This window comes from Oncorhynchus tshawytscha, linkage group LG19, assembly GCF_018296145.1.
Source record: "Oncorhynchus tshawytscha isolate Ot180627B linkage group LG19, Otsh_v2.0, whole genome shotgun sequence".
Taxonomy (NCBI): domain Eukaryota; kingdom Metazoa; phylum Chordata; class Actinopteri; order Salmoniformes; family Salmonidae; genus Oncorhynchus; species Oncorhynchus tshawytscha.
The window spans coordinates 6,071,362-6,215,540 of record NC_056447.1 but is presented as its reverse complement, the minus strand read 5'-3'; the positions used below and the strand labels follow the sequence as shown (position 1 = coordinate 6,215,540).

At 42.8% G+C, this 144,179-nt stretch overlaps 1 protein-coding gene across 2 annotated transcripts; it reads left to right on the top strand.

Moving 5' to 3' along the window:
- Positions 1–29,236: 29,236 nt before the first annotated feature.
- LOC112218288 (GRAM domain-containing protein 2A) lies at positions 29,237–96,036 on the top strand. 2 transcript variants are annotated; one of them, XM_024378943.2, is made up of 12 exons: positions 29,237–29,552; positions 43,740–43,853; positions 64,775–64,832; positions 65,978–66,050; positions 67,345–67,448; positions 80,799–80,897; positions 84,431–84,502; positions 85,198–85,260; positions 86,868–87,048; positions 91,107–91,200; positions 91,840–91,947; positions 94,087–96,035. In XM_024378943.2, the coding sequence occupies exons 2-12, from the start codon at positions 43,747–43,749 to the stop codon at positions 94,088–94,090; spliced, it is 963 nt and encodes a 320-aa protein (XP_024234711.1). In that variant the 5' UTR covers positions 29,237–29,552; positions 43,740–43,746; the 3' UTR covers positions 94,091–96,035. The 2 variants fall into 2 exon arrangements, with proteins under 2 accessions (XP_024234711.1, XP_024234712.1); XM_024378944.2 differs by lacking the exon at positions 29,237–29,552 and adding an exon at positions 30,979–31,275 and having other exon boundaries at positions 94,087–96,036.
- The last annotated feature ends 48,143 nt before the right edge of the window (positions 96,037–144,179 follow it).

Genomic DNA, 144,179 nt, shown 5'->3' with positions numbered 1-144,179 from the left:
ATTCAAGATTTAATTTTGGATTGGAGATGCTTAATGTGAGTCTGGAAGGAGAGTTTACAGTCTAACCAGACACCTAGGTATTTGTAGATGTCCACATATTCCAAATAAGAACCGTCCAGAGTAGTGATGCTGGACAGGCGGGGAGGTGCTGGCAGCAATCAGTTGAAGAGCATACATTTAGTTTTACTAGCGTTTAAGAGGAGTTGGAGGCCACGGAAGGAGTGTTGTATGGCATTGAAGCTCGTCTGGATGTTTGTTAACACAGTGTCCAACGAAGGGCCAGTATACAGAATGGTATTGTCTGCGTAGAGGTGGATCAGATAATCACCAGCAGCAAGAGCGACATCATTGATGTATACAGAGGAAAGAGTCGGCCAGAGAATTGAACCCCGTGGCACCCCCATAGAGACTGCCAGAGGTCCGGACAACAGGCCCTCCGATTTGACAAACTGACCTCTGTCTGAGAAGTAGTTGGTGAATCAGGGAAAGCAGTCATTTGAGAAACCAAGGCTGTTGAGTCTGCCGATAAGAATGTGGTGATTGACAGAGTCAAAAGCCTTGGCCAGGTCGATGAATACAGCTGCACAGTATTGTCTCTTATCAACGGCGGGTGACCCAGCCTATAGAGTGCCCGTCCAGTGCCCTAACGTCCATTGGAATAGAAAAGGGCTGAATCCAGCTTGGAAGCCAGGGTACCGTCCATAAAGCTCTCATTGGCCCCAGAGTCAATGAAGACCCGGGAGAGATTTCGTCTGGTTCCCCCACAGCAACATGGCATGAAAAGGGATGAGAGGAAAAGTTCTCCTATCGGTGAGCCTGGTCTTTTAGTGGACAGGTGGAGACAAAATGATCAGTATTTCCGCAATACAGGCAGCTCTTAGTGTGAAGCCTGTATAGCCGTTCAGCTGGAGACTGCCTAGCTCTGCCTAGTTGCATGGGCTAGGGAAGAGGTGAATCGGCAGCCTTCGGAGACTCTCGGGGGAACTCAGGTAGCCTCTGGTTCTTTCGGCAACGGAGCTGTCGGGGACTTCTGGTATACCTCTGAGGTGAGGTGGAATCTTTGGACGGGTGAGTGAAATCGAATCTCCACTCCTCTTTCATTCCCATAGTCACCCATCAATCTGAATCTCGATGAGCAAGTCAAGATCCGTCGATAGTTCCTGGGCAGCAACTCATCCTTTACTTCCTTCAAAACTCTCTTTACTTCCTTTAAAAGTTCTTCTGGGTTCCAGGCACTCTCAGCTGCCAACGTGCTGAAATCCACTGCGTAGTCTGCCACAATGCAGGAGCCTTGCCGAAGCTGGAGTAACTTCCGGGCAGCCTCTCTCCCAGACAATGGAGCATCATAAACCTTCTTTACCTCTGCCAGAAACTCCTCCAGACTGGAGCATATGGCCGACTGTTGTTCCCCAACTGCCGTGATGAGGTACGCTATCTTAGAGCGATCCATCGAAGCGCTCTGGGGGAGGTAAGCGGGGTTCCCGGGAAACTGGGGTGATGGCGCTGCTAACAGTCGGGTTACTGAGGGGCTGGGAGGTTGCCGTCGTGGTAGGCTGCATAGTAGACAACCCACGGAATTGCTACAGCAATGTGTTCAATGCTTGGTCGTGACGTTCGGCCAAGTTCTTCCATAAGACCACGAAGCAACTCCCCGTGCCTTCCAATGGTGGCTCCTTGGGAGGATAGGGTGTTGCAGAGCTGGTCCAAGTCTGCTGGGTCAGTCATGGCCATTTTGTACTTTCACGTTTCAGGTATGACCCACATGCAGACAGTGTTGAAGAAACAAAAGGTTATTTCTAAAACAGAGGCAGGCAAATGACAGGTCAAAGGTAGGCAGGGGTCAATAATCCAGAGAGCGTGCAAAGGGTCCAGAACGGTAGGCAGTCTCAGGGTCAGGGCAGGCAGGGGTCAATAATCCAGTAAGGTGGGGTAAGGTATAGAACGGCAGGCGGGCTCAGGGCAGGGCAGGCAGAACGGTCAGAACCGGGAAGGACTAGAAGACAGGAGCAAGAAACAGGCAAGAGCTGGGGAACAAACGCTGGTAGGTTTCATGAACAAAATGAACTGGCAACAGACAAAGAGAGAACACAGGTAGAAATACACCGGGAATAATGGGAAAGATGGGCGACACCCGGAGCGGGGTGGAGACAAGCACAAAGACTGGTGAAAGACATCACGGTGTGACAGTTTTGTCACGTAAAGTAAAATTTGACCAACTATTTGAATTTCAGCAACCAGGAAATTGCGGAGTGATTTCTGCATATTTCACTTTCAAGATTCTGTAACATCTCAAAAATAACATTCTAGCCATTACAACAAGTGTAAGCTAAGCCCCCTTCTTTTTAACATAAATCAACAAATGTCAAAAGCTTACATTTTTGTTAATTTTTTTCAATAAACTTCAACAACTTGGACTTTTTATATTTTTAGTCCAGTTTTTATTTGTTAGTCTTTGAACTCCACAGTCTCTTTTGTTTTTGTTTATTTACTGGTCATGCCTTTTAGGAACCATACAATTCTTTACAGGGTACCTGCGCTCTGGCTGCCTTGTGGCACTCTGAGGTCACTGTAGCTGGAGTTGATAGGTTTCCAGTTTCCAGCGCTGGCTAAGCAACTTGACTTGGGCTGAGGTTGCTTTCTGGGAACGATGGTGAGTGGTCAGGAATGGAGTTGTCTGTTGAATATCGTGGGATGCCAGTTCTCTGTCCTCAGGTAAGTAGTCCTGTTGCACCTTTCCACGGCAACATGTGGTCCCCACATGAACAGTGCGTTTTCTCCGTCCGTCCTAAATGTGATAAGTCACAGTTCCCAGTCTCCAGATTACTGTCGCCTGTATCCATTTCTCTTTCCCTCGGAAGTTTTAACTTGTTCTTCAACCTGGAAAGCGTGGAAGTTTAGTCCACCATGGCCATCGCAAAGTCACATTTTGCAAAGTCACATTGCGCCCAGCCCGCCACAGGAGTCACTAGTGCACGATGAGACAAGGGTATCCTTGCCGGCCAAACCCTCCCAAACCCAGACGACGCTGGACCAATTGTTCACCGCCCAATGGGCCTCTGTTAGCGATGGTGTGTGTGTGTGTTTTTATATCTGCCGGGTCAAAAATTACCCTAAGAGAATCTTTGTACCCTGGTTGTGTACAGCTTTCATGGAAATATGAACAAAGGCGATGTTTCACTTTTTCCAATGTTGGGGTCACTCTAGGAAAAGTAATTCAATTTCAAGTTGAAAAGATATGATTTAGGGGGTTTCTCTGATGTAAAACATAGTGGCAAATCATTTTTTACCCTTAAGACAACACAAGGGTTAACATAACCTAGCAAAGGGATTTTCTCACCCAAGTGGGTAATAGCTGTAACTGCATTTTCTTTAGTGGCTGTTGACATATGGTTTGTCCTCTGACAAATCAACTGTAAATTTCGGTGTTCCTCAAGGTTCCGTTTTAGGACCACTATTGTTTTCACTATATATTTTACCTCTTGGGGGTGGCATTTGAAAACATATTGTTAACTTCCACTGCTATGCGGATGACACACAGCTGTACATTTCAATGAAACATGGTAAAGCCCCCAAATTGCCCTTGCTAGAAGCATGTGTTTCAGACATAAGGAAGTGGATGGCTGCAAACTTTCTACTTTTAAACTCGGACAAAACAGAGATGCTTGTTCTAGGTCCCAAGAAACAAAGAGATCTTCTGTTGAATCTGACAATTAATCTTAATGGTTGTAAAGTCGTCTCAAATAAAACTGTGAAGGACCTCGGCGTTACTCTGGACCCTGATCTCTCTTTTGAAGAACATATCAAGACCATTTCAAGGACAGCTTTTTTCCATCTACGTAACATTGCAAAAATCAGAAACTTTCTGTCCAAAAATGATGCAGAAAAATTAATCCATGCTTTTGTCACTTCTAGGTTAGACTACTGCAATGCTCTCTATGCTTTCCGGCTACCCGGTTAAAGCACTAAATAAACTTCAGTTAGTGCTAAATACGGCTGCTAGAATCCTGACTAGAACCAAAAAATGTGATCATATTACTCCAGTGCTAGCCTCCCTACACTGGCTTCCTGTTAAGGCAAGGGCTGATTTCAAGGTTTTACTGTTAACCTACAAAGCATTACATGGGCTTGCTCCTACCTATCTCTCTGATTTGTTCCTGCCGTACATACCTACACGTACGCTACGGTCACAAGACGCAGGCCTCCTAATTGTCCCTAGAGTATCTAAGCAAACAGCTGGAGGCAGGGCTTTCTCCTATAGAGCTCCATTTTTATGGAATGGTCTGCCTACCCATGTAAGAGACGCAACCTCGGTCTCAACCTTTAAGTCTTTACTGAAGACTCATCTCTTCAGTGGGTCATATGATTGAGTGTAGTCTGGCCCAGGAGTGGGAAGGGGAATGGAAAGGCTCTGGAGCAGCGAACCGCCCTTGCTGTATCTGCCTGGCCGGTTCCCCTCTTTCCACTGGGATTCTCTGCCTCTAACCCTATTACAGGGGCTGAGTCACTGGCTTACTGGTGCTCTTTCATGCCGTCCCTAGGAGGGGTGCGTCACTTGAGTGGGTTGAGTCACTGATGTGATCTTCCTGTCTGGGTTGGCGCCCCCCCTTGGGTTGTGCCGTGGCGGGGATCTTTGTGGGCTATACTCGGCCTTGTCTCAGGATGGTAAGTTGGTGGTTGAAGATATCCCTCTAGTGGTGTGGGGGCTGTGCTTTGGCAAAGTGGGTGGGGTTATATCCTTCCTGTTTGGCCCTGTCCGGGGGTGTCCTCGGATGGGGCCACAGTGTCTCCTGACCCCTCCTGTCTCAGCCTCCAGTATTTATGCTGCAGTAGTTTATGTGTCGGGGGGCTAGGGTCAGTTTGTTATATCTGGAGTACTTCTCCTGTCCTATTCGGTGTCCTGTGTGAATTTAAGTGTGCTCTCTCTAATTCTCTCTTTCTATCTCTTTCTTTCTCTCTCTCGGAGGACCTGAGCCCTAGGACCATGCCTCAGGACTACCTGACATGATGACTCCTTGCTGTCCCCAGTCCACCTGGCCATGCTGCTGCTCCAGTTTCAACTGTTCTGCCTTATTATTATTGGACCATGCTGGTCATTTATGAACATTTGAACATCTTGGCCATGTTCTGTTATAATCTCCACCCGGCACAGCCAGAAGAGGACTGGCCACCCTACATAGCCTGGTTCCTCTCTAGGTTTCTTCCTAGGTTTTGGCCTTTCTAGGGAGTTTTTCCTAGCCACCGTGCTTCTACACCTGCATTGCTTGCAGTTTGGGGTTTTTGGCTGGGTTTCTGTACAGCACTTTGAGATATCAGCTGATGTACGAAGGGCTATATAAATACATTTGATTTGATTTGAGTTGAGACAGAGCACTTGGAAACACACTTCTGAGACCAGAGAGACAGCAGCCCCTCTTAGTGTCTAACTGCATGTCCAAGTACTTTCCATCTCGTGACATTCACTGTAATGTCCTTTTTCCCATTGGAGGTAGTGTAAACTGTATACACCCCAAAACAGCTATGAATCTCAGTAGTTTCAACATACGGCGTCTATCCAGCTCTGCGTTTCCTACATGCACAGGCTATGTGTCCAACTTTAGAACAGACACAGCATTTCTCATTTTTGAATCTGCAGTCACAAGCAGAATGTTTTCCATCGCCCCTGTAGCATGGTTGCTGACCAGCATTCTCCTGCTTTGTGTCATTTTTCTGATACTGTTTCTCTCCAGTGTCATTGCTGTGCTTGACCTGCCATTATCCTCTCCTGGGAAATGTTTTAGCATTTTTGTTCACTGCACTAACTGTTTGAGCATCTTTTGCTTTCCTTGAAAACTCTAAGGAGTTCTTGGAAGTTAACTCAATTGACCCGACCCCTCCTGTCTCACTCTCCAGAATTTATGCTGCAATAGTTTATGTGCCGGGGGGCTAATGTCAGTCTGTTATATCTGGAGTATTTCTCCTGTCTTATCCGGTGTCCTGTGTGAATTTAAGTATGCTCTCTCTAAGTATGCTCTCTCTAATTCTCTCTCTCTTTTTTTCTCCCTCTTTCTCTCTCTTTCTCTCTGAGGACCTGAGCCCTAGGACCATGCCTCAGGACTACCTGGCCTGATGACTCCTTGCTGTCCCCAGTCCACCTAGTCGTGCTGCTGCTCCAGTTTCAACTGTTCTGCCTGCGTCTATGGAACCCTGACCTGTTCACCAGATGTGCTACCTTGTCCAGACCAGAGGTCCCAGAGGTAGAGATACTCTGAATAATCATGAATGAATGAACTGACATTTACTCCTGAGGTGCTGACCTGTTGCACTCTCTACAACCACCGTGATTATTATTATCTGACCCTGCTCGTCATCGATGAACATTTGAACATCTTGGTCATGTTCTGTTATAATCTCCACTCGACACAGCCAGAAGGGGCCTGGCCACCCCTCATAGCCTGGTTCCTCTCTAGGTTTCTTCCTAGGTTCCGGCCTTTCTAGGGAGTTCTTCCAAGCCACCGTGCTTCTACACCGCATTGCTGTTGGGGGTTTTAGGCTGGGTTTCTGTACAGCACTTTGTGTAAGAAGGGCTTTATAAATACATTTGATTGATTGATTGATTGACAATGCCATCACATGCCTTACTGAATGTTAGATCCTTCTATGCTGGCATCTTGTCCTTCTATGCTAGCATCTTTTCCTTCTATGCTAGCATCTTGTCCTTCTATGCTAGCATCTTGTCCTTCTATGCTAGCATCTTGTCCTTCTATGCTAGCATCTTGTCCTTCTATGCTAACATCTTTACTAATTAAAGACTAGTAAAGTTAGTACAATGGTGGGTCATTTTCAGAGGCACTACGTTCTATCAACATATCAACGTTAGATGAGGCCATATTGTATGACTGCCGTTTTGCAAGCTCATACACTACTTTTATTTTTTTGTGATTCTTTTGGCGTTTACATGTACTTTATTTTCACAAAATGTATCTGCTATTATTTCTTATAACCGGTAAAAACTTTTGAACATAAGATCGTCAGTTACTTTCCTCAATTCCGACTTCAACTTTGAATCATCTGCCCTGGGCTCGTTCTGTAATTACCCAATTTATCGACGGCATTACGGAGGCATGAGAGAGGGAGTCCTGGCGAGATTAAGGCGAAGGGAAAACCGGCCACCTCTTCCCTCCATTCTATTGGCCAATGTATAGTAATTTGATGATACAAATAAAATGGATGACCTCTGATCGCGGGTTCCCTACCAACGGTAACTGCAATAAATGGTCATCAGAATCAGAGATAATGATAAGGACTGCTTTGCTAGTTCTGATAACATCGACGAGCTCACCACCTCCGTCCTTGGCTTCATTAGGAAATGCATTGGCGATGTTGTCCCCATAGTGAAGGTTCGCTGCTTCCCCAATCAAAAGCCCTGGATTAACACAGAGGTTGACGCTAAAATAAAGGACTGGGCTACCGCACACAGGGCTATTGCAGACAACCCTGAGTCTACGGCTGAGGACAGGAACAAGTACAAGAAGTCCTGCATCAACCTACGCAAAGTCATCAAATGAGAAAAAGGACAATATAGGAATAATGTGGAATCATATTACACAGGCACCATCGTCCGCCGCATGTGGCAGGGGCTACAGTCCATTATGGATTACAAAGGAAGACCCAGCCGTGATCTGCCCAATGATGCCTCTCTACCAGACAAACTCAATGTTATGCACGCTTCGACAATAACAACACTGTGCCGTGCTTGAGAGCCCCCACCGATCCAGAGGACTGGATGATCTCGCTCTCAGAGGCCGATGTAAATAAGGTCAACATTCAGATCAACACTCACAAGACCGCGAGGCTCGATGGTATTCCACGGCATGTTCTCAGAGCATGCGCAGAACAGCTGGCAGGCACATTCACAGTCATTTTCAACCTCTCCTTGTCCCAGTCTGTAATCCCCACATTTAAACTGACCACTATCATTCCTGTTCCCAAGGACTCTGAGGCTTCATGCCACAATGACAAATTGGAGTGGCACTAGAGTGCTTGGAATGATGGAGTTGATGTGTGCCATAACCAGGCTTTCAAATCATTTCATGATTACAGATGTGAGTGCTAAATTATTTGAATGCCTGGTTATGGCACACATCAACTCCATCATTCCAGGCACCCTAGAGCCACTCCAATCTGCCCCAACAGATCTATAGACGACACAATCTCAATTGCACTCCAAACTGCCCTCACCTACCTATAGAAATACCTATGTGAGAATGCTGTTCATTGACTACCACTCATCGTTAATCACCATTGTCCCCTCCAAGCTTGTCACACCTCCATCCACATCGACAGGGCTGCAGTGGAACGGGCCGAGAGCTTCAAGTTCCTCTGTGTCTAAATCACTAAGGACTTAAAATCATCCACACGAGCGCACAGTCGTGAAGAAGTATGCCTGTGCCTCTTCCCCCTCAGGAGGTTGAAAAGGTTTGGCATGGGCCCTCAAATCCTCAAAAACTTCCACAGCTACGCAACTGAGAGGATGTTGACAGGCTGCATCACTGCTTGGTATGGTAACAGCACCGCCCTCAATCGCATGGTACAACAGATGGCGGTGTGGACAGCCCAGTACATCACTGGGGCCGAGCTCCCTGCCATCCAGGACATCTATATCAGGCGGTGTGAAAAAGACTCCAGCCACCAAAGCCCATAGACTGTTCTCTCTACTTCTTCATGGCAAGCGTTACCGGTGCATCAAGTCTGACATCAACAGGCTCCTGAACAGCTTCTGTCCCCAAGCCATAAGACTGCTAAATAGCTAACAAAATGGCTATACAGACTATCGGAGTTGACTCTTGTATTTTGTTTGTATTTTTGCGCTGTCTCTATGCACACTCACAGGACTCTACACACTCACGGACACTGACACTCCAACACACACGCACTCACTTAATTTGCTCACACACACATAACCTGCAACACATTTATACTGACTTCACACACACACACACACACACACACACACACACACACACACACACACACACACACACACACACACACACACACACACACACACACACACACACACACACACACACACACACACACACACACACTCATCATATACAGTCTATTCGGAAAATATTCAGACCCTTTGACTATTTCTACATTTTGTTACATTACAGCCTTATTCTAAAAAGGTATTAAATAGTTTTTTTCCCTCATCAATCTACACACAATACCCAATAAAGAAAAAGCAAAAACTGTTTTTTAGACATTGGGCATACCCCATTGGGCATCTTGAAGTATTTTCTAAGATGGCGTAGCAGCAAGACATGTTTGTTTCTTTCCCGTGTAAATATTCCTGCCTTTCCTTTTTTCTGCATACATTTCAATCTCTTTTTCCATTTTCAAATTAAATATGCCTTCCTGCAACCCGCCTCACCCAACGTGGTTTTTAGACCTTATAACTGGACCTCCATCAGAAGTTAGCCAGCTAATTAGCTTCTAGCCATTTAGTCATTGTTAGCCACTGCTAGCAGTCTTTACCTTTAGCACAGACACCAGCCGATTTAGCCTGGATAGCCCGGATGATATCTGCCAGTCTGCACAGAGCGATATCAGCCCTGAGCATATTGGACTGCTTTTTTCCCCCACTACATCACGGGATTCCTGCCACAAGCTCTGGACCATTACAGAGCAGCTAGCTAGCTGCTACTGAGTGGCTATCGCCTTTGTCCAGAAGTAAGCACCAGTTAGCCTCTAGCTAGCCTTGAGCTAGGCCCATTCCCCCGGGCTAGCCTCGAGCTAGGCCCATTCCCCCGGGCTAGCCTTGAGCTAGGCCCATTCCCCCGGGCTAGCAAACGAAGTACACCAACTACAATACCCCTCTTGCCAATTGGCCTTTGACCCTTTGTCGACACGGAGCCCCAACGTATTTCGACAGATGTGCTCTCAACAGGCCTCTGCGTCGTTGATGTTGATGTGGACCCAGCTACTAGCCCCGGCCCTCTAACTCTCTGAGCGCCGTGTCTCCCGCTCGCCAAGCGGCTCCCTGTTTCATCCATTGCTGCTTATTGGACCCTATGATCACTCGGCTACACAGCTGATGCCTACTTGACTGTTCATTAACACGGTACTTCATTTTGTTTATCTGTCAGTCCCAGCCTCGAACTCAGGCCCTGTGTGTAGCTAACTGACCATCTCTGCCGATTCATCGCCATTTACCCATTGTTGTTGTCTTTGCTGTTTACCCATTGTTGTCTTAGCCTTACCAATCAACACCTGTGATTGCTTTATGCTTCTAATGTCAATATGCCTTGTATACTGTTGTTTAGGGTAGCTCTCATTGTTTTGTTTTACTGCGGAGACCCTAGTCCTGCTCTACATCACTCGGTTAGCTCCCTTGTCCAGACAATCTGTACCCTCTCTTCCTAAAATGATCTACCGCCATTGTCGCAACCCCTATTACTAGTCTGTTCAACCTGTCTTTCGTATCATCTGAGATTCCTAAAGATTGGAAAGTGGCCTTGGTCATCCCCCTCTTCAAAGGGGGAGACACTCTAGACCCAAACTGTTACAGACCTATATCCATCCTGCCCTGCCTTTCTAAAGTCTTCGAAAGCCAAGTGAACAAACTGATCACCGGCCATCTCTACTCCCACCGTACCTTCTCCGCTATGCAATCCGGTTTCCGAGCTGGTATCTCAACCACGCTCAAGGTCCTTAGGTCCTAAACGATATCATAACCACCATCAATAAAAAAACAGTATTGTGCAGCTGTCTTCATCGACCTGGCCAAGGCTTTCGACTCTGTCAATCACCGTATTCTTATCGGCAGACTCAACAGTCTTGGTTTCTCTAATGTCTGCCTCCCCTGGTTCACTAACTACATCTCAGATAGAGTTCTGTGTGTCAATTCGGAGGGCCTGTTGTCCAGACCTCTGGCAGTCTCTATGGGCCGACTCTTTTCTCTGTATATATCAATGATGTCGCTCTTGCTGTGGGTGATTCTTTGATCCACCTCTACGCAGACGACACCATTCTGTACACATCTGGCCCTTCTTTGGATACTGTGTTAACAAACCTCCAAACGAGCTTCAATGCCATACAACACTCCTTCTGTGGCCTCCAACTGCTCTTAAACACTAGTAAAACTAAATGCATGCTCTTCAACCAATTGCTGCCCTCACCTGCCCGCCCACCTAGCATCACTACTCTGGACAGTTCTGACTTAGAATATGTGGACAACTACAAATACTTAAGTTTCTGGCTAGACCGAAAACTCTCCTTCCAGACTCATGTTAACATCTCCAATCCAAAATTCAATCCAGAATCGGCTTCCTATTTCACAACAAAGCCTCATTCACTCATGCTGCCAAACATACCCTGGTAAAACTGACTATCCTGCCAATCCTTGACTTCGGCGATGTCATTTACAAAATACCCTCCAACACTCTACTCAGCAAATTGGATGCAGTCTATCACAGTGCCATCCGTTGCTGCACAGCTATTTTCAGGTCTGTCCGGAGATGTTAGATCGGGTTAAAGTTCTGGCTCTGGCCACTCAAGGACATTCAGAGACTTGTCCTGAAGCCACTCATGCTTCACGGAGATGGTTGTCCTCCCTTCTCCATAGAGGAACTCTGGAGCTCTGTCAGAGTGACCTGTCCACTTCTCTGACCAAGACCCTTCTCACCCAATCGCTCAGTTTGGCTGGGCGGCCAGCTTCATGAAGAGTCTTGGTGGTTCCAAACTTCTTCCATTTAAGATTGATGAAGGCCACTGTGTTTTTTGGGACCTTCAATGCTGCAGACATTTTTTTGTACCCTTCCCCAGATCTGTGCCTCAACACAATCCTGTCTCGGCGCTCTACAGACAATTATTTCGACCTCATTGCTTGGTTTTTGCTCTGTCAACTGTGGGACCTTATATAGACAAGTTTGTGCCTTTCCAAATCATGTCCAATCAATTGAATTTACCACAGGTGGACTCCAATCAAGTTATAGAAACATCTCAAGGATGATCAATGGAAACAGGATGCACCTGAGCTCAAATCAAAGGGTCTGAATACTTATGTTAATCTAATATTTCTGTTTTTCATTTTCAATACATTTACAAAAATGTCTAAAAACATGTTTTCGCTTTGTCATTATTGGGTATTGTGTGTAGATTGATGAGGAATATGCTTTATTTTGAAAAGTTTTAGAATAAGGCTGGACGTAACAAATGTGGGAAAAGGGAAGGAGTTTGTACACTGTTAAGGGAATTTTTATCAATCATGACTATTTATGTATACATTTCAATCAGGACTGACTAGTCCAAATGCTATTGTGTACTGTACATGTATGAATTCTCTCTCTTGCTCCCATTCCCAATTGTATATAGTATAGTCAGGAGTTTAGAACAATGCCTTGGTACAAATGAATGAACTATCTCCAGATGGCAGGGACGGACTATCTCCAGACTGTCTAGAATGCTATCTACACTGACTGACCTAGGCTTTAGGCGAGGAGGGAAGGCTCGAGAACTATAGGGCCTCTCTACCAGTGTCAAGAAGAGATAGAACATTTAGAAAACGCTGACGTCATTTACCAGTTTTATACCTGTGGTAAAATGTGAATGAAGGAGTACTCTCTTGAATTAAAGGCTGTTACCTGACTTTTAAGACCGGGGCTCTGTCCATTCTTATAAAATATAGGGCCTTTGGATTGGGAATTAAAACAGAGGAATTTAGAATTCCTTCAACATATACGAATGCACTGTTGCTGCTTCACTGTTTATCATATATCCTGATGACTAGTCAACTTACCCTGTGACTACAGTGCCTTCAGAAAGTATTCGTACCCCGTGACTTAAGTATTACAGCCTGAATTCAAAATGGATTAAACATACTTTTTTTTCTCACACATACTTTTTTTTCCTCACACAATACCCCATAATGACGAAATGAAAACACGTTTTATGAAATTGTTTCACTTTTTTTTAAAAATGTAATACAGAAGAAATGTACGTATTCACACCCTTGAGGCAATATTTTGTAGAAGCACCATTGGCAGCAATTACAGATCCATTCTCAGTTTTCTCCTATCACAGCCAATAAACTGCTTTAAAGTTACCATTGGTCCCATTGTGAAATCTCTGAGCGGTTTCCTTCCTCTCCGACACCTGAGTTGCTATTATAATATCTTCCACAATCCAATGTGAAAACCATGGACAGGAGAGGGGCCTCCCCTCGCAGGGAGGTGCCCAGGACACAGAGTTGGTCGCTCTTGCACAAATCTCAAGTTCTATCCAAGTATATATGTAATGTGCATACTGGACATAAACGATGGGAACGCTCTTCTTTCATAAAAGGGAAGGACCGTAGATGGGAAGCCACAAGCTCCAGGGTCGATACAATTGTAATTGCTGCTGACCGTAGGCATGAAGGCGGGGGTTGTGCAACAAGGAAACCTTGGAAAAACCCTGGACAAACTATAGGCATGAATGCTGAACTGACAATGAATGCAGCTCACTCACTCGTTTTGCGGGGACTTGTGTGACCAGTAAAGCGATCTTAACGGATATGTATTTAATCTCCACATTTTCCAGGGGCTCAATCGGCTGTTGTGAAATAGCCTCAAGCACAATAGACAAATCCCAAGATGAGACTAAAGGCTTGAAAACTGGACCTAAGCAACTCAGCAACTCACCCACTTCATGAAACAACATAACAAGGGGTGTAAGAAGCCTTCCCTCTGTCCATCAGGTCCTACAAAAAGCAAAAAAAACCTCTGATACAGAGCATTGGTAAGGAATAATCTGTTTTTGGTCACAACACTTCTCAAAAAATGCACCACTTGATTCCATACAGTGAGCATGTAGAAGGAGCCCTGGCACTCTGTGTAGTCTCAATGACTCCAAGAGGCACGCCTATCACATACAGATTTAACTTTTCACGGACCAGGCCCAGAGGGCCATAGTTTCTGGGTAAGGGTGGAAAGTATGTTTGTTTGCTTTGGTCAGAAGATCCCTGAGTAACGGGAGTTGCCAGGGTTTGTCATACAGAAGGATAATGATCTCTGCTATCCAGAGCTTGCCTGGCAATCGGGGGGATTAGCTGGGTTTTCAATACATTGTGCAGATAGGAATAAAGAACTCTCTGTGAAGAAGAAAGGCGGAGCTGTATGTTTCATGATGAACTTTTCATGGTGATATTGTGGCAACGTACAGGAACTCAAGTGCTTTTGCTCACCCAACCTAGAATACTTCACAATCAAATGCTGACCACATTACCGCCCTAGATCATTTTCTTTGGTTATCGTCACAGCCGTGCACATTCTCCCTTAAACCGAAACCACGATGACTCTCAAGGAACTACACTGGACCTTGTGCAAACTGGAAACTGCATATCCTGAGGCCAAATGTATTATAGCTGTGGACTTTAACCTCTTAGGGATTACGGATCGCTAGCGGTCCACCTGCGACAACATCCAGGGGAAATTGCTGAATACCAAATTCAACATTCATGAACATACAAGTGTCTTACATCATTTAAAAGCATAACTTCTTGTTAATCCAACCTCATTGTCAGATTTCAAAAAGTCTTTACGGCAAAAGCATACCATGCGATTATCTGAGGACAACGCCCCACATCAAAATGCTTTTTCAACCAGCACCGGCTTCACAAAAATCACAAATAGCGATAAAATAAATCACTTACCTTTTGAAGATCTTCCTCTGTTTCCAATCCCAAAGTTCTCAGCTACACAATGAATGTTCATTTTGTTCAATAAAGTCCTTCTTTATTTCCAAAAAGGATGTTTAGTTGGCGCAATTGATTTCAGTAATCCAGTCCTTCAACATGCATACAAAGGAATCCAGAAAGCTACTGGTAAATTTTGTTCAAACAACGTTTCTAATCAAAAGTCAAACAACGTTTCTAATCAATTCTCAGGTACCCTAATATGTAAATAAATTATAATATTTCAGACAGAAAGCACAGTGTTCAATAGATAATAATAATAATCACAGTAGTTGTCGAGGGTGCAGCAAATCAGCACCTCGGGTGCTGAAAAGTTGAAACTGGAGCATCAGCACAGCCAGGGGGACTGGGGACAGCAAGGAGTCCTCATGCCAGGTAGTCCTGTGGCATAGTCCTCGGGCTCAGGTCCTCCGATAGAGAGAAAGAGAGAAATAGAGAGAGCATATTCAAATTCACACAGGACACCGGATAAGACCGGAGAAGTACTCCAGATATAACAAACTGACCCTAGCCCCCCGACACATAAACTATTGCAGCATAAATACTGGAGGCTGAGACAGGAGGGGTCAGGAGACACTGTGGCAGAGGCAGTGTCAGAGCGGCCAGGCAGAGACAGCAAGGGCGGTCCGTTGCTCCAAAGCCTTTCCGTTCACCTTCACACTCCTGGGCCAGACTACACTCAATCATATGATCCACTGAGGAGATGAGTCTTCAGTAAAGACTTAAAGGTTGAGACCGAGTCTGCGTCTCTCACATGGGCAGGCAGACCATTCCATAAAAATGGAGCTCTATAGGAGAAAGCCCTGCCTCCAGCTGTTTGCTTAGAAATTCTAGGGACAATTAGGAGGCCTGTGTCTTGTGACCGTAGTGTATGTGTAGGTATGTACGGCAGGACCAAATCAGAGAGATAGGTAGGAGCAAGCCCATGTAATACTTTGTAGGTTAGCAGTAAAACCTTGAAATCAGCCCTTGCCTTGACAGGAAGCCAGTGTAGGGAGGCTAGCACTGGAGTAATATGATCACATTTTTTGGTTCTAGTCAGGATTCTAGCAGCCGTATTTAGCACTAACTGAAGTTTATTTAGTACTTTATCCGGGTAGCCGGAAAGTAGAGCATTGCAGTAGTCTAATCTAGAAGTAACAAAAGCATGGATTCATTTTTCTGCATAATTTTTGGACAGAAAGTTTCTGATTTTTGCAATGTTACGTAGATGGAAAAAAGCTGGCCTTGAAACAGTCTTGATATGTTCGTCAAAAGAGAGATCAGGGTCCAGAGTAACGCCGAGTTCCTTCACAGTTTTATTTGAGACGACTGTACAACCATTAAGATTAATTATCAGATTCAACAGAAGATCTCTTTGTTTCTTGGGACCTAGAACAAGCATCTCTGTTTTGTCCAAGTTTAAAAGTAGAATGTTTGCAGCCATCCACTTCCTTATGTCTGAAACACAGACTTCTAGCGAGGGCAATTTTGGGGCTTCACGTGTTTCATTGAAATGTACAGCTGTGTGTCATCTGCATAGCAGTGAAAGTTAACATTATGTTTTCGAATGACATCCCCAAGAGGTAAAATATATAGTGAAAACAATAGTGGTCCTAAAACGGAACCTTGAGGAACACCGAAATGTACAGTTGGTTTGTCAGAGGACAAACCATTCACAGAGACAAACTGATATCTTTCCGACAGATAAGATCTAAACCAGGCCAGAACTTGTCCGTGTAGACCAATTTGGGTTTCCAATCTCTCCAAAAGAATGTGGTGATTGATGGTATCAAAAACAGCACTAAGGTCTAGGAGCACGAGGACAGATGCAGAGCCTCGGTCTGATGCCATTTAAAGGTCATTTACCACCTTCACAAGTGCAGTCTCAGTGCTATGATGGGGTCTAAAACCTGACTGAAGCATTTCGTAAACATTGTTTGTCTTCAGGAAGGCAGTGAGTTGCTGCGCAACAGCCTTTTCTACAATTTTTGAGAGGAATGGAAGATTCGATAAAGGCATATAGTTTTTTATTTTTTTTATGGATCAAGGTTTGGCTTTTTCAAGAGAGGCTTTATTACTGCCACTTTTAGTGAGTTTGGTACACATCCGGTGGATAGAGAGCTGTTTATTATGTTCAACATAGGAGGGCAAGTTGTGACCGGCGTTACCTTAGATTGTAAACTGTCATGGTCAAAACATATAGATTCAATGGTTGCAAAGCTGGGGAGAGGTCTAGCCGTAATAATATCTGCTTTTTTTGACACCACACTCCAAAAAGCAAGTTCTGCAGGCTCTTGTTTTTCTAATCTTGATTATTGTCCAGTCGTGTGGTCCAGTTAAGCTGCAGCTGGCCCAGAACAGAGCAGCATGTTTTGCTCTTAATTGTAATCAGAGGGCTAATATAAATACTACATGACTGTCCTGACCAGGTCAGGTTACAGGAGACCACAACCCTACAGATTATCTCTCAACCCCCACAGAGGAGGAGAGATCTAGGGGTCTGAAGATGTGGGGGGTTTTATGGCCCCTCACGCCCCTGGTAAATCTCAGGCCACAGACAAATTCCTTTGTCCTGTTACTATGGAGAACCAGCCTCAGAACATTAAACATGAAATAAAGGGACTTTGGAACAATGGTTTCCGTCAGCCACACTGGTGGTCATGACGATAGATGGAATATGAAAATGTATGTCATTTTTGTTTTGTTATTAAAGGTTAATAGATGTTATTACGAAAACATTGTAACGTGAAGAGTTTTCCTAGTAGATGTTTGATGTTTATACATTGTACGTTGTATGGAAAATATCCAAATCAAAGAGAATGTTTTGGGGAAGATGAAATGTTAAGTTAGTTGTCTAAAATTGGATTTGAGAAAAATCTGGACCTTGCCTCATTAACTTGGTACGCCCAGAGAATTGCCCTAAAGGCGGCTACGCCCACTTCTGACCCAAGGGTATAAAACCTGTGAGTATAGAATTTACAGGAGGACTACGTGACCCCAGCTGCAGCAAGGTCTAAAAAAGTAAACGAACCCAGAACGCAACGCAAGTTTGAGGACAAAGAAATCCTTTTCTACCCAAGCTACGGATGAGTAGCTGTGTCTAAGGGGGCGAATTCAAGTCGAACCATCTAGCCTCTATCTCCCATAGAATCGTGGTATCTAAAGGGTTTCATTCCTATGCTGTGAGCTCTGAGCTACAGCTGTCTGTCCTCAGAAGACCCCTTCCAGAGAAATGGGTGAGGGAACAGACTCCTAAGTCAAAAAGGACACTGACATCGGGAGGACGAGCAGGGAGGGGCACAGGGAAGTGCGTCTTCGAACAGCTGAACGGTCCACGCAAAGAATCCTCGGAGATCATCCCCACGTAACTACATCATTATATTCTGACCCATATGAGCGGCAGTTTGGGGCAAGGCTAGGGTTAGAATAGCATAGCTGACAAATTCACTCAAATATATATTTCTCTTGTGTACTTTCTTTTTTCTCTCTCTTTTGAAATTCCCATTGTGGGTAACACGCGCCATAGTGTGTTGGCCTGTTATACTAAGTTCTAATCAATAACCTATAATGTGTTTTGTCTATGTGTATCTTTCATCATAATTTTAGCTTTTTAGTAAATAAACATTCAACTAAGATTGGTGTGGTACGAATTCATTGGTGGGACCCGGGTCCGTGCAGATTCAAGGGCTATACGACGTTCAGAACGAGATTGGTAGAGGTAGCTGGTTAATTAGCTGCTGTTGTAAAATCGATATTCTGATATTCTTTGAGTTAATTTGGGAAATAGAAATAGAAACTCAATTAAAACTAGTTTTCCCATGGTGCCCCAGGTTAATGAGTTAATAATTGCTTGATTCAGTTAATCCCGCAATTAGAAACTTGTAATCATTCGATGTGCAACAGTCGTCACATTAGCTAATACGTCACGACACTATGCATGCCAGTCTCTCTTGACTAAGAGTTGAGGAGAGACTGACTGCATCACTCTTTTAGAAAGAAAGAAACATGAATGTGTTGAAAATCCCAAATTGTTTGCACAGTCAACTTACACACAGCTCTGATACACACACTTATCCCACCAAACATGCCACCAGGTGTCTTTTCATAGTCCCAAAATCCAGAACAAATTCAAGAAAACGTACAGTATTATATAGAGCCATTATTGTACGGAACTCCCTTCCATCTCATATTGCTCAAATAACAACGCCTCTCCCCTATTTGACCTAGATAGTTTGTGTGTATGCATTGATATGTAGACCACGTGGGCCTTTTTAAAAATGTACGTAGTTCTGTCCTTGAGCTGTTCTTGTCTAATTCTGTACTATGTTTCATGTTTTGTGTGGACTCCAGGAAGAGTAGCTGCTGCTTTTGCAACAGCTAATAGGGATCCTAATAAAATACCAAATATCAAATACCAAAACTGACAGATTTTTATGGGGATTGTTTTATTATGGCAATTGATTTCCACAGGGGCGCGGACATCAACCTTAGGGTTTTTTAACAAGTCACATAATAAGTTTCATAGACTCACTGTGTGCTATGATAATAGCGTTTAACATGATTTTTGAACGACTCTTCAGGGATTTCACCACGAGGCCATTGGTGACTTTAAAACAGTTACAAAGTTGAATGGCTGTGATAGGAGAAAACTGAGGATGGATCAACAACATTGTAGTTACTCCACAATACTAACCTAGTTGACAGAGTGAAAAGAAGGAAGCCTGTATAATGTATCAAGGCACTAAATAATACTGCAAAAAACGTGGCAAAGCAATTCACTTATTGCCGAGAATACAAATGTTTGGGGCAAATCCAATACATCACAGAGTACCACTCTCCATATTTGCAAGCATAGTGGTGGCATCATGTTATTGTCACGGAATTCTTCCTGGGAAGGAGAGGCGGACCAAAACACAGCGTGGTTATTTTTATACATCTTTAATAAAGATGATAACTTGAACAATGTATAATACAAAATAAGAAACGTGAAAAACCGAAACAGCCCTATCTGGTGCAACAAACACAATTACAGGAACAATCACACACAAAACCCAACACAAAACAGGCTACCTAAATATGGCTCCTAATCAGAGACAATGACTAACACCTTCCTCTGATTGAGAACCATATCAGGTCCAAACACAGAAACAGACAAACAAGACATCCAACATAGAATGCCCACTCAGATCACCCCCTGACCAAACAAAACATAGAACATACAAAGCAAACTATGGTCAGGGTGTGACAGTACCCCCCCAAGGTGCGGACTCCAGCCGCAAAACCTGAACCTATTGGGGAGGGTCTGGGTGGGCATCTGTCCGCGGTGGCGGCTCTGGTGCTGGACGTGGCCCCCACTTCACCATAGTCTTAGTCCGCCCCATTGTCCGCTTCCGTGGCCTCCTAACCACGGCAACCCTTCTAAATGAACCCACTGGACAGAGGGGAAGCTCGGGACAGAGGGCAGCTCGGGACGTACTGGCTGACGACTCTGGCAGATCCTGGCTGACTGGCGGCTCTGGCAGATCCTGGCTGACTGGCGGCTCTGGCAGATCCTGGCTAACTGGCGGCTCTGGCAGATCCTGGCTGACTGGCGGCTCTGGCAGATCCTGGCTGAATGGCGGCTCTGGCAGATCCTGGCTGAATGGCGGCTCTGGCGGATCCTGGCGGCACTGGCGGATCCTGGCTGACTGGCGGCACTGGCGGACTGGCGGCTCTGGCGGATCCTGGCTGACTGGCGGCACTGGCGGATCCTGGCTGACTGGCGGCACTGGCGGATCCTGGCTGACTGGCGGCACTGGCGGATCCTGGCTGACTGGCGGCACTGGCGGATCCTTGCAGACTGGCGGCACTGGCGGCTCCTTGCAGACTGGCGGCCCATGCAGCTCCTTGCAGACTGGCGGCTCTGATGGCGCTGGGCAGGCGGGTAGCTCAGGCGGCGCTGGACAAGCGGGAGACTCCGGCAGCACTGGAGAGGAGGAAGGCTCCGGCAGCACTGGACAGGCGGGAGCACCTGTAGGGATGAGACGGAGAGACAGCCTGGTGCGGGGGGCTGCCACCGGAGGGCTGGTGCGTGGAGGTGGTACTGGATAGACCGGACCGTGCAGGCGCACTGGAGCTCTTGAGCACCGAGCCTGCCCAACCTTACCTGGTTGAATGCTCCCGGTCGCCCTGCCAGTGCGGCAAGGTAGAATAGCCCGCACTGGGCTATGCAAGCTAACCGGGGACACCATGCACAAGGCTGGTGCCATGTAAGCCGGCCCAAGGAGAAGCACTGGAGACCAGATGCGTAGAGCCGGCTTCATGGCACTTGGCTCGATGCCCACTCTAGCCCGGCCGATACGCAGATCTGGTATGTACCGCACCGGGCTATGCACCCGCACTGGGGACACCGTGCGCTTCATAGCATAACACGGTGCCTGCCCGGTCTCTCTAGCCCCCCGGTAAGCAAAGGAAGTTGGCGCAGGTCTCCTACCTGGCTTCGCCACACTTCCTGTGTGCCCCCTCCAATTAATTTTTGGGGCTGACTCTCGGGCTTCCATCCACGCCGCCGTGCTGCCTCCTCATAACAGCGCCTCTCCACCTTCGCCCCCTCCAGCTCTTCTTTGGGGCGGCGATATTCTCCTGGCTATGCCCAGGGTCCTTTACCGTCCAACTCATCCTCCCTGCCTTGCTCCTGCTGCCGCTGCCTGTCACCACGCCGCTTGGTCCTGTTGTGGTGGGTGATTCTGTCACGGAATTCTTCCTGGGAAGGAGAGGCGGACCAAAATGCAGCGTGGTTATTTTTATACATCTTTAATAAAGATGATAACTTGAACAATGTATAATACAAAATAAGAAACGTGAAAAACCGTAACAGCCCTATCTGGTGCAACAAACACAATTACAGGAACAATCACCCACAAAACCCAACACAAAACAGGCTACCTAAATATGGCTCCCAATCAGAGACAATGACTAACACCTGCCTCTGATTGAGAACCATATCAGGCCCAAACACAGAAACAGACAAACAAGACATCCAACATAGAATGCCCACTCAGATCACACCCTGACCAAACAAAACATAGAACATACAAAGCAAACTATGGTCAGGGTGTGACAGTTATGGGTACGCTTGTAGTTGTTAAGGACTGGGATGTTTGTCTGGATAAAGAAGAAACCGAATGGAGCTAGGCACAGGCAAAATCCTAGAGGAAAACCTGGTTCAGTCGGCTTTCCACTAGACACAGAGATTAATTCACCTTTCAGCAGGACAATAATCTAAAACACAAGGCCAAATCTACACTGGAGTTGCTTACCAAGAAGACAGTGAATGTTGCTGAGTGGCCGAGTTACAGTTTTGACTTAAATCTGCATGAAAATATATGGCAAGACTTGAACATGGTTGTCTAGCAATGATCAACAACCAATTTGACAGAGCTTGAAGAATTTTGAAAATAATAATGTACAATCCAGGTGTGCAAAGCTCTTAGAGACTTAGCCAGAAAGAATCACAGCTATAATCGCTGCCAACTGTGAATTTAACATGTATTGACTCAGAGGTGTGAATACTTACACAAATTACATCTTTGTGCATTTCATTTTCATTAAATTGGCAAACATTTCTAAAAACATGTTTTCACTTTGTCATTATGGGGTATTGTGTGTAGGTGGGTGAGAAATAAATATATTTTGAATTCAGGCTGTAGCACAACAAAATGTGAAATAAGTCAAGGGGTATGAATACTTTCTGAAGGCACTGTACCTTTGTCTACCTTTGTCTAAGACGAACTTCGTATTACAAGCCGCTAAAAGTATTGTATGATGCAGGATATGTCGTTTTCATACTAGTAGTCTGGTATGGTTCCAGTGTATGTACTCATCCTCCTGTTAAATATGCATGGCGATCCCACGGCAGCCTCTGAGCCCTCCCACACACAGTACAGAGTAAATAGCATATCTAACAGCTAGTATCTGACGATTGAGGTGACGCCATGTACACAGCCGTTGGGCAAACACCCACGCTATGCGGTTGCCTGAGAGTGTTGTCTCATCAGAGAAAGAATCCAGCATGACATCTACGTCTATTCTATTCTCTGAGTTGGCACCAAAAAGCACTTCATCTGATTGAGCTTTAAACCCTAGCTCGGAGAGGTGAGGTTACAAGGGAAGTTGTGTCTCATACCGCAATCTCAGGGGTGTGAAAGCTGCCTCTACACATTGCTGAACTTTCAGGGAGCTAGTGCTAGCCCGAATGGAAGAGAGAGATAATTGTTGGCTGTTCCTTGAAAAGCAAACCCTAGAAACCTGTGTGTGTCTTAGGAGGATGCTTATATGAAGAAACAAAAAAGTCCAACATTTTGATTGATGTGAACCCATCGCCTCGACAAATAGATCGAGACAGCACATTGAATGTAAACATACGGAATGTGAACTTCTTCAGATAGTCATTGTTCCCAGAACATTTGTTAGGTTGCGGTCAAATGTTCTCGTAACACAACAACTGTCAAGTCGTGCTGATGATTATACAATGTTTGTATAAAACATTTGCCTGATGTCACGAAAACATTCCCAGAACACATTTAATCTTTTCTTTTAAGGTTCCCAGAATGTTTCAATAGGTTGTCATTATTGAAAGAGATTGTGATATCTCACATCTCAAAATAGGGCGACTCAATGTTAGATCCCTCACTTCTAAGGCAGTTATAGTCAATGAACTAATCACTGATCATAATCTTGATTTGACTGGCCTGACTGAAACATGGCCTAAGCCTGATGAATTTACAAGTGAAATGAGGCGTCTTCTCCTGGTTACACTAGTGACACTAGTGTTGCGAACATTTACGATACAAAAAAAAAGACTGTTTTCTTCTTTTGAGCTTCTAGTCATGAAATCTATGCAGCAAACTCAATACATTTTTATAGCTACTGTTTACAGGCTTCATGCCTTGTTATACAGTGTTCCTCACTGAGTTCCCTGAATTCCCATCAGACCTTGTAGTCAAGGCAGATAATATTCACATTTTTGGTAATTTTAATATTCACATGGAAAAGTCTACACACCCACTCCAAAGGCTTTCGGAGTCATGATCAACTCAGTGGGTTTTGTCCAACATGTCTCCTGACCTACTCACTGCCACAGTCATACTCTGGACCTAGTTTTGTCCCGTGGAATAAATATTGTGGATCTTAACGTTTTTCCTCATAGTCCTGGCCTATCGGACCACCAATTTGTTAAGTTTGCAACAACTTAACAAATCGCAACAAATAATCTGCTTAGAGCCCAACCAAGGATCATCAAAAGCCGGCTATAAATTCCCGGACAACCCAAAGATTCCTGGATGCCCTTCCAGACTCCCTTCACCTACTCAAGGACGCCGGAGTACAGAAATTGGTTAACCCCTAACTGAGGAACTCAATTTTACCTTGCGTAATACCCTAGATTCAGTCTCACCCCTAAAAACAAAAAACATTTATCATAAGAAACTAGCTCCCTGGAATACAGAAAAAAAACAGGAGCCTTGAAGAAAGCTTCCAGAAAATTGGAACGGAAATAGTGCTACACCAAACTGGAAGTCTACCCAACTAGCTTGGAAACACAGTACCGTACAATATTGAAGAGCCTCCACTGCTATTTTTGATACTTTCGCAAATATAACTAAAAAGCATTCCCCAAGAGAGGATGGCTTTCACTTCTGCGGTGATAAATTCATTGACTTCTTTGACGAAAAGATCATCATCATTAGAAAGCAAATTACGGACTCCTCTTTAAATCTGCATATTTCTCCAAAGCTCAGTTGACCTGAGTCTGCACAACGCTGCCAGGACCAATCCTAGGATCAAGGGAGACACTCAAGTTTTTTAAATCCTATATCTCTTGACACTAATTAATGAAAATAGTAATTTGTTTAAATGAAAATGGCCTCGAAACCATCAAGCTGCATACAGCACCCTATTCCAACTAAACTACTGAAAGAGCTACTTCCTGTGCTTGGCCCACCTATTTTAATACACCTACATAATAAACGGCTCCCTATCCACCGGATGTGTACCAAACTCACAAAAAGTGGCAGTAATAAAGCCTCTCTTGAAAAAGCCAAACCTTGACCCAGAAAATATAAAAAACTAATGGCCTATATGAAATCTCCCATTCCTCTCACTGCCTTCCTGAAGACCAACAATATTTACCAAACGCTTCAGTCTGGTTTTAGACCCCATCATAGCACTGAGACTGCACTCGTGAAGGTGGTAAATTACCTTTTAATGGTGTCAGACCAAGGCTCAGCATTTGTCCCCGTGCTCCTAGACCTTAGTGCTGCTTTTGACACCATCGATCATGACATTCTTTTGGAGAGATTGGAAACCAAAATTGGTCTACACGGACAAGTTCTGGCCTGGTTTAGATCTTATCTGTTGGAAAGATATCAGTTTGTCTCTGTGGATGGTTTGTCCTCTGACAAATCAACCGTCAGTTTCTGTTCCTCAAGGTTCCGGTTAAGGACCACTATTGTTTTCACTATCTATTTTACCTCTAGGTGATGTCATTCGGAAACATAATGTTAACTTTCACTGCTATGCGAATGATACATAGCTGTACATTTCGATGAAACATGGTGAAGCCCCAAAATTGCCCTGCCTGGAAGCCTGTGTTTCAGACATAAGGACGTTTTTTACTTTTAAACTTGGACAAAACAGAGATGCCAGTTCTAGGTCCCAAGAAACAAAGAGATCTTCTGTTGGATCTGACAATTCATCTTGATGGTTGTACAGTCATTGCAAATAAAACTGTGAAGGACCTCTGTGTTAATCTGGACCCTGATCTCTCTTTTGATTAGACTATTGCAGTTCTCTACTTTCCGGCTTCCAAGATAAAGCATTAAAATCTTCAGTTTGTGCTAAACACGGCTGCTAGAATCTTGACTAGAACCCCCCAAAAATGTCATATTACTCCAGTGCTAGCCTCACTACACTGGCTCCCTGTTAAGGCTTGGGGTAATTTCAAGGTTTTACTGCTAACCTACAAAGCATTACATGGGCTTGCTCCTACTTATCTTTCTGATTTTGTCCTACCGTACATACCTACACGTACGCTAAGGTCACAAGACGCAGTGCCCCCCACGGGGGAGATCTTCGTGGGCTATACTCGGCCTTGTCTTAGGGTAGTAAGTTGGCGGTTTGAAGATATCCCTCTAGTGGTGTGAGGGCTGTGCAAAGTGGGTGGAGTTATATCCTGCCTGGTTGGCCCTGTCTGGGGGTATCGTCGGGCGGGGCCACAGTGTCTCCCGACCCGTCCTGTCTCAGTCTCCAGTATTTATGGTACAATAGTTTATGTGTCGTAGGCTAGGGTCAGTCTGTTATATCTGGAGTATTTCTCCTGTCTTATCCAGTGTCCTGTGTGAATTTTAGTATGCTCCCTCTAATTCTCTCTCTCTGTTTCTCACTTTGTCTCTCTGTCTCTCTCTTTCTCTCTCTCTCAGAGGACCTGAGCCCTAGGACCATGCCTCAACACTACCTGGCCTGATGACTCCTTGCTTTCCCCAGTCCACCTGGTAGTGCTGCTGCTCCAGTTTCAACTGTTCTGCGTGTGGCTATGGAACCTTGACGTGTTCACCGGATGTGCTACCTTGTCCCGGACCTGCTGTTTTCGACTCTCTCTACCGCACCTGCTGTCTCTAACTCTGAATGATCGGCTATGAAAAACCAACTGACATTTACTCCTGAGGTGCTGACCTGTTGCACCCTCTGCAACCACTGTGATTATTATTATTATTTGACCCTGCTGGTCATCTATGAACGTTTGAATATCTTCGCCATGTACACCATGTACTGTTATAATCTCAACCTGGCACACCCAGAAGAGGACTGGCCACCCCTCAGAACCTGGTTGCTCTCTTGTTTTCTCCCTAGGTTCCTGCCTTTCTAGGGAGTTATTCCTAGCCACCGTGCTTCTACATCTGCATTGCTTGCATTTTGGGGTTTTAGGCTGGGTTTCGGTATAGCACTTTGTGACATCGGCTGATGTAAAAAGGGCTTTATAAATTAAATTGGATTGATTGATTGGCTAATGACTTCTCCAAAAGAAAATTCGAGTCAGGAGTTTGCTAACTTGGAGTCCAATCAATGAGACAAGATTGGAGATGTTGGTTAGAGCTGCCCCTCACTACAAAAAAATCACAAAATCTGAGTTTGCTATTCACAAGAATCATTGCCTGATGTGAACCATGCCTCAATCAAAAGAGATCTCAGAAGACCCAAGATTAAGAATTGTTGACTTGCATAAACCTGGAAAAGGTTACACAAATATCTCTAAAAGCCTTGATGTTCATCAGTCCACATTAAAACAAATTGTATATCAAATGGAGAAAGTTCAGCACTGTTGCTACTCTCCCTAGGAGTGGCCATCCTGCAAAGATGACTGCAAGAGCACAGCCCAATGAGATTAAGTAGTATCCCAGAGTGTCAGTTAAAGACTTACAGAAATCACTGGAACATGCTAACATCTCTGTTGACGAGTCCATGATATGTAAAACAAGAATGGTGTTCATGGGGGGACACCACGACAGAAGCCACTGCTGTCCACAAAAAAAACATTGCTGCACGTCTGAAGTTTGCAAAAGAGCATCTGGATGTTCCAAAATATTCCGTTGACAGATTAAACTAAAGTTGAGTTGTTTGGAAGGATGGAACACATAGCACTATGTGTGGAGAAAAAAGGCACAGCACAGCACACCAACATCAAAACCTCATCCCAACTGTAAAGTATGGTGGAAGGAGCATCATGGTTTGGGGCTGCTTTGTTGCCTTAGTGCCTGGACAGCTTGCTATCATCGACGGAAAAATGAATTCCCAAGTTTATCAAGACATTTTGCAGGAGAATGTAAGGCTATCTGTCTGTGAATTGAATCTCAACAGGAGTTGAGTGATGCAACAGGACAATGACCCAAAACACAGAAGTAAATCAACAACAAAATGGCTTCAACAGAAGAAAATATGCCTTCTGGAGTGGCCCAGTCAGAGTCCTGACCTCAACCCGATTGAGATGCTGTGGCATGACCTCAAGAGAGTGGTTCACACTAGACATCCCAAGAATATTGTTGAACTGAAACAGTTTTGTAAAGAGGAATGGTCCAAACTTTCTCCTGACCATTGTGCAGGTCTGATCTGCAACTACAGAAAACATTTGGCTGAGGTTATTGCTGCCAAAGGATGGTCAACCAGTTATTAAATCCAAGGGTTCACATACTTTTTGCACCCTGCACTGTGAATGTTTACACGGTGTGTTCAATAAAGACATGACAACGTATAATTGTTTGTGTGTTATTAGTTAAGGCAGACTGTGTTTGTCTATTGTTGTGACTTAGATGAAGATAAGATCACATTTGAGGACCAATTTATGCAGAAATACAGGTAATTCCAAAGGGTTCACATACTTTTCCTTGCCACTGTATACTGTAGCCAAGAAAGTAATACTAAGTGTATGTTGTGTAGTAAGCTGTTAGTAGCCCATGTGCCTCACCCTAATAATTTGGTCCCTTTCCCCCCTCATAACTTAGCCTACTGTTCTGACTTGGTGGTGCACATGTAGCCTATAGCCTGTTTTCGAGAAATGTAGTCATCAAATTTTGTAAGAGCTTTAATTTTCTGCTTATATGCCCCCTTTATTTATCATACAGTTTTGACTTGGTGTACAGGGAAAATACTGTAAGAACGGCCCATGTTCTGAATTCTGTCACTGTACATTTCAAAAGTGCTGAACAAATAATTATATTGATTACCGTCCGTCCTAGCTCGGATTGCCTCTTATCCGCTCATTTTCCCCTTATGCCATAGTTTGCACATCTCAATTGTCAGTAGACCCCCATTTGTTTAAGCAAGTCAGCAATATCAGTTACGGTTTTTTTAAAGGCAGTAAATGAGGCTGAATGAACTGTTTCGCTGTTAGACAAGGCTCCGTAATGATTAATACCATGGTGCTGAAAAGAAAGCTCTGCTGTTGGGACAACAATTTGTGGGCACCGTTTGTCACCGTTACAGTTGCATTTAATGTATTGTTATAGTGTTGTGTAGTGACTTTGCTGGCATGCATCAAATATATATATATATATATATATATATATATTTTTTTTTTTATATATATATATATATATATATATATATATATATATATATATTTTTTTTTTTTTTGCCCCACCAAGATGTACATGCTAAAATTGCCCTGATGTGTTTTACCATCTCCTGCCTTAGTATACAGTAGGCTCTGAGATTAAATATGTTATGATATCGGCTCCTATCACAAAGCAATACTGTAGCCTACCCATAATGTTCATTGTATTATGCTGCTTTGTGATCTCCCAACCAACGGTAAATGCATCTGTTAGGCCTACATTTTAATGTTTTTATTAGCCCTACCATTATTAGAATTCCCGTGCATTAAAACGCCTCAATTCTCCCCTTTAAATAACAATATTTGCTTGCAGTACAGTTGATCAACCACTAGAAGTTATGTGTTCTGCGTTCTCTGCATGAGTGAGTGCACGTAGTAGATGGACCGTAGAGATCACAGTAGTAAGGCACAGGAAAAATGCAGGAGGCGGGAACAATAAATAAATAAGCCAGTGCCCAGCGCCGGTGGATGCTCAGTGCAACAAGTTCGCTTGTTAGTCAGCCCGAAATGTCATCTACTCGGTGCTCCTGCCTTTGTGTTTGACAGCTCGACAACCGCTTTTCCCCTCTTCCAGTCTTCTCTACCATTTTCCCTTTACCCACGGACTTCTTCCTTTAGAGTACGATTAGGTGGACATTCGACCCTAATTTCTCTTCCCCGAGTCCGCCGCGGAAATGATATACTCGACAGCATATCTACCCAGTTTCCACGGTAGGTTCTTATCCATCTCGAGACCGCAGACATGGTCAACGAGAGGCAGATTTATTTCTGTGTCACTGTATTTATTATTATTATTATTATTATTATTATTTTACAAGATAGGAAAGTTAATTGGTTATATTATATATGACCGACGGTCGAAGGTAATGAGCAGGTGATTCAAGTCGGACAGTAACATTATTATTATGTTATTACATAACGGATAGGTTAGTGCTTGGCCATTCAATTATCCATTTGAGTGACATAATGCACATCTTCGACACTCCTGCCACTGTGCTGTGGTAGTCTATGCACTCATCCTGTCATTCGTCCGTGCCAACTTTGTGCACAGTTCCTCTAGGACAATGGAAAAAGGTGTGCAGAGAGAGATTTCCAGTGTGCTGACAATGTGAAATCATGGCTGCTAAAATAGACTTGCTCGGTTCTCAGTAGTTTCTACTTTGGGAATGGAAACTTGTCACCCAGCACATGATCGCACATGATGTTCCACTCATGGCTATGTCGATTATGTAGTTGGGTTATTATGATTCGTTTAGCCAACAGCCCCATGTACGTTTAGTGTCTGTCTGAAAGGTAATGCCATGCATTTTTCTAATGGTTCGTGTCAAACGGGTCATGCAATTCCAGAGAGTGGTTAATAATTAGACACAAGTGCGTTTGAATCCATTTGGCATACTTTTGTATATGTAGTGTAGTTTCCTCTCTGATCTCCATGCAACCGCTCATAGACTGAACCACGTGATCATTATTCGCCCCATCTGACACAATGTATCATCCAGCTGCAACATGTAGCCTAGTGCTCCCTTGGCCTTGCGTATTATGAAAGACTTCAAATAAACCTCTGTTATGAGTGTCTGAAAGAGATGGATCAATTATTCTGTCCCATTTATAATGGGGAATAGTCCGTTTTATTGTACTTCTATTGGAAATGAAAGGTGCTAATTGAGCACTGCAGGCTATGTTTGGCCAGCCTAATATTCTGAAGTGAAGTAGGTTGGGAGCTTCAAAGAGAACCCATTTATAAAACTGTGGACACGGCTCTCTGCAGCGAGGTAATTTACATCTCAAGGTTCTGTGTCCGCTCGTGTTGTAGATATAACGGCTGTCTGAAAGTCGAAGTTGGACAGAACAGCCTCGACTAAACCAAACAGTAAAATGGACTTCGTGGGCGAAGATGTTACCTTACTAGTAAATGATTGAATTCATTACTACTGACATTGGATCATGTGGATACATTCCTTCTCGCTTGCCATGCAACTTCCTTAGATCTATCCACCACACAATGCCCCCTGTCCATTGGTATGCATCTCCCATAATGACTGATTTACTGTGTGGCCTGGTGTGATGTTGTTTACAGTTTCCGGTCCACTAGGCTTAAGCCAAAATCTTTATCTAGGGGGAAATGGTTCCCCTCCACAGAGTTTGAGACAGGCACACTGTGGCCGTTCCCCCTAGCGTTGTTTGGAATGGACTCCTCGTTTGGGGACAGGGAGCACTGAAGGGATGAGATCACTCAAGGACACTTTTAAACAAGAGACCCATTGAAGGAGGTTTAGAAGCATTCTGGCTCTGATTTGGGGTCAGTAGCAGCACGACACAATATAACTGTTTGTGTTTGTTTAGTTGTAAAACCGCCGCCCCTTGAATGTCTTTTGGACCCCTAAAGTTACAACTCGTTAGAACTCCCGAAGAGCAGCCATGATCTATCGTTCAGGTGAGCACTACTTTATTTTGTCTTCTGGGGGCAACAAGTTATGACGGAAGAGAAGCTGCATGTGTCTAACTATAGTTGACAAACAAATGGCCGACCAAATGTTGGAAATTTGGTATCAAGTCTCGTCTGTTCCTTTTTCTTTTTTTTAAACTTTCGTTTATTTGGTAAATATTTTCTAAACTCTTCTTGAACTGCGCCGTAGGTTAAGTGCTTGTAAGTAAGCATTTCACGGTATTGTCTGCACTTGTTGTGTTATAATATGACCTAATGTCTGAAATGATCAGCGGAAACGTTTCTAAAATAGGGGTGAAAGTAGCCAGTAGGCTTTACAGTCCAGTACAGAGTATCAGCAAAATCCATGATTATGCAATTATTATGGTGGATTTAACTGCGCAGGTGCCCTACTTTTCAAAGTGATTTGTTTGACAATCAGATGAAAACATCACACAACAACCATGCTATGCGAAACTGAGCCACACAAAAACAACAGTAAATGCGCTAAGATGTTTACATGCAACAGTATCCCGTCTAAGACCAGGCATCTTATCCGGGTTTCTCATAACTGGGATACAAGCTTTTTTGGGGGGTTATTGGGATATGATGTTTATATGCGTCAAACTCAAAAGCAGAATACTTGAGTATCCCAAATAATAATGGGACATTGTTGTGCATGTAAACGTGGTCAGTGGCCACCATAATACCCTGCAAGTTACAATCAGCCAATAAAGATCAGGCAGTTGAGCAAAAAATAAAGACATATCTTGAAATAAACATGGACATTAATCCAATTGGTATTTGACCGTTAACTTGCAGTGTTGATGGAGTTGTTGTAGCTTGCTTGCTAGCTTATTCCATCCCCATACACCAAGCTAAATCCAAGTGGGCCAGTTTGTTTTGCCTGGCACGTTTTTAAAAATCATCTACTAGCAACATAACATGACAAAACTCTTTGGGCACTTTAGTACCTACTTCCCTGATTCGCCTCCATCACCGAAGCCACCAGCAGGCTCCTTTCCTGACTTCAAAGCCGCAGTGTATTGTTGGTATACAAGTTTTTGATAAATGTAATTCAAATTGCGAAAACAGAAGTCTTTTTTTTATAAACCTTTGCGTAAAAAAAAACAGTTTTGAAGGAATATAATCAGTCGACGTTGTTTTAGATTTGTGGAATATATATTGTGCAACCTTTCCTTTAACAGCACAAGTGAGGCTGGGTTATTGATAAAATCTCTGAATTAAATATACTTTTGAACATCCAGTGGTTGTTTTTAATATTGTATCTAGATGATTTATAACCATCATCTCAATGCTAGCCTGGTCCTAGATATCTTTCGATCTCTGTGTGACAATGACCATGGGAGTTGGCAAGACAGCACACACAGATCTGGGACCAGGCCATCTCAGTGCACGTTACTCTGATACTGGCGGAGCTAGGACGCCAGACAGCACACACAGATCTGGGACCAGGCCATCTCAGTGCACGTTACTCTGATCCTGGTGGAGGTAGGACGCCAGACAGCACACACAGATCTGGGACCAGGCCATCTCAGTGCACGTTACTCTGATCCTGGTGGAGGTAGGATGCCAGAGAGCCAGTCAGTCACCAAGGGGCTTACTGAACTTCAGAGAACATGATGCTTTGAATAAAAGTGGGAAGAGAAGAGCATGTTTCGCAGATGAAACCAGGAGATACCTGGTCTGGGGAGTCACCGGGCATTCACCTACACTGACCTCAGATCCAGTTCTTCCTACCTGACTGGCAAATTAGGAGAAAGTTCTAGAAAGGACAGATGGAGAGAGCAAAGTTGTGTAACTAATCAAATGAAAATCTTACCAAGCACAGCATATACACAGATTGTACAAAACATTAGGAACACCTTCCTAATATTGAGTTGCACCCCCTTTTGCTCTCAGAACAGCCTCAATTTGTCGGGGCATGGACTCTGGAATGTGTCAAGCTTCCCACAGGGATGCTGGCCCATGTTGACACCAATGCTTCCCACAGTTGTGTTAAGTTGGCTGGACCATTATTGATACACACAGGAAACTGTTGATTAAAGTGGATGTAACAAGTGACATCAATAAGAGAGCATAGCTTTCACCTGGATTCACCTGGTCGGTCTGTCATGGAAAGAGTTCCTAATGTTTTGTACACTCAGTGTATCTAGGACCTCTGCACCAGGCAGTGTCAGAGGAAGGCCCCAAAAATGGTCAAAGACCCCAGCCACCTCAGTCATACATAGACTGTTCTCTCTACTACCGCATGGCAAGCGGTACCGGAGTGCCAAGGCTAGGACAAAAAAGCTTCTCAACAGTTTGTACCCCCAAGCCATAAGATTCCTGAACAGGTAATTAAATAGCTACCCAGACTATTTGCATTGTGTGCCCCCCCCCAACCCCTCTTTTACACTGCTGCTTCTCTCTGTTTATCATATATGCATAGTCACTTTAACTATACATTCATGTACATACTACCTCAATTGGCCTGAACAACCAGTGCCCCCGCACATTGGCTAACCGGACTATCTGCATTGTGTCCCACCACCCACCAACCCCTCTTTTACGCTACTGCTACTCTCTGTTCATCATATATGTATAGTCACTTTAACCATACCTACATGTACATACTACCTCAATCAGCCCGACTAACCGGTGCCTGTATGTAGCCTCGCAACTGTATATAGCCTCGCTACTGTTATTTTTCACTGTCTTTTTACTGTTGTTTTATTTCTTTACTTACCTGTTGTTCACCAAATACCTTTTTTGCACTGTTGGTTAGAGCCTGTAAGTAAGCATTTCCCTGTAAGGTCTTACACCTGTTGTATTCGGCGCACGTGACAAGTAAACTCTGATTTGATTTCTTAAAGGGGAATGCGTTGCTGTAAGCCGTGTATCCGGATTAAATCCGAAGGGAACAGACAGGTGCAGGCACAGACAAGTTGAATGATAGTTTGTTCATGCTAGGGATGTAACAAATGAAAATGTTTAAACCATTTAAAAAATTAAAAAATTTGGTTTTCCACATGAATTCACAATGCAGCTGCGTTTCTGCCAGCAACAGTTTGGGCCTCACGGTGCGTCACTTTCAGGTGGTTACGCATCGAACCTGTACTACCATTACTATACCTCAATTCCACGCGACAACTTTGCACTTCATTCTGATTTACCTTCTCAAAGTATTGTCATACAGGACTTCACCGCTGTCTCTTGCCTTTTTCGGACATTTTCCCAACTGTTAACAACGATGACGTAGAGGTGGAGAGTCGACTCCAATTGAATTGATTTCTCGACTCCTTTCATGCTGACTCCCGGTGTAAACTCTCATTTCTGAGTGTCAAGATTCGATTCCCGCTAGGACTCCACTTCAACGATTCGGTATTTTTGGAACGGAGGAGACTGATTAGTTGCCGTACTTCCGAAAACGGAAACACGTGCATCTTTCATAGCGAGCTAGCGAGGGATGGAGAGAGAGAGGGGAGGGGCCACAAGTATAGGCAGGTAGACCAGTGACCGAGTCAGAACTGTGCATGAGGCTCATCTATGGACAATCAAAAGCTGGTTCTCGCAATGGACAGCTGTATCTCTTGTTTGGCTTGCAATGTCTCGCAACTTCAGTCAAGTAGGGCCTATCATCAGTGAATAGGCCAGGATGTTAAGATGCAACACTTCGCTCTCCCAGTCACACAGAGTATCTGCGTAACGGGTTCGCATTACGCTGATCACTGCGTGGTAGCCAGGACACCAGAGCCTCGTGCTTCGACACTCTTAGTTGCTGCGGTAATTGACCCACTATACTGTTTGCTTTCTGCATCTTCTCTAATCACAGTGGCGTAGGGTGAAGGTGGTTTATTGGTTGATCTGGCCTTGAGTGTGGAGATCTAGGAGAGTGCCTAAGCACGGCTTTATCGATCGCAGCTTCCACAGTCATGTTGCTGGTGATGCAGGTTAACTGACTTGCCTAGTTAAATATAAAAAAGTTTTTTTTTTTTTTTTAGAATAATAATATCGCTGAGTCTACATTTAAATTACGCATCTTTCCTTTTATAGCCTAGTTAGGCAAAAAAAATGAAAATAATATGTTTTGTAATAACGGCACTGTGTTTTTCATTTAGGAATTTTTCTTAACGTTAAGGATCCCAATTTCGTTTTAATGTTCACACCCCTAGTTCCTGTATCGTAGTGATCACACTTCAGTGGTCACACATCAACCTGCATCAGGAAGCTGGGATCGATAAAGCTTAGACACTCTCCTAGATCTCCACACTCAAGGCCAAATGAACCAATAAACCACCTTCACCCTACGCCACTGTGATTAGAGAAGAGAAATGGGGATGAGACTAATTAGATCTATTTATGTTCCCAGCCACATCACAGGAAATGGGTTTCCAAGAATCAGGGAGCCATGGAAACCGTAGTCGTGGTTTGTCTCGATGGAGCTTGTACCTGTCTTCTCAGGCAGTGTGTGTGAACTCCGCAGCTGTTGCAGATAGGATCACGTCAGGAGATGGGTGAAAAGGGTAGCCTGGAGAGAAAGGAAAGGAAGGGAACAGAGAGGCGTCAACTCTTCTTAAAGATGCTGTCCGGGATCTTAAGCACTTACTTCATAACATTTTGTACGGAACATTTCATATGAAATGGATGGCGTAGTACACGATTGTGCACAATTTGTGTGACCTGTTTTTGCTTGTGAGCACTACTTCCAAAACTACTGGGTGACAATATACAAAAGCTCTGGAGCATCACTTCAATGATAGCTGAAGCCAACAGGAACAGGAAACCAGATACACTTATATAGTACGACAACAGACTGACATATATTTTTCACATCTTATCCCATGTTTTTACTCTGAAATACATTTCTGCACATTCACTCTACTATTTCTATCAACACTATCAGAATTCTGTTCCTATGTATTTATTTTTTTCTGTTTAGCCCAGTTTTATATTGTGACTCCCTTTTGAAGGCATTCGTGTTTGTCTAAGGGAACGGAAAGGCTACACTTGCTCACAGATGGTCCGTTTCGCAAACCCTCGCAAGGTCCTCTGTTTTGTGTGCTACCTGACCTTTCGCGAGTTAACCTGCACTCCTCATATAGCCCAGGCTGTGTTTGCACTGGGTTTCTATCGGTTGACCAGGGTAGCCTAGTGGTTAGAGTGTTGGACTAGTAACCGAAAGGTTGCATGTTCAAACCCCCGAGCTGACAAGATACAAATCTGTCGTTCTGCCCCTGAACAGGCAGTTAACCCACTGTTCCTAGGCCGTCATTGAAAATAAGAATTTGTTCTTAACTGACTTGCCTAGTAAAATAAAGGTAAAAAAAAAAAAAAAAAAAACGAGGTGTCTCCTCACTTTAGAACTCGGTAACGAGAAGAAGAAAATGCCCGACTCGAATGGCCTTTTCTCAGGCTGTTGCCATGGCGACTGAGAGAGGAAAATACCTGCGTGCATAGCGGCCGTACGTGACTGTGTGGCAGAGTGAGATTTTGCACTGGGGACAAAAGAAAGCCCACTGACAATATGTGCAAAATGTGTCCAACACTGTCACGGAACTGCCAAGAGCTTTTTTTTTGTGTGTTGATGCATTTGGTCTTTTGTCGAGGGAGGAAGCCTTTGTCTATCCATAGTGCAGGGCCACTGGACAGAGAATAACAAGCCAGGCTTGGCATGCAGTAGAGAGTAAGTTCCTTATATTGCTCCGTTCTCTTTTCACTGCCATTTTTAAAAAACGTCGCCCTCCCGAAACGTGTTGGTGGCCCTGTAATCTAACCTCATCGTCTCCTGTATTATTTCCCTCCCTGGCCGTTTCTCTATCTTTGAGGTCGTGGGGATATAAAACTCCCTTTGTGTCCGGACAGTCCGGGCGGGTAGTATCTGGTGCCAACTCTACCCCATGGCAGTCCCGACTCCCGTCACATTGCAGCTAAAGAAAACACAATGCCAGCTAGTCCTCCGGACCAGCCCTGAGCTTTTCCCTGAGCTGCATTTTGGACATCCTCCAAATGGCACAATGATCTCTTCTTCAGTGTCATTGGCTGAGGTAGCATTGGTGAGGATTGGGAACCCGGCAAGGTATAATTGACTAAGTACAGAATACAGAATATGGGGTTGATAGACCTAGAGCTGCGAATGCCTCGTCTGCCCTGGTTAAAGGGCTGATTCAGCCCTTTGAATTCGAATGTGAGCGTAGTTACTTACTTTTCATATTGAATCGTGTGTGTGTGTGTGTGTGTGTGTGTGTGTGTGTGCATTTGTCCTTCTCTCATCTCATAAGGCTCACACATACAGACTCATCAACCTAGTTACTTTTGGCAACTCATTGTGTCTCTGCTGCCTCTCCGTTTGCTGCCACCACACTATTTACACTCTGCATCACTACCTGTCCCCGTGTTTGTCATCTCCCGTTGTCAACTCACTGTCATGCCATGTACATCCTCTGTCGGCCTATCTGGCTCAATGTAAACTCTCCGCTGCCTGGCATCCCCGGCTGAACCGGTTAACCGTTGTCCTTTGACTGCTTGAAAGAATATCTCGTCAATGGGTGTTTTTATCATGTACACCAATGAAGAATGTGGGGTCTTCAGCATCTTCAGAGGAACAAAGTGGAAGTCCTTGAAAGGTTTTAGGGCAAGAAGGGATTTTGCAGCAGGGGGAGGTTGAAAGACCTGGGCGCCAAGCATGTATGAAACACAGGCTTGAATGGAGACGGGTCAAGCTCAGTGGTGGTCTTATCTCAGATTCACTTCCGTCTTATCAGCCTTCCTCATCTGCATCTGTTCAGCAAACGGGCTCTGTTTTATTCCCTTCAGAACACTGAAGGGAAGTTGAAACAATGGTATTTTGTTTGATGTGCCCGCTAATTACTGTTTCTAAATGTGTTCATTGTTCACCCAGTCGAAGGAGTCTACGTGCTTTGCCAAGCTAACGGTTCTGAAGCCGTGCGAGCGGCCCACGCCTCAACCTTTCTCTCTGCGGTCTTTTAATGATGGTCGAACCTCTATATTTAGTCGTTATCTCCCACACTCCCTCCCTCGCCTCCTTCCCCTTCCCACCTTTTCAATAAGCTGGGCTGTTAGCTGAACTGACAGCCTGATCCTCACATCACTTCTCCGCCCGGCTTGTCAGTTATCACCTACCTTGTCTCTCCGTTCCCAGCCCACCAATCAACTGTCACCTACCTTGTCTCTCCATTCCATGCTAGCCAATCAACTGTTAGCGTGCCTGTCTTCCCTCAGAGAGCCACCCAGTCTGCGGTTGTTATTCTCATTAGTGACTTTCTACTCTCTTGGAGAATGGTATTAGCTAATGAAAGAGGGCTTTCTTGTTTCAGGTCAGGGCCAGTTTAGTGGATTGACAGGAAACCACTAATGACAAGCAGAAAACCACACTCTTGTTGCGGTTGTCTCAACTCGTGAGCAGAACAACTGGAATCCCACAGTTATTAGCGTGTGGATACCCAAAGCTGGTCAATTAATTAGGGGTCCATCAAGGTGTGTGACTCTCACGAAACCAAACGTTTGGTTTGGAGGTGACAAAGCTGAACACAGAAGCATGTCTGTTCTACAAAATATATTCCCAAATAAATGTATTCTCAAATATGGTGTTTTCTCTGTTACGCCGTGTAAACTGAACTGAACTGACATGTACTACCATTCAAAAGTTTCACTTAGAAAAGTCCTTGTTTTTTTAAAGAAAAGCAAAAAAAATTGTCCATTTAAAAAAAACATCAGATTGATCAGAAATACAGTGTAGACATTGTTCATGTTGTAAATGACTATTGTAGCTGTAAACTGCTGATTTTGTTATGGAATATCTGCATAGGCGTAGAGAAGCCCATTATCAGCAACCATCACTCCTGTGTTCCAATGGCACGTTGTGTTAGCTAATCCAAGTTTATCATTTTAAAAGGCTAATTGATCATTAGAAAATCCTTTTGCAATTATGTTAGCACAGCTGAAAACTGTTGTTCTGATTAAAGAAGCAATACAACTGGACTTCTTTAGACTAGTTGAGTATCTGGAGCATCAGCGTTTGTGGGTTCGATTACAGGCTCTTAACGGCTGGAAAAAACAAAACTTTCTTCTGAAACTCGTCAGTCTATTCCTGTTCTGAGAAATGAAAGCTATTCCATGCGATAAATTGCCAAGAAAATGAAGATCTGGTGCAACGTTGTGTACAACTCCCTTCACAGAACAGCGCAAACTGGCTCAAAGCAGAGGCCCCGGTGCACAACTGAGCAAGAGGACAAGTACATTAGAGTGTCTAGTTTGAGAAACAGATGCCTCACAAGTCCTCAACTGGCAGCTTCATTAAATAGTACCCGCAAAACACAAGTCTCAACGTCAACAGTGAAGAGGCAACTCCGGGATGCTGGCCTTCTAGGCAGAGTCCCTCTGTCAAGTGTCTGTGTTCTTTTGCCCATCTTAATCTTTTCTTTTTATTGGCCAGTCTGAGATATGGCTTTTTCTTTGCAACTCTGCCTAATTTGTACATGTAGGTAGGGCTAAAGTGACTATATATAGATAATAAACAGCGAGTAGCAGCAGTGTAAAAACAAATGGGGGGGTCAATGTAAATAGTGCGGCTGGTCATTTTATTAATTGTTCAGCAGTCTTATGGCTTTGGGGTAGAAGCTGTTAAGAAGCCTTTTGGTCCTAGACTTTGGCGCTCCAGTACCGCTTGCTGTGCGGTACCAGAGAGAACAGGCGATGATTTGGGTGACTGGAGTCCTTGACAATTTTTTGGTCTTTCCTCTGACACCACCTAGTATATAGGTCCTGGATGGCAGAAAGCTTGGCCCCGGTGATGTACTGGGCCGTATGCACTACCCTCTGTAGCGCCTTATGATCAGATGCCGACAATTTGCCATATCGGTCAGGATGCTCTCGATGGTGCAGATCAACATTTTGAGAATCTGGGGACCCATTCCAAATCTTTTCAGTCTCCTGAGGTGTTGTCGTGCCCTCTTCAAGACTGTCTTGGTGTGTTTGGAGCATGATAGTTTGTTGGTGATGCGGACACCAAGAAACGTGAAACTCTCCACACGCTCCACTTCAGCCCCGTCAATATTAATGGTGGCATGTTCTGTCCTCCTTTTCCTATTGTCCACGATCAGCTCCCTTGTCTTTCTCTGCCAGGTCTCTGACCTCCTCCGTATAGGCTGTCTCATCGTTGTCGATAATCAGGCCTACCACTGTTGTGTCGTCAGCTAACTTAATGATGGTGTTGGAGTCATGCTTGGCCATGCAGTCGTGGGTGAACAGGGAGTACAGGAGGGGACTAAGCACGCACCCCTGGACCCCAGTGTTGAGGATCAGCGTAGCAGATGTGTTGTTGCCTACCCTTACCACCTGGGGGGCGGCCCTGTCAGGAAGTCCAGGATCCAGTTGCAGAGGGAGGTGTTTAGTCCCAGGGTCCTTAGCTTAGTGATGAGTTTTGTGGGCACTATGGTGTTGAACGCTGAGCTGTAGTCAATGAATAGCATTCTCACATAGGTGTTCCTTTTGTCCAGGTGAGAAAGGGCATTGTGGAGTGCGATTGAGATTGCATCATCTGTGGATCTGTTGGGGCGGTATGCAAATTGGAGTGGGTCTAGGGTATCCGGGATGATGCTGTTGATGTGAGGCATGATCAGCCTTTCAAAGCACTTCATGGCTACCAAAGTGAGTGCTACTCATTTAAGCAGGTTACCTTCGCTTCCTTGGGAACAGGGACTTTGGTTGTCTGCTTGAAACATGTCGGTATTACAGACTCGGTTGAAGGTTGAAAATGTCAGTGAAGACACTTGGCAGTTGGTCCAAAGTAATTCAATGCCTTTAATCTTTTTAATGACTATATCACTTAGGATGCAACTTTCCAGTGATACTATTTATTTTCTACGTAATGTTGTTATTTAAACCAAATCAGACAACCCCATAGTAGAGTAGTTGACCCATTTACCTAGTCAGCTTGTTGTCGTGTGCTCCATGCGAGAAAAATATTCCTCATTGCGAGAGTTGCGAGAGCCATAGATAGGGAGGGAAACATGTAGTCTTTTAGACAAGCAGTCTTGGCTCAACAATTCTTAATACAATGGCGGGAAAACGGTTTTGAAAGCAGTTTTGTTTTTTTGTTAAAAAAAGAGGGGGGATCCCATCATTTTACAAATGCTGTTACAACTAGGGCTGGAGATTTCCAGGGTTCTCACAATATGATATTATCACAATAATTCTGTATGTATTGCAATTCGATACTGTGATTCTATCGTGATTCGATGTTCCAGTCATATTGCTCGCCATATGTCTACTGCAGAGGGACGAGAGAGAGACGAAATGAAACGAGTTTTGATCAGTCATGGGAATAAAATTGTTGAAAACAAATTGCCTCCGGATTGAAAAAGAAGATGGAGAACAAGCTATGAAGGCAAGATACTGGATTTTAGACACAGGTACAGCCAACTAGCGCAAAAATAATATTGTGATGTTGTCAAAACGATGCGACATACTGTTAAAATGAATATCCCGATATGTAACTGATTCCCCCCCTTCACTAATAGTCTTTTGCACAGTGTGACATTTTTCACTGACTTCAGATCTGCTAAGAGTACAGAGAGTACTAAGCCTTTGGAACTGTTTATGAAAGGAAAGGTCCAGGGACAGCAAGGGAAATGAGCAAGTGGGAAATTGTGTCTGGGTACAATTGCATTACCCACACATATTAAGGAGAGTGGGTGTCACTAGCTCTTCCTCAGAAGTGCCTTTCTCGCATTTTTTAGCACCCCTTCCAACTTTCTAAATAGTTATTGGCATCCTTGATAAAGATGAGCATATCAAACAAGTCAACCATTTCTTTGTGGATTTTGATTAGTGCTTGGGGTTATTGTCTTTCTGGAAGATCCACTTGCGGCCAAATGTCAGCATCCTGAGAGAGGCAACCAAAACCTATAGACTCTATGGTTGCTAAAATGGTAAGAGATCTGTCCATGCTCTGCTTTCTTGACATCTCAGTCAACCAGACAGGTCCGACAGGCCTGGTCATGTGCGACAAAGAGGGACATAGGTTTGTTGGTCCAGAACAGGGTAGCACGTATTGCACTTAAATGTTGATGTGTTGAAGGTATCAAACTGTCTGTTCAAGCAGTTGGCACACAGTTCGGACACTTTTCGGCAATCAGAAGTCTCTTCACAGTCTCCAGGTTCAGAACAGAGGCTGGGAAATGCACAGTAATAAATAGAGCCATGTCTACATGGAACTCTCTGCCACCCCAGGTAACTCAAGCTAGCAATAAAAACAGATTCAAAAACCAGATAAAATAACACCTTACGGCACAATAGGGACTGTGAAGAGACTCAGATATTTGTATATATTTTGTATTGTAATTTACACAGTATTATGTATTGTATTATGTAGGTGGGTGGCCTTGCACAAATCCTTGGCTTATGCGAGCCTGAACGGCTCATAGGCCATCTCCTGTTTCTGAAGAGTGAGGCAGAGTCAGGAGATTATGAATATCATGTATTTTATTTGTTGTGTTTTGTTTCCTGTTTGGACTGTTTGGGAACCCAATAAATACTACTACCCGGTTTTTGGCAAAATGTCTTGGTACTTGGTAAAGTTCATGATGCCGTTGACCTTAACAAGGGCCCCAGGACCAGTGGAAGCAAACTAGCCCCATAACATCAAAGATCCACCACCATATTTTACCGTAGATATGAGGTACTTTTCTGCCAATGCTTCTTATTTTCCAACGCCAAACCCACCATAAACATTTTGCAATAGCCATCTCAGTCTCTGGATTGGAACCCCATTGAAAACCTGTGGTTTGAATTGAAGATGGCAGCCAATAAGCGCAGACAAAGGATGTCAAGGATCTGAAAAGACTATGTATTGGGCTAAGGTCTAAGATCCCTCCCAACGTGTTCTCCAATATCACAAAACATTTTAGAAACAGGCTCAGTGTCGTTGTCAAAGGGTAGGGTGCTGGAGTACTGAAAACGGCTGTTGATCATTTTGATCCCTATCTAAAAAACATATGTATATATTTATATATTATATTACTTGTTAAACACAATCTCTTTCTCTGAGAAATTGTATTAATATAAAATACATTTAAAATAGTTTTGAGCATGCAATATATTATTTATTTTACACAGTTTATTTTATACAGTCTTTTTTGCTCATCTTTATCAAGGGTGCAAATAATTATGGACCTAGCTGTAGCTGTGGACTATATCCTGGGAAAGTGGGTTTATAGGCCTTTTCATACCACTGAGCAGAGTGTAACCAAGCTGTACCGAGCTGGCCCTGTTACACATCCAACATTGTAGCTGAAAAATACCATGTCAAAGGAAAATATCATCTGCCAGCAGTTTGTCTCGAGTCAGCACTATAGTTAGAAAAGGGTATGTGTATGTACTTGAGTGAAGTGTTTCTGCTGATAATTTAGTCCGTGTGTGAATGGGTTTTGTGTTTTGTTCTGTCCCCTCAGGCTGAAGATGATGGAACACCAGGAGCAGAGTGATGACATCAGTGTCCTGAGCCCGCTGGAGTTGCTGGCTGAGGCCGCCAAGGAGGATGATGGACACTGCCAACCACAGTTCAGGTGAGGCATCCCCACTACCTATGGCACAGATTTAGGATCATCGAACCCCCTACCCTCTCAATCCTAATCTTAATTGTTGGGTTCTAAAAACACCTCATAAGAACTGAACTAGGACCACTTCAACCTACTCCCTTCCCATACAGGGCTCCTGAGTGGCACAGCGGTCTAAGGCACTGCATCTCATTGCTAGAGGTGTCACTACAGACCTTGGTTCAATTCCAGGCTGTATCACAACCAGCCGGGATTGGGAGTCCCATAGGGCGGTGCACAATTGGTCGTCCGGGTTAGGGTTTGGCCGGGGTAGGCCGTCATTGTAAAAACAAATTTGTTCTGAACTGACTTGCCTAGTTAAATAAAGGTCACAAATAAAATACAGTACACTTATACGGATCCTGGATATGATATACACCATTGCCTTTGAGTGGTCAAAAAAAATGTCTGTCCTCCCTTGTTCTTTTAGCAATTGTTAGGGCAAATAGAAGAGGTTTCTGACTGTTCGCGTGAAAGTTGTCTGCCTCCCTGCAGAACCCAGGGTGCTAAACAGATGGATAATGTCACCTCATGCTGTCATGATGTACACACTCAGTCAGTCATGGTTAATGTGGCTACTCTGGTCACACCGCACCCCCAGCGAGCAAAACTAGTTGCAATGACGTCATCATCATGGTTGTATAGCGGTTGCATAAAGACATGTTGTTATTAACATCTTTTTTTAGCAACCAGAAAATCACATTGTAATCTGTTTATATAACATCTTCTGAATCAGAAAAAACAACAATTCTCAACCAGAAAATCACATTATAATCTGTTTATATAACATCTTCTGAATCAGAAAAAACAACAATTCTCAACCAGAAAATCACATTGTAATCTGTTTATATAACATCTTCTGAATCAGAAAAAACAACAATTCTCAACCAGAAAAGAATGTAATTAAGATGCCATGTGTCATTGCTTGCTGCGCTGACTAAGGACAGGGTTGGCCAATTAGCAACTAGCAGAATGATGATGTACAGTGATATCGCCACCTCTTTTCACCATATTCAACATATTCAACAACTCCTCTTCAGTAGCCTACACGTCCCCACTTGCATTCTGCCCCACCTTGCGGTCTCCTCTGCATACAGGAGTGGTATAATTGCTAATGGCTTAGGATACAATAAAAGTCTGGAAAACGCCGGCAGCCTGGCACACAAAGACAGTTAAAGGTCTCTGCGGTCTATTTAGTTTTACATTGGTGTCGAGTAGAATAGAATCACACCTTGTGATTCAACATTGATGACTAGGTGCGAATGCTGTCTTGAGGTCTGGGACCCACCCTTTTTCCAAAGTGTAATTATAGTGACATTTTCTTTGACTCAGGAGGAGGATTAGCATTCACATGCTTTCCTAGCAATTACTATATATATACACTATACTATACTATATATATACTATATACTATACTATATACTATATAGTATTTCTGGGAAATCTCTCTCTTCCTATTGCTATCTCATTTTTATACGCTACCCATCTGTCAACATGCCGTTTACATCATGGTCTTTTGATACAGCATAGTTGCACTTGTGATGAATCTGAAGTGCACAGAACACACACACACACACACACACACACACACACACACACACACACACACACACACACACACACACACACACACACACACACACACACACACACACACACACACACACACACACACACACACACACACACACACACACACACAGAGAGAGAGAGAGACCGTTACGGAGTAATGTCCTGACATAGACCCGTACCTACCCTGGTTTGTGACTCCCAGTCACTGTCAGACCTGGGGTAACCTCTCACTGGCAGAGACGAACAGACAGACAGCCACATTCTGTCAGGAACACAGCCAACAGAGTCAGAGATCACGTCAGGCCTTTTAACACAGCGTCCTGGTTTTAACTGTCTGTCCAATAATACAGTACATTGCTATGCTATACAATACTATACAACACAATATAATACAATAGAAATCAATGACAATATAACTTTATAAATCCCTCCAGGAGCAATTTTGAAGGCATCATTGAGAGTACAAATTCGCAATGACATAAATTATTGAAACTGTTGGAACTAGAAGCACAAGCATTTCGCTACACTCGCATTAACATCTGATAACCATGTGTATGTGACCAATAAAATTGGATTTGATTTGAATTACATCCTGAACATACAATACAACGCGATAGTCCTACATTCATCCATACCATCAGACCATCATATCATACAGCCTATGTGCTGTGGCTATAGTATACACTGCTTGGAGAACTTGGGCTGTAATATGTATAACCATATTATGAATAATGATATGAACCTTATTTTTAACAGCTATGAAATGAAACATCAGCTCTTTTGCCCCGGTGTTGTTTTGGTTCAGATTCAGTTAGTTTCAGCGAGTTGAGGGAGAATTCATAATGCCAGCCAGACTATTGACTTTCCTTACAGATAACTACCCACTTAGCATCTTAAATGTTAGTAAGCGATGCTATAGGGCTAATTTACCCTTCAGGTGATCTGAGATCTGTCTGAAGCGCTCATAATAACAGCACTAACGGTGAGGCAGCAGTGGTCTGTGCTGTTCTGGGAGTGTGACTGATAAACAGGCTCTCTGGCAGCACATGAAAGCCTAGAAGGGTGCGTGCTGAGGGAGGAAATACAGAGAGAATTAGGATCATTAGATATGAAAATGGAACCCCCCCTCTCCCTCCACCCCATACACACACACACACACACACACACACACACACACACACACACACACACACACACACACACACACTCAAAACATGCACGCTATCATACACACACACACACACACACACACACACACACACAGGCACACACACTCAAAACGCATGCACGCTATCATACACACACAAAGCCGTTGTGTCTCACTCAGATAGTCTCACGTGTAAAGAGAATCCCTGTGGTGATACTGTCTGCTCGCTGCACTGAGCCAAAGAGGGAAAACCAGACCTGGTCAGAGAGACGAGCTAGCTCTTTAAGAGGGAAAATGCTGGAAAATAAGTGGGCAAAACCATTGTCTATGTTGTCTATTGTCTATGATGTCTATTGTCTAGGTAAATATGTTGTCTATGTCTATGTAGTCTATTGTCTATGATGTCTATTGACTTTGTTGTCCATTGTCTATGTTGTCTATGTCTAGGTAAATATGTTGTCTATGTTGTCTATGTCTAGGTAAATATGTTGTCTATGTTGTCTATGTCTAGGTAAATATGTTGTCTATGTTGTCTATGTCTAGGTAAATATGTTGTCTATGTTGTCTATGTCTAGGTAAATATGTTGTCTATGTTGTCTATGTCTAGGTAAATATGTTGTCTATGTTGCGCCTCCGTCGCTCGGTCGCATCGTTGCCATTGTTATCCTCTTGCCTCAGCTTATTGATGTGTGACTGATGGTTAATACCAAGTCTTTCTGAATGGGGGCTAATGGCTGTTTCGTAAAATGTACACTATTGTGGCCTGGAAATATGATCACATTGCTAACATAGAGAAATAAAGAGTAGAAAACAACGTTGCCAGCATTGTGATGTCGTCGAGTTTAATTTAGAGGAGTGGCAATGTTGCTATGAGCTAGCAAAGTTAGTCAGAAATAGCTAGCAATGCTAACGTTAGCGAGCTTACATTTCAGCACTCTGCACTCAATATTAGCTAGCTAGCTAAAGTTATAATGCATCTAAAGTCAGTTTGGAGATATCGCAATGATCACAAAATCTTTTCCTACAAATGATTTGCCTCCTTTTGAAATGTCATCGTGTTTCCAAGCCACAGTAATGCACTTTAGACTAGCACCCATTGAGACTGAATTGAGTAGAATGCTCAGCTGGACATCAGGCCTAAAACGAATGTTCAAAACAATATTATGATGTAATGAGCAACCCATGAATATGTTGTCTATGTAAATACAGGTTACTGCCAAAATAAAGGAAGCACCAACATAAAGTGTCTTAATAGGGTATTGGGTCACCACGGGCCAGGACAGCTTCAATGCACTTTGGCATAGATTCTGCAAGTGTCTGGAACTCTTAGAGGGATGCAACACTATTCTTCCACAAAAAAATCCATAATTTGGTGTTTTGTTGATGGTGGTGGAAAAACGCTGTCTCAAGTGCTCCAGAATCTCCTATAAGTGTTCAATTGGGTTGAGATCTATTGACTGAGATGGCAATGGCATATGGTTTACATTGTTTTCATGCTTTTCAAACCATTCAGTGACCACTGAAGTGTTTCCATTATTTTGGCAGTTACCTGTATGTACAGTGCATTTGGAAAGTATTCAGACCCCTGGAATTTTTCCACATTCTGTTACGTTACAGCCTTATTCTAAAATTGATACAATAGTTTTTTCCCCCCTTCATCAGTCTACACACAATACCCCATAATGACATAGAAAAAAAATACATTTTTGCAAATGTATAAAAAGAAAACTGAAATATCATATTTGAATAAGTATTCAGACCCTTTACTCAGTACTTTGTTGAAGCAACTTTTGCAGCAATTACAACCTCAAGTCTTCTTAGCTATGACGCTACAAGCTTGGCACACCTGTATTGGGGGAGTTTCTCCCATTCTTCTCTGCAGATCCTCTCAAGCTCTGTCAGGTTGGATGGGGAGAGTCGCTACACAGCTATTTTCAGGTCTCCAGAGATGTTCGATCGGGTTCAAGTCTGGGCTCTGGCTGGCCCACTCAAGGACATTCAGAGACTTGTCCCGTAGCCACTCATGCGTTGTCTTGGCTGTGTACTTATGGTCGTTGTCCCATTGGAAGATGAACCTTTGCCTCAGGTCCTGAGTGCTCTGGAGCAGGTTTTCATCAAGGAACTCTGTTCTTTACTTCGTTCATCTTTCCCTCAATCCTGACTAGTCTCACAGTCGCTGCCGCTGAAAAACATCCTGACAGCCTGATGCTGCCACCACCATGCTTTAATGTAGGGATGGTGCCAGGTTTCCTCCAGACGTGATGCTTGGCATTCAGTCCAAAGTCTTCAATCTTGGTAACATCAGACCAGAGACTCTTGTTTCTCATGGTCTGAGTCCTTTAGGTGCTTTTTTTCCAAACTCCAAGTGGGCTGTCTTGCATTTTACTGAGGAGTGGCTTCCGTCTGGCCACTCTACCATAAAGGCCTGATAAAGGCCATCGGGTTCTTGGTCACCTCCCAGACCAAGGCCCTTCTCCTCCGAATTCCTCAGCTTGGCCGGGCGGCCAGCTCTAGGAAGAATCTTGCTGGTTCCAAACTTCTTCCATTTAAGAATGATGGAGGCCACTGTGTTCTTGGGCACCTTCCATATTGCAGACATTTTTTGGTACCCTTCCCCAGATCTGTGCCTCGACACAATCCTGTCTCGGAGCTCTACGGAAAATTCCTTCGACCTCATGTCTTGGTTTTTGCTCTGACATGCACTGTCAACTGTGGGATCTTATATAGACAGGTGTGTGGCTTTCCAAATCATGTCCAATCAATTGAATTGACCACAGGTGGACTCCAATCAAGTTGTAGAAACATCTCAAGGATGATCAATGGAAACAGAATGCACCCGAGCAAAATTTCGAGACTCATAGTAAAGGATCTGAATACTTATGTCAGTAAGGTATTTCAGTTTTTTATTTTATTTTATAAACTAGCAAAAAATGTTAGAACCTGTTTTTGCTTTGTCATTATGGGGTATTGTGTGCAGATTGATGAGGAATAAAAACATTTTGTATCAATTGTACAATAAGGCTGTAATGTTGTCTGTATTGTCTACATCTATTTAAATGTGTATATGTTGTCTGTTGTCTATGTAAATTAGCTAGTAGTTATTGAGAGATGTTTGTGTGCATGCAAGCATATTAGCAGGGCTGAAAGTGTGTGCATACATGCACACTGCACACATATTCTAAAGACAGACAGGAGCCATGTCATCTTCAAGCTGCTCTTCACACTTAAACGCCATATCAGTGCGGCTGTGGTGTGATCTGAACTGGGCCCCAGCAGAGCTCAAAAACACCTCCCTAAGATAGATCCTACCCCTACAAACACACCACACCCACACACACACTCCTCACCCTCTTCTCCTCTCACGCAGCACCCAAGAGGCTGCAGGAGATGCAGAGTGCTGGGAGAGGCAGAGCGAGAGGATCACAGGAAGAGATGGAGAGAGAGAGAGAGTGCTGCAGCCCAGCGCACGTGCAGCCTGCACATGTTTACTAGAGAAGAGCGGAGACCCTGTTATGTAACACATATCTAGGGGGAGGGGGGAGGATAAGAGGAAGAGTTAGATGGAAGAGGGAGAGTGAGATGGATAGAAGGGGATTGAGGTAGAAATAGATGGAAAAGAGAGGGAGAGGAGAGATAAATAATGGGAAGAGTGGGAGGGAGAGGGATTTATGGAAAAGAGGGGCAAGGAGGCAGAAATATATATGGCAAAGAGAGGGAGAAGGAGAGAGAAATACATAAGCATTCACTCCCCTTGACTTTCCACATTTTGTTGAGTTACAGCCTGAATTTTAGATTAAATTTAGATTTTGTGTCACTGGCCTACACACAAATTATGTTTTTCTACATTTTTACAAATGAATTTAAATAAAAATATGAAATGTCAATAAGTATTCAACCCCTTTGTTATGGCGAGCCTATATAAGTTCATGAGTAGGAATTTGCTTAACAAGTCACATAATAAGTTCAATGGACTATGTGTGCAATTATAGTGTTTAACATGATTTTTGAATGACTACCTAATTTCTGTATCCTAAACATACAATTATTTGTATGGTCCCTAAGTCAAGCAGTGACTTTCAAACACAGATTCAACCAGAAATACCAGGGAGGTTTTCCAATGCCTCTCAAAGAAGGGCCCCTATTGGTAGATGGGTAAAAAAAAAGTACATTGACTATCCCTTTGAGCATGAGGAAGTTATCAATTACACTTTGGATGGTGTATCAATACAGTCACTACAAAGATACAGGCGTCTTTCCTAACTCAGTTGCCGGAGAGGAGGGAAACCGCTCAGAAATTTCGCCATGAGGCCAATGGTGACTTTAAAACATTTACAGAGTGTAATGGCTGTGATAGGGGAAATCTGAAGATGGATCAACAACATTGTAGTTACTCCACAATACTAACCTATGTTGTGACTTTACTTTCATTAATCTGATGACTGTTATTTATCTAATCAACTAACTCTTTAAAAGTCAATCGATTAAATACATAATAAACTAATAATAATAAACAAACCACTATTATGGCACCACGAGAGCATTGTTTTAAAGAGTTACCAGGCCCGATTAAACTCTAAAGGTCTTTACCTATCACATCCATAAACAGTCAACTCATTAACCATAACCTCATATCATCCTTCTGAACAGTCGTAACCTCCTGCATCTGCATAAACCCCAGCCTTACTTATGATTCAGTACTACACAAATTGTTTAAATTATTTATTTACTAGCGAACTAAATGATAACACAGGATAAACATACACATTTAATACATTAAAACGGGTCCCTAGAGGACTGACACAATATGGCGTTTTGTTACAAAGGAGATGAAGAGGGCAAGAGAGAGAGAGGGACAGAGACATAATACTTTGGTACATTTAGAAACTACCCTCACAGTAATTATATACTTTTCACACGAACCACTGCCAGTTTGGAGTAAGAAATCATGAATGTATTTACATGTAAATGCCTTGGTTCACCAGGGAATCTCTGTCGGAACCAAGCCTTCTTTGAAAGGTGTTTGGTTGGGACTTTCTGTGGCACGCTTGTAATGCTCTGATTGTCCCGTCTCTTCTACTTTTGCACTCCTCTGCCGTCGCCCGGCATCCGGCGACCCGTCGTGTAGTCCTGAACAGAACAACAGAGCTCACTCTGCTTCCACTCGCTCTGGAAGATGATTCTTTGAAGATAGGCTAGCCAGCCTTATCGATGGTTCTCAGTGGGGCGATGAGAGTAGTAGAATACATACGATGGCTTGAAGAGTAGTAGAATGATCTCAGCTAATCAGCCATACCAGTGATTGTCCGAGAGGTGACGTTATCGTCTCTACCTCGTGTTGAGATTTCAGAGTTGGACGTGAGCTGCAGCTCAATGCCTCTCTGGCCTGGTATGTTAATTCTTAACCCACTGTTTTATACAGTTCATTCAAAAACGCTCTCTGACCTCACTCAAGGGGCGGTGACTTCTCACTTGTACAAAGTTATAGAAACAATTTTCTCTTGTAGTTTCTAAAATCACTTCCCTCTCTTAACAAAAACACTATTTCATAAACAATGTAGAGGATACAGACTTCGTACATGTAGTGTCTATACTTTTCAAGTTACAGTATTTCCTTTATAACATTTTTAATGACATCACAAAATAACAACTGAAATGACACTATTATTATTTAGATCGCCTCTGACCATTCTCCACGTTCCATGTTAGAAATATTGTTCACGCATTCGCTTTAGAACGTGTTACAGTTTCGGCGGGAAAACGTCTGCGAAACAAATTCCATTAAATTTCTGTGTGAATTTGGAGAGGGAGATAGCTGAAAGTTCTAATTCTTGATTTACAACAGGGTTTGAACTGTCATACACCCCCCCCCCCCATCTGTGGGTGCAGAGGGTCTGGTTGAAGCCATCCATTGCCAAGCTGATCTGACCTATTTGAATCCTCACAGGACAGTCATGACACCTAAATGACAGAGTGAAAAGAATGAAGCCTGCACAAAATAAAAATAATTTAAAACATGCATTCTGTTTGCAATAAGGCACTAAAGTCAAATTACAACAAAAATTTGTCAAAAAAATGTACTTTATATCCTGAATAGAAAGTGTTATGTTTGGGCCAAATCCAACCCAACACATCACTTAGTACCACTCTTCATATTTCCAAGGTGGCTGCATTATGTTATGGGTATGCTTGTCATCTGCAAGTTTTTTTTTTTTAAGAAACTGAATACGGCTAAGCACAGACAAAATCCTAGAGGAAAACTTGGTTCAGTCTGCTTTCCACCAGACACATGGGAGACAAATTCACCTTTCAGCAGGACAATAACCAAAAACACAAGGCCAAATATACACAACATTGAATGTTCCTGACTGGCCTAGTTACAGTTTTGACTTAAATTGGCTTGACGATCTATGGCAAGACTTGAAAATGTCTGTCTAGCTATGATCAACAACCAACTTGACAGAGTTTGAGGAATTTAAAAAAGAATAATGTGCAAATATTGTACAATACAGCTCTTAGCGACTTTCCCAGAAAGACTCCGCTGTAATCGCTGCCTAAGGTGATACTAAAATGTGTTGACTCAGGGGTGTAAATACTTATTTCATTTTCAATACATTTGCTAAAAATGTCTAAAAACATGTTTTCACTTTGCCATTATGGGGTATAGTATGTAGATGGGAGAGAGAGAAAAAATATTTAAACCTTCTTGAATTCAGGCTGTAACACAACAGCATGCGGAATAAGTCAAGAGGTATGAATACTTTCTGAAGGCACTGTATATGGGAAAGAGAGAGAATGAGTCACACACACACACACTGCTACCTACCTTTCAAATACAAAGCAAAGAGCCTCCACTCACCGGCTGGTTAGATCTCAGTCAGTGAGAGCTGAGAGCCTGGAGCAATGCCATTGGAGGTAATGATAGCCCTGTCACACACACACACACACACACACACACACACACACACACACACACACACACACACACACACACAGAGACATTAGACACCACAAACACACAGAGATTAGACACCATACACCTGCTTCTAATCCACTGCCAGGGAACACAGAGAACTGCCAGCCTTTGACTCGAGAAGCATGGCTCAGCATCTATATCAGGGGTGCTGGGAAAGCATGGGAACCAAGTACCTTAAGGAAAATCACTTTGACACGTGAAACAGTTTTTTTTCACAGTGAATTCTATAGGACTATTCTATTTTGCATTGGGGAGTTCCCAAAAGTGTCATTTTTCCAATTCCACTCCCGCCGAGAGTCGTCGTCATCAACATCTTTTTTTTGTACTAGCTACTGAATTCTATCAGAGCTGGTATTACTAGTGAACAGCATTGGCTTTGATGTAGGTAAACACTGATTTTCCTGCCAGAATGGTGAGAAAAGGACAGCCATTGGCTGTGTGCGTTTCTCTAATGTTTACCCACACCTGATTTGGTATTATCAGTAGCATTTTGAATGGGGGACTCAAATCCTGGTAGCACACTGTCTATTGTACACCATTTCTAGCACAGTTGACAGTAGCATGAGTGCCGAGAAACATTGTGTACGCTGGCCCAGGTTGCGCTGGTTGTGCCGGGTCTTAATTAAAAGCTGTTTAATAATGGAGGACGATGCAGCTCACTCGTCCCCACGGAGTGCCAGTGTTTTTCTATTAGCAGCCTCGGCGCTGCCTGGGTACTGGCAAGGGGCCTATAGCACTGCCTGTTTACAGCACGGAAGAAATGGAGGCACAAGTGCGCACAGAACACACGCAGGCACAGACCCATTGCGTCAGCGGCAGTGGTCCCTTAGCAGTTGAGGATTACATCAGTCAGGCTGACACACACACACACACACACACACACACACACACACACACACACACACACATGCACGATACTTACAAACCATTTTCTTTCTTTCTTTCGCCCTCCCATCCCTCTTTCACTCTCACACACACAAACCACTCGCCTGTCCCGCACACCCGCACATACATGCCACTTAATCTCTCACACGTCATACATTGGCATTTAAATGTCTCCGTCTACCCCCACGGCTGATTCAGCTCCCGTCTCAAAGTAAGCCACTCCAGATAATGTTCCCAAATTGATTGAAACAAATACATTAGAATGACTTTAATAATGACTCATCGATTTCCCTCCCCTTCCTATTTATAGCCCAGGGGAGAACGACTGCCCCCTCTCATTCAAGGCCGACCGCGGTACTGCAGGCATTGTTAGCAGAAAACAGGATCCCCCATTCTAGTGAATGGAATATCAATTCCCCCAAAATATATATACAGTACCAGTCAAAAGTTTACACACCTACTCATTCCAGGGTTTTTCTTTATTTTTTGACTATTTTCTACATTGTAGAATAATAGGGAAGACATCAAAACTATGAAATAACACATGGAATCATGTAGTAACCAAAAAAAGTGTTAAACAAATCAATATATATTTGAGATTTGAGATTCTTCAAAGTAGCAGGGTACGAGGTAATTGAGGTAGAGAAGTGTTTACTGTGTAGGAAGAGATAAAGTGACTAAGCAACGGGATAGATAATCAAAATGGCAATCTTTGTGGTCAATCTTCGTACCAATAATTGCTTCTTTTACACCAGTTGTATGTCCTTGAACCAATTATTTAAAAAATTGCACACAGAAGGATAATTGAGTTGCTAGCTTGCAGTACCCCGGGAGGCCTTCAACTTGAGTTACTCAATAAGAGGGGACAGCACTGAGCTAGTCTGCAACATCACTTCCTGGAGTAGCTCAAACTGCGCATGCTATGTCTCCATGAGACGCCATCTTAACCGACTTCATTTTGCTTCTAATAAGAGGGGACAGCACTGAGCTAGTCTGCAACATCACTTCCTGGAGTAGCTCAAACTGCGCATGCTATGTCTCCATGAGACGCCATCTTAACCGACTTCATTTTGCTTCTATGCACAATTGAGTCTTCACATAGGAATGAATGGTGTTATGTGATCGATGGCTTTGTCCATTCATATACAGCCATTGCTATACCCCCCCTTCCTCTCCTTTTGACTCTCATCTCCCTCCCTCCTTCCTATACCTCCCCTCTCCCTCCTTTTTCCCTTCCTTTCTCTTTCTCTGTAGTTGTGTGTGGCTGGGTGTCTGTTGGTGTAGTGTCTTTGTACTACCAGGGAGCCAGAGGGCACGCTGCTGCAACGGCCACTCTCTCCCTTTCCCTCTAATGAGAGTGTGCCATAGAGATGGCCACGTGAGACTGGGTCACACACGCGCCCCCGCGCGCGCGCACACACACATACACACCCTCCACACATACTGTACATCAAGTAAAATGTTATTAGTCACATACTTCGTAAAACAACAAGTGTAGACTAACGGTGAAACACTTACTTACACTTACTTGGATCATTCAGAGATCCTCACTGAACTTCTGGAGAGAGTTTGCTGCACTGAAAGTAAAGGGGCTGAATAATTTTGCACCCCAATTTTTCAGTTTTTGATTTGTTAAAAAAGTTTGAAATATCCAATAAATGTCGTTCCACTTCATGATTGTGTCCCACTTGTTGTTGATTCTTCACAAAAAAATACAGTTTTATATCTTTATGTTTGAAGCCTGAAATGTGGCAAAAGGTCACAAAGTTCAAGGGGGCTGAATACTTTCGCAAGGCACTGTATATACGGTGCCCTGGGAAAGTATTCAGACCCCTTGACTTTTTCCACATTCTGTTACTTTACAGCCTTATTCTAAAATGGATTTAATAAAAACATTTCCTCAGCACACTATCCCATAATGACAAAGCAAAAACAGGTTTTTGGACATTTTTGCACATTTATTACAAGTAAAAATAGAAATTCCTTATTTACATAAGTATTCAGACCCTTTGCTATGAGACTCGAAATTGAGCTCAGGAGCATCCTGTTTCCATTGATCATCCAACTTGATTGGAGTCCACCTGTGGTAAATTCAATTGATTGGACATGATTTGGAAAGGCACACACCTGTCTATACAAGGTCCCACAGTTGACAGTGCATGTTGGAGCAAAAACCAAGCCATGAGATCGAAGGAATACTTATGTAAATGTGATATTTCAGTTTTTTAAATTTTTTTATAAATTAGTAAACCTTTCTAAAAACCTTCTTTTGCTTTGTCATTATGGGGTATTGTGTGTATATCAATGAGGAAATCAATTTTAGAATAAGGCTGTAACATAACAAAATGTGGAAAAAGTCAAGGGGTCTGAATACTTTCCGAAGGCACTGTAATTAGAAATAGTGACATGCGGAATGAATAAATGCACTCACACACACTTGCCCACACACACAGACACACACACACACAGACACACACACACACAGACACACAGACACACACACACACAGACACACAGACACACACACACACACACACACACAGACACACACACACACAGACACAAACACACACACACACACACACACACACACACACACACACACACACACACACACACACACACACACACACACACACACAGTGCCATCTCTGTCTCAGTGGGAATTCTGTACTGGACCACAGGGCTAGAGTACAGCCAGTCTCTGTTTGTCTTGGGCCGGCCTGATGCCACTGCCAACAGAAATATCTCCTCTTCTCTTCCTTTGCTCTCTGTCTGCTACTCCCTCATTATAGAAGCCAGCGGGTTGCAGAACTGTAGGACAAACAAACAGTTTGGGATTAACTCTCTCTCATCTCTTTCACCAGACCAGTGCTTTTCAAACCTCTCCTCGGGAACCCTTAAGACATTTCACCATTTTGTTGTAGCCCTTAACTAGCTCAGCCGATTCACCTATTCAAGCGCTTGATGATTATTTGACAAGTTGAATCAGGTGTGCGAGCTGTGGAATTGCTCAAACACATGGAACTCCTGAGGGTGCCTGAGGAGAGGTTTGAAAACCCTTGGACTAGACAAGAGGACTACAGTACTGCGGCCTGTATCCTAGCTAGGTTGTGCAGAGCCGTGGTCGAGTGGGTAACACTACCGGCCCAATCTGCATATGCCTCCCCACTGGAGACTGGGGTTCCATCCCTATATAAATATCCGAGGTAGCTTTTCCCCCTATGTGGTCCCGTGGTCTGGCGTGACCATAATCGAATGCCTCGTTTTCGCTCTGAAAGTTCGACAACCTGGAAATCGAGGTCCAACAAGAAGAAAATCATATGAAATGTGCAAATGCTTGCTATTCCGTTTTTAACCGGTTCAACTGTTGTGTGTCGTTCATCTGTGGTGGAACTCCAACTGAAAGTATACGCAGAAAACGGTACACAGCAGTTTACTGGAAGAGAGTTGTTAATTGCAGGCATTACAGGAGGGACAGTGAGTCTATGAAGGGCAGTGTGAGTGAATGACCTCTCAGTACTCAGGGCTATAGAGCCTCAGTGGATAGGCAGTCGAACAGCTCTAGGGCTGTGTGTGTGTGTGTGCCAGTAATTGTCTCCTGTGAGAACAACATGTAGGCCACCCAAAAGTTCCTGAGGACAACAAATGCTGCATTCACCACTACGGACAAACTGACGCCGCTTACTCACCCACACTCAGGCTGTGGCCTACACACACACACACGCTCGCAGGCACACACGCACGTACACGCACACAGACAAGACAGATAGGCACACACAGACTGACACGCAAACACACATATACACACAAAAACACACACTTCCCCCCCCTCACACCTCTCACAAACACAGGAAAGCAAACACAGAAAAGAGGAGAGTAAATAATTAATACTGAACACAGTTCGATGTGGTGGGAACTAACCTCATTATGCAATGCAGTTTACATCTTGTATAACCCACATAAGAACTGGAGTCATTCTCTCAGACCATCTGACATCAATTCCTTACCTGAGGGTCTGTGTCCAATAACTTAGTCTGTGCACTCCTCCTGTTGACTGTGTCTGAGAACTCTGATCGCGCACACACGCGCACACGCACACACACACACACACACACACACACACACACACACACACACACACACACACTGCCTGGGAACTCTAAAGCTGACGATCTATTCATCCTCTGGTGTTTAGTATTGTTCTGCTTCCATTTTCTCCTGGTCTCTGTTTGCACTAGATTAGAATATTAACTGCGTTTCTGCGTATGAACAAGAGTGTGTGAGTGTGTGTGTGTGTTAGAGAGAGAGAGAACTTCTCTGTTGTGTATATAGACTGTATGTACAGTGCATTCGGAAAGTATTCAGACCTCTTGACTCTTCCCACATTGTTACATTACAGCCTTATTCTAAAATTGAGTAAATTATTTTTTTCCTCATCAATCTACACACAATACCCCATAACGACAAAGTGAAAACAGTTATTTTGACATTTTAGCACATTTATTAAAAACAGAAATACCTTATTTAAATAAATATTCAGACCCTTTGCTATGAGACTCGAAATTGAGCTCAGGAGCATCCTGATTCCATTGGTCATCCTTGAGATGTTTCTACAACTTGGAGTCCACCTGTGGTCAATTCAATTGATTGGACATGATTTGGAAAGGCACACACCTGTCTATACAAGGTCCCACAGTTGACAGTGCATGTCAGAGCAGAAACCAAGACATGAGGTTGAAGGTATTGTCCGTAGAGCTTCGAGACAGGATTGTGTCGAGGCACAGATCTGGGTAAGGGTACCAAAAAATGTCTGCAGCATTGAAGGTCCCCAAGAACACAGTGGCCTCCATCATTCTTAAATTGAAGAAGTTTGGAACCCCCAAGACTCTTCCGAGAGCTGGCCGCCCGCCCAAACTGAGCAATCGGGAGAGGAGGGCCTTGGTCTGGGAAGTGACCAAGAACCCAATGGTCTCTCTGACAGAGCTCCTGAGTGCCTTTGTGGAGATAGGAGAATCTTCCAGAAGGACAACCAATCACTCTGATAGAGTGGCTAGATGGAAGCAACTCCTCAGTAAAAAGCCCATGACAGCCTGCTTGGAGTTTGCCAAAAGCTGCCTAAAGGACCATGCTGAAACCAAGATTGAACTCTTTGAGCTGAATGCCAAGTACCACGTCTGGAGGAAACCTGTCACCATCCCTATGGTGAAGCATGGTGGTGACAGAATGATGCTGTGGGGATGTTTTTCAGTGGCAGGCACTGATAGACTAGTCAGGATCAAGGGAAAGATTAACGGAGCAAAGTACAGAGAGATCCTTGATGAAAACCTGCTCTAGAGTGCTTGGGACCTCAGACTGGGGCGAAGGTTCACCTTCCAACAGGACAACGATCCTAAACACACAGTCAAGACAATGCAGGAGTGTCTTCAGGACAAGTCTCTGAATGTCCTTGAGTGGCCCAGCCAGAGCCCGGACTTTAACCCGATCTAACATCTCTAGCGAGACCTGAAAATAGCTGTGCAGCAACGCTCCCCATCCAACCCGACAGAGCTTGAGAGGATCTGCAGAGAAGAATGGGAGAAACTCCCCAAATACAGGTGTGCCAAGCTTGTAGTGTCATACCCAATAAGAGTTGGGGCTGTAATCTCTGCCAAAGGTGCTTCAACGAAGTACTGAGTAAAGGGTCTGAATACTTATGTAAATGTGATATTGCGGTCCTTTACTTTGACTACATTTGCTAACATTTCTAAAAACCTGTTCTTGCTTTGTCATTATGGGGTATTGTGTGTTGATTGATGAGGGAAAAAAACAACATTTATTCCATTTTAGAATAAGACTAACATAACAAAATGTGGAAAATGTCAAGGGTTGTGAATACATTGAATGTACTGTATATAGTGTGTCTCATAAATGGAGTACATTACAGAGGACCGTGGTGGAAGGAAGCCATTTAATACTGGTTTCAGTTTAGATCAGCCTTCTCTTTTCCCTGAAGGCAGGGAGTGGGGGGAGGTCAGGTCTGGCAATGTTGGCACGGCCCTAGTGGTGTCATCATACCTACCTAGCCTCGTGATCCACAGAAGGCATCTCCTCGAGCAACGAACAAACGGTGGTTGGCCTCAGAAATCCAGGGACTATAGAGAGGCTTTTAGTCACACTTTATGATAATAGCGTTCACAAATAGGCCATTTAAAAGCTCATGAACGTTGTAATGATTATGAATTGTAATGATTTTTAAAAAAGTATAAATGCCTTTGTGTATATTCATGTTTCTAAATAATAGAATACTTAAAGGGCGGCTGAGCTTCCTGATTTAGCCTCTGTTTCAATTCTCCTCATTAGGAAATGCGCCTGAGAATGAGATTTGGGTCTTGGAGCTGTGCTTTGATGTGGGGATCTTTTGTGTGTGTGTTCGAACGTGGGAAGCGTTTGAACTTTCACTCTTCCAAAACAGTACACAGTTACAGTCACTCACCCTTCTTGGTAAACTGAAGCAGTCTAACCAGGTCTTGTGTCTGGAAGTAGCCTAGACTAGCTGGTAAGCTAGCCAACTAATTTTGCCAATTAGCTTCAGCCGGCCGGTGTGCGACTGTGGCAAAGTTGTTTTTTAAAACTTTGAATAGCCTATCTGTGGGGCTAGTTAGGGACAGTCAATAAATAACACAATGTAAATGGGACAATATGGGTAATTATCTCACATTATCTCAAATTCTTTATTTCATATGACAGTACACCTACTTTAATATAAATATGGTATCAAAGCAAGTATTGTTGTTATGCCACACAGTACAATACTGTAAAATGGACTGTATTATACTGTAAAAATTTAAATGCTACCATAATCTGAATGAGTGATTGGATGAATGAATTAAATTCATTGAATTTCACAGTTTTTAACTGTAATTACAAGGGATTGGTGCTAGCAGGTTAGTAGATAGGTAAACTGCTTATACATTATAGCATATTAATTCATATTTGGTGAGGTGAGGTCTTAACATAGGCTTCCATAACTGGCAGCTACTACAGCTACTACAGGGCAAAACAGACCCAAAGGACATGGCAAAATGCTCAATCATTTAAGGTTGAAGACTTGCTGCCACTCCAATCTGTATACATTTTAAGTTGACTATAACCACATAGGGGTTAAATTGGTACAGCATTTTCACTCACGGGTGCAACAAATATAGTGTCTTACAAGGTAGGGCTGGGAATTGCCAGGGACCTCACGATACGATATTATCACAATACTTATGTACTGCTATTCTCACGATTCTATATGTATTGTGATTCGATACTGTGATTTTATTGCAATTCGATGTTCCAAACATATTGCCCACTATGTATCTGCTGCAGAGGGACAAGAGAGACACACGAGAAAACTATTTTTGATCGGTCATGGTCATAAAAGTGCCGAAAACATATCGACTCACCGTTTTTAAAAAATACATGCGTTTTGGAACAGGGACGGCCAACTAGAGCAAAAATGATATTGTGACGTTGCAAAAAAGAATGTTGCGATATATCCTCAAAAATAATATCCCGATTACGTAACTGTGTCGATTTTTTCCCCCATCACTATTACAAGGCACACTTGTAAATATGTTAATGAGACAGAAACAAAAATCAGCCAGGTCACCAGTGATGCAAGTCAGTACTCGACAACCATCCCATGTCTAAGGACGGTGTATTTTTCTGTTGAGAATGCCCCAAATTACAGTATAAATTACAGTTTTCTGTTGCATTGGAACATCAACATGGACACCCCCAAAAACTGTAAATAAATATATATAATATAATAAATATATATAATATAATATATTATATTATATATATATATATATATATATATATATATATATATATATATATATATATATATATATATATATATCCACATTGGATTGGAGCGCTATTTTTAGGGCACTTTTAGGAGTCCGTATTCAAACCCTGGCAGTTATCAAATAGGTTATATAGGGCTTCAACCGAGACCTTGCACGTGACTATGACTTACTGATGTGATTTGATTAGATAATTCATATTAATTAAGCTGTTCCAATTGAAGAAAGACACACATTTTAAAACCATTTGGGATCCAATTCAAAAGGATTATTTACACAGTATTATTCTTATACAGAATCATGTGACCCTGCCTGCCCCTTGCTGGTACCAGAGTCAAATCTCTCCGAATATATATTTTTATATTCTGCATTCTTATTTGTGACTCAGATACAGTGTTCTTGGTTTCAGTCAGAGGTAGACTCAGCCTGTCACCTTGACTATGTTGTCAATCAGCTACTGTTGTGGTCTGACCCCCCCCATTAGACAGCCCCTGCTGTCCTCTCTGTCCCTTGGCTCCTGTCCTCGTTTCTTTCTCTCTGCTCTCCTCTGATAATAATATCATAATACTGTAAATGACTCACTTACAACATACATTGTCGCATTGGTGGTAGAGGGGGCCTCACCTCACCTCCTGGCGGACAGAGAGACAGATGGAGAGAATGACGCCCTGACTGGGTGCATGTGGCCTGACACCAGCTGACTGACAGGTATCTGATGGCACGTGACAGACAGGATTGTCCCAACATGGGGTTAAACACTGTCACTGCTCTTTAGAAGACGCTATTTTGGGGACCGCTTCAGTTGTTGCGGTGGTGAGGGGGAGTGACAGAATTAGACCACAACACTAGCCATATAGGGAAAGGAAAGCTGGACACACAGAGATCTAGGTATTGTATAGTGCTGCTGTTTCCTTAAGAGAGTATATATTATATTATAACCTGGTGGTTTGAGCCCTGAATGCTGATTGGCTGACAGCCGTGGTATATCAGACCGTATACCACAGGTATGACAAATCATTTATTTCTACCGCTCTAATTATGTTAGTAACCAGTTTATAATAGCAAAAAGGCACCGCGTTGCGTCATGCGTATGAACAGTCTTTAGCCGTGGTATATTATATTAGCCATATACCACGCCCCTTTGGGCCTTATTGCTTAAGGATACAGTGTTTGTTTCTATAGTAGCCTACATCTAGTGAACACCAATTATTGTGCAGTTTGTTTTGGTATCATGTAGAAACCATTTAGGGTGTTCTCTGTTTGTATAGACTGTTTGTATAGCTTACTGTAGTGTAATGGACAATACAGTAGGTGGTTCCCTGTCACATTAGATTGTCACTACGATGCTCTAGTCTAGCCACTGAACCACAGTAGAACACCTGGAGAGAGTGATAATGACACAGTGGCCTATCAATGAAAACCAGTCACAACCAGTCTGAAGGCTTCATTGTCCCTCATTGACCACCGTCCAAAATCTATAGAGCTGAAATTATTATTATATATATATTTTTTACAACCAAATCTCTACTTTCAATTTAAATGGTGTGTTATAGAAGGGTCCAGACACCTTTTGTGTGATTTCACGTTTTTGATAAACTTACCCCAAACAGCAAATGACTTCCTCGTCCTCATTGTGTAGTATTGGGGCCCCGAAAGCACAAACAGTACAATATACCAGGCTTGAGCTGTGAATGGGAAGTAGCCTCTCCAAGCCATAATCGGCCCTTGGGGATATTAGAGGATGTCTACTTTGGGCTTTAGTGGTCTGAGTTTAGTATCAATCACTTTAGGTGTGTGTCTGTCTGTGTGTGTGTATTTGTGCCTGTGTGTGTCGGGTCAGGACTTGGCCAATAGAGACATCTGCTAAACTGTTTGTCTTTTACTTGACTTTCACAATCTGACTTTACATAAACAGACTTTTCATATTACCTAAGCATTTACATTCACACCGATGACCTGTTTGAGGTGTGTGTGTGTGTGTTTGCCTGTGTGTGTGTGTCCATTTGCATGTCCCTGTCTTTGATTAATGGTTGTAATGAGACTGTTTAGGTGGTGTGTGTGTGTGTGTGTGTGTGTGTGTGTGTGTGTGTGAGAGAGAAAGAGAAGACTGAGCTTGTGTGTGCCATTCAAATATACGGGTCCTTTTGTCCATCATTAGCAGTTCAACAGTACATGCTATCATAGTCTTCCTCTGCTTAAAGACTATATGGAGGATACATTTGAGGAACAAATGCATCATCACCATCACAGTTTTTGCTCTGTACTGAAAGTGCTCTTATCTTGTAGACTTGGGGGGATTGTACGGACAGTGGACTAGTTAACAAAATACCAGAAACAAAAAATGTTCTGTTAACTATCCGGACTGAGCTGAACATGGCACAACAGTCAGATGATTCTTTCTTTTTTTTCTCCTCGACATATTTAGAAACTTGTGTCACCCCTCCTAAACTTCTCAGTGTTTCTTTCTCCTCCACAGGCTGCAACTGATTGATGACCTGACCTATGAAGATGTCAAGAAATGCTACAGGGGCTCGGTGAGTCGTTGTTTTTTTTACCGCGTCCAGATTCCCACTGTCTGTGGACATTTACACGGTATTGTCAGCATAAGGAAGTAATGGAGGGCTTTGTTCATGCGTAAAAAATTAAATGTCCTACCCACTACAATATTACGTATAGTCCAAGGGGAGACAAAGTAAGGTCGTGTGTAGTTGTACTTGAACCATCACACCGAAATACTGCCTTTACCCGATTTGTAACTCGAGCGTCAGCAAAGGACAATAGAAAACACGCCTCTTTTAACAGGGAAATCCGAATGAGTAAATAGGACACACCTGAGCGCTGTTAATGTCTCTAGGGCGGTCTCTGCCGCCCTCTGGTGACAGGTGGAACCATGACAATTCTAAGTTATAACCCAGGTTGAGGCAAAGAGGGGAAGGGATTGTCTGTGGCACCACTACAGAGGAACAGAGAAGGGAAGGGAACACTGTTAGATGTTACGCAGGATAAACAATTGGGTCAGAACACATTGTGACATAGGAAGTGTGTCTGAGTTATGAAACAACACAGTGTAACAGAGAGGGTGTGGGACTAGTGTATAGTGATTGACCAGCACCAGGAGAACAGGTGTGTGTTTTTTGTGCACAAGTGTGTGGAGAAGAGTGCATTTCTTATGCGTGTGTGTGTGTGTGTGTGTGTGTTTATATTTTATTTTATTTAACTAGGCAAGTCAGTTCAGAACAAATTCTTATTTTCAATGACGGCCTAGGAACAGTGGGTTAACTGCCTGTTCAGGGGCAGAACGACAGATTTGTACCTTGTCAGCTCGGGGATTCGAACTTGCAACGCTCTAACCACTAGGCTACCCTGCCGGGTACCATGCCAAAGCTCCAGCCCCCATAGGGAAAGGACAGGGCAGGATCACGTGGCTGAGAGGAACTTCATTGATTGGAAGGGGTTTTATGCACTTCCAAAATAATAACAGGAGCTGAATCATAATCTGTTACTAAAGATTACTAAAGATTAGGTGATATAGTCACATGGCCATCAACTTTTTTTCAAGATTCCATTTGGGAGAAGTAAAACAGTAACATTTTCTGAAAGGAACCTCACCCACCTCCCCCCGTCTCCCCCTTCTCTCACCCCTGTCTATCCCCGTCTCACCCCTGTCTCCCCCTTACAGACCGTCAGCAAGTACAATTCCCAGTACCATAAGCTGTTCCAGACAGTGCCCAAGGAGGAGATCCTCATGAAAGGTAAGTCAGGGGAAATTGAACACTGTCCACACATCACACACTCTGTCCATAATACGAGAATGCTCCTGTACTTAGAATGCACGCCCAGTACATTGCTTCATACAAAGTGGTATGCCATCTGACGGCTTGGGTTGAATGGGTGCATGACTGTGGGAAGATCAAATACAGTGCAAGAAAACACCATTTGAATTGGGAGTGCTGAACTGCACTGTGCTTGAATGGGGTTTGCATCACTCTAATGTGCATGGGGTTGACTTGACACTAAACTAGATATGGCTGTGCTGCTACAGTACAACAGTTGAGATGTAGGCTATTCATATAACTTGCAATGCCTTGCTTCTTCTGCCCGGCATATGGACATTCACACTGTCATCAACCACGTCAAACTCGCTAAAAAGCCGGCAAAGTGGTATTTTTTAGGTTACAAATTAATTTGGGATTATGTGACTTGAGCCAGAGTCAAATCCATTCCTTTTTCGTTACAAATCACTGCTGGTTGTCAGAATCACGTCGTCAATCTCCTTACAGCAGGCTTCACAGTGCTTCCTAGCCGTCTGCTTTCCACTCCACAGTGTCTTCCTCTCCCTTCTCTCTCACTACTGTTCTCTCTTTCCATCTCTTTCTCTCGCTTTCCGTCTCTCTCGCTCTCTCTCGCTCTCTCTCTTGACCACTCTCCCTTTTCTCCTCTCTGTGGGGAACCCTGTACCAGCCTGCTGCATTCAGCTGGAAATGGAAGTTGGACAACTGAATGCATTCAACCGCCTTTAAGCCAAAAGCCCTCTGAATCAGAGAGGTGCGGGGGGGCCATAATGAGGCCGTGATCAAAAGCCTCTCCAATCACAAGTTGCCATTTTGGACTGTTTGTGTTTTGGTCATGACTCATATTTTGTGACGTTAGTTCATAATCTGTGTTAGAACAGAATTGAGTTTATTTCTGGTTCTTTCATAATTTGTGGGCGTCTAAAGATTGACGTGTTAGTATGCATGCCCTAAAGATAATATTTACGGGGGAAAGGAAAATGACATAATGATGTTGCAAGTTGAGTTGTGTTTCTATACTAAAGGAAATCATCACTAGCCAACGGTATTCCACAGTCCCATACACTTCAGCTGTATCCCACAGCCACAATGTGTAGGTTTGAAGCCAACTCGTATGTATCCCACGCTAGCCTCCAGCTCTGCGGATTCTCCCTCTGGTGTGTGTATTCCCCACAGAATGATATAGAGATACAATATAATAATGTTCTATGGTATTCCCAGTCTTATTTGTGTTTTTTTCTTCTCCCATTTCCAGTCTATTCCTGCGCTCTTCTCCGAGACATCCTACTTCAGGGCCGCCTCTACATCTCCCGCAACTGGCTGTGTTTCTATGCCAACCTCTTTGGGAAGGACATCAAGGTGAGTGTCAAACAGCCTTGGTGATGTGGTGGTTCATTCACTCCAGTGGGTCTTCCGTGGTTAGCAGTTACGCTAATGCTGCCTACTTCACAATGGGAAGGAATTGCAACTGCCCTCAGCCTTGACACAAAATGGCTTCTCTCTTCTAACAATGGGCGCGTTCGTAAATTCACTCTGGCTATCTACTCTGATTTCAGAGCATTCTCGTCTGAGTGTGCCAGAGCGCAAAATAACTTATCCATTTATGAACGCTCAACAACTGTTGTATATGGCCGGTGTCAAGTAAACGTCAGTAAAAAAGTGTTATTAAATTGTTGCCAGCAGCACAGTTACAGTCACCAATGCTCTGGATAACATGAAAACAGCCTAACCAGCTCTGCTCGGGCTGTTAAAATGGTCAGAGTGAGGTGTTCTCTCATTTGTGTCTGGGAGTAGCTTGCAAGCTAGCCAACATTAGCTTGCTAGCGCACTCTGGCACTCCAGATTTAATTTACAAACACACCAAATATGAAGACCTGTGTTGAAAATAAATAATAGGCTTATCATCATACCTATCAATGCTTATATAGCGTTGTTGGTACGGTCATTCCCGTGGATAACAGGCTCTCATTTTTACCTCCACACTGTCCATTGACTAAAGATCATTGAACATAAATGGATGTGATTCGCACTTCATGCAGGTTTCCCTCTATTAATTCCGTCATTGAAACGGCTTATTTGCTCATGTTTCCTAGTTCAGATAGTTGAGCTTGAAAAATTAAAATGGCCTGTTTGATGTGGTTATTGAAAATAAATAAAGTGACACGTTAGTCCGGTTATTTATTGAACAGCAAACCGTTTTCCAAGATGTTGAGTCCATTTACAGTAAAGGAAATTGAGTTGAGCACCAATTTCCTTCTTTACAAATCATTACTTTCCACGACGTCACGTGTAGTGGCGAAAGGGGAAAATACGTTCTGAATAATACAATTGTTGGTCATTCAAGTGTAAAAAATGTTTTCAAGAAGAAAGGGTATTTTGTATTCTATTCCTATGAAATAACCAAATTCTATTGAATGGATAAAGCATAAGCCTAACAAGGCTATTTTAAGCTGAAAGACCCGTTCACCAGCCATTCATTTGAAGTGACTGAAGATTAAGCACGGTGTCAACTCGCCCTGAACCCAGCGATCAATCACTCACTGTGTGTACACTTCCGCTGGCATAGACCTTTACTTGTTCCTTATCTCACACTGTTCCGCTCCCCCTTTCTTTAAATGGGCACAAAGTCCCAAGATTGGGGTGCATAGTTATCTTGCGGAAAGGTCACACAGCTCATTTTTTTGTCATGTGCCGTGTGTCTACTCTTAACTCAGCGAATGGCATCCCAAACACTGTTCTGTACAGAATAAAATGCTTGTTCGAAGTGTTTGCAAGTCATCCGGCTCAGATTCCCCATGTATAAATGGATTGGGTAGAATATAATGTCCATGTTAGTTGCTCTCAATATGCAACAATAATGCCACTGCAATGAGAATGTGCAAATAACAATGTTACCTTAATGTGTCCTTGTTGACTGACTGATCACTAAGGGAGTGAAGGGATGCTACGCTTAACACTAGAAAAAGCCTGGCCTCATTGGACCCCCCTTCGGGCCAATGACGTGTCTTCTCAACGTCAACATTCTAGGAAATACATTTCATATACAGTACCAGTCAAACGTTCGGACACATCTACTCATTCAAGAGTTTTTCTTTATTTTTACTATTTTCTACATTGTAGAATAATAGTGAAGACATCAAAACAATGAAATAACACATATGGAATCATGTAGTAACCAAAAAAAGTGTTAAAGAAATACAAATATATTTTCTATTTGAGATATTTCAAAGTAGCCACCCTTTGCCTTGATGACAGCTTTGCTCACTCTTGGCATTCTCTCAACCAGCTTCATTAGGTAGTCACCTGGAATGCATTTCAATTAACAGGTGTGCCTTGTTAAAAGTTCATTTGTGGAATTTCTTTAATTCTTAATGCGTTTGAGCCAATCAGTTGTGTTGTGACAAAGTAGGGTTGCTATACAGAAGATAGTCCTATTTGGTAAAAGACCAAGTCCATATTATGTCAAGAACAGCTCAAATAAGCAAAGAGAAGTGACAGTCCATCATTACTTTTAAGACACGAGGGTCAGTAAATGGAGAAAATGTCAAGAACTTTGAACGTTTTTTCAAGTGCAGTCACTAAAACAATCAAGCGCTATGAGACTAGTCAAGGACCATATCACCTCCACCCTACCTGACACCTAGACCCACTCCAATTTGCATACCGCCCAAATAGGTCCACAGACGATGCAATCTCAACCACACTGCACACTGCCCTAACCCATCTGGACAAGAGGAATACCTATGTGAGAATGCTGTTCATTGACTACAGCTCGGCATTCAACACCATAGTACCCTCCAAGCTCGTCATCAAGCTCGAGACCCTGGGTCTCGACCCCGCCCTGTGCAACTGGGTACTGGACTTCCTGACGGGCCGCCCCCAGGTGGTGAGGGTAGGCAACAACATCTCCTCCCCGCTGATCCTCAACACTGGGGCCCCACAAGGGTGCGTTCTGAGCCCTCTCCTGTACTCTGTTCACCCACGACTGCGTGGCCATGCACGCCTCCAACTCAATCATCAAGTTTGCGGACGACACAACAGTGGTAGGCTTGATTACCAACAACGACGAGACGGCCTACAGGGAGGAGGTGAGGGCCCTCGGAGTGTGGTGTCAGGAAAATAACCTCACACTCAACGTCAACAAAACTAAGGAGATGATTGTGGACTTCAGGAAACAGCAGAGGGAACACCCCCTATCCACATCGATGGAACAGTAGTGGAGAGGGTAGCAAGTTTTAAGTTCCTCGGCATACACATCACAGACAAACTGAATTGGTCCACTCACACAGACAGCATCGTGAAGAAGGTGCAGCAGCGCCTCTTCAACCTCAGGTGGCTGAAGAAATTCGGCTTGTCACCAAAAGCACTCACAAACTTCTACAGATGCACAATCGAGAGCATCCTGGCGGGCTGTATCACCGCCTGGTACGGCAACTGCTCCGCCCTCAACCGTAAGGCTCTCCAGAGGGTAGTGAGGTCTGCACAACGCATCACCGGGGGCAAACTACCTGCCCTCCAGGACACCTACACCACCCGATGTTACAGGAAGGCCATAAAGATCATCAAGGACATCAACCACCTGAGCCACTGCCTGTTCACCCCGCTATCATCCAGAAGGCGAGGTCAGTACAGGTGCATCAAAGCTGGGACCGAGAGACTGAAAAACTGCTTCTATCTCAAGGCCATCAGACTGTTAAACAGCCACCACTAACATTGAGTGGCTGCTGCCAACACACTGACACTGACTCAACTCCAGCCACTTTAATAATGGGAATTGATGGGAAATGATGTAAATATATCACTAGCCACTTTAAACAATGCTACCTTATATAATGTTACTTACCCTACATTATTCATCTCATATGCATACGTATATACTGTACTCTATATCATCGACTGTATCCTTATGTAATACATGTATCACTTGCCACTTTAACTATGCCACTTGGTTTACATACTCATCTCATATGTATATACTGTACTCGATACCATCTGCTGTATCTTGCCTATGCTGCTCTGTACCATCACTCATTCATATATCCTTATGTACATATTCTTTATCCCCTTACACTGTGTATAAGACAGTAGTTTTGGAATTGTTAGTTAGATTACTTGTTGGTTATTACTGCATTGTCGGAACTAGAAGCACAAGCATTTCGCTACACTCGCATTAACATCTGCTAACCATGTGTATGTGACAAATAAAATTTGATTTGATTTGATGAAACTGGCTCTCATGAGGATCGCCACTGGAAAGGACGTCCCAGAGTTACCTCTGCTACAGAGGATAAGTTCATTAGAGTTAACTGCTACTCAGATTGCAGCTTGAATAAATGCTTCACAGAGTTCAAGTAACAGACACATAACATCTCAACATCAACTTTTCAGGGGAGGCCTTCATGGTCCAATTGCTCCAAAGAAACCACTACTAAAGGACACCAATAAGAAGAAGAGACTTGCTTGTGCCAAGAAACACAATGGACATATATTTTCTAAACGGCATTGTTAGTTAAGGGCTTGTAAGTAAGCATTTCACTGTAAGGTCTACACCTGTTGTATTCAGCGCATGTGACAAATACAATTTGATTTGACAAATATGATTTGATTTGATTAGACCGGTGGAAATCTGTCCTTTGGTCTGATGAGATTTTTGGTTCCAACTGCCGTGTCTTTGTGAGGCACAGAGTAGGTGAACGGATGATGTCCGCATGTGTTGTTTCCACCGTGAAGCAGGGAGGAGGAGGTGTGATGGTGTGGTGGTGCTTTGCTGGTGACACTGTCTGAGATTTACTTAGAATTCAAGGCACACTTAACCAGCATGGCTACCACAGCATTCTGCAGCGATACGCCATCCCATCTGGTTTGCGCTTAGTGGGACTATCATATGTTTTTCAACAGGACAATGACCCAACACACCTCCAGGCTGTGTAAGAGCTATTTTATTATTTAAAAAAAAACACCTTTATTTAACCAGGTAGGCAAGTTGAGAACAAGTTCTCATTTACAATTGCGACCTGGCCAAGATAAATCATTGCAGTTTGACACATACAACGACACAGAGTTACACATGGAGTAAAACAAACATACAGTCAATAATACAGTATAAACAAGTCTATATACGATGTGAGCAAATGAGGTGAGATAAGGGAGGTAAAGGCAAAAAAAAAGGCCATGGTGGCAAAGTAAATACAATATAGCAAGTAAAACACTGGAATGGTAGATTTGCAGTGGAAGAATGTGCAAAGTAGAAATAAAAATAATGGGGTGCAAAGGAGCAAAATAAATAAATAAAATAAATACAGTAAGGAAAGAGGTAGTTGTTTGGGGTAAATTATAGGTGGGCTATGTACAGGTGCAGTAATCTGTGAGCTGCTCTGACAGTTGGTGCTTAAAGCTAGTGAGGGAGATAAGTGTTTCCAGTTTCAGAGATTTTTGTAGTTCGTTCCAGTCATTGGCAGCAGAGAACCGGAAGGAGAGGTGTCCAAAGAAAGAATTGGTTTTGGGGGTGACCAGAGAGATATACCTGCTGGAGCGCGTGCTACAGGTGGGTGATGCTATGGTGACCAGCGAGCTGAGATAAGGGGGGACTTTACCTAGCAGGGTCTTGTAGATGACATGGAGCCAGTGGGTTTGGCGACGAGTATGAAGCGAGGGCCAGCCAACGAGAGCGTACAGGTCGCAATGGTGGGTAGTATATGGGGCTTTGGTGACAAAACGGATTGCACTGTGATAGACTGCATCCAATTTGTTGAGTAGGGTATTGGAGGCTATTTTGTAAATGACATTGCCGAAGTCGAGGATTGGTAGGATGGTCAGTTTTACAAGGGTATGTTTGGCAGCATGAGTGAAGGATGCTTTGTTGCGAAATAGGAAGCCAATTCTAGATTTAACTGTGGATTGGAGATGTTTGATGTGGGTCTGGAAGGAGAGTTTACAGTCTAACCAGACACCTAGGTATTTGTAGTTGTCCACGTATTCTAAGTCAGAGCCGTCCAGAGTAGTGATGTTGGACAGGCGGGCAGGTGCAGGCAGCGATCGGGTTGAAGAGCATGCATTTAGTTTTACTTGTATTTAAGAGCAACTGGAGGCCACGGAAGGAGTGTTGTATGGCATTGAAGCTTGCCTGGAGGGTTGTTAACACAGTGTCCAAAGAAGGACCAGAAGTATACAGAATGGTGTCGTCTGCGTAGAGGTGGATCAGAGACTCACCAGCAGCAAGAGCGACATCATTGATGTATACAGAGAAGAGAGTCGGTCCAAGAATTGAACCCTGTGGCACCCCCAAAGAGACTGACTGCCAGAGGTCCGGACAGCAGACCCTCCGATTTGACACACTGAACTCTATCAGAGAAGTAGTTGGTGAACCAGGCGAGGCAATCATTTGAGAAACCAAGGCTGTCGAGTCTGCCGATGAGTATGTGGTGATTGACAGAGTCGAAAGCCTTGGCCAGATCAATGAATACGGCTGCACAGTAATGTTTCTTATTGATGGCGGTTAAGATATCGTTTAGGACCTTGAGCGTGGCTGAGGTGCACCCATGACCAGCTCTGAAACCAGATTGCATAGCAGAGAAGGTATGGTGAGATTCAAAATGGTCGGTAATCTGTTTGTTGACTTGGCTTTCGAAGACCTTAGAAAGGCACGGTAGGATAGATATAGGTCTGTAGCAGTTTGGGTCAAGAGTGTCCCCCCCTTTGAAGAGGGGGATGACCGCAGCTGCTTTCCAATCTTTGGGAATCTCAGACGACACGAAAGAGAGGTTGAACAGGCTAGTAATATGGGTGGCAACAATTTCGGCAGATCATTTTCGAAAGAAAGGGTCCAGATTGTCTAGCCCGGCTGATTTGTAGGGGTCCAGATTTTGCAGCTCTTTCAGAACATCAGCTGACTGGATTTGGGAGAAGGAGAAATGGGGAAGGCTTGGACGAGTTGCTGTGGGGGGTGCAGTGCTGTTGACCGGGATAGGAGTAGCCAGGTGGAAAGCATGGCCAGCCGTAGAAAAATGCTTATTGAAATTCTCAATTATGGTGGATTTATCAGTGGTGACAGTGTTTCCTATCTTCAGTGCAGTGGGCAGCTGGGAGGAGGTGTTCTTATTCTCCATGGACTTTACAGTGTCTCAGAACTTTTGGAGTTAGTGTTGCAGGAAGCAAATTTCTGCTTGAAAAAGCTAGCCTTGGCTTTTCTAACTGCCTGTGTATAATGGTTTCTAGCTTCCCTGAACAGCTGCATATCACGGGGGCTGTTTGATGCTAATGCAGAACGCCAGAGGATGTTTTTGTGTTGGTTAAGGGCAGTCAGGTCTGGGGAGAACCAAGGGCTATATCTGTTCCTGGTTCTAAATTTCCTGAATGGGGCATGCTTATTTAAGATGGTTAGGAAGGCATTTAAAAAAAAAAAAAAAAACAGGCATCCTCTACTGACGGGATGATATCAATATCCTTCCAGGATACCCCGGCCAGGTCGATTAGAAAGGCCTGCTCGCTGAAGTGTTTCAGGGAGCGTTTGACAGTGATGAGTGGAGGTCGTTTGACCGCTGACCCATTACGGATGCAGGCAATGAGGCAGTGATCGCTGAGATCTTGGTTGAAGACAGCAGAGGTGTATTTAGAGGGCAAGTTGGTTAGGATGATATCTATGAGGGTGCCCGTGTTTAAGGCTTTGGGGAGGTACCTGGTAGGTTCATTGATAATTTGTGTGAGATTGAGGGCATCAAGCTTAGATTGTAGGATGTTAAGCATGTTCCAGTTTAGGTTGCCTAGCAGCACGAGCTCTGAAGATAGATGGGGGGCAATCAGTTCACATATGGTGTCCAGAGCACAGCTGGGGGCAGAGGGTGGTCTATAGCAGGCGGCAACGGTGAGAGACTTGTTTTTAGAGAGGTGGATTTTTAAAAGTAGAAGTTCAAATTGTTTGGGTACAGACCTGGATAGTAGGACAGAACTCTGCAGGCTATCTTTGCAGTAGATTGCAACACCGCCCCCTTTGGCAGTTCTATCTTGTCTGAAAATGTTGTAGTTTGGGATGAAAATTTCAGAATTTTTGGTGGTCTTCCTAAGCCAGGATTCAGACACAGCTAGAACATCCGGGTTGGCAGAGTGTGCTAAAGCAGTGAATAGAACAAACTTTGGCTAAACTTCTAATGTTAACATGCATGAAACCAAGGCTATTACGGTTACAGAAGTCATCAAAAGAGAGCGCCTGGGGAATAGGAGTGGAGCTAGGCACTGCAGGGCCTGGATTCACCTCTACATCGCCAGAGGAACAGAGGAGGAGTAGGATAAGGGTACGGCTAAAAGCGATAAGAATTGGTAGTCTAGAACGTCTGGAACAGAGAGTAAAAGGAGGCTTCTGGGGGCGATAAAATAGCTTCAAGGTATAATGTACAGACAAAGGTATGGTAGGATGTGAATACAGTGGAGGTAAACCTAGGTATTGAGTGATGATGAGAGAGATATTGTCTCTAGAAACATCATTGAAACCAGGAGATGTCATCGCATGTGTGAGTGGTGGAACTAATAGGTTGGATACGGTATAGTGAGCAGAACTAGAGGCTCTACAGTGAAATAAGCCAATAAACACTAACCAGAACAGCAATGGACAAGGCATATTGACATTAAGGAGAGGCATGCTTAGTCGAGTGATCAAAAGGGTCCAGTGAGTAGTGAGGTTGGTTGGGGTCACAGCGATTTAGACAGCTAGCTGGGCCATGGTAGCAAGCTAGCATAGGATGGAGGTCTGTTATTAGCCACCTCGTGCGTTTCCGTTGGTAGGATTAGTGGGGTTCCGTGTGGTAGAGGGGATGAATCCAATTCACACACAAAAAAAACAATAGATATAGTTATAGAGGCCCAAGAAAAAATAAATAATAATGATAATAATAATAATAAATTGTCCGATAGGTCTATTCAGATAGCAGCCGATTAGACAGCTAACGGTTAGCAGACCGCAGATGGGCGTTCAGGTAACGTCGCGACGGAGGAGCCAGCCGGATAACTCCCTCTGGCTAGCTCCGGAATAATTGATGTTTGCTCCGGAATCGATGAAAGCCGACAGTCACACGGATAGCAGCTAGCTAGCTGCGAGATCCAGGTATGAATGTCCAGAGTTAGCGGTTGAAATCCAGGGACACGGAGAGAAAAATAGGTCCGGTATGTTCCGGTCCGAGCCGCACCGTACTAAACTGGCGATAGATTTTCGAGCTAAAGGATAGCTGATGACCACAAACCGTGGTTAGGTGAATACTAACAATTAGCCAGTAAAGAAGCTATCTAGCTTCTGATTAGCTTCAGGCTAACTTCTGGATTAGCTTCTGTGGAGGATTACAGATTTGAGGTAAATAATATTTCTTTTTTATATAAATATAAATTGGTGAGGCGGGTTGCAGGAGAGATTTGAAGATGAGTTTATGGAGAAAAAAATAATAATAATAAAAAGGTATGCGAAAAAAAGTTGTATATATATATTACGGGACACGACAAGACGAGGACAAAAGACGTCTGAACTGCTATGCCATCTTGGAATTTGACCAAGAAGCAGAGTGATTGAGTGATGCATCAGACCTGGCCTCCACAATCACCCAACCTCAAACTGATTGAGATGGTTTTGGATGAGTTGGACCTCAGAGTGAAGGAAACGCAGTCAACAAGTGCTCAGCATATGTTGGAACTCCTTCAAGACTGTTGGGAAAGATAATGCCAAGACTGTACAAAACTGTCATCAAGGCAAAGGGTGGCTACTTTGAAGAATCTCAAATATAAAATATATTTGGATTTGTTTAACAATTATTTGGTTACTACATGATTCCATATGTGTTGTTTCATAGTTTTGATGTCTTCACTATTATTCTACAATGTAGAAAATAGTACAAATAAAGAAAAGTCCTTGAATGAGTAGGTGTGTCCAAACCTTTCAGCGTTGTTGTGCACTTGTCAGCACCCTTTTACGTTTCACAGGGTTGTTAACCCCTTTGACTCTCCACTAAATATTATTTTGGCCCACCCTGAGCAATCCCGTTATACCCCCTGTCATTAGAACTAAGTGAAAAAGCAATAAATACCCCAAAATAAGATAATTTGTCTGAGTAATAATGCATGGTGTAAAATACTTCGGAAAAGTACAGAAAAAACAACAGAATGACATTAGAACTAAACAATTCACTCTGTGATGAAACTGAGACTGGTAGGCCGGCTTTTCCCATAGTCAGGTTTTTGGTCTTATGTTTCGTTGTCGTGCTGACATTTTGAAACAGTAATATCTGTCAATATCGCAAAATGAACTTGCTAACAACCTGTTGTCGTATTCGGGTGGTTGTTGTCGTCAACCAGAAACCGGAAACAGAGTATCCTGTCATTTGACTTTTAAAAGGAAAACAAAATCACTTAATTACTCAAAATAACGGTACTGAAGTGACCACGACTTTTCAATGTGGAAGAGGCTGTATCTATCTTGGTTGGTGATACGGATTCGGACACGTCCTTGCACTTTGAAAGCGATGATGTCGAGGTGAGTGAAATAAGTAAACAGCAGATGTATGTTTGGTGTTGTTGACGTTTAATCTATGAAATTTGGGGAATAGCTATCACATTGGCTTATCCTGTCATGATTACTTGCTTGGTACAGTCGAGCACATCCGCGGTGGCGCAGGAGCTTGAATGATAGCTCTCCCATGGAAATAGTTGCGGTGTATGAATTGAATTTATTTTGGGCAACAGACATATACAACGAAATGAGGATATCACTTGAAGGTATTCATTGAAACGCTTGTTTCCAAAGTGGTCCTCGATTTTCAAGAACAATAACACAAATGATTAAAAGACAAGACAAAATTACAAACAACGACAAATACATACATTTATATTGAGATCCTAAAAAGTGTCACTATTCACTGCACTTCTCCCTAACCTTAAAAAATCAACCATATTAATTTCACATTAAAACAATATTTTAATTGCACATCATACCGATCCTTCAAATAAATACACCTGACCAGCAGTAGGAGGCACAAGTGGAGTGGTTTAGCTGTATATAGTCACCTAACTAATTTGTTGTTATGTCTTGTTTCTACTGATGTAATTGATATGGAAACGGCTCAAGTGGCTTGCTATAGCTAGCTAGCCAGCTAGTCTGTCAGGCAAGAAAAGTTGTTTGTGGCTGTAAATTTGGAAAGCGTCAACCTCAGCTGTCCCTTTCACTAGCTAGCCTTACAGACAACCAACTAACTTCGCATTTATCTGTTGGGTTTATGTCATGGTTTGTCATATTTGCTAGATACAGATATTCATAGGCTATACATTGCCTATTTTTCCTATTATTTGACAGCTTACCTGTCGTGTTAAGGTAGATGCCCGCGCAGTTGAGCTCATATGATATTGAGTTGCAGTGATATCTGTTTACATAGCTAGCTAGCAAGTTGCTTGTTTTGTTGTGTTTCTACCGATACAATTCATTTGGAATCTGTCCCAGCTCCGTAACTAATCAGCTAACATTGGCGAACTCTGTACCACATACTTTGACCTGTTACCATCTATGGAAGGTAATCTGACCATGGGTATGGAAGTGTGTACCCTATATAGCCTTTATGTTTATAATCTGTCCCATCTATGAACATATTCATGAACATCTTTTTCCGTGTACTCTCTCCTGTCTGATTATCCATCAGTCTGATGGACATTCTGACCTAGGAAACAATCTGGCCACTAAGGGCTTCATAAAAAAAAATATATATATATAGTATAGTGTCATGATGATGGTGTGTTTGTGTGTGTGTGTGTGTGTGTGACCCCAATATAATTCTAGAATGCTGCTGTAGATTATTGAGAATTTTCAAAATAATGCACATTTTCTCACACATTTCAAACAAACAGACACAGCTCAAAAACAAAGAACAAATGACAATTACAAGTTACCTTATTTTTAAAGAGCACAACCTCTTATTTAATATTACACCACATGCATGTCAGTAGGAATAAGACTCACTGTGTTAATTGTGTAAAAACATTCACTATCAAAAAACGATTAACACGCAACCCAACAAAAATCTCTAGAGTATTTAAATTGTAGTAAATTTGACTAAATTGCTCCCTCAAAATGTACCAAGTATAATATATTATACTAATACATATTATTTACATATACAAAAAATGTGACCAGAGGACAATATTCAGAAAGTATTTCAAAACTCACACAAAGTAAGCTATTTGATTAACAACTATACCTACTTCTGTAAAAATGCAAACAACTATTCAGAGACTATTTCAAAATGCAGATAAGATTTAAGATAAGATTTAGTACAGACCTGGCTGGACACAAAATTTAGAAATAGTAGCCTACTTTGACAAAAATTCAGTGAATGCAACAAGTATTAGGTAGAGACAAGATACAAAACAACTGTTCAGAGACAATTTTAAAAAGTAAAAAGCCCTTCAAACTTCACCTGCTTTTAAATTATGAGTTACAACTCGGTTCACACACCTTGGTGCCACCCTCTTGGCTCCCCTCTTCCTTCCACTGTAGTCATATCACAAAGTGAATGCACAAGCTGCATTTTGAATGCCTTCAGGGACCAGCACCTGCGGTTTCTGGGAAGGGGCCTTTGCAGGGTCCCGCAAAGAATGTATGCATTTATGATGGACATTTTGAGCATCCCCAAAACATATTCTTCCACCTTTTTTTGCCCGTGGATTCAACACTGTAATAGCTTCTCATTTGGTCAAGATGGTCAACTACACTCCTCATTTTCTTGTTGTAATCCATTATTAAGGCCTGGAAGGTCTGGAAGAGAGAGCCGTTTCTACCACTTTTAAAAACAACTCCAAACCCCCTGCCTTTCACTTTAGGCACATGCTGTGAGGTACAAGCGTGAATCTTGTGACTTGGGTCAGACAAACTCCATGGAAACGTAGGCTACACTCTCGGGTTTTCTCCCTCTTCCTCCTTCTCTCACACTGGATCCTCCTCTACCTCTGCTTCCTCCTCTCCCTCTTCCTCCTTCTGTCCCTTTTCTACCTGCTCTTCCTCCATGTTCCTCTTCAAAACAAAACAACTAGTTAGCTGACTACAGTATATACAGCTAAACACTATTTCAAAGAGACCGAGAGCAATCATTCGAGCTCCACCGCTGATGCTCTCACCTGTACCAACCAAGTTATCATGACATGACTTGCTAATCTGAGAACGAATCCACAAGTTTCACAGCATCAAACATCGACAACACCAAACATATCTGCTGTTTACTTATTTCAATCACCTCGACATCATCGCTTTTCTGCCCCAAATATATAAACATTTAATGACAGAATACCCTGTTTCCGGTTTCTGCTTGGTGACAATAGCCACGCAAATACGACAACAGGTTTATTAGTTAGTAAATTTTGCGATATTGACACAAATATTATTGTTAGATAAGAAAGGCCGTTGACGGCCGCTATGGTTTTTGAGTTAAATATATTACTGTGCTTTGAGTGTTGCGAATTCAAGTATTTTTTGAGGTAAAGTTTAGGTAAAGTTGAGGTAAAGTTGAGGTAAAGTTGAGGTAAAGTTGAGGTAAAGTTTAGGTAAAGTTTAGGAAATGTCCAGGATGGGGCGGGACAGTTTAAAAGTTGTTTTTAGTCAACATGACGCTCTTGGCTCTCCTGCGGGAGTAAAGGGATGCTATGTTATTAGGCTATGAAGTACAGGTGCTTATCATGTTTGCTTTTCCTCTACAGGTGGCCATTCCTGTGGTGTCAGTACGGCTGGTGAAGAAACACAGGACAGCAGGCCTAGTACCTAACGGGTTGGCCATCACTGTGGACACCAGCCAGAAGGTATGGCTCAGCATAGTACAGCAGCACAATGCAATATGGCTCTACCACTCACAGACAGCTAGCATTATCTAGGCGTTAACCCTAACACTTTAAGAGTTTTTTTCTTCATAGAAGAGTTTCGAGCAGGCCGGGTTTTTTCGGGACGCCTATGTCCAAACACTATAAAAAAAATATTTATTAAAATATATATATTGTATATAAATTACCGTTCTAAAGTTTGGGGTAACTTAGAAATGTTCTTGTTTTTGAAAGAAAAGCACATTTTCTGTCCATTTAAAATAACATCAAATTGATCAGAAATACAGTGTAGACATTGTTAATGTTGTAAATGGCTATTGTAGCTATAAAAGGCATATTTTTGTCATGGAATATCTACAGAGGCCCATTATCAGCAACCATCACTCCTGTGTTCCAATGGCACGGTGTGTTAGCTAATCCAAGTTTATAATTTTAGAAGGCTAAATGATCATTAGAAAACCCTTTTGTAATTATGTTAGGACAGCTGAAAACTGTTGTCCTGATCAAAGAAGCAATAAAACTGGCCCTCTTTATACTAGTTGAGTATCTGGAGCATCAACATTTGTGGGTTTGATTACAGGCTCAAAATGGCCAGAAACAAATAACTTTCTTCTGAAAGTCGTCAGTCTATTCTTGTTTTGAGAAATGAAGGCTATTCCATGTGAGAAATTGCCAAGAAACTGAAGATCTCGTACATCGTTGTGTACTACACCCTTCACAGAACAGCGCTAACTGTCTGTAGCCAGGATAGAAAGAGGAGGGGGAGGTTCCGGTGCACAATTGAGCAAGAGGACAAGTACATTAGAGTGTCTAGTTTGAGAAACGGATGCCTCACAAGTCCTCAACTAGCAGCTTCATTAAATAGTACCCGCAAAACACCAGTCTCAACGTCAACAGTGAAGATGGACTCCGGGATGGTGTTTTAAGAAAGTCATACCGAGGATAATTTAGCTATTTTATTTTGAATTTGAAGACCCCTTGAAGTATCAAAATAAATATATACAACAATTATTTAATGGAAAAATTGTATTTGGCCCTATCTGGTAAAGACCAAATACATATTATAGTAAGAACAGCTCAAATAAGCAAAGAGAAATGAGTCCATCATTACTTTAAGACATGGTCAGTCAATGCGGAACATCTCAAGAACTTTGAAAGTTTCTTCACGTGCTGTCACTAAAACCATCAAGCGCTATGATGAAACTGGCTCTCATGAGGACTGCCACATGAAAGGAAGATCCACAGTTACCTCTGCTACAGAGTACAAGTTCATTTGAGTTAGCAGCCCAAATAAATTCTTCAGAGTTCAAGCAACAGACACATCTCAACATCAACTGTTCAGAGGAGACTGCATGAATCAGGCCTTCATGGCCAAATTGCTTACCATAATATGGACTTGGTCTATCACCAAATAGGGCTATCTTCTCTATACCAACCCTACCTTGTCACAACACAACTGATTGGCTCAAACGCATTAAGAAGGAAAGAAACTCCACAAATGTAATTTTAACAAGGCACACCTGTTAATTGAAATGCATTCCAGGTGACTACCTCATAAAGCTGGTTGAGAGAATGACAAGAGTTTGCAAAGCTGTCATCAAGGCAAAGGGTGGCTACTTTGAAGAATCTAAAATCTGAAATATATTTGGACATGTTTAACACTTTTTTTTTTACTGCGTGATTCCATATGTGCTATTGTGTAGTGTTGATGTCTTCACTAGTATTCTACAATGTAGAAGTGACCCTTGAATGAGTAGGGGTGTCCAAACTTTTGACTTGTACTGTACTTCCATAATTGTCTTTTACTGGTACCGGGTGACCTTCAGACGAGTCTTGTGAGGCCTGTGGGCATCCTAGAGCAACATAACCTAGGGGGGATAGTGTGTAGGTCAAACTGTTCGGACGCTGCAGACAGAAGTTGGCAGATCGGCCGTGCCGAATCCCAAAACGCTTGTGGGGGGTCGTAGAGCAAAACGGAGAACACCATCATGTTCGTGAGTCTCGCGATTTCCGCAGGGCGCGGAAATCGACTCTAGGTGGTTAAGACACTTTGTGTCCTTTATTTTGGCAGTTACTGTACCTGTAGTTTGTTCTCAACAGACACTGCTCTGATTTGAGAATATACAACATATCAGGTTAAAGGCCCAGTTCAGTCAAAAACGTGATTTACCTGTATTTCCACACTATGAGGTAGGAATAGTACTGTGAGCATTGGTGTGAAAAAACCGCCTGAAATTTCAGCTTTTTTTGTGGGATGGAGTTTTGGTGACCAGGCATTAAATGTGTTAATATACCAATAAGAAAGTGTTCCGATCCTCTCTGCCAATAATAGCTATGTTTCCCCTCCCCACTCTGACCACTCCCAGACAGTCCTAGCAAAATTCTAGCTTGAGAAATTGCTCTTTGCTCAAAGCTAGTTTTGTTCCTTTTTTACTTTTTTAATGGAAAAACAATCACACTAAGGTTACTCAGAAATTACTTAATATTGAGATAAAAATAGCACTATTGAACCATGAAAGGTCAAAGGTCACATCCATGTTCACCTTATTGACTATATACAGTTCTTCAGAGGTGTTTGCTTTGAGGATATGAGCAGTTTATTTGTAAATGAATTCACTTTTTCTGTACTTCATTTATCTCTGGGTCAGAAGCCCATTTTTCTTGCTGGCCCGACGGCCAGCAAAAAATCTTTCTGTTTGATGGAAGCCTCCACACTCGATGGATCTTAATATTTTTGGATGTGATTTATATGGAGTAGTCTATAGCTTGCATTCATGGAGCTATAGAAGACACGTTGACCCAATGGCTTCTTGCTACTTAATCACTTCGTGATGTATTGCTTTGATTTTTTAAATATATTTTTTATTTAATTAGATCCATTGGGTCCTCAATGGGGTGGGGTGGGGTTGGGGGAGGGGGTTGTAACTTCATTCTGTGCATCTGTATTCTTGTTTGCTAACAGTTATTATTATGAATAAAAACATTTGATTGTAAAAAGGAATGTACAGCGATCAGGGTGCTTGCGTTTTGTTTCAAACGGTAACTCAAGAGTCTGTTCTCGTTCTTCTACAAGTTAGTGGTGTGATGTAACAGGGCTCCTGACACAGCAAACACCTTTTATGGGGTTTTACGGCCCTTAGTGATGATGGCTAAAGGTGCTGACTGCCACCTGGCTTTGTTTTGTCTTTCATGTATTAGAGAAGCTGAGTAGGGGGAGACAGCTCTCACATAACTTCAATGACTAAATGTGTTTTGGGAATAGGGGTCTAAAGCAACAAAAGAAATGGAATGGGTAACACTTACTATACACCTATTGTCTGTTTCGTTTATCTAGTGCACAGCTGGATTGATTGGCTGAAGCTACTCAGTCATTGCATGTCATAAAAATGTCAGTTACCAAGTGAGAAATCTAACTTTGTTGACAACCTGTGCATCTTCACATGTGCTGTAATAGACCGTCAAAGATAGTGGATTTATTTGTATTTTTAACCCAAGTGTCTTTTTCTCTCTTGCAGTATGTGTTTGTGTCCTTGCTGTCCCGAGACAGTGTCTACGATGTCCTCAGGAGGATCTGTACACACCTTCAGGTGCGGAATAACCTCACAATATGCCATTGTCAAAGGGACTTTAGTATACCCGTAGATGCGGTACAAGGTCAGTGGAACGCAGACCTTGGGGGAGAGAAGTTTGCCGGATGGGCGCACACTAACCAAGTTGATATTTGCCAAATCCATCATGATTGCCGTATTGTAACAGGCCCACAATGTGGTTACTAAAGTCCCGTTTGGATACATTTCGCTGTTTTCAGTGCATAACATTTAGAAAGTTGTCCCTTTTTCGGGTTTAGAAAAAGTGGTTGCTAAATGCTAGCTCCCGTTCGTGTGAGCTGATGGCATAGCTAGCATACAGAAATTGTTGGTGGCAGTCAGACGTTATTTTACTGTAATGTAGATGATGATATGTACATGTACTGGGGTTGACATCCATACAAGCATTATACACCGATTTTTACCACCGATTTTTACCTCAACATAGTGTGAAATACACCTAAACAATAGCTTGAATGGGCTAATTTTGCTTGGGGGCAATGAGGCGATTCAGGATCTTTCCCCCCACTCGTTTCCATGGCATTTCCATTGTTTTGGTCGAGATCCATTGGCCTCTTTACCTCATCCATGGTCTGTGAGATTGAGCAGATATCGTGGATATCAATACTGATGTGTTACACAATAGAGAACTACTAATTACTGTATTTACAATGTAACCTTATTTTCCTCCTTAGGTGAATGGGAAGAAAAGCCTTAGCCTGAAGCAGTACTTGGAGGAGCCTAGCTCACTATCTATGGTAAGCCCAGCCAGTACACACAACGACACTACTCTGGATGCAGTACAGTAGGATAGATATGGTAGCCTGGGTGCCAAGCGGTTTCTGCTCTCTTACAAACATGGAAGGAGTGACAAGGAGTTAGCAAGAGATCAAAACACAGTCTCACACCCAGGAAACAGTTGTGGTTTAACCAACCCTGCTTTACACAACAGTCTAGATCCATCTGCTACTGTTTGTTGACTAGCTGCCAAAGACCATAAATTGAACTTGGCAATGTGCAATTTACAGCATCCCTGTACTTTATAGTAAGTGTGTGTAGGGTCAAAGAGATATCTGGGGTCATGTAGTGTAGTGTTAGAATTATGCAAGTCAGAGTTAGGCATTTGTTAAAGATGTCTATTTTTTAAAACTTTTACTGTTGGAAAGCAATATCCCAAGTATGAGCACAGTAAAGTACACACACTTTATGGTAAAAAAAAATGTTTGAGCAAAATAGAGTTTTTTAGACACTACTGCAAGGAGACTGGAGTGGTACTTTAAGTGTTTTGAATATGCCCCTACACATTACTCAACGTGACTCTCATAGTTGTAAATTGCACTACTATACTGAACAAAAATATAAAACGCAACATGCAATCATTTCTAAGATTTTACTGAGTTACAGTTCATACTGTATAAGGAAATCAGTCAATTTAAATGAATTCATTAGGCCCTAATCTATGGATTTTGACTATGTAGGCAGTTTATGGTAGAGAAATTAATATCAAATTATCTGGCAACAGCTCTGGTGGACATTCCTGCAATCAGCATGCCAATTGCACGCTCCCTCAACTTGAGACACCTGTGGCCTTTTATTGTCCCCAGCACAAGGTGCACCTGTGTAATGATCATGCTGTTTAATCAGATTCTTTCTATGCCACACCTGTCAGGTGGATGGATTATCTTGGCAAAGGAGAAATGCTCACTAACAGGGATGTAAACAAATTTGTGCCAAATGAGCTTTTTGTGCGTATGGAAAATGTCTGTGATTTTTTAAAATTCAGCTCATGAAACATGGGACCAACACTTTAATATTTTTTGTTCGGTGTATATACACTGAAGCATGCTTCTGGCCTTCCTTGTCAATTGTAAGTCCTCTTAAGAATAAGATAAGCGGAGTGCCTCAAACTGCTGTTTTTAATCCTTTAGTAGACCCTTTTTTGTTTGATCGCCGTCATCAATGGGTTAAGGGCATCACGGGATATTAAGAAGCTTAGCATGCTGCTATTTTACTCAGGCGAAAGTCATTTTTTTAGAGCTACTAAAGCAATAATAATCCACTCAGTGATGTGAGTGCTTAAAAGGGACCTCAAACTCGAACTGCCCTTCTAGCCTTTTCTCCTCTTGATCTTGTTTTTTACTCACTGGCATAATGGTTCCAATTCGTTTACAAAAAAATACATATCCAAATTAATAACAGCCGCTGGGAAAAAAGGCCAATATATAGAACAAGAGAATGCCCACTCACTGTTTCACTTCTTCGTAATTAAAGATACCTTTTCCTTTCAGCCTCTCTCAACTTCATCTCCTCTCTTCCTCTGTGGGCCTCTCCTCTCTTCCCCTTGCTCCTCTCCTCCCTCATTCAGGATGAGTTCCCTGTGGTCAATGACTTCCCTCCAGTGTTGAAGTGGAGGAGAAAGCCGTCCATTCCGTCCGTGTCCTCCTCTCTCCCAGACCTCCTGGGGAACTCCACCAGCAGCCTGAGTGCAGTGGACACCCCCTACCTACCCACTGAGGTTCCACTGACATTGAAGAGTAAGATCAAAGGTAAGCCCCGCTCAATCATCAATGTTCATGGGGCGACCCATTTCTTGGGTTGGAAAGGATTATTTTGGATAAAGAAATGACTCCAGGCTGCACATAAACGCCTAAAGCCTGATAGAAAGTATGTAGAAATTATAATGGACCTATATATTTGGAAATAACTGCCCTTTTTCCAGTCCACAAATAGATTTTGACAAATCAGTCCAAACAAAAGTATTCGCAACCTTCCTTTTGAGTTTTTCAATCCTTATGTGGTTGAATTCCTCGATGTTGCTTGCCCCTAGAGGTTAGAGAGGTAAACCTGGCCACAAGACAGTTGCCAGTTCGAAACTTTGAATCCCGGGTCTTATGGGGAAAGTCTAAAAGGAAGTGAGCAGGCAACTGGAGGGTTGCTGTTGTCAAGTCCTACAAATGGTGTACATGTTTTAGGACCTCTGTCAGGTCTGAGTTCAAAGCCTAAATCATACAGCAGGTATCCAGTGGACAATAACCTAACCACTGGTCCAAGGTCAGATATTTTCCAGCCCTTTTATGGCCTAGGTTAGGATTGGGATGACGGTAATCTGATCCATAGAGGCAACCTTTCATCCATCACACTGTCAGCACTCTCACAAACAGCCTGTCATGTTTCCTTCCCTCTCACCCACCCCCCAGCCCCCCACACACACACACACACACACACACACAGAGGTGGCAGGCTCTGAATAGACCCAGCTCAGTTGAAGCTTGCATGGGTGCCTGACTGACTGACTTTTTAAAATGTATCCAACAACAGACGGGCAACGACAAGCTAACTAAAACAGAAACAGGCTAACTTAGCTAAATGACTAAATTATACATACTTAATGACTAACATTTAAATGTAAGCTAGGCTCTGTTTTGGTTCTCTGTGCCTGACGGTAGTCTCTCGTGACAGGCGGGCGCCGATATCTCTTCCTTCCTCCACACGCAAGCTGTTTTTGCTAATGTAGCCATTGGAGTCACCTTTTGGGCCACAAGTCACAAGCTATTGACTCACACACTGATAAGTAGGGATCTATGGCTACTAATTACCCAGCCGATAGTCTTTTTCTAACCAGCGTGCATAGAGACACGTACGTTCTCCAATAAACTACCTGAACTCTTGATTTTTGTATGAGCTCAACTTCTTCTTTCCCTTCTACTGGCTAGAGCAGAGATGGACAACTGGTGCCTCCCCACCCCCCTTTTTTTTTAGGCCGGGGAACAATTAATAAAAGGAATATTTATTTTTACATTTGAACTCAACATACTTTTCCTTGAGAGTTAGAGGAATAGAGTACACAAGGTGCAATTTCAAAAATGTGGTTGTGCATCAGCATCAGCAGATTGGTAAATGAGTCTAGTGGCCAGCTATCTAAACTTCTAGTAAGCAGTTTAGATAGGGTGGAGGCAAACGTTTGCAGTTTTCACTATGGCAAAATGTGTAGAATTGCAGCAAATTAGCGGTAAAACTGAAGAAGAAACAATTCTCCGCCCCATGGCAAAATGAGAAGAATTGCTTGAAATGAGTTATAAAATAGCAAAGTCTTCTCTCCGCCCCATGGCAAAATGTGTAGAATAGCAGGATTATAGCATTAATTATTAAGCCAGTGAGGAGTTTATGTATGGGGGGCAATGAGTGTCGAATTTAGTCAAGATAAACTTTTATTGCCATTTTGATATGTGAGGCATATTTACTCTAATAGAAGGAACATAATGCTTAGGTTGTTACAAGTGTACTGATATAAGTGTGATGCACGTGACATCCCGGCAACTTTGAGAAAAAAAGACTTGACATCGGAGTTGTCCCTGTTGAAATTCGAGACGTTCTGTACATATTCGTGAGGCTAGCTTAGCATCTCACTCTCCATTGAATACAGGCGGTTGACGTCAACACCCCTCATCGAAGAGTTCAAAAAATTATTCAAATAACGAGATCTATCCACCAATCCAAAGACAGGAATAGGTGGGAGCTTGACAGCCCACTGTTCTGCTCTGTGGACAACAAATCCCATTGTTAGGGCGAAGACACAAGGTTGTAAATAAGTAAGGTTGTAAATGGATCCCCTGAGTTTCTCCAACTTGTCTGCCTTCAAGTTTAATTCCTGCTGCATTGGTGTCAGACTTGGGATAGGAGACGGACTGTGGTGCATAGCTGTTACATGCTGACCAGACCGGACACGTGTAACGGATGTGAAACGTTAGCGGTGGGGCGCGCTAAATAGTGTTTCAATCGGTGACGTCACTTGCTCTGAGACCTTGAAGTAGTGGTTCCCCTTGCTCTGCAAGGGCCGCGGCCTTTGTGGAGCGATGGGTAACGATGCTTCGTGGGTGACTGTTGTTGATGTGTGCTGAGGGTCCCTGGTTCGCGCCCGGGTATGGGTGAGGGTACAGTCTAAATTTATACTGTTACATTGATGCTGTTGAGCCAGATCTCTGGTTGCTGCGGAAAAGAAGGAGGTCAAAAGGGGGGTGAGTGTAACGGATGTAAAACGCTAGCTTAGTTAGCGGTGGTGCGCGCTAAATGGCGTTTCAATCGGTGACATCACTTGCTCTGAGACCTTGAAGTAGTGGTTCCCCTTGCTCTGCAAGGGCCGCGGCTTTTGTGGAGCGATGGGTAACGATGCTTCGTGGGTGACTGTTGTTGATGTGTGCAGAGGGTCCCTGGTTCACGCCCGGGTATGGGCGAGGGGACGGTCTAAAGTCATACTGTTACGCACGTTGCGTGCGCGAGCGTCGCAATATACAGTTAGAAATCCATGTTATTCAATTATTGCTCGCCAACGAGCGTCTGCGAAAGTCGCCAACGAGCGTCTGCGGAAGTCGCCAACGAGCGTCTGCGGAAGTCGCCAACGAGCGTCTGCGGAAGTCGCCAACGAGCGTCTGCGGAAGTCGCCAACGAGCGTCTGCGGAAGTCGCCAACGAGCGTCTGCGGAAGTCGCCAACGAGCGTCTGCGGAAGTCGCCAACGAGCGTGCGCTGAAAGTCCTGCCTCTCCCATCTCCTCATTGGCTTATAGAAGCAGGTACCCACGTGCCATCTCCTCATTGGTTATACCCACGTGGATGACTGAAGGACGAACTGTTTTGCCGGTAGTTGTGGTAAAACAATGAAAGTTTTACCATATAAGTTAAATGATGAAAAAGCCTGGAAGGAGGAGAGATGACTAGAAACAATTCGGTTGGCCGTTTTATGTGTGGAATAATTGTCGGAGTAGAGGACCTTGTGCATTTCAGGTAAAATAACAACTCAATGTTTATATCCCAGGACAAATTAGCTAGCAACAGTAAGCTAGCTAAATAGGACAAATTAACGTTAGCTAACAAGTGTAAGCTAACTAGCTAAATTGCCATACATGTTTAATGATTTTCAACCTGTCCCCAAATTAATGTCATTGGTTCAGTTTGTTTTGATATTTTAACCTGCGTGTGGTGATCGCGTTTGGTGTGGGGGAGCAAAATAAATGTATGCACGATAGCGCATGCGCACAGCCGGTTTGGGTTCCGTGTTAGCCACCCACATACTCAGCGCTGTGTTGACTGTGTAGTCTTTAGAGAAAGAAAAGCTCAATGATAACACTCAGGCCATTATGCTGTGGTGTGTTGTCTAAAGACGGGTTGGTTGTTTAGCAACAAAACCGGCACTTGCGCAATGTTTATTGAAAACATAAATACATATGTGAGCACTTGTTGTCTCTCAAATATATTGTTACAGTTGTTGGTTAGCTAGCTAGCAATTATTTTACCATATTAGCAAAACAATACATGGTATCAATAACATGATACAACGAGCAGTAGCAACCCACCTACGATTCCCCACATAGCAGCGTCTTTCATTGTTGCTAGCTATCTGACCATTCAGAATCACAATGCCAAACGGCCTTCTGCCTCATCGATGTGCGCGCATCATTTTTTTGTGACGTTGTCAGCCGACCCGTCTATACAGACAGAATAGCTTAATGCTAACGCCTTTTAGCATTGCTCTCTCTTGAGGTGTTGTCTATAGAGAAGCAACAGCTCAACGCTAACGCTAACCCATTTTGGTCTGTTGTGTTGTGTGCAGAGCGGAGTCTGGAGACGGAGAAGATCCTCCTGACAGAGCCAGTGCCAGAGCTGGGCCACATGGAGTACCAGCTGCTCAAGTTCTTCATCCTTCTGTGAGTACTGGACAAACTCACCAGGTGCTGTTTGTGTTCTCGTGGCGTGATGAGCACCATAGGAGTTGGCAAGGCAACCCAAACAGATCTGGGACCAGGCTTCGGACAGACCACAATGCACTCACATCACACACAGGGCTAAGGTCCTGTTACTATGCACTTAGGAAGAATATGAATTGCATTGACTTTCCTGGTGTCACCGCTCCTCACCTCCTTCTCAAAACCCATTGGATGAGAAGGTCAGAGGTCCCTCCCCTCTGACCTTCTCGTCCCATAGGTATTGAGAAACACGAGGAGTGACGACGTGAAGAATCAAGGCAATGCAATTGCGATTTTCCCTTGCTGTCATACTGCCACCTGCTGGTCATAGTAATTTTGACCAGTTCATATTACACTTAGTGTACATATTACACTTGCATCTCTTTACATGAGACATTTTTTTGTAAATGGCATTACGCTGTTATTTTTCATGGCTGTTAAGATTTTTATGGATTTTATAGCATGCTTGGGGGAAAAAAACTATGTTGAATCTCATGGCACTCACTCACATAATGATCCGTAGGCCTTTTACTATAGCTGTCAGTGTACACGTGTGTGGAAAACAATGTGGTGAAAGTGTATGTCTCTTGTCTCCCTCAGTATCATTCTGCTCATCATGTCCTCCTGCTACCTGGCCTTCCGTGTGTGTAGTCTGGAGCAGCAGCTGTCCTTCCTCAATACACACCCGACAGTGCACATGAGAGAGAGGTGAGGGACACGCATGGGCACACACATACACGTGCATTGGTTCACACACACAACCCGAGAGCGAGAGTTGAGTGTGACACACACACACACACACACACACATAAAGACATATTAGTTTATAACGTAGGTGCACAGGTCGAGAGACAAACTGGAGTAATCAAGGTGACCGACAGTGACACACACACACACACACATAAAGACATATTATTATACACACATTCAATACCACCTTGCACACTCTTGCTTGCATCAAGCTGATCTGGAGTGTCATCATTAGTCCAAGCTGTTGCAACTAAAAGGAGAGCTTCTATTGGACAAATTCAGGTTGGTCCCTCCCCTATTAAGATATGACGGTATTTTAGGTTTTTGAATAATACAAGTTCTAAATATGCTTCATGAGTAATGCATAACCCTAGGGTGGCAACACATACATTTGAAATGTTTTTTTTTTAATGGGGATTTCTACATTCTGATTGTTTTATACTGTTCAATCAAACTTCAACCAAACGTTGGAATATATTGGATACAGTGTTGTTTGACATGACAACGAATGAAAAATCCAGGGAGGGGTTATTTTAACTGGGTTGGAACCAAAGTGTTGGTCAGTGTTTCCCGGTGGAAGCTAATTAGAGGTTACATTCTAGGTTGTCTTACTTGATGTAGCTAAAATATTAATGTTTTGCCTATTCCTCTCTGATTTAGAATATGAAGTTACACAAATGACATGCTGATCTAGGTCTACACCAGCACTGGTATCAGACTGTATTTATTTAGCTAGCTAGCTACGTTTGCTCTGAATAAGCACATTTAGCCAGCTAACTATCGATGAGTATTAGTGGCTAACACAATTTATTTTAGCAGACAGTAAGATGCACAAGCAAATAGTGTCATCATAGAAGGCTTGTGGATTTACAGTACGTTAAGAAGCGCCGCTGTCACCATCTTGCTGCATCTGCAGCATTGACCATGCAGACAGTCACTGCGGGTAAACAGCAAGCGAAGTGGCTGTGACTCGTGGTAGAGCACTCTCCTTGGGTGACGGGGGGTGGGGCTTGGCGTGTGTGGAAGGAGAGCGGGAGAGAGACGACTCAAGTAGCAAAAAGAGTGAACTATAAAAAATAAAAAACTGGCATTGCACGCGGTGGAGTGGCGTAACACATTAAACAAACCATACATTGAAATACCGTAATACAAGGTCAAGTAAAAACCCAAACTGGTACGTGCATCAATACCGGTATATAGTCAAATGCGGCATGCCGCCCAGCCCTAGGTCCCTTCGTTCAGAAATGTTTTGCGACAGAATGAATAAATACAACCCAAAAGCTTACCTTGACTTGGAAGAGTTGCAGTGTTGGATAGCCTTAGCCAGCTAGCTAACATAGATAGCATTCCTCTCTGTTTGATTCAGGTCGGTGAATAGGCTAAATTAGCTGCATTATTATTATTATTACTAAGTAGGTGAAAAGTGAACTATGCTTCTTCTCCTGGCGTCACCAGAAAATGCTAACATACGTTTTTCAGGGATACAGTATTTGCAACCTAACTTCTGTTTCCTCTGAAAAACGGAAGCAGGAACTCCGCTCAGGCATCTTTCTACGCCTGCCACATTAGGTTAGTGAAGGGTAAACTAGTTACTATCTCCCTCTCTCTCTGCTGCGTCTCCTTAATTTCTCAAGAAATTAATTTGTTGAAAACTGTTCAACTATTGTCTTTCTCTGTCTGTGAGTCAACTACTCACCACACTTTATGCACTGCAGTGCTAACTAGCTGTAGCTTATGCTTTCAGCACTAGATTCATCCTCTTATCCTTGGGTGGACAAGTTGTTCATTCATACTGCAAGAGCTTTTGATAGATTGAAGAACGTCCTCCGGAAGTCGTCATAATTACTGTGTAAGTCTATGGAAGGGGGTGAGAACCTCCTAGGTTTTGTATTTGAAATCATCAATGTACCCAGAAGACGGAAAACTAATCTTTGTCCCCCAGTCCCTTTGTTCATTTCCTATCTCAAGAGAGTGGTGAATGCTTTGATAAGTCATATTTGCTGCATAGTCATGTTTTACTAGATATAACATTATATTCCCACTTCAAGATCAGATAGTGTTATTGCTATGCCAACGTGCATGTTTGTCTCCTCCCAGGTAACACTTGCTGTATGCTGCGTCCCCATTGGACAGATGTCCTGTCAGTCACGGAGGTTCTCCTGATGATTGGGCAAACAGAGACTCGGTTCATTTACCTGTCCCACCATGTAGGTGTGGAGGAGTGCCCTACTGGTTCAATGAGAAGACAATGACTTGAGAAAAGCCAAGACTGCACTTAAACAGACAGCCTAGTAGGGGGTGCCAGTGAGTCAATAATCCTCTTGTCATTCCCTAGAAAGACTATGGACCCCACGGACAAGAGACTAGGATGGAATGAGGAGAATGGAGGAGGATCGGAAGTAGAGGACTACAGAGTAGATGTCAATAGGGCTGTGCCAACCAAGTTCACCTGACCTTTGACCTCAATGTCCTTATTTTACTGCCAAGGAATTACAATTACAATTCCAGTCGACTGATCAGACACCTTCGCATTCAGGATTTCAGAGACTAGTCTTTTTTTTTTTTTTTTTTTTTTTTTCAGAGACTTTTTCAACAGGAACAGACTGAACCCAGTGGATGTTTTTTGTGTACACTTTTGTGGAGAGTTGCTGCCAGAGAGACTGAAGACCAGGTATTCCATTCCGATAAGGAACTCAACCTGACCTGGTCAAACAGTTCCCACCGCAACCCACCCGGCAATGTTTACTGAGCACCGTCACTAAGGCACGAACTCTCCTGTACCCTAATGAAGAAACTATTTCAATAGACATTATTATCAGAACTTTATCTGCCTGTCAGAATTGTGAGATGATATGCTAGAGTTACGGCTGAATTATAGCGGTCTTGTCATGCAAACTGAAAACATGGTACCGTGTGTGTCAGGTGAGGTCGACAAGTCATGAAGTGAAAGGTGCGCGCGTGTCAGTGTGGGTGCGTGTTTACGTGTGTATGAGTGTTTTCAACATTATGTGTGCAACTTAAACAAGTGACTAGGAATATCTCAAGGTAGCGTGCAGCTTCTCCACCTGACAAACGATGCCTGCATGTAATGTAACACTAGATATTGACCGAATTGTAAAGCCATTGTCTGTGACACTGTTGCATGGATGTTATCGATGGAGTGGAACTAACGCAGAGTAAAGCAGTGAAGGTATCGAGAGAGACGCAGGTTGACAGGGAATGTCGTTGCTGTTCACTGTTCTTTAACGTTCCACGTGGAGGTGTGTACTATAGAGATTGTACAGTACTTGAAACCTAATCATTGCATTTCATAGGAGATTATGTGTGGAAAAATATGGCCTCCACTTCAGCTACTAGGTGCACCTTTTTAAAGCGTATCTGACGCTGGTTCAGAGAGAATTGTGTAGACTAGAGTGTATTTAGTACTAGAGCCTATATGTATTTATTTGTGTGCAATTTTGTACTGAGTCAGAAAGGCATGTTGTTTTTAGTGAGTCGGTATGGGTGTTTGTTCACTGACATATTTCTAACATGGGTCGTGTTCATTTTGCACAAAATGGGGGGGAAACTGATTTTAAATGAACTACTTGGATTTGTCCAATCTTGCCCTAATGAATACGACCCTGTCTTGCAGTAGGGCTGGAGTCAGCAGTGCCGTGCGTAACTGTGAGACAGCAGTGACTAATAAACAGCCTTCCTTGCCTGTGCCTCTTGTGACCTTTGATCTCTTATGCACACACTTCCTTACCCGTGCCTCTTGCGACCTTTCACCTCATATAACTGGATCCCAACACTGGAAATGGAAACATCTGGAAGAAATAATGGAGGACCATCAACAGTAGGTCCTCCCCCTACTGACCTACAGCCTATTTACCATGCAGGGGTTACTTTATTACAAGTGTGTGGGATGTTAGTTTAGTTGGGAGAGACTATGGTAAACACAGTGATGAAATACCCACTCCCTTTCTTATGTATCAGAGGGTTAAATGTATGTTATTGTTTATTGTTTGCAGATGTGTTCTAATACTTACAGTGCATTCGGAAAGTATTCAGACCCCTTGGCTTTTTCCACATTATGTTACGTAACAGCCTTATTCTAAAATTGATTATAAAAAAATGTTTCCCTACACACAATACCCCATAATAACATGGCAATAACAGGTTTTTATACATTTTTGCAAACATATTAAAAGTAAAAGAGTGAAATATCACATTACATAAGTATTCAGACCCTTTACTCAGTACTTTGTTGAAGCACATTTGGCAGTGATTACAGCCTCGAGTCTTCTTGTGTATGATGCTACAAGCTTGGCACACCTGTATTTGGGGAGTTTCTCCCATTCTTCTCTGCAGATCCACTCAAGCTCTGTCAGGTTGGATGGGGAGTGTTGCTGCACAGCTATTTTCAGGTCTCTCCAGAGATGTTCGATCGGGTTCATGTCCAGGCTCTGGCTGGGCCACTCAAGGACATTCAGAGACCTGCATTGTCTTGGCTTTGTGCTTAGGGTTGTCCTGTTGGAAGGTGAACCTTCGCCCCAGTCTGTCCTGAACAGGTTTTCATCAAGGATCTCTCTGTACTTTACTCCGTTAATCTTTGCCTCGATCTTGACTAGTCTCCCAGTCCCTGCTGCTGAAAATCATCCCCACAGCATGATGCTGCCACCATCATGCTTCGCCGTAGGGATGGTGCCAGGTTTCCTCCAGACGTGATGCTGCCACCACCATGCTTCGCCGTAGGGATGGTGCCAGGTTTCCTCCAGACGTGATGCTGCCACCACCATGCTTCGCCGTAGGGATGGTGCCAGGTTTCCTCCAGACATGACGCTTGGCATTCAGGCCAAATAATTCAATCTTGGTTTAATCAGACCAGAGAATCTTATTTCTCATGGTCTGAGAGTCTTTAGGTGCCTTTTGGCAAACTCCAAGCGGGCTGTCATATGCCTTTTACTGAGGAGTGGCTTCCGTCTGGTCACTGTACCATAAAGGCCTGATTGGTGGAGTGTTGCAGAGATGGTTGTCCTTCTGGAAGGTTCTCCCATCTCCACAGAGGAACTCTAGAGCTCTGTCAGAGTGGCGATTGGGTTCTTGGTTACCTCCTTGACCAAGGTCATTCTCCCCCGATTGCTCAGTTTGGCCAGGCCACCAGCTCTAGGAAGAGTCTTGGTGGTTCCAAACTTAATAATAATGGAGGCCACTGTGTTCTTGGGGACCTTCAATGCTGCAGACATTTTTTGGTGCCCCAGATCTGTGCCTCGACACAATTCTGTCTCAGAGTTCTGCGGACGATTATTTCTACCTCATGACTTGGTTTCTGCTCTGACATGCACTGTCAACTGTGGGATCTTATATAGACAGGTGTGTGCCTTTCCAAATCATGTCCAATCAATTGAATTTACCACAGGTGGACTCCAATAAAGTTTGGAAACATCTCAAGGATGATCAATGGAAACAGGATGCACCTGAGCTCAACTTCGAGTCTCATAGCAAAGGGTCTGAATACTTATGTAAATAAGGTATCTGTTTTTTATTTTGAATACATTTGCAAAAAAAATTAAAAACCTGTTTTTGCTTTGTCATTATGGGGTGTTGTGTGTAGATTGCCGAGGAAAATTTTGATTTAATCCATTTTAGAATAAGGCTGTAACGTAACAAAATGTGGAAAAAGTCAAGGTGTCTGAATTCTTTCAAGGCATTGCACATTACTGCTACTAAAGTAGAGTTCATAACGTTGTATGCAATAAATCTGTTTGTGTTACTCAGCAATAAGTTATAGATAAGACAAAGAGCTGATTGTCTATGAGGGGAGGCACATAGGCCGTGTTACTTACTCTGTGTAAAGCAGCCCCCCCACACACACACACACACACCTCAGGTAGCCTAGCGGTAAGAGAGGCAAGCCAGCAACAGGAGAGTTGCCATTTCGAATCCCGGGTACAATTGGAAAAAAATGGTTGGGAAGTGAGCTGGCAACCACAGGGTTGCTGGTATCAAATCCTAGATGCCATTGCCTGCCGTTATGCCCCCCGCACCTCTCCCCCAAAGAATTGTGTGTCTTTTGGAGGGGTTGGGTTAAAAGTGGAAGTTCAATTTCGGGTTGGACCTTGTAAGCAATGACCAATAAAGTGATCTTCACCTCAGTCAATGGGAGCCTTTGATGGGCGATGTACAGAAGGTTTTTTACTGACACACCCATGACACTGGCTACACATTGGGAGAGGCACCACTGACAAAGTAGGGGGGAAATAGCTGGAGTATTGCTATTGGTTACAAAACATTGCATACCCAATGGTAATATGATCCCCATTTTCTGTGGACGTATATTATTATATTATTCAGCAAAAACAGACCCAAACTCAAACTAAGTAGATATAGTTGATATAGATAGTTATTGTTATGTGCTTTTGGAAAGTTCAGTGGTAGATCTAGACTTGGTTGTTGGCTGTTCTATGGTTTCTAGCTGTAGCAAATTCATCGGGAGTCTAGTACAGCTCTGGCTTTTGTGCATTACTTTCTGCAGTCCATTGGTAATACTGCAACAGTATTTGGAGCAAACATTTCCAGCCTACGTGTGTGAAGTTGCTTGTGTCTCTTATCATAGCAAAAAGAACCGCACTATGGCCGGGATTCAGTCAAACCCGTCTTTGTTTACAAACGTCACCCTGTGCACACACTACACGCTAAATTAAAGCATACCTGTGAGGGGAGTCTACCTGGTAGTCGCTGTGAGTGCTCAAGTAGTGGGATTGTACAGTAGAGGCCACTTCATTCAAGCAAGAGGTCATATTTGTTTCCATCCACATAGAAGAAATTACACAGAAATTAGTGACCATCGAAATTGACCCACTAAAATAGATCTTATTCGCCTCAAAGCATTTCTCCAGAAGGATATCTACTTATCTGTGTTTTAGATAAGTAAATGCACTGTGTCCAACAATTGTCATTTTTGTTTTGATGCTCTCTTGTGCTTTCTCCGATCTTGTGTTGCCCGAGCAGTATCAAGATACGTCAAAAATAACTCTCCCTACCTATTAACTATCTTGCGTGACACAACTATTCAACGGGTCATTTTTCTTGGAGGTGAACGAGAGGATACCTCGGGCGCGGTAATCTGCCACTTTTTTTTTGTATAAAGAACGATTATGGAGCATGGTTCGTGGAATGATAGACCTACCACCGGAGAAAGAACAGGATGCGCTGTCTAAGTTTTATACATTAAAAAAAATATATATAAATATGTCAATTAACCTTCTGGGTATTCTCTCCCACTTGCGGTGAGAAATATTTTCAGATATGCACAGGTGAAGCTGAGGTCCACGCCGGTAGATTTATGACGGATGGTGATGTTTATGCTACATTACTAGTCTCCCGTCCAGCAGACTCGAGGCTTCTTTCCATGGTCAACACCTACACATCTCTGCGCAGAGAGGAACTGGAGATGCTGTTATGAACAAGTATCTGCTTCTCTGCTGATAGATCTACAGCAGTCCCATTGCCCCAATTCCAAATTCACCGCTAGACCCCACGCCTGATGCGCGCTTGTGGATGCCGGATGGGATCGGACAACTATAAGCAATACGGTGAAATGTTTTACCATATTGCTTACACACATCAAATCCTCTCGTATCTTCATAGGTGCATAGGTTCTAGGGCTGGATTTGAGATTGCGCAACTCCAGGAACACTCCTACTATCGAAATGATAAGGTGGGTTGAGGCAACTGTACAATCAGAAGGGTCTGTGTGATTTAGTATTTGTATCCACCTTAGCTTTTCGGTAGGAACCAGAGGGTAGCTTAGTCTAATGATCAACAGAAGAAACGTCAACATGACATTCCTGTGTGTGCATGTGTGTATGTGCAAGAAGCTGTGTAATGGGCCTGGGACTGTGTGGGTGGTGATGGGGACAGTATAGGGTTCCGCACCCTCCTTCCTCCTTCTCTCCAGTTAATATATGCACTGGGAGGGAGTTTGACTAGGACATTCCTGCCTGGTGGCTAATGGCTGCTGGGGTTCAGGGGACAGTCTTTATGAGTCTCTCCCCAGGGAGGTGGGGGCGTTCGGGGGGAGAGCAGAGCAAGTGGAGGGCGTGGTGGAGGATGTCTGGGCGGGTGTCCGTGTTCAACCTTCTTTTTCCATTCTTTATAAGACTTGACCAAACGACTAGACAAATCAAATGTTATTTGTCACATGCGCCAAATAACACAGGTATAACCTTACAGTGAAATGCTTACTTACAAGCCCTTAACCAACAATGCTTTAAGAAGTTAAGAAAAAAAGTGTTTATGTAAAAAATTGAAAATAAAAATAAATATTTCAACAGCAGCAGTACAATAACAATAGCGAGGCAGTGGGTGCCGGTACAGAGTCAATGTGCGGGGGCACCAGTTAATCGAGGTAGTTGAGGTAATATGCACATGTAGTTCGAGATAAAGTCACAATGCATAGATAATAAACAGAGTAGCAGCAGAGTAAAAGAGGGTTCTGGGTAGCCCTTTGATTAGCTGTTCAGGAGTCGTATGGCTTGGGGGTAGAAGCTGTTAAGAAGCCTTTTGGACCTTAGTGTTCTTGGGCACTGACCACTGTTGAGAGTCTAGACCTTGAGCTGAGTACCATGGGTCCAGAGTGGTTAGGCCAGATATGCTCCAAACACCGCTGTCCAGGCAAACAGTGAAGCGAAGGAAAAATACCGTGCATGCTGCAGCCAATGTGGCCCTTGGGTGTAATTTGCTGTAGAGCCAGGGGTCACACACACACCTCAGTGTGGGGGGCAGCACGTGCCACAAATTCAATAAAACGGGAAAACAACCAGGGAGGACAACCATGTCTGTGGGTTAACTATCAATGACCTGACAGTGTCTGTTTCCCTGCAGGGAGTCTGTCTGACATGGGATCTGTGTCTGTGTCTATCTATGATGGTATCTATGTAGAAACTAACTGAACTGAGATCCATTTTTGTGTTTGTTGTCGAGCCATAATAGTATCTGTGTGAGGCCTGGCTGTTCCAGGATCAGTGGATAGAGGCAACACAGTGAGGCTCGGGAATGGGGAATGTGATGACTGAGCAGATGGAAGTCTCGACTCGGCCTCTAGCTCTCCCCGGAGTCCCTTCAGCCTCTGGAATGTTCTTCCTGGGACCTTTGCTCTGCTCTGTCTGTCTGTACGAGATGAGGCAGCCGTGGGCGAGACAGCGGATTACAAATGAAATGACTGACACCGTGTCAGTCTTTCTCTTCCATTTAGAACAAGCAGTGAAGAAACAATACACCAGAATGAACCAAATCAGTGCACATATACTACATGACCAAAAGTATGCTCTGCGAACATCTAATTCCAAAATCATGGGCATTAATATGGAGTTGGGTCCCCCTCTGCTGGTATAACAGCCTCCACTCTTCTGGCTTTCCACTAGATGTAGGAACATTGCTGTGGGGACCAGTCAGCCACAAGAGCATTAGTGAGGTTGGGCACTGAGGTTGGGCGATTAGGCCTGGTTCACAGTCAGCGTTCCAATTCATCCCAAAGGTGTTCGATGGGGTTGAGGTCAGGGCTCTGTACAGGCCAGTCAAGTTCTTCCACACCGATCTCAACAAACCATTTCTGTATGGACCTCGCTTTGTGCACGGGGGCATTGTCATGCTGAAAGGAAAGGGCCTTTCCCAAACTGTTCCTATAAAGTTGGAAGCACAGAATACACTAGAATGTAATTGTATGCTGTAGTATTAAGATTTCCTTTCACTGGAACTAAGGGGTCTAGCCCAAACCATCTCCACCAAACTTTACAGTTGGCACTAAGCATTTGGGAAGGTAGCTTTCTCCTGCCATCCGCCAAACCCAGATTTGTCCCTAAGACTGCCAGATGGTGAAGCGTGATTCATCACTCTAGAGAACGCGTTTCCACTGCTCCAGAGTCCAATGGTGACGAGCTTTACACCACTCGAGCCAACGCTTGGCATTGCGCATGGTGATCTTATGCTTGTGTGCGGCTGCTCGGCCATGGAAAGCCGTTTCATGAAGCTCCCGACGAACAGTTCTTGTGCTGACGTTGCTTCTAGAGACAGTTTGGAACTCGGTAGTGAGTGTTACAACCGAGGACAGATGATTTTACAGAGCTACATGCTTCAGCACTCGGCGGTCCCGTTCTGTGAGCTTGTATGGCCTACCACTTCACGGCTGAGCAGTTGTTGCTTCTAGACATTTCCACTTTACAATAACAGCGCTTACAGTTAACCGGGGCTGCTCTGGCAGGGCAGAAATGTGACGAAACGACTTGTTGGAGAGTTGGCATCCTATGACTGTGCCATGTTGAAAGTCACTGAGCTTTTCAGTAAGGCCATCCTACTGCCAGTGTATTTCTATGGAAATTGCATGGCTGTGTGCTCGATTTTATATACCTGTCAGACCCTGAAATTGGCTGATATGGATAGGGCTACATTTAAATGTTTTTTTTTACAGAATAATTATGAAATGCATATGCATAACCATGGTAGCAATTGTACGCTGCTGCTACTCTCTGTTTATCTTATATGCATAGTCACTTTAACCATACATCCATGTACATACTACCTCAATTGGGCCGACCAACCAGTGCTCCTACACATTGGCTAACCGGGCTATCTGCATTGTGTCCCACCACCCGCCAACCCCTCTTTAACACTACTGCTACTCTCTGTTCATCATATATGTATAGTCACTTTAACCATACCTACATGTACATACTACCTCAATCAGCCTGACTAACCAGTGTCTGTATATAGCCTTGCTACTCTTATTTTCAAATGTATTTTTACTGTTGTTTTATTTCTTTACTTATCTACACACACACACACACACCTTTTTTTCGCACTATTGTTTAGAGCCTATAAGTAAGCATTTCACTGTAAGATCTACTACACCTGTTGTATTCCGCGCACATGACAAATAAACTTTGATTTGATTTGAAAGGGAACAGTTTGGAGACCATGGGGAAATGATTATACCAAAGGAGAGGACACAACAGTTCACCTTAAACAAGAAGTCATGTGCATTTTACATATACTGTACTTTTCACCCCATTTATTTCCAAACTAAATCTGAAAATACTCTGGATACATTCAGTAACACGATAAGAATATTCCTGGACCACGTCGGGTAGATGCAACATAAGACCACAAAAATCACAAAGGTTTTTAGTGAGAGGACTAACTGGTGTCTCCAAGTGGCCACACAGCTCTCCAAAGTGGGCACTGATCCTAAGTAATTTCGATGCACTTTTATGACTCAAAGAAGAGTCTTCAACTATAAGGTGCTTTCTTTGAGCTCTCCCAGCTGTGCCGTTGAGGAACTAGAGCGAGCACACTTGTAGTTGTTTTGAATACAACCCTGCATCCCCGCCCTCACACAATTACTGTCGTTGTTTACGCAATCCAAATACGGTCCATTATAAATCACAGTCTGGGTCAGGTGGGCATCATTTGTAAGCCTGTTCTATTGCCAACATGACTGGCTGAGATATCAAATACAATATTACAGTGTTAGGCTTTCACAATGCAATTCAAGGAAACGGATACGCTTGGTGTGCATGGAAAGGAGTCCTGGGTCCATTTAGGTGTGCGTGCCGTGGCAAATGTTCTTCACAATACACAAACATAAGCTCATTCTGTTCAGAACAACCCATGGTGTGATGTCATGTCATCTTGTAACTAACTGTACATCAAACATAGTGATCATAAACGTTGACACTGTTTATGACATGAGTTCTATTATAAGGAAACGTGAAGTGCACATTTGGACTCACGGGTGTTTGGCTTGCTTGCATTGACATCAAAGCAGCATATATTATCAAATCCCATCAAATCCCATTTTATTGGTCACATACATGTGTTTAGCAGATGTTATTGCTGGTGTAGCGAAATGCTTATAATCCTCAATGTCTCATCTTTCAAAATACATAGAGTCCTCTTAATTTCCAACATGTCCCGCACTCCGACAACAACAAATATGCTAAAGTTGCCCAGTTAGTGGGTGGGATGAAGTGCTCAAGTTCAGAACGGCTGTTAGTCAAAACCCATAAAGCGCTGCGAAGAGCAGAGCCAGAGCTCTGACGTCATGTGTAGCGCGTTACTGTACAGGCACTGCGCTCCATTTTCAACCCGTATATGGGTACACATGTAAAGGGTTAGGCCCCTGTAAACTGGCCTCAAAGTGATACATCTGATCAAGGATCAGTATTATAGGGGCACTTGAACTCATTTTGAATGAAGGGTTGTGTAATGGAGGATTTTCTGATAAGCCAGTCGACCGTCAGCTTAAAGACCACCAGGCCAGCAGGGGGTGCTCCATAAAATATATATACGAGGATAAAGGTAGTCAATTCGCACAAGTGTAATGGACACACACAAAGCTTACGGTAAAGTATTTCCTTACTGGTATTCTTGGTGATGGAAAAGCCTCGACTGCTTCAGTCATGCCCTGTTTCTTCTACTCCAAGGATCATCAACTAGATTCAGCCGCGGGCAGATGTATTTCCTTAGCGGATGTTCAGGGGGACATTTTGGAATATAATTACAAATAATTTGTAGGCTGCAAATTTACCGCAAGAAGCCCAAACAGATATAAAATTTGACTAAAACATAATCATTTCAAACCTTGCTTACATGTGTATACGATCCCATATATCTCTGTTATGCGTGGGAATACTTTTGAACAGATTTTCTAAATTAAAATCACTTGGAGCTGATTTGTGTTTTTACAGGGGTTTTTTTTGCTCAGAAAACTTGGCGGGGGGATAAAAAAAATCACCAGTTTGGGGAACCCTGTTCTACTCTATCATTTCCCCCAGGTATACTGCAGACGCTGGGACACTTACGGGCAGCCTAAAAGCTGTAAACCCCCCCCCAGCGCTATGATAAACATTGGTCTTTTCTGGCATATTTATTTTCCTAATGTAGATCTAGCAAGAAGAAGAAGCCTCTCTATCCTCTAGAATGAAGCGTTGCCTTGTCTTACAGTCGAATGTGTGAAAATGAAATAGTGCCTCCGGGATATTTGGGCAGCTTCTTTGTGTTTAAAGCAGTTGTACATCCTTTGTCCACAGTGTTATGCTCTGTGAGTGTAAATTAACCAATCAGATGTCTCAAGCTGGACCATAACAGGAACAGAACACAACTGTTTGATTTGATAGGGGCTCTTGGTTCAGTTACGGGAGCAAAGGTCAAAAAAGGCCTTTCGGTTTTTCTTGGCAGCAGAGGCATGAGAATGAAAAGCATGCGACGACCAAACAGCGGTCTTCAAATGAGGAATCTGTTCTCATGTAATAGACGTTCCCCTAATGTGTGCATGTTATGTGTAGCACGTGTGCACGTGTGTTCAGCCATTGACTATAGCGTCGTCACGTGGTCTCTGAAATGTGTTTTCCATCGGTCGGAGTCTGTACCGTGTTCGCTTCACTCCTCCTGGGGCTCCTCAAGCTCTTCTGAAAGCTCTTCTGAAAGCTCTAAACCCGGCCGAGGCCTTAGGAAAACCAGAGGGCGTCGGGACAGGTGACGTTGAGTGATAAAGTCAGGAGAGAACATGCCTTGCCTCCCGTCCCTCTCAGCGCACACACGCTGCGCATTAGCACATGTGAGTGTGGACACAACACACACACACACACCTCTTCAAGGCACTGGATCATAGCTGAGGTGTGCGTATGTGTGTGTGTGTGTGGTGGGGGGAGGCATAGGGGGGATTGGGACGCACGAAACTGAGTGATAAAGTTATAAAGAACAATTCATTAGGAGAGAACATACCTCCATCAACTCAACACGCACACACACATCTCAAGGCACTTGATCGTAGCTGTGGTGCATTTGTCTGTGTGCGGGGCCCATTTCTGCTGCTTTCGATATGCCTAATGGGGAGAGAAGTTTGGGGGGTCGGCGAGGTAGTCGACGAGTCGTCAGCCGTGGAACTGGACTGTTTCCTCATATTAAAGCTGTCTAATTCTAACCATAATTCACCCGCAGAGAGCTCTACCCTTCAGAGGGCATTAATGACTTTTTTTTCAGCGCTACAGACCCTCTAGTCTGTGTCCCAAATGGGTCCAAAGGGCTCTTGGTCAAATGATGTGCACTAAGTAAGTAAAAGGGTGTAAAAGTAAAAGTAAAATCTCTAGTCCACATCCCTCCACCCCAGACCCCCCCTCCGTCCGTCCGGAGACCGTTGAGGCGCCAAGGCCGCAAGTGGCGACAGAGACAGGGGAACTCGAACCTGCAGCACCTGGTCGCCTGTCACCACATGCTAATGAACACCACCTGCTGGTGAGAGAGAGTGAGAGAGAGCGAGGTGTCGGAAGAGTACATGTCCTAAACAAATTACCTCAGGCAGTGACCCATGGGTGCAATGGAGGTATGTTGTATCACACTCGTGATAGTTACTACATATGACCATAGATAGCTCAGTGTGTGTGTCATTTCTGTCTCTACGTTGGGTTGGTTGCAAAGCAATTCTGAATGTTATTTCCCTTCCTTTTTAGCCTAGGCCTACTGTGCTATATTGTTGTATAAATGAGGAAAATGCAAATGAGATATGCTCAAGGCATTGGAATATACTCAATTCTTTCCACCCATCTTAGAGTGAAGAGAACACGGTACAGACTCCAACAGATACCACCCGTACTTGTCACAACACAACTGATTGGCTCAAACGCATTAAGAAATAAAGAAATTCCACAAATTAACTTTTAACAAGGCACACCTTGTTAATCGAAATGCATTCCATGTGACTACCTCATGAAGCTGGTTGAGATAATGCCAAGAGTGTGCAAAGCTGTCATCAAGGCGAAGGGTGGCTACTTTGTAGAATCTCTAATATAACATATATCTTGATTTGTTTAAGCCTTATTTGGTTGCTACATGATTCCATATGTGTTATTTCATAGCTTTGATGTCGTCACCATTATTTTACAATGTAGAAAATAGTAAAAATAAAGAAAAACCCTTGAATGTGTAGGTGTGTCCAAACTTTATATATATATATATAATAATATATATTTATATATATATAAATAATGGTGTATAGACAGTATGGACAGTATATGAATTGAAACGGCGTTTAGTAATAATTATATAGGATGAGCCATGACTAGTAGAATACAGTATATACATACAGTATCTTCGTAAAGTGGGACTATCATTTGTTTTTCAACAGGACAATTACCCAAAACACACCTCCAGGCTGTGTAAGGGCTATTTGACCAAGAAGGAAAGTGATGGAGTGCAGCATCAGATGACCTGGCCTCCACCCAATCACCCAACCTCAACTCAATTGAGATGGTGTGGGATGGATTGGACCGCAGAGTGAAGAGAAAGCAGTCAGAAATTGCTCAGCATATGTGGGAGCTGAACGTATTCTCTGCAGCAGAGGTAACTCTGGGTCTACCTTTCCTGTGGCGGTCCTCATGAGAGCCAGTTTCATCATATCGCCTGATGGTATTTTGCAACTGCACTTGAAGAAAATGTCAAAGTTCTTGAAATGTTCCCTTTTGACTGACCTTCATATCATAAAGTAATGATGAACTGTTGTTTCTCTTTGCTTGTTTGAGCTCTTCTTGCCATAATACGGACTTGGTCTTTTACCAAATAGGGCTATCTTCTGTATACCACCCGTACTTGTCACAACACAACTGATTGGCTCAAACGCATTAAGAAATAAAGAAATTCCACAAATTAACTTTTAACAAGGCACACCTTGTTAATCGAAATGCATTCCATGTGACTACCTCATGAAGCTGGTTGAGATAATGCCAAGAGTGTGCAAAGCTGTCATCAAGGCGAAGGGTGGCTACTTTGTAGAATCTCTAATATAACATATATCTTGATTTGTTTAAGCCTTATTTGGTTGCTACATGATTCCATATGTGTTATTTCATAGCTTTGATGTCGTCACCATTATTTTACAATGTAGAAAATAGTAAAAATAAAGAAAAACCCTTGAATGTGTAGGTGTGTCCAAACTTTATATATATATATATAATAATATATATTTATATATATATAAATAATGGTGTATAGACAGTATGGACAGTATATGAATTGAAACGGCGTTTAGTAATAATTATATAGGATGAGCCATGACTAGTAGAATACAGTATATACATACAGTATCTTCGTAAAGTATTCAAACCCCTTGACTTTTGCCTCATTTTGTGTATTTGGTTACAGCCTTCTTATAAAATCGATTAAATCGTTTTTGTCACGCATCAATCTACACACAATACCCCATACTGACAAAGCAGAAACAGATTTCTAGAAATGTTTGCTAATTTAAAAATAAATTTAAAAATCACATTTCCATAAGTATTCACACCCTTTACTGGCAGTGAAAATAGCCTTGAGTCTTCTTGGGTATGACGCTACAAGCTTGGCACACCTATATTTGGGGAGTATCTCCAATTCTTCTCTGTAGATCCTCTCAAGCTCTATCAGGTTGGATGGGGAGCGTTGCTGCAAAGCTATTTTCAGGTCTCTTCAGAGATGTTCAATCGGGTTCATGTCCGGGCTCTGGCTGGGCCACTCAAGGCTATTCAGAGACTTGTTCCGAAGCCACTCATGCGTTGTCTTGGATTTGTGCTTAGGGTTGTTGTCCTGACGGAAGGTGAACCTTTGTCCCAGTCTGAAGTCTTGAGCTCTCTGGAGTAGGTTTTCATCAAGGATCTCTCTGTTCTTTGCCCCGTTCATCTTTATAGTGTACAGATTGTATTTATCATCATTAGTCATTTAGGTCAACATTGGATCATTCAGAGATCCTCACTGAACTTCTGGAGAGAGTTTGCTGCACTGAAAGTAAAGGGGCTGAATAATTTTGCACCCCCAATTTTTCAGTTTTTGATTTGTTAAAAAAGTTTGAAATATCCAATAAATGTTGTTCCACTTCATGATTGTGTCCCACTTGTTGTTGATTCTTCACAAAAAAATACAGTTTTATATCTTTATGTTTGAAGCCTGAAATGTGGCAAAAGGTCGCAAAGTTCAAGGGGGCCGAATACTTTTGCAAGGCACTGTACCTCGATCCGGACTAGTTTCCCAGTCTCTGCCTCTGAAGAACATCCCCATAGCATGATACCACCAGCATTCTTCACCGTAGGGATGGTACCAGGTTTCTTCCAGATGTGACACTTGGCATTCAGGCCAAAGAGTTCAATCTTTCTTTCATCAGACCAGAGAATCTTATTTCCCATGGTCTGAGATTCTTTAGGTGCCTTTTGGCAAACAAAGCAGGCTGTCATGTGCCTTTTACTGAGGAGTGGCTTCTGTCTGGCCACTCTACCATAAAGGCCTGATTTTTTAAATAATCCGTGATTGTCTGGAGTCCCTGCCACATACACTACTGTTCAAAAGTTTGGGGTCACTTAGAAATGTCCTTGTTTTTGAAAGAATAGCTCATTTTTTGTCCATTAAAATAACATAAAATTGATCAGAAATACAGTGTAGACATTGTTAATGTAGTAAATTACTATTGTAGCTGGAAACGGCTGATTTTGAATGGAATATATATAGAGTTGCAAAGAAAAATCTCAGACTGGCCAATAAAAATAAAAGATTAAAATGGGCAAAAGAACACAGACACTGGCCAGAGGAACTCTGCCTAGATGGCCAGCACCCCAGACTCGCCTCTTCACTGTTTACAGTGAGACTGGTGTTTTGCAGGTACTATTTAATGAAGTTGCCAGATGAGGAAGTCTGTTAAATGATTCTTTATTACCAACGCAGTATTGTAAACTCATCATTCATGGCCACTGTTTGCTTGTTTGCAGTCTTTTTGTACAGCTTTGACAGTGCTACTGTATCTTTTTTGTGTCACGTCCTGACCTTAGTTCCTTTTTTATGTCTCTGTTTTAGTTTGGTCAGGGCGTGAGTTGGGGTGGGCATTCTATGTTTTTGTTCTAGGTTTTGTATTTCTGTGTTTGGCATGGTATGGTTCCCAATCAGAGGCAGCTGTCGATCGTTGTCTCTGATTGAGAACCATACTTAGGTAGCCTGTTTTCCCACTATGATTTGTGGGTAGTTATTTTCTGGTTAGTGTTTATTGCACCTGTCAGAACTGTTCGTTTATCGTTTTGTTGTTTTTGCTCTTGTAATCATTCTTTATTAAAAGTATTATGGATACGTACAACGCTGCACTTTGGTCCTCCTCTCCTTCTCCCGACGACAATCGTTACATTTTGACACGCAAAGACCCAAACGGCATTCCATAGTATGTATATTGTGAAGCTAATAGCAGTAACGCTATTACTGTGTAACTCCGGTAGGGTAACATCTGAAAAATAGCGCACGTGGTAGTGCGTACCTATGCTCGACCAGTCGGCGAAAGCCAACATCACCCACAACAGAGAATGGTTGATTGTCAAGGGCAATGAATTCCATTATATTGGCTTTAATGGATTCTCGCTGAAAATGTCTTACTATTTCAAATGACTACTAGACTTGTTGACTGCCCGATCCACACAGCAGACATTGTGGGCTAGGTTAGGAATGCTGTGTTGCACGTGTTGCACAACATTTTACGTGGCGTCATTAATGTCACGCCCTGACCTTAGAGCTTTTATGTCTCTATTTTGGTTTGGTCAGTGTGTGAGTTGGGTGGGCATTCTTTGTTCTTTTTTCTATGTTTTTGTATTTCTTTGTTTTGGCCGGGTAGGGTTCTCAATCAGGGACAGCTGTCTATCGTTGTCTCTGATTGGGAACCATACTTAGCTGGCTTTCCCCACGGTTTTTAAGGGTAGTTATTTTCTGTTTTGTGTTTCTTTTTGGTTTTCGTTCATTCACTTTGTCATTCAGTGTTCAGTTGAAATAAAAGTATGAACACTTACCACGCTGCGCTTTGGTCCTCACCTTCTTCAACAGACGATTGTTACAGAACTACCCACCATCAAAGGACCAAGCAGCGTGGAAGAGAGGACTGGACATGGGAGGACATCCTGGACGGCAAGGGATGCTACACATGGAAGGAGATCCTGGCTGGAAGGGATCGCCTCCCATGGGAACAGGTGGCGGCAGCCAGGAGAGCAGAGGCAGCAGGAAAAGGGACCCAGCGTTATGAGGGAACAAAGCTGGCAAGGAAGCCCGAGAGGCAGCCCCCCAAAAAATATTTGGGGGGGGCACACGGGAAGTGTGGTGGAGTCAGGTTGGAGACCTGAGCCCACTCCCCGTGCTTACCGTGGCGAGCAGGTGACTGGTCAGGCCCCGGGCTATGGGGTGATGCGCACTGTGTCTCGGCTGAGCATTCGCAGACCGGTGTGCTCGGTGCCCGCGTCCCGCATTTGCCGGGTGGAAGTGGGCATCCAGCCAGAACGGGTGGTGCCAGCTCTGCGTTCGAGACCACCAGTGCGCCTCCACGGCCCAATGTATCCGGTGCCTCGGCCAAGGAAGAGGCCTCCGGTATGTCTCCCCAGTCTGGTGAGTCCTGTGCCTGCTCCTAGAGCCAGGTCTCCTGTGTGTCGCCCCAGCCTGGTGAGTCCTGTGCCTGCGCTGAGTCCGGAGCGTCCAGAGGCGCCCTTCGGTCCAGAGGTGCCCTTCGGTCCAGAGCGTCCAGAGGCGCCCTTCGATCCAGAGCGTCCAGAAGCGCCCTTCGGTCCGGAGCGTCCAGCGGCGCCCTTCGGTCCGGAGCGTCCAGAGGCGCCCTTCGGTCCGGAGCATCCAGCGGCGCCCTTCGGTCTGGGGAATGCTACGAGGGTCCCCAGTCCGGGGTCGGTGGCGACGGTCCCTGCTCTAGAGGCGCCACCTAAGTGGGCCAAGCCAGAGGTGCAGCGGGGTCTATGTCCCTCACCAGAGCCGCCACCGCGGAGAAATGCCCACCCAGACCCTCCCCTATAGGTTCAGGTTTTGTGGCCGGAGTCCGCACCTTTGGGGGGTACTGTCACGCCTTAACCTTAGAGCTTTTTATGTCTCTATTTTGGTTTGGTCAGGGTGTTAATTAGGTGGCCATTCTATGTTATTTTTTCTATGTTTTTGTATTTCTTTGTTTTGGCCGGGTATGGTTCTCAATCAGGGACAGCTGTCTATCGTTGTCTCTGATTGGGAACCATACTTAGGTAGCTTTTCCCCACAGGGTTTTTGTGGGTAGTTATTTTCTGTTTTGTGTTTCTGCACCTGACGGAACTGTTCCGGTGTTCGTTCATTCTCTATGTTATTCAGTGTTCAGTTGAAATAAGAGTATGAACACTTACCACACTGTGCTTTGGTCCTCACCTTCTTCAACAAACGATCATTACAATTAGGTATGCACAATAGCTTTGACATTGGTTTTTAACGTCGATGTTAAACTAGACATACCGATGTATTAAACTAGACATGCCGATACCGATGTTGGCATTTTTAGCTAATACCAGCTAATCCCTATATGTTCACCGATATATCGTGCATCCCTAAAAATAGATTTTGGGCTGTGAATTTATGTACGGGTTGACAGTTGGGTCTTTAACTAGGGTGTTGATTGGAGAGGCAATGTTTTTTTTTCGGGGGGGGGCAAAGAAAAGGGAAAGGGGGATACGATTAGTACCCATGTCCTCGTGCAAGGGACTCGAGTCCAAGGCACCTGTTTTGTATAAACACCCCTCCATGGGTGTGTTTAACAGGGACAAGGTGCTAGCAGGGGGCAGAGAGTAGCAAGGGAGCAGACCCGAAAATAATTTCAAATACTTGACATGGGCTTGATTGAGCTTTCCTGGCGCAATGGAACCTATAGAATAGTAGCAAATATGCAATCCCTGTCCTTCTGGCACTCCAGGCAGACTTAAGCAAACACTAAAAATATTTGAAAAATATTAAATAGTATTTGAAGACAGGTCTGCAGATGAGAAAGGTCTGTCGTCTCACCCACATTACGGCTTCCCACGATGCTCAGCCATTGGCCGTGACACATGTGGAGTTGATTGGAACGTTTCTTGTCTCTTGGAATGAGCCAATTATTTACACTCCGTGGTTCAAAGCTGGCTGTGTGTTTACTAGACGACAGATCTCAAAGGAAGGAGGACTTTGGTTAAATCAGGCTTCCAGGAAATGTAAATCACATTTAGGAGGAGCCTAACTGATGTCAGCAAGAGCCTTATGATTTTGGTATGAGCCATGTGTTTGAGCCTCAAGTGTGGAGACTGGTTTCCCAGCACACCATCATAAGTGTCAATCTTCACTTAGGTGGTAAATGTCATTAACATAACTCCTGTACAGAACTTAATCTCTTTGTATCCAGCTTCCCTTAGCGCTCTGGGAGAGTTACTGACAGTCTCTTTCATACCGGATATCTCACACTGTCTGTCTGCGGACAACAGGTGTATACTATATCCAAAGCCTGGAGAGTAAATACACAAATGTGAAGCAGCAAAACCCTTGAGGTCTTACAGTGTCAGTTTGGTTGTGGTATTGCTGGGTATCAGTGGCGGTCAGTGCCGTTTATGATGAGAGAGAACACATTTTTTTTCTCATGAGCATGGCCTTATTTCTTTTACAGCATGTTGGATGACTGTCATTCATACAACATTGATAGGTTTAGGTATATGACACTCAAATTTTCCCTATACCCATCATGAGGTTACTACAACCTAGCCTATGAATGAAAGTTTACAATGCAGGTGCACACAGGTCGAGAATGTTTTTGAGATGACAGACAGTGACACATGGACAGACAGTGACACATTCAATACCGTCTTGCACACTCTTGCCTGCTTCTAGCTTATCTAAGGTGTAATCATTAGTCCAACAGTTGCAAACGAGAGTTTTTATTGGACAAATTCAGGTATTTTTATCCACGTTTGATTTGCTTCCATTTAAGAAACGTTTTTTTCCAACAGAATCGGCGGAATGAATACACCCCTGATCACGCAAACACAGTTTACTTTCATAGCAGCCACGTTGTATTCATTCTAGCCTCTATGCACTCTACTCTCTCACCTTTTCGCAATTAATAAATAAAACCAAAAGCTTACCTTGACTTGGAAGAGTTCCAATGTTGTGTTGAATAGTCATAGCCAGCTAGCTAACATAGCATCCCTCTGTTTGAGCCAGGTGTTTCAGTAGGCTAAACTAGCGAGCTGCATTTGTAAGTTAAGTAAGTGAAACTGAAAGGGGAAAAAATACAATCTCTCTCTCAGAAATTAATTTGTTGTTGTCTTTCTCTCTCCGAGTCAACTACTCTCCACATTTTATGCACTGCAGTTCTAGCTAGCTGTAGCTTATGCTTTCAGTACTAGATTAATTCTCGGATCCTTTGATTGGGTGGAGGACATGTCAGTCCATGCTGCAAGCGCTCTGATAGGTTGGAGTACGTCCAAATTAGAAGTTGTCATAATTCATGTGTAAGTCTATGGAAGGGGGTGAGAACCAAGAGCCTCTTAAGTTTTGTATTGAATCAAAAGGAGGATGGAAGCTAGCTGTCCTCCAGCTACACCATGGTGCTACCCTACAGAGTGCTATTAAGGCTACTGTAGACCTTTGCAAAACAATGTGTTTTAAAAGGATAACTTTTTCAATGTTTTACATGTTTTATTTTTATGAAATTCACTGAGAAGGATGGTCCTTACCTTCCTCCTCTGAGGAGCCTCCGTTGCTGGGTATTGTCAATAAGGAGCAGCAACAGTAGACACGGTAGAGTTTAGGGTTGAAAATATCACAGTTGTGATATTGAGTGCTGGGTATGATGAAACAAGTGAAATCCATTAGTCTCACAACTCTCACCAGAGGAACACATCACTCTAGGCCTATGGGGGGTTTCTTATCCTTTCATAGCACTATACACCCCCACCACCAGAGGTCAAAGTGGTCCAGTCCCCTAGTTCACACCTCGTCTTGTAGGAAACAGACATGAGAAGAGAGACACCATGACAGCTTGTTGATGCTCATAGCGCCCTCGGAACATGACGCTAGAAAGCCAGCCGTGTCCTCAACCATCTCGAGTCCCACAAACTCCTGTTACCAAACAACACCAGCGTCACATTGAGAAGACCACCGAACGTGGTCGAGAAGAGGGTGTTTTTGCTCCATAATCCAGCACCATTTTGACATTACCCCACAGCTTCATGTTCCCATAACCATGGTTGTGTAGGGTCAGCCACGTTGTGACCACAGGGGGTTAGTACGCGTGGTTTCCAGGTGTTTGATGCCATTCCATTTGATCCATTGCTCCGGACATTATTATGAGCCGTTCTCCCCTCAGCAGTCTCCACTGGCTGTGCCTGACAAACCCTTGTTGCCGAACCACAGCCGTCTTCAGAAGCATTCCAGAGAAGAGAGTATTTTCCAGCCCTACTTACACAAAATCAAACCCAAGGCCTATTTGTGTCCTTATAACCAGCCTGTGTTTGGGGCTCATGTGCTTTATCCACACAATAAGCCCGGTTCTTTTTATGTAAACGACATGTCAACGTTTGGTAAACTGACCTTGGGACTACCACGAATATTCATATCCTCACATTGTTCTCCTGGGCTGAGATTGGCTGGGAGCCAGGAAGGGGAGGTCCAGATCCACCTCTGCTGCCTGCACAACAATTAACAGCATGTAACTGCTTTGTTTACAGGATGAAAGTGAAAGTGAATAATACATGGGATTTCGATTAGATTTCACAATGTCACGTCGACATTCCGTCAAGCAGGAAGCTAGATACTCTAGTGTATATAGACAGTATTGTCAGTGGAGGAGGAGAGAGAGTGTCAAGTGACACGCGCAGAGCGCTTGATTTTAGCTGCCGTTGACGGGCAGGACTCTCGCGTTGTGCTTGTGAATGAATTTGATCAAGTTATGTAGCCTATTGATTACTTCTTGATGAATAAATACAATTAAAATGTTTTGTTGTTTCTCTGTAATACTAGCCACCTAACAATCTTTATGAAGTTGGCTTTAGCTAGCCGGCTAGACAGATTCCCAATCTCCCAACCTCATAGCTACAAAACCATTTCAGGCTATCAATCAAGTCTTAGCTGGCAATCCTACTGGCAAGGTTGCTAGACTTTTGAAAAAAACTTAAGTTGCTTTAATTCCAACAGAGATTAGATGTCACATTGAAAACTACCATTATGTGACACATTAAGAAATATTCAAATAAGACTCAAAGGAAGAACACTGAAAAAAAAATCTACTCTAATGGAGTTGATTGTTAATTCAAAATTCATTTGAGTTTAATTTAAGTAAGTCTGAGAGTTGGATATTTACTCCATTTAGTATCGTTTTAACTCCAAAAATATCAACACCATGACCAGAGTAGTTAACACAAAATGGGGGTGGGACCATCTAAACTCCAAAATAGTGTTACATTTGACTCCATATGGGTTGAATTAACTCTTGGGATTTTACTGTGTATGTATTACATATAATTTAATTACCCAATTTTGTTAAAGAGAAATTTCACTGCTGCTCTTTCACTGTACATGTCATTAATATAATTATCAATGTATATCATACTTTTTTTTTTCCTCACTACACTCAAAGACGAGCATTTCTGCATCTCACCGGTAGAAATGGGCCATCTATATTTCCTGGTTGTAAGAAAACCACAATATCCAGAATTCATAGCGATTTCATTACATAGTACCGCCCCTGTCGAGGTGGAGTCAGTCAAGAATGGGTGTCAACAGGTAGCTAACGTTACTCAATGGACCAGTCACTCGTTTATAGAACATCAGCTTGCAAATAACTATATATTTTTTATTTTTGTTTCGACAACAACTGTAAAGTATAGTCATGGTGTGGTGCACAGTACCAGGATGTGCAAACTACAAGCAAGCACAGGCTGCTGGAGTAACATTTAAATGTGTTACCTTATTAAGCCAATGAGTCCCACCACGATGCCAGTGCGATTTGGACTTCTAACCCCTTTTAAACATTGTGTGTTTGAGGTACACACTTTTGGGTTATACCATTGGATTTGTCTATTTCTTCTGCATCCGTTGGTACCATTAGTATGTGATTAATGGGGGCTAAGTTAGAGAGGTGTTTGCGAGATAAGGGCTGATCCCGAAGGGGACCGGAGCCAGGTCTTTTTTACAAGAACATCTGTAGAGTGACTCCGTCTTTGCATTATCCACATAGTAAATGTGAACTTGTGAGTCTGAAAATGGACACTGGAGGTTATAATGAACCAATTAGGCACATTTGGGCAGTCTTGATGCAAAATTTTGAACAGAAATGCAATGGTTCATTTGATCAGTCTGATACTTTGCATATACACTGCTGCCATCTAGTGGCCAAAATTGTAATTACGTCTGGGATGGGATAATACATTATGGCCTTTCTCTTGCTTTTCAAAGATGCATATCCTTGCTTCAGGTCTTGAGCTACAGGCAGTTAGATTTGGGTGTCATTTTAGGCGAAAATTGAAAAAAAGGGGCGGATCCTTAAGAGGTTTTAAAGTACAAAAGGGAAAATAAATAAACATAAACGTAGGTTGTATTTACAATGGTGTTTGTTGTTTACTGGTTGCCCTTTTATTGTGGCAACAGGTCACAAATCTTGCTGCTGTGATTGCACTCTGTGGTATTTCACCCAATAGTTTATCAAAATTGTATTTGTTTTCGAATTCTTTGTGTGTCTGTATAATATGAGGAAAATATGTGTCTCTAATATGGTCCTACAATTGGCAGGACGTTAGGGAGTGCAGCTCAGGTTCCACCTCATTTTGTGGGCAGTGTGCACATAGCCTGTCTTCTCCTGAGAGACAGGTCTGCCTTCGACGGGCCTTTCTCAATAGCAAGGCTATGCTCACTGATTCTGTACATAGTCAAAGATTTCCTTAATTTAGGGTCAGTCACATTATTTGGTGTTGTACAGTACATGGAGGATATTTTTGCATAACTTTGCACGCAGTCTCAATTTAGTGATTGTCCCATTCTTCATGTGAATTCATGTGATTGTCCCATTCTTCATTCATGTGAATTCTTGGTTGGTGAGCAGACTCCAGACCTATCAACCATAAAGGACAATGGGTTCTATAACTTTCAAGTATTTTTAGCCAGATCCTAATTGGTATGTCAAACTTTATTTTACTTTTGATGGCGTAGAAGGCCCTTCTTGCCTTGTCTCTCAGATCGTTCACAGCTTTGTGGATGTTAGCTGTGGCGCAGATGTTTAGGTCGAGGTATGTATAGTTTTTTGTGTGCTCTAGGGTAACGGTGTCTAGATGGAATTTGTATTTGTGATCCTGGCAACTGGACCTTTTATGGAACACCATTATTTTGTCTTACTAAGATTTACTGTCAGGACCCAGTTCTGACAAAAACTGTGCAGAAGTTCTAGGTGCTGCTGTAGGTCCTCCTTGGTTGGGGACAGAAGCACCAGATCATCAGCACACCTTAGACATTTGACTTCAGATTCTAGTAGGGTGAGGCCAGTTGCTACAGACTGTTCTAGTGCCCTCACCAATTTGTTGATATACATGTTGAAGAGGGTGGGGCTTAAGCTGCATCCCTGTCTCACACCCCGGCCCTGTGGAAATAAATGTTTTTTTGCCAATTGTAACCGCATACTTGTTGTTTGTGTACATGGATTTCATAATGCCATATGTTTTCCCCCCAACACCATCAATTTATATAGTAGGCCCTCATGCCAAATTGAGTCGAAAGCTTTTTTGAGAAACAAAGCATGAGAAGAATTTGGCTTTGTTTTGGTTTGTTTGTTTGTCAATTAGGGTGTGCATTGTGAATATGTGGTCTGTCATGGTAATTTGGTAAAAAGCCAATTTTGACATTTGCTCAGTACATTGTTTTCGCTCAGGAAATGCTCACTGCTGTTCCCAAGGTTGCTGTTGACGCATATCCCACAGTAGTTATTGGGGTCAAATTTGTTCTAAATATTGGGGAATATGCCAGAGCTGAGGATGATGTTAAAGAGTTTAAGTATAGCCTATTGGAATTTGTGGTCTGTATATTTTATAATTTAGGATACCATCAATCCCACAGGCCTTTTTAGGTTGGAGGGTTTGTATTTTGTCCTTTAGTTCATTCATTGTAATTGGAGAATCTAGTGGGTTGTGGTAGTTTTTAATAGTTGATTGTAATATTTGTATTTGATAATCTATATGTTTTGGCTGTTTGTTCTTTGTTATAGAGCCAAAAAGATTGGTGAAGTAGTTTATCCATACATCTCCGTTTTGGATAGATAACTCTTCGTGTTGTTGTTTGTTTAGAGTTTTCCAATTTTCCCAGAAGTGGTTAGATTCTATGGATTCTTCAATTACATTGAGCTGATTTCTGTATTGTTTTAGCGATTCACCATAATGAAGGCGTAGACTCAGGTTTTCTGGGTCTCTATGCCTAAGTTTGATTGATTTCTCAATTTCTTTCGTAGGTTTTTGCATTCTTCATCCAACCATTTCTCGTACATTTTCTTAGGTTGTCTGCTTGAAATGTTTAGATTTGATAGGGAAGCAGAAACGAATATTGAAATATTTTGTCCAGGAAATTGTCTAGAAGGAATTGAATTTGTTGTTGCCTAATAGTTTTTTGGTACATTTCCACACTACTTTTCTTGCATCTATAGTATTTCTTAATAGTATTCAGTTCCCTTGGCTTTGATGCCTCATGATTGAGCATAGCTCTGTTCAAGTGTGTGATTTTGCTGTGATCTGATAGGGGTGTCAGTGGACTGACTGTGAACCCCTTGAGTTGAGGTCAGTGATTAAGTATTATTTTTTTATTTAACCAGGTAAGTTGACTGAGAACACATTCTCATTTACAGCAACAACCTGGGGAATAGTTACAGGGGAGAGATGAATGAGCCAATTGTAAGGATTAGGTGGCCATGAAGGTATGAATGCCAGAGTGGGAATTTAGCCAGGACACCGGGGTTAACACCCCTATTTTTACGATAAGTGCCATGGGATCTTTAGTGACCACAGAGAGTCAGGACACCCATTTAACGTCCCACCCGAAAGACGGCACCCTACAGTACACCTGACAATACCCGATTCACTTCCCTGGGATACTTATATTATACCAGAGGAAAGGGTGCCTCTTACACCACTTCCAACACCACTGCCTCCAACACCACTTCCAGCAGCATCTGGTCTCCCATCCAGGGACTGACCAGAACCAACCCTGCTTAGCTTCAGAAGCAAGCCAGCAGTGGGATGCAGGCTGGTATACAGTACTACTGCCAAATTGTGTACCTACTAAAGGAGTCCTCTCGAAGCCTACCATTGACTATGTACATACCTAGTGTCCGACAGAGCTGCAGGAGTTGTAACCCATTTCTGTTGGTTATGTTGTCATGGTTGTGTCTAGGGGGGCATATGGGGGAGGGAATGTTGTCACCTCCAGGCAGGTGTTTGTCCCCCTGTGTGTTGAGGGTGTCAGGTTCTTGTCCAGTTCTAGCATTTAGGTTGCCACAGACTAGTACATGTCCCTAGGCCTGGACATTTTTGATCCCCCCTCTTGAATGGAGAAGCTGTCATCGTTAAAGTATGGGGATTCTATTGGTGTGATATAGGTAGCACACATGAGGATATTTCTCTCTGTTGAGGTCATTTCCTTATTAATTTCTAGCCAGATGTAAAATGTTCCTGTTTTGACTAATTTAATAGAGTGGGTTAGGTCTGCTTTGTACCAAATTAGCATACCTCCTGTGTCTCTTCCCTGTTTCACACTTGGTAGATGGGACTACCAGCTCTCTATAACCTAGAGGGCAACCAGTCTCCTTTATACTATGTTTCTTCTCTCTCTCTCTCCACTATGTATATATATATGTATGTATGTATGTATGTATGTATGTATGTATGTATATATGACAAAATAAAGGAAACACTTGAGTAAATGAGAGATACAAAGTATATTGAAAGCAGGTGCTTTTTATTTAAGCTATTAGCATCCCGTCATGCATAAATGATTTTGGCTACCATGGCTAGAAAAAGGGATCTCAGTGACGTTGAAAGGGTGCTCTCAAGGGAGCATAAGGGGTTTAACGTGTGTGTGTCAGTCATTCACCAGATCTCAAACCACTTGAACACTTATGGGAGATCCTGCAACTACGTTTTCCACCACCATCAACAAAACACTAAATTATGGAATTTCTTGTGGAAGAAAATTGTCACATCCCTCCAATAGAGTTCCACTTGTAGAATCTTTGCCAAGGCACATTGAAGCTGTTCTGGTGGCTCGTGGTGGCCCAACGCCCTATTAAGACGTTTTATGTTGGTGTTTAGTTTGGCAGTTACCAGTATATTTTAACATGTACACTGGGGTCCAGAATGATTGGATCCCTTGATAAAGATGAGAAGGAAAAAAACTGTATAAAACAGTATACATATTGTATGGTCAAAATGTTATAAATTATACACTTTTATTGTAATACAATTGCTTAGCGAGAGATTTTGTTTAACAAGTAATATACAGTATATATATTTTTTGAAAGATAAGGGCCAGAATGATTGGCTCCCCTGTTTTCAATATTCCAGCACCCTCCCCTTGCTGTCAGTGTCATTATTCTAGCAAGGGGGTGGTGCTGGAGTATTGAAAACTGAGGATCCAATCATTTTGACCCCTATCTTTTTTTGCCTACATTTTTTGTTACTTGTTAAATATTTCTTTCTCTGAGCAATTGTATTAGTATAAAAGAATACGTAAAAAAATATATATATATTTAGTATACAATACAGCTCAGTGTTTGTATTATTTATTTTATAGTCATTTTTGCTCATATTTATCAACAGAGTTTAAATGTATTTGGCAAAGGTGTATGTAAACATCCGACTTCAACTGTATATCCATGGGGTATCCGTACCGAGTCAATGTGCGGGGTCAAAGGTTAGTCGAGGTAATTTGTACATGTAGGTAGGGGTGAAGTGACTATGCATAGATAGTAAACAGCGAGTAGCAGCAGTGTAAATAACAAATGGGTGGGTGAGTGGTGGACTGGAATCTCTGACAATTTTATGGGCTTTCTTCTGACAACGCCTAGTATATACTAGGGTTTCCACCGATTAATCGGAATGGCCGATTAATTAGGGCCGATTTCAAGATTTTATAACAATCGGTATCTGCATTTTAGGACACAGATTATGGCCGATTACGTTGCACTCTATGAGTAGACTGCGTGGCAGGCTGACTACCTGTTATGCGAGTGCAGCAAGGAACCAAGGTAAGGTGCTAGCTAGCATTAAACTTATCTTAAAAAAAAAAACCTTAACAATCACTAGTTAACTACACATGGTTGATGATATTACTAGTTTATCTAGCTTGTCCTGCGTTGCATATATTCGATGCAGTGCCTGTTAATTTATCATTGAATCCCAGCCTACTTCGCCAAATGGGTGATTTAACAAGCGCATTCACAAAAAAGCACTGTCGTTGCACCAATGTGTACCTAATCATAAACATCAACGCCTTTTTTTAAATCAATACACAAGTATACATTTTTAATATTGCCTGCTAAACATGAAATTATTTTAATTAGAGAAATTGTGTCACTTCTCTTGCGTTCTGTGCAAAAGGGCCTGGCTCATTGCGAACTGTGTGAAGAACATTTCTTCCTAACAAAGACAGCCAACTTCGCCAAACGGGGGATGATTTAACAAAAGCGCATTTGCGAAAAAAGCACAATCGTTGCACGAATGTACATAACCATAAAATCAATACACAGAAGTATATATTTTTAAACCTGCATATTTAGTTAAAAGAAATTCATGTTAGCAGGCAATATTAACTAGGGAAATTGTGTCACTTCCCTTACGTTCATTGCACGCAGAGTCAGTTTATATGCAACAGTTTCGGCCGCCTGGCTCGTTGCGAACTAATTTGCCAGAATATTACATAATTATGACATAACATTGAAGGTTGTGCAATGTAACAGCAATATTTAGACTTATGGATGCCACCAGTTAGATAAAATACGGAACGCTTCCATATTTCACTGAAATAATAAACGTTTTGTTTTGGAGATGAAAGTTTCTGGATTTGACCATATTAATGACGTATTTCTGTGTGTTATTATATTATAATTAAGTCCATGATTTGATAGAGCAGTCTGACTGAGCAGTGGTAGGCAGCAGCAAGCTCATAAGCATTCATTCAAACAGCACTTTCCTGCATTTGCCAGCAGCTGTCACGCCCTGACCTTAGAGAGCCGTTTTATTTCTCTATTTGGTTAGGTCAGGGTGTGATGTGGGGTGGGCAGTCTGTTTTGTTTTCTATGTTTCTTTATTTCTATGTTTTGGCCGGGTATGGTTCTCAATCAGGGACAGCTGTCTATCGTTGTCTCTGATTGGGAATCATACTTAGGTAGCCCTTTTCCCCTCCTTTCAGTGTGGGTAGTTGACTTTTGTTAGTGGCACTATAGCCCTGTAAGCTTCACGGTTGTTTCTTCGTTTGTTGTTTTGTTGGCAACATTTTAAATAAAAAGGAAAATGTACACTAACCACAGCGGCACTTTGGTCCACTTCTTTCGACGGCCGTGACAGCAGCTCTTTGCTGTGCTTCAAGCCTATCAACTCCCGAGATTAGGCTGTCAATACTAAAGTACCTATTAGAACATCCAATAGTCAAAGGTATATGAAATACAAATGGTATAGAGAGAAATAGTCCTAAAATAACTACAACCTAAAACTTCTTACCTGGGAATATTGAAGACTCATGTTAAAACATGGAACCACCAGCTTTCATATGTTCTCATGTCCTGAGCAAGGAATTTAGCTTTTTTACATGGCACATAAGTTAGCATTTTTACATGGCACATATTGCACTTTTACTTTCTTCTCCAACACTTTGTTTTTGCATTATTTAAACCAAATTGAACATGTTTCATTATTTATTTGAGACTAAATTGATTTTATTGATGTATTGTATTAAGTTACAATAAAAATTGTTCATTGTTCATTCAGTATTGTTGTAATTGTCATTATTACAAATATATATATACATACATAAAGATATTGTTTGATTAATCGGTATCAGCTTTTTTTTGGGGTCCTCCAATAATCGGTATCGGCGTGAAAAATCATAATCGGCCGACCTCTAGTATATACAGTTGAAGTCGGAAGTTTACATACACCTTAGCCAAATACATTTAAACTCTGTTTTTCACAATTCCTGACATTTAATCCTAGTAAAAATTCCCTGTTTTAGGGTAGTTAGGATGACCACTTTATTTTAAGAAAGGGAAATGTCAGAATAATAGTAGAGAGAATGATTTATTTCAGCTTTTATTTATTTCGTCACATTCCCAGTAGGTCAGAAGTTTACATACACTCAATTAGTATTTGGTAACATTGCCCTTAAATTGTTTAACTTGGGTCAAATGTTTTGGGTAGCCTTCCACAAGCTTCCCAAAATAAGTTGGGTGAATTTTGGCCCATTCCTCCTGCCAGAGTTGGTGTAACTGAGTCAGGTTTGTAGGCCTCCTTGCTTGCACATGCTTTTTTAGTTCTGCCCACAAATTTTCAATTGGATTAAGGTCAGGGCTTTGTGATGGGCACTCCAATACCTAGACTTTGTTTTCCTTAAGCCATTTTGCCACAACTTTTGGAAGTATGCTTGGGGTCGGAAGCTTTAACTTCCTGACTGATGTCTTTGGATGTTGCTTCAATATTTCAATATATCCACAGAACGTTTTGTTGCTTCTTCCTTGCTGAGCGGCCTTTCAGGATATGTCGATATAGGACTCGTTTTACTATGGATATAGATACTTTTGTACCTGTTTCCTCCAGCATCTTCACAAGGTCCTTTGCTGTTGTTCAGGGATTGATTTGCACTTTTGGCACCAAAGTACATTCATCTCTAGGAGACAGAATGCGTCTCCTTCCTGAGCGGTATGACGGCTGCGTGGTCCCATGATGTTAATACTTGCGTACTATTGTTTGTACAGTTGAATGTGGTACCTTCAGGCATTTGGAAATTGCTCCCAAAGATGAACCAGACTTGTGGAGGTCTACAATTTTGTTTCTGAGGTCTTGGCTGATTTCTTTTCATTTTCCCATGATGTCAAGCAAAGAGGCACTGAGTTTGAAGGTAGGCCTTGAAATACATCCACAGGTACACCTTCAATTGACTCAAATTATGTCAATTAGCCTATCAGAAGCTTCTAAAGCCATGACATAATTTTCTGGATTTTTCCAAGCTGTTTAAAGGTACAATCAACTTAGTGTATGTAAACTTCTGACCAACCGGAATTGTGATACAATGAATTATAAGTGAAATTTTCTGTCTGTAAACAATTGTTGGAAAAATGACTTGTGTCATGCACAAAGTAGATGTCCTAACCGACTTGCCAAAACTATAGTTTGTTAACTATACATTTGTGGAGTGGTTGAAAAATTAGCTTTAATGACTCCAACCTAAATGTATGTAAACTTCCGACTTCAACATAATGATGGCGTTGGAGTCGTGTATGGCCACTCAGTCGGGGACTAAATATACACCCCTGAGGGGCCCCAGTGTTGAGGATCATCATGGCAGACATGTTGTTGCCAACCCTTACCTACCCTACCCTTGTTCTATCTATTCTGGTGGATTAAGCGGAAATTGCAACCAACTTCGAATGGCCTGTTTTTTTTTATTGATAGTTTGGAGATTATTTCATTTTCAAATAACCAAAAGTGAGAGGTTGTATCTAAATAAAGGGAAAAAGGCCTTTCTTGAACATGAGGTGAGACATTCTTACTAATCTGCCAAAGAACTTTTGCATTACTGAAGCCTTTAGTGAGAGGTATAACTCTTTAATATTTAATCATTTCTGCCCTCCGAATTCATATACATGAACAGGCCTTTTAGTTTTTTTTGTCTGGTTTGCCATTCCAAATAAAATGGAGTCGCTAGCTGTAGGCAAGGCCATCAGTGTCACGTTCTGACCTGAGTTCCTTTGTTTTGTCTTTTGTTTTAGTATGGTCAGGGCGTGAGTTGGGTGGGTTGTCTATGTTAGTTTTTCTATGATTTGCTATTTCTGTGTTTGGCCTGGTATGGTTCTCAATCAGAGGTAGCTGTCAATCGTTGTCCCTGATTGAGAACCATATTTAGGGAGCCTGTTTTCTATTGTGTTTCGTGGGTGATTATTTTCTGTTTTCCATCTTTGTGTGTCTGCACCAGACAGAACTGTTCCGGTTGTTTTCCATCTTTGTGTGTCTGCACCAGACAGAACTGTTTCGGTTGTTTCCAGTCTTTGTGTGTCTGCACCAGACAGAACTGTTTCGGTTGTTTCCAGTCTTTGTGTGTCTGCACCAGACAGAACTGTTTTGGTTGTTTTCTGTCTTTGTGTGTCTGCACCAGACAGAACTGTTTCGGTTGTTTTCAGTCTGTGTGTGTCTGCACCAGACAGAACTGTTCCGGTTGTTTCCAGTCTTTGTGTGTTTCTGCACCAGACAGAACTGTTCAGGTTGTTTCCAGTCTTTGTTTGTCTACACCAGACAGAACTGTTCCGGTTGTTTCCAGTCTTTGTGTGTCTCCACCAGACAGAACTGTTCCTGTTGTTTTGTGTGTCTGCAGTCTGTGTTGTTTCCAGTCTTTGTGTGTCACCAGACAGAACTGTTCAGGTTGTTTCCAGTCTTTGTGTGTCTCCACCAGACAGAACTGTTCAGGTTGTTTCCAGTCTTTGTGTGTCTCCACCAGACAGAACTGTTCAGGTTGTTTTCAGTCTTTGTGTGTCTGTACCAGACAGAACTGTTCAGGTTGTTTCCAGTCTTTGTGTGTCTCCACCAGACAGAACTGTTCCGGTTGTTTCCAGTCTTTGTGTGTCTCCACCAGACAGAACTGTTCAGGTTGTTTCCAGTCTTTGTGTGTCTCCACCAGACAGAACTGTTCCGGTTGTTTCCAGTCTGTGTGTTTCTGCACCAGACAGAACTGTTCCGGTTGTTTCCAGTCTTTGTGTGTCTACACCAGACAGAACTGTTCTGGTTGTTTTCAGTCTTTGTGTGTCTGCACCAGACAGAACTGTTCCGGTTGTTTCCAGACTCTGTGTGTCTGCACCAGACAGAACTGTTCCGGTTGTTTCCAGTCTGTGTGTGTCTACACCAGACAGAACTGTTCCGGTTGTTTTCTTTGTTGTTTTGTTATTCAGTGTTCAGTTTACATTAAAAAAGATGAACACTTACCACGCTGCGCATTGGTCCTCACCTTCTTCCCAAGACAGCCGTTACAATCAGCAAATTGGTCACCTGGGATATGACTAAAGAGTTAATCAGGGTGATTATTTTCCACAAATAGACAGGTATATATGGGAGAGATGTGAGATGAGATATGGCTTTTTCTTTGCAACTCTGCCTAGAAGGCCAGCATCCCGGAGTCACCTGTTCACTGTTGATGTTGAGACTGGTGTTTTGCGGGTACTATTTAATGAAGCTGCCAGTTGAGGACTTGTGAGGCGTCTGTTTCTCGAACTAGACACTCTAATGTACTTGTCCTCTTGCTCAGTTGTGCACTGGGGCCTCCCACTCCTCTTTCTACTCTGCTTAGAGCCAGTTTGGTCTGTTCTGTAAAGGGAGTAGCACACAGCGTTGTTCCAGATCTTCAGTTTCTTGTCAATTTCTCGCATGGAATAGCCTTAATTTCGCAGAACAAGAATAGACTGACGAGTTTCAGAAGAAAGTTCTTTGTTTCTGGCCATTTTTAGCCTGTTATCGAACCCACAAATGCTGATGCTCCAGGTACTCAACTAGACTAAAGAAGGACAGTTTTATTGCTTCTTTAAATTAGCACAACAGTTTTCAGCTGTGCTAACATAATTGCAAAAGGGTTTCTAATGAGCAATTAGCCTTTTAAAATTATAAACTTGGATTAGCTAACACAACGTGCCATTGGAACACAGGAGTGATGGTTGCTGATAATTGGCCTCTCTATGCCTATGTAGATATTCCATCAAAATTAAGCCGTTTCCTGCTACAATAGTCATTTACAACATTACCAATGTCTACACTGTATTTCTGATCAATTTGATGTTATTTTAATGGACAAAAAAAAGTGATTTTCTTTCAACAACAAGGACATTTCTATGTGACACCAAACTTTTGGACAGTAGTAATATAAAAAAAATATATATATAATTTCAATGACAACCTCAAGCCAACTATAAATTGTAGAAATTCATATACAAATATTAAAAGCATTAACTAAAAGGTTTGCAACATGAAAATATTGTCCAAATTACATTGTGTAAGTTATTGACAGTCCCTAAATATCCCCACAGATATCCAAAGTGAATCTGTCGATATAATCGAGAACTATTAGAAATCACACAATATGAATCAGACACACGGGCGTAATGCAGTTTCTCTGGACCTCCGCGAGGTCGGAATCCCCCCCCCTAAAAAAATAAATAATGCGTCAGCCAATCACAAAGTCGGCCTATAGACTACCGATCACTGTCCATGGTGCTGAAACGTGTCTATTATGCTGTCTATTATGCTGCATGCCCATCAAATCGATGATAGGCTCTCTGTGTTGCCAGGGTTTATATAGCTTTGCTTTAGCAAATGGATAAATGTTTATTGGTAGGCTTATATGGTCGTAATTTTCTCCATGTTAAGCATAACATTTCACGAAGCTGTAGACTGTGTCGCAATGGTGCCATTGTTAGACTGCTGGCTGGTGTCTTACTTGCTCAGTAATTCAAGTTGGAAATTCCTACATTGCAAATTGTACCTGAGCATGACTAAGCCGTCTGTGGTCGACAATGCACACCTCTTCTCTGAATCGATATTTGGTTTTAATGCAGACGAGAGCACTGAATCCAGCTTTACACAGATATGAGCTGGTGAAGGGTAGCCTACCATGAGTTTTATGGTGCTTTCAAGACCCCTGGAAACTCTGAAAAATACTAGATCAAATCATGATGTCAGTGATCTTTAGGCCGGGAAAGTCTGAGCTCTAGAAACAGGTCGGAGTTCCTGAGTTGGATAATCGTTCAAAAATATTTTTTCCAGTTGGAGCTCGTTTCTTTCAGAGTTCCCAGTCATCTTGAACGCACTGAAGTCAAAGTTCAGAGTTCCAAGTTGTTTTGACAGCAGGGTGTTCTGTTTACTCCTCCGTCATGACCTGTGAATGCGTTCTCTGCAGCATTCGATCAGCTGTTCGATTTCACTTACCGGAATATCAACTGAGCCAGGATCGCAGCCAAATGGATTTGGAAGTAGGTCCCAAATTGCTATTCCAAGCGAGGGAGATGAGCAGTCATCACTTGTGTGGGTCACTTACTGATGCATCTCCCAACATATATAGTGAACAAAAGTCAATGCTTCGGCATCTCTGCCCTCACAGCTAATGTCCATCTGGAGAGCATAAACCAGAGAGTTTGTATTATGTAGGTATTGATGTGAGTTTCTGTGCCTCTGCCTCCCCACACATTGTTTTCACCATGTCACTGTTGACAGTGAAAACAGGTATAAATAAATAATGGGGCAAATGGACGACACCTGGAGGGGGGGGTGGAGACAAGCACAAAGACAGGTGAAACAGATCAGAGTGGGACAGCAATAATGTGTGGTTTCATAGCATAGCGGGCCTAGCCATTTACCGGGGGAATGATTCAAGTGCAACGGACAATTGCAGCCTTTTCCCCATGATCTAATGGCGCTCTCTGATTGAATTTTATCTTTTAGATTTGAATCATTTTCATTTAGATTTTTAAGCGTTCAGTACAAGACCTTGTCTTGTGAAGTATGTCCTGTGATATGTGTTGTATTTTGGGGAAGTGTTGAATGTCATGTGATGTTACATGTGACATTATTCCTAAACAAATGCCGCCATGGAACAATGAAGTATGCTGTTGCCAGGCAGTACGAATGGTCCCAATGCACTCCCCAAGCCTACCCCTCCCCCTTTTAAAGCTATCAGGAGCTATGACTTCAAATTCATGAAAAAAGAAGAGGCAAATCCTGGATCCTATTCTCTGCTGTTGTGATAATGTTGATTAATCTTATGTTATTTTAAACTTTTTTCCAGTAGCTCCTTGTCTTATGCCTCTAGTTTCATAACCCCTCACTGCCCCTCTGGTTGTGACACAATTGAGATAAATCACAGTGGTGAGTCTCTATAAGGGCTGCTTTTTCAATCATCCACAAGATAAAAAGCTGTGTTGGTGGAGCAACATTTTTGTCTGTACCCTTTAATAAAGTATTATGTGCAATTACTCTGATCTGAAAATATTCTTTACTACTTTGTTGTCTTCCTATTGTTTCCTCTAGAACTGATTAGGGAATGAAAGAAGAAAACTGGCCCAGAATCAAGCTGTCTCTCCCCAAAAAATGAAGCTCTACAAATGTAATGTGTCAACCTACAACCTGTTTATGAGGGACCATGGGAAAATGGCATTACAACCTGCCACAAAAGCTCATTACATTAAGGAGGCAGAAGAGCTTCAGGCAGTTGGTCAGGAGTTGGAGAACCTGAAGGCATTAAAAGTCAAGGATTATTTAAGCCGGCTGAAATCAATGGTTGGAATATATACAGTGCATTCGGAAAGTATTCAGACCCCTTGACTTTTTCCACATTTTATTACGTTACAGCCTTATTCTAAAATTGATTCAATAAATGTTTTTCCTCATTAATCTATACACAATACCCTGTAATGATCAAGCGAAAACAGATTTTTTAAAATGTTTGTAAATGTATTCAGTATTTCAGTATTTCAGACCCTTTGCTATTAGACTCAAAATTGAGCTCATGTGGATCCTGTTCCCATTGATCATCCTTGAGATGTTTCTACAACTTGAGTCTACCTGTGGTAAATTAAATTGATTGGAAATGATTTGGAAAGGCACACACCTGTCTATTTAAGGTTGACAGTGCATGTCAGAGCAAAAACCAAGCCATGAGGTCAAAGGAATTGTCCGTAGACCCCCGAGACAGGATTGTGTCGAGACACAGATCTGGGGAAGGGTACAAAAACAATTTGCAGCATTGAAATTCCCCAACAACACAGTGGCCTCCATCAGTCTTAAATGGAAGAAGTTTGGAACCACAGAACAGAGCGTAAACAGCTGAAGTTGGAAGTTTACACACACTTAGGTTGGAGTCATTAAAACTTGTTTTTCAACCACTCCACAAATGTATAGTTAACAAACTAGTTTTGGCAAGTCGGTTAGGACATCTACTTCGTGCATGACACAAGTAACTTTTCCAACAATTGTTTACAGACAGATTATTTCACTTATAATTCACTGTATCACAATTCCAGTGGGTCAGAAGTTTACATACACTAAGTTGACTGTGCCTTTAAAAACAGCTTGGAAAATTCCAGAAAATGTCATTTTAGAAGCTTTAGAAGCTTCTGATAGGCTAATGACACCATTTGAGTCAATTGGAGGTGTACCTTTGGATACATTTAAAGGCCTATCTTCAAACTCAGTGCCTCTTTGCTCGACATCATGGGAAAATCAAAAGAAATCAGCCAAGACCTCAGAAACAAAATTGTAGACCTCCACAAGCCTGGTTAATCATTGGGAGCAATTTCCAAACGCCTGAAGGTACCACATTCATCTGTACAAACAATAGTACGCAAGTGTAAACACCATGGGACTACGCAGCCGTCACACCGCTCAGGAAGGAGACGTGTTCTGTCTCCTAGAGATGAACGTACTTTGGAGCGAAAAGTGCAAATCATTCCCAGAACAACAGCAAATGAACTTGTGAAGATGCTGGAGGAAACAGTTACAAAAGTATCTATATCCACAGTAAAACGAGTCCTATATCGACATATCCTGAAAGGCCACTCAGCAAGGAAGAAGCCACTACTCCAAAACCGCCATAAAAAAAGCCAGACTACGGTTTGCAACTGCACATGGGGACAAAGATCGTACTTTTTGGAGAAATGTCCTCTGGTCTGATGAAACAAAAATAGAACTGTTTGGCCATAATGACCATCTTTATGTTTGGAGGAAAAAGAGGGAGGCTTGCAAGCCGAAGAACACCATCCAAACCGTGAAGCACAGGGGTGGCGGCATAATGTTGTGGGGATGCTTTGCTGCAGGAAGGAGTGGTGCACTTCAAAAAATAGATGGCATCATGAGGGTGGAAAATTACGTGGATATATTGAGGCAACATCTCAAGACATCTGTCTGGAAGTTAAAGCTTGATCACAAATTCATCTTCAAAATGGACAATAACCCCAAGCATACTTCCAAAAGTTGTGGTAAAATGGCTTAAGGACAACAAAGTCAAGTTATTGGAGTGGCCATCACAAAGCCCTGACCTCAATCCTATAGAAAATGTGTGGGCAGAACTTAAAAAGTGTGTGCGAGGAAGGAGGCCTTACAAACCTGACTCAGTTACACCAGCTCTGTCAGGAGGAATGGGCCACAATTCACTCAACTTATTGTGGGATGCTTGTGGAAGGCTACCCGAAACGTTTGAACCAAGTTAATTTAAAGGCAATGCTACCAAATACTAATTGAGTGTATGTAAGCTTCTGACCTACTGGGAATGTGATGAAAGAAATAAAAGCTGAAATAGATCATTCTCTCTACTATTATTCTGACATTTCACATTCTTAAAATAAAGTGGTGATCCTAACTGCCGTAAAACAGGGAATTTTTACTTGGATTAAATGTCAGAAATTGTGAAAAACAGAGTTGAAATGTAATTGGCGAAGGTGTATGTAAACTTCCGACTTCAACTGTATATTTAATAAATAACTCTGGTAATACTTAACCTCAAGCATACAGTACATCTACAGTGCCTTGCGAAAGAAATTCGGACCCCTTGAACTTTGCGACCTTTTGCCACATTTCAGGCTTCAAACATAAAGATATAAAACTGTATTTTTGTGTGAAGAATCAACAACAAGTGGGACACAATCATGAAGTGGAACGACATTTATTGGATATTTCAAACTTTTTTAACAAATCAAAAACTGAAAAATTGGGCGTGCAAAACTATTCAGCCCCTTTACTTTCAGTGCAGCAAACTCTCTCCAGAAGTTCAGTGAGGATCTCTGAATGATCCAATGTTGACCTAAATGACTAATAATGATAAATACAATCCACCTGTGTGTAATCAAGTCTCCGTATAAATGCACCTGCACTGTGATAGTCTCAGAGTTCCGTTATTTGTGACAGGGGAGTAATGTCTTCTTCTTTAAGGTTTTATTGTGCTGTCCTTTGGGTGGTAGACCCTTCCTGATACACACTGGAAACTGTTGAGTGTGAAAAACCCAGGAACATTGCAGTTCTTGACACAGTGCGCCTGGCACCTACTACCATACCCTGTTCAAAGGCACTTAAATCTTTTGTCTTGCCCATTCACCCTCTGAATGGCACACATACACAATCCATGTCTCAATTGTCTCAAGGCTTAAAAATCCTTCTTCATCTACACTGATTGAAGTGGATTTAACAGATGACATCAATAAGGGATCATAGCTTTCACCTGGATTCACCTGGTCAGTCTAAGACAAGTGTATAAAATCGACCACACAGCCATGCAATCTCTATAGACAAACATTTGTAGTAGAATGGCCTTACTGAGGAGCTCAGTGACTTTCTACGTTGCACCGTCATAGGATGCCACCTTTCCAACAAATCAGTTCGTCAGAGCTCTGCCTTGCTAGAGCTTCTCCGGTCAATTGTAAGTGCTGTTATTGTGAGGTGGAAACGTCTAGGAGCAACAACGGCTCAGACGCTCGCAAAGTGGTAGGCCACACAAGCTCACAGAACAGGACCGCCGAGTGCTGAAGCGTGTACGAATCATCTGTCCTCGGTTGCAACACTTACTACAGAGTTCCAAACTGCCTCTGGAAGCAACGTCAGCACAAGAACTGTTTCATCGGGAGCTTCAGGAAATGGGTTTCCATGGCCGAGCAGCCACACACAAGCCTAAGATCACCATGTGCAATGCCAAACGTTGGCTGGAGTGGTGTAAAGCTTGCCGCCATTGGACTCTGGAAAACTGTAAACGTTCTCTGGAGTGATGAATCACGCTTCACCATCTGGCAGTCCGATGCCAGGAGAATGTCACATGCCCCAATGCATAGTGTCAACTGTAAAGTTTGGTGGAAGAGAAAAAGAAATGGTCTCGGGCTGTTTTTAATGGTTTGGGTTAGGTCCCTTAGTACTAGTGAAGGGAAATCTAACGCCACAGCATAAAATGACATTCTAGACGATTCCGTGCTTCCAACTTTGTGGCAACTGTTTGGGGAAGGCTCTTTCTTGTTTCAGCATAACAGTGCCCTCATGCACAAAGCGGTGTCCATACAGAAATGGTTTGTCAAGATCGGTGTGGAAGAACTTGACTGGCCTGCACAGAGACCTGACCTCAACCCCATCAAACACCTTCGGGATGAATTGGAACATCGACTGCGAGCCAGACTTAATCGCCCAACATCAGTGCCCGCCTCACTAATGCTCTTGTGGCTGAATGGAAGCAAGTCTCTGCAGCAATGTTCCAACATCTAGTGGAAAGCCTTCCCAGAAGAGTGGAGGATGTTATAGCAGCAAAGGGGGACCAACTCCACATGAATGGCCATGATTTTGGAATGAGATGTTCGACGAGCAGGTGTCCACATACTTTTAATAATGTGGTATCTATCCTAATTTTTAATAATGTGGTATTTATTTATCTATCTTTAAACAGGACATATCTGAGGGGGCATGTGCCCCCTTTGGAGCTGGAGTAGGAGGTTGGGTTATGGGTGGAACTAGGGTTAGAGGAGGAAGGGGTTGGACTTGGGCTGAGGCTGGAGGTTGGGCTGGACCTATGTCTAATTCTGGAGGTTGGTAACAATGTATGTTATGTAGGTAGGAAGTTGTGTATGTTATGAATGATGCTTAAAGGGATTTCCCAGGACTTTTGAATACTTTTTAGCCTGTAGTTCTGAAGCATGAACCAAAAGTGGTCCTGGACAATTGCGTACTATATCACATATGTACAGATATGTGCGCCACGTCATTGCGCTTTCTCTCGCTCTGCTGTGTGTGATGCTTGCTAGCTGTCACTCAAATGGCGAGGGGCTGAATGTCTTTGGCTGGAACTTGAATTGCTAGGGGGCTGGCCTATGTGGGGGGAAATGTTGGGGAAATGGCATAGAACAGCTTCCAGAAAACAGTGGCTTTCAAACTATTTTGTGGCTAATTGAGGTAAGATAGTAATTCTGCTCATATATTATGCATGTATAAACTACACATTGACACAACCAGCATGAACCTGAAGGTTTAAAAAAATACATACTACTCGTAAAAGTACCAGAGCATGTCTTTAAGACCTATCCAGAGAAATGAGACACAGCCTAGCACCAAAAACAGGAAATGACACAATCCATGGTACCCAGGAAATGTAAAAGCCAAAGACTGCTAATGCAAAATTGCAAATCATGTGAAACTGATAATATATACAAATCGAATTGCACTCAAGAAGTGTTCTCCCCTACTATGGGTCATATTAGCGGGCTTCCCAGGGTAAAAACACTTAGCATTTGGAAATCACAGTTTAAAAACAATGCTATTGGGAACCTTTTTGACTTTTAAAGGGAAAGTCAGAAGATCTTCTAGTTTTTTGTTACAGAACCAAAAAAATGCAATAAAAACTGTCATTACTGCCACCAACTTGTACGGGGTGTAATAGCAGCCAATTTGCTTACTGTAAATATTGCACTCAGAAATTACGATTTGAATAGTTGATTTAAACCTTCTGACCAACTAGTGGGTCAGGCGGCACCCCACTGTCTGATTCAGAGACAGCAGGGTTTCAAACTGTAGATCGCAGTTCCTATATTTGAAAATAAAAATGGGTTTTATCAAACAAAACTATGCTATATTTTATCTCTGGGAAACTCAGGATGACAAATCAGAGCAAGATTACTGAATGTAAGTACATTATTTAACTTCAGAGGTGAATGCATCAAACCAGTTGCTGTGATGAAAGTGGTTTGTTGTTGTGCACTCTCCTCAACCAATAGCATGGCAGTTTTTCACTGTAATAGCTACTGTAAATTGGACAGTTTGCTGTTACTTACAACGTCATTCTAGTCAAATTAGCGCACCTTAGTAACAACCGTCCCGGTATAGGGACACCGATCCCGTAGATCCTTTTATCTTCTTCAGTTGCTTTGACAATGTAAAGATATGTTTCCCCTGCCAATAAATCCCCTTAAATTGAATTGAGAGAGAGAGAATTTATTCGTATGGGCCATTAGGTTGCTTTATTAAAACTCTTTCTTCTTTAACAAACAGCCCTATTGTTGTGACATACTCTGCACAGATGACCTACTAATGTTAGGTGTCCAATTTTCTTCCTTTGGCCTCTTAAATGGTTTGGCATCTCAAAAAGCAGGCTAATGTTGTAACAGTCAGTTGGCTGCCGGTGCAAAGGCTCACTCATTCCCGCTCCAAAGGCTTTTATTGGGCCTATAAACCTTAACGTGTCGGCAGTAGGTGCCGCGTGCTCCTGGTGAAATGTCGAAGCCTGGTGTGGATGGCCACCCATCATCACCCAGAGCGTGGCATGGCTCCAGAGACAGTAAATATGAGAAGTAGACTGCCAGCCCGCTCATACTACTCTGCTCTGCCATGCATGCACTCCCCTTTGTGTGGCTCCACTCCCTAAAGGGCTGTGATATTAAGACACATATTGTTTACTTGTTAACCGTATAAAATGAGGTGGGAGATTACAGGGAATGTATTGTCTTTCCACCTGTATTTGGTAGAAGTTAATCTTTTTGTCTGCTGGGGATGCATTTGCTCCATTTTTATTGGTGAGTTTAACATAATAATATAGTTTAACATGTTTTTTTAATGACTAACTTATTTCAGTACCCCACACATACAATTATCTGTAATGTCCCTCAGTCGAGCAGTGAATATCAAACAGATTCAACCAAAAAGACCAGGGAGGTTTTCCAATGCCACAAAGAAGGGTAGATGGGTAAAAATAAAAAAGCAGACATCGAATATCCATTTGAGCATGGTGAAGTTATTAATTACACTTTGGATAGACCCAGTCACTACAAAGATACAAGTGTCCTTCCTATCCAGGTGTGGAAAGCGCTTAGAGACTTACCTAGAAAGACTCACAGCTGTAATCGCTGCCAAAGGGTGTCAATACTAAGGTATATGTCACGTTCTGATCTTAGTTCCTTTTTTATGTCTTTGTGTTAGGTTGGTCAGGGCGTGAGTTGGGGTGGGTAGTCTATGTTCTTTTTTCTATGTTGTTATATTTCTATGTGTTTGGCCTAGTGTGGTTCTCAATCAGAGGCAGGTGTCGTTCATTGTCTCTGATTGAGAATCATACTTAGGTAGATGGGTGAGACAAAAAATAGAATTAATCCATTTTGAATTCTGGATGTAACAACAAAATGTGGAATAAATTGAGGGGGATGAATACTTTCTGAAGGCACTGTATGTCACAGGGCTTGGCAATCAATCCCTTGAAAAACAGGTGGTATGTCTTCTGAATATTCGAAAAGGCGTTAATTTACCCATACAATCCACATACGGCACTGTATACAAGTGTCAATCTGATGTTGATGGAGGCAAACTTTTCTGTCATAAATCAAATAGATATAAATAGGTAATCAATGCCTTGAGCAGCCCTGGAGCATTTCCTCTAAATCTCCTCAACAATGCTCGCAAGAAGAGGTATGTGTACAGCACGGCATGTGGGCACTGCTTGTAGTAGTGTTAGCCCTTGGTTCACTCCAGATTTGGCTGCCCTTGACCAGCACAAAAACATCCTGAGGCGTACTGCACTAGCATCGAATATCCCCGTGATATGCAACTTTTCCGGGAAGCCAGGAATCAATATACACAGTCAGTTAGGAAAACTAAGGCTATCTTTTTCAAACAGAAATGTGCATCCTGCAGCACTAATTCCAACAAGTTTTGGGACACTGTAAAGTCCATGGAGAATAAGAGTACCTCTTCCCAGCTGCCCACTGAACTGAGGCTAGGAAACACTGTCACCACCGATAAATCCACGATAATTGAGAATTTCAATAAGCATTTCTCTATGGCTGGCCATGCTTTCCACCTGGCTACCTCAACTCCGGCCAACACCCCCCGCAGCAACTGGCCCAATCCCTACAAATCAGCTGGGCTAGACAGTCTGGACCCTCTCTTCCTAAAATGATGCAACCCCTATTACTAGTCTGTTCAACCTCTCTTTCGTATCATCTGAGATTCCTAAAGGTTTGAAATCGGCTGCGGTCATCCCCCTATTCAAAGGGGGAGACACTCTAGGCGCAAACTTTTACAGACTTATGTGCATCCTGCCCTGCCTTTCTAAAGTCTTCGAAAGCCAAGTGAACAAACAGATCATCGACCATTTCGAATCCCACTGTACCTTCTACGCTATGAAATCCGGTTTCCGAGCTGGTCAAGGGTGCACCTTAGCCACGCTCAAGGTCCTAAACTATATCATAACCGCCATCGATAAAAGACAGTACTGTGCAGTCGTCTTCATCAACCTGGCCAAGGCTTTCGACTCTGTCAATCACCGTATTCTTATCGGCAGACTCAACAGCCTTGGTTTCTCTAATGACTGCCTTCCCTGGTTCACTAACTACTTCTCAGAAAGAGTTCAGTGTGTCAAATCGGAGGGCCTGTTGTCAGGACTTCTGGCAGTCTCTATGGGCCGACTCTTTTCTCTGTATATATCAATGATGTCGTTCTTGCTGCAGGTGATTATTTGATCCACCTCTACGCAGACGACACCATTCTGTATACATCTGGCCCTTCTTTGGACACTGTCTTAACAAACCTCTAAACAAGCTTCAATGCCAAACAACACTCCTTCCGTGGCCTCCAACTGCTCTTAAATACTAGTAAAACTAAATGCATGCTCTTCAGCCGATCGCTGTCCGCACCCGCCTGCCCGACTTGCATCACTACTCTGGACATTTCTGACTTAGAATATGTGGACAACTATAAATACCTAGGTGTCTGGCTAGACTGTAAACTCTCCTTCCAGACTCACATTAAATATCTCCAATCCAAAATGAAATCTAGAATCTGCTTCCTATTTCGCAACAAAGCCTCCTTCACTCACATTGCCAAGCATACCCTTGTAAAACTGACTATCCTACCGATCCTTGACTTCAGCGATGTCATTGACAAAATAGCCTCCGACAGTCAACTCAGCAAATTGCATGCAGTCTATCACAGCGCCATTCGTTTTGTCACCAAAGCCCCATATACTACCCACCACTGCGACCTGTATGCTCTCGTTGGCTGGCCCTCGCTACATATTCGTCGCCAAACCCACTGGCTCCAGGTCATCTATAAGTCTCTGCTAGGTAAAGCGCCGCCTTATCTCAGCTCACTGGTCACCATAGCAACACCCACCCATAGCACAGGCTCCAGCAGGTATATTTCACTGGTCATCCCCAAAGCCAACACCTCATTTGGCCCGCCTTTCCTTCTAGTTCTCTGCTGCCATTGACTGGAACGAATTGCAAAAATCATTGAAATTGAAGACTTATATCAAATCAAAATCAAATCAAATGTATTTATATAGCCCTTCGTACATCAGCTGATATCTCAAAGTGCTGTACCCAGCCTAAAACCCCAAACAGCAAGCAATGCAGGTGTAGAAGCACGGTGGCTAGGAAAAACTCCCTAGAAAGGCCAAAATCTAGGAAGAAACCTAGAGAGGAACCAGGCTATGTGGGGTGGCCAGTCCTCTTCTGGCTGTGCCGGGTGGAGATTATAACAGAACATGGCCAAGATGTTCAAATGTTCATAAATGATCAGCATGGTCAAATAATAATAATCACAGGCAGAACAGTTGAAACTGGAGCAGCAGCACGGCCAGGTGGACTGGGGACAGCAAGGAGTCATCATGTCAGGTAGTCCTGAGGCATGGTCCTAGGGCTCAGGGCCTCCAAGAAAGAGAGAAAGAGAGAATTAGAGAGAGCATACTTAAATTCACACAGGACACCGGATAGGACAGGAGAAGTACTCCAGATATAACAAAATGACCCTAGCCCCCCGACACAAACTACTGCAGCATAAATACTGGAGGCTGAGACAGGAGGGATCAGGAGACACTGTGGCCCCATCCGATGACACCCCCGGACAGGGCCAAACAGGAAGGATATAACCCCACCCACTTTGCCAAAGCACAGCCCCCACACCATCAACCACCAACTTACCATCCTGAGACAAGTATAGCCACAAAGATCTCCGCCACGGCACAACCCAAGGGGGGGCGCCAACCCAGACAGGAAGATCACATCAGTGACTCAACCCACTCAAGTGACGCACCCCTCCTAGGGACGGTATGAAAGAGCCCTAGTAAGCCAGTGACTCAGCCCCTGTAATAGGGTTAGAGGCAGAGAATCCCAGTGGAAAGAGGGGAACCGGCCAGGCAGAGACAGCAAGGGCGGTTCGTTGCTCCAGAGCCTTTCCATTCACCTACCTCATCCCCATATTTGTTTTTCTGCTCTTTTGCACACCAGTATTTCTACTTGCACACCCTCATCTGTGTCACACCCTGGCCTTAGTATTTTGTGTTTTCTTTATTATATTGGTTTATAGGCCAGGTTGTGACATGGGTGAATTATGTGTTGTCTTGTCTAGGGGTTTTTGTAGATTGATGGGGTTGTGTTTACTATAGTAGTCAAGGTAAGTCTATGGTTGCCTAGAGTGGTTCTCAGTCAGAGGCAGGTGGTTATCGTTGTCTCTGATTGGGAACCATATATAGGCAGCCAAATTCTTTAGGTATTTTATGGGTGATTGTTCCTGTCTCTGTGTTTGTTGCACCAGATAGGGCTGTTTCGGTTTTCATGGTTCTTGTTTTTTGTGTATTGTTCGTATTTTCATCTTTATTAAAGATGTTTATGAATAACCACGCTGCATTTTGGTCCTCCTCTCCTTCGACAGAAGAAAACCGTAACAATCGGCACATCTATCACACCAGTGTTAATTTTCTAAATAGTAATTACTTTGCCACTATGGCCTATTCATTTGCACACACTGTATAAATATTTTTCTATTGTGTTATTGACTGTACGTGTGTTTATACCATGTTCTTTGTTCTTTGTTGTTTTTGTGGCACTTCATCTTGGCCAGGTCGCAGTTGTAAATAAGAACTTGATCTCAACTGGCCTACCTGGTTTAATAAAGGTGAAATAAAATACATTTTAAAAATCCACTTGAACAGGCATACCTTCCATTACTACACCCTGTGGCTGAAGAAACAAAATAGTGAAATCATAGGATCGGACCCTTTTTGTAATTTTTGCCTAAAATGACATACCCAAATCTAACTGCCTGTAGCTCAGGTCCTGATGCAAGGATATGCATATTCTTGATGCCATTTGAAAGGAAACACTTTGAAGTTTGTTTAAATGCGAAATTCATGTAGGGGAATATAATACATTAGATCTAGTAAAATATTAAAACATAAAAAAATCATGTTTGAAATACAAGAGAAAGGCCACAATGTTTTATTGGAGTTTAGGCGCAATGTACATATTGGCCACTAGATGGCAGCAGTGTATGTGCAAAGTTTTAGACTGAGCCAATGAGCCATTGCAGTACTGTTCAAAATGTTGTATCAAGTCTGCCCAAATGTGCCTAATTGGTTTATTGATACATTTTCAAGTACATAACTGTGCACTTTCCTCAAACAATAGCATGGCATTATTTCACTGTAACAGCTACTGTAAATTCGACAGTGCAGTTTGATTAACAAGAATTTAAGCTTTCTGTCCATATAAGACGTGTATGTCCTGGGAAATGTTCTTGTTACTTAAAACGTAATGCTAATCACATTAGCGCATGTTAGCTCAACCGTCCCGTGGGGGACACACCGATCCCGTAGTTAACACTGAAGTCACCAAGCTCATAAAATAAATTGTTCATTTAATTTTTTAAGTTCATTGTAAAGAAATTGGGCTCTGAGTACCTAGCATATGAATGAAAGTTTACAATGTAGGTGCACAGGTCAAGATACATTTTTGTAATCAAGGTGACAGACATTGACACATTCAATTCCGCCTTGCATACTCTTGCCTGCATCTAGCAAATCTAGGGTGTAATCATTTGTCCAAGAGTTGCAAACAAGAGTTTCCCTTGGACAAATTCAGTTAAGTTTATCCCCATTTGTTTTCCATTTGCTTCCGTTTAAGAAACGCTTAACATAATTGGCAGAATGAATACGCCAAATTATCACACGCAATCACAGTTCACGTTCATAGCAGCCACAATCAAAAAAGTATGATCCCTTTGATCATTGTATAATTCCCTCTCACATCTCACATCACGCTCTCCTCCTCTCACCATTTCCCTTCACTTGTGTACTTCAGTGCACAACACATCAGCTGTCTGTGACCAGACGAAAAAACCTCTTCAGGCCAAACCTTCATACCATAACTGCTAACCGCTACACGTTGTCAACATATTAGTTAACGTCAGGGAGGTAGGTAACCTAGTGGTTGGAGCGTTGGGCTAGTAACCAAAAGGTTGCTGGATTGAATCCCGGAGCTGGCAAGGTAAAAATCTGTCATTCTGCACCTGAACAAGTTAACCCACTGTTCCCCGGTAGTCCGTCATTTTAAATAAGAATTTGTTCTTAACTGACTTGCCTAGTTAAATTAAGCTTAAATGTTCACAAAAATGTCATAGTCAACATAGCTACTAGATCTAACGCTACATTCATGCAGTTTAGCAGTTACACTGTCGGGCCCTGGTGGCAATAAATTAATAAAACCAAAAGCTTACCTTGACTTGGAAGACTTCCAGTGTTGGATATCCATAGCGAGCTAGCTAACATTGCATCCCTCTGTTTGAGCTGGGTGTTTGATTAGGCTAAACTAGCTAGCTGCATTCGCCAGCTAAGTATGTCTAAGTGAAAAAAATACTACAAAATATAGCTAGTACTCTCTCGCTCCTTCTTCATTTTTGAGGAAATACATTTTTTCAAAACTGTTAAACTTTTGTCTTTCTCTCTGAGTCAACTACTCAACACATTTTCTGCACTCCAGTGGTAGCTAGCTGTAGCTTATGCTTTCAGTACTAGATTAATTCTCTAATCCTTTGATTTGGTGGACAACATGTCAGTTCATGCTGCAAGAGCTTTGATAGGTTGTAGGACGTCCTCCGGAAGTTGTCATGATTACTGTGTAAGTCTATGGAAGGAGAAGTGAGAACCATGAGCCTCTTAGGTTTTGTATTGAAGTCAATTTAACCAGAGGACAGAAACTAGCTGTCCAACAGCTACACCATGGTGTTACCCTACAGAGTGCTGTTGAGGCTACTGTAGAATTTCATTGCAAAACAGTGTTTTAATCAATTATTTGGTGACGTGAATATATTTAAATAGTTTTATCTAAAAAGGATCATTTTTAAATGTTTCACTATTTTGAATTTTTATGAAGGATGGTCTTCCCTTCCTCCTTCTGAGGAGCCTCTGCTTATGTCAATACACATCCAAGAGTACAACCAGTTTTTTAGACACTTGCTGCTGATGAGTATTTGCAATTTTTTTTCTAGCTGAGACAGTTTGTTTGGATTACCAATAATAATAATGATTGATAATTGAACTACTATTAGGGGCGGTAGGTACCCCAGCGGCTAGGGAGTTGGACCTGTGGCCAAAAATGTACAATACATTTAAATTGTCCACAACAAATAAGAGTGAGATATAACTTATTAGTCCATACATGATGGACATTTTTCCTCTGCTTTTAACCCAACCACTCCGATATACACACACACATCAGGTTTGGATCACTGGATCAGAAGGCAGCCTCAGTGCACCCACTCTGTAATGATCATGCTGTTTACTTCTTGATATGCCACACCTGTCAAGTGGATGGATTATCAAAGCAAAGGAGAAATGCTCACTAACAGGGATGTAAACAAATCCCGTATCTGTCGCAGAATGTTGCTGCTAACCTTGTGCGACAGCAAGCCTTTTCCTTTTGGACAAAAATTATAAGAATATGGAGAGTTATGAAGTTATGAAAACTGGGTGTTTTGCAAATGTTGAACTTGTAATATGGCTACTAATACTGGAAAAGCTAAATTAAAGTCCAAGTATACAAATTTGACAATATTTTTGCAGAAAATGTAATTAGCTTGTAAATGTCTCCTTCAAGATTTGCCCAAATGTACCCGGGTGACTTCACACTAAATGTCATGTAGTTTGCTCATACTTCAAGTTATCCGTCTGAAACTCTGCACATACACTGCTGCCATCTTGTGGATACCATCAGAATTACAACCAGAGTGATGGCTAGATTTGGGGCCTTTCTGTTGCCTTTCAAAGATGGTGGTAGAACAAAATTAAAACGGTTGGTTTATTCTTTGTATTTTCTTCTACCAGATCTATTGTGTTATATTCTC

Excerpts from the sequence above, each read along its gene's own strand:
- LOC112218288 (XM_024378944.2), top strand. The coding sequence starts at position 43,747 with ATGATGGAACACCAGGAGCAGAGTGATGACATCAGTGTCCTGAGCCCG. Across the intron at positions 67,449-80,798 it reads TCTTTGGGAAGGACATCAAG|GTGGCCATTCCTGTGGTGTC; the intron begins GTGAGTGTCAAA and ends TTTCCTCTACAG. Across the intron at positions 84,503-85,197 it reads GGATCTGTACACACCTTCAG|GTGAATGGGAAGAAAAGCCT; the intron begins GTGCGGAATAAC and ends TTTCCTCCTTAG.